This window comes from Lithobates pipiens, unplaced genomic scaffold (genome assembly GCF_037356315.1).
Source record: "Lithobates pipiens isolate NorthernLeopardFrog02 unplaced genomic scaffold, aLitPip1_a1.2 Scaffold_10, whole genome shotgun sequence".
NCBI classification, from domain to species: domain Eukaryota; kingdom Metazoa; phylum Chordata; class Amphibia; order Anura; family Ranidae; genus Lithobates; species Lithobates pipiens.
The window spans coordinates 172,784,191-172,906,086 of record NW_027507686.1 but is presented as its reverse complement, the minus strand read 5'-3'; the positions used below and the strand labels follow the sequence as shown (position 1 = coordinate 172,906,086).

At 44.5% G+C, this 121,896-nt stretch overlaps 1 protein-coding gene across 1 annotated transcript; it reads left to right on the top strand.

The window, feature by feature from the left end:
* Positions 1-641: 641 nt before the first annotated feature.
* Positions 642-75,385, top strand: CD151 (CD151 molecule (Raph blood group)). Its single transcript, XM_077459878.1, has 8 exons — positions 642-798; positions 54,096-54,189; positions 56,054-56,245; positions 60,025-60,099; positions 66,581-66,685; positions 66,837-66,995; positions 71,457-71,543; positions 73,618-75,385. The coding sequence occupies exons 2-8, from the start codon at positions 54,106-54,108 to the stop codon at positions 73,675-73,677; spliced, it is 762 nt and encodes a 253-aa protein (XP_077316004.1). The 5' UTR covers positions 642-798; positions 54,096-54,105; the 3' UTR covers positions 73,678-75,385.
* The last annotated feature ends 46,511 nt before the right edge of the window (positions 75,386-121,896 follow it).

The window sequence follows — 121,896 nt, the reverse complement described above, 5'->3', positions numbered from 1 at the left end:
ATGCCCAAAGTCTCCGAAGATGAACAGCTGATCGTCAGCTCTACATGGTGCCTGTGCACTGAGTCCAGGTTCAAGCCCCACCATCCAAGTGGACATAGAGTTAGAATATAAATATGCCGAGTGTAGCGGGCCGTGCCCGAAGCGTGGCGAGTGAAGGGTGGCGAGTGAAGAGTGGTGAGTGAAGCGTGGTGATTGAAGTGTGGTGATTGAAGCGTGGTGAGCTGTTCATCTTCGGAGACTTTCGGCGTCTCCTTTGTGCGTCTGCGCAGTATAGGGCGGACACTATCCGATGGAGGGACCTTTCTCGTCAGAACACCGGCTCCATAGAGAGACTGTCACAATCTCATACCATACAAAGTGCATGCGGAGAAATCTGCATCCAGTCCACATACGTGTGAATGGAGCCTTACAGGGATTTAATGTGATGTGCGACTTTTAGGACTTCCTTTCCCTACAAAAAAATGATTTTACTTTAATGTTATGATTGGTATGTACTAATGTGTGTAAGTATCCTCCTCCTGGTGATGTGAATAGTGTGTGTCATACAACACACATGGAGTGTGTGATGTGCAAATGGTCCGGTAGGTGGCGCCGTTCTCCCGGTGAGGAGCAGTGTGCACACGGCGCCCCCGGGGTTAATGTATGAGGCCGGGCAGTGGCGGGGCGGGGTGTGGCTGAGTGAAGACTTTCTCTAGCTCCGGGCTCGGCTGTCTATCACTGTCCGGGATTGTCTCCTTCACCGTCCGATCTGCAGCCTGTCACCCGGCCCGGAGGATCGAGGAGCGGCCCTGTCCGGAGGTGAGCGCTGTGTGTATGGGGGGGATCTCCTCTATTGTGTGCTCCGCCAGGAAATGAAGGGTGGCGAGGAGCTCTACACGGTGTGTACCGGGATCTCTTCCGGGCTGGGATCTGTACAGGGAGTTCAGTGCTCTTAGGTGGCCACACACCATACAATCTCATCGGACGAGCTCCTTTATATCTGTGCTGCTTTAATGTGTGTTTTCATGAAAGTACATCAAACTCTGCCTGCTGCGTCTTTGTTGCGCTTTCATGAAGTGCGCATTCTAATAGCGGGTAATGGCAGCGCACCTAAAATTATTATTATTATTATTATTATTATTATTATTAAGATTTATATAACACCAACAGTTTGCGCAGTGCTGTACAGCAAGAGGACAGACAGTTCAATCTAATCTGGGAGGATGCAGAAAATCTGCCCCAAAGACATGAGCCTGGTCTCCGGCGGCTTTTATTTGCTGTTTCCTGTCATACGTGGGACAATCCATGTGACAAACACCCCATAGGACATCGTGTACCCCCGTCTTCTTCTTGGCACTTTAAGCATGTCGCATGTTCCCAGAAGCACAAGCAGAAACGCATGAATGTGGCTTCAGGGTTTGTTTACGCTGGTAGCAGTCCTCTGAAGAGCAGTGGATCACTTTTCAGAGTTTGTTTGACAGTGATGAAGAGGCGTCTGCTTCATCTGTGTGTGCCCGACAAGCAATCATTAGAGATGGGCTTCACCATCCTCTAAGGCTGGGTTCACACCAATTTCACGAATTGGATGTGAAGAAACCCGCATCCAATTCACATAGCAGGAGAATGTGCATGGCTCTCTATGGAGCCGGTTCACGTATTTCCGGGTGGCTGCGGAGCGCACTGCACACAAAACTGTGCGTCTTTGGCTCAGTTTCAGGGCCGAATTTAGGCAAAGATTTGGCTCTGATTCGTCTCTGAACCAGAGAATGGGGACACGCGGCGTGCGATCTGCAGCCGTTTTCAGTGTGCTCCGAGCCTCAACCTGCGGTGGGGTGGGAATGGCGCCTCCTACCTGATGTTAGTACAGCAATCTCCTCCACTAGCTATCGTGTTCTGACAGGGGATCGTTTCTCCCCCCCCCCCCCCCCCCACCAAAACACACTGGTCGGGGCTGCCTGCCATTGGCTGAGACCGCTAACCAGGAGCTGATTGGCAGACGCTTTTCAGTTCTGCCCCTTTGACAGAAGCTGCCGTAAAAGCAAAATCTTTTGTTGTCACACTTATATGTTCAACGGGCAGCAAGACTTTACTGAGTACTGCAAATTTGAATTGGTACACTTTGGATACACTTCCGGTGTTATGCCGAGAACTGTCCACCCCCAATCAGATACTCCGCTTTGTACTGCGCAGCCACGGCACTTGCGGAGTACAGAGGACAAGGAGATGCCGAAAGTCTCCAAAGATGAACGGCGCCTGCACACTTAATAGTACCTTCTGCCCTGAGTCCAGGTTCAAGCCCCACCATCCAAGTGGACATACGGTAGCACTTAGTAACAGGGCCCCTCCCCGGCACGATTCGCTCGCCGCACTTCGGGCAGGTCTTGCTTCGCTCAGCAATTTTTTTTATTCTAACTCTATGTGCACTTGGATGGTGGGGCTTGAATCTGGACTCACCGTTCATATTTGGAGACTTTCGGCGTCTCCTTGTCCTCCATACTGCTCAAGCGCAGTACAGGGCAGACACTATTCGACAAGACACCGGTCATATCTGATTGAGGGGGGTGGAGCCACATCCCATTGTATGCTGCCGTGATGCTCCATGCCATGATCCACCACAGAGGGCAGGGACTGCCACATGGGTAAAGGAGGCTAATGGATTTGTAGGATGGCTGTGGTAGAGAAGTTGATAGACCTAATGTGTATTGGCACCAAGTTGTAGGATGTGGTCAGTGTGGGGACAGGCATGCCAGGAATGTCATGACTGGTGGCTGTCACTAGGATGCCTTCCCTCAGGGAACTCCTCCAACAGGACAGGTAGACTGCAAAATGTGCAGCCTGGGGACACAGGGAATCTGACACCACAGTGGTATGCTGGTGTCACCCATAAGACAGACTGCTTGTGTGAGCTGTGCTGTAAACTGATGTGTATGTGCAGGGAAGCTGGTCCAGGTTCTCCACTATAAGTAAGTAGGTGGATAGGGTTCTGGTATCATGGTGGTTCTATAGTCCTCGGCAACCAGCGTTGTTCGTTCATCCTTCTTCCTTTTTTTTTTTTTTTTTTTTTGACCTCGTAAACTGAATGAGTGACTGCAATGGTCACAGAGCATTGATTGGAACGTAGGGGCTTATTTACACTGCCATCCAGGGCCATAAACCATCTAGATCAGCCTTTCTCAACCTTTTCAACACAGAGGAACCCTTGAAAATAGTTCTCCGGTCTCGGGGAACCCCTGCTAAAAATTAGAAATATTCAACTCATGATACAATAGTATGATGGGCAGTGTGAAGAATGGTCCTTACACTTGTGGTCATTGGGAAGAAGTACCTCCTTACAGATGGCTAAAAAGATCAATGGAGTGAGTGGGAACTTATCACAGAGGTAGAAATTTCCCAATGCTGAAGGAACCCCTAGCAACCTTTGGAGGAACCCTGGTTGAGAATCACTAATCTAGATCATCGTATTCCTGAGCAGCCAGGTGTTTGTGATCTGCCATGGACAGACGTCTGTACAAATCAATGACAGGCTGACACTGTGCACACTGGTCAGGTGTATTCGCACAAGGATTGAATACGTTCTGCTAGATGACATTTGTGTCCACAGGTGATCATCTGCCCCTAACCACTTGTTTGAACATGCGGAGCCTGGCTTTAGTTGCATCGCCTCTGACTATACAAATTAATCACCAACACCCAGCCATACCTGCCACAGAAATACACTGATCTGGAAGGTGTATGGCCATGTGACTGAGCCCTAAAGCTAAAATAAAGCATGGCCTGTTGTTGGCATATGGATTGATTGCCTTGTTGTAATGCTGCTTCTATTCATACTCCAGCCCTGCTGTACACAGGCTGCTAGAGATTGATACCTGGTCATATTCCGTTTTCATGAAAAAAAAAAATAAAAAAAAAATTATAAAATGATATCATTTTAAAGTCATATGGTTATAGAGCTGCAATAATTTGTGACTTTTATATCTGCCCAGGGCTCGGTATAAGGGCTCAGTCACACCGGGTGCCGTGGCACTGCCCTGGGCAGTTCTTTTCAGCACACTGCCACCACAAGACAAATTGCCTTACCTTGTAGCTGGGCAGTTGAGGGCACTGACTGCATTTGGTTGTGTGTGTGTGTGTGTGTGCTGGGAATGGAGTACTTTTCTTCCAGCATAGTGTGATGCAATCCACTGCCTCACATTATGCTTTGGCCAATAGAATCTAATGACAATTTCATAAGGTTCCTTTAAACAACATAAACTGTGTGATGTGCTGGAATCGGTGCGTTGGCACCACTGTCAACCTACCGTACACCATCAGCAGCCAGTGTGGATGGACCCTTAAGGTCAGAGGGGCAACATGATTACCATCCAGCTGATCTCTTCAGAGAGTGTCCGCAGTGACGCCCCTGGATTTCCCCCATGACAGGTATGCACAAAGACTTGTGTGTTTTAGGTAATTAGACACTTTGTGTGTTCACAAGCTGTAGTGTTGCCCATCACCAAATATATCAGAGATGTGTAAAGCCAATCACAAAAATCTGCAGCTTTTGTTAAAAATTCCCCAATCCCTTTTCTGGCAACTTATCAACCGAGGTGACAACGCTCTGTCCCTTTCTCCGAATGGTTCTCCTGAATTGTTACACTCTCTCTGAGAAATCTGCAACTGACATACCTTGCACAGGCATTTTCCATTTCTGTAGCCATCAGCAACCGCTGTCCATCAGGGTGGGTTGCCTAAAGTACATTCATGTAAGCAGGAAGTGGCTGCAAAAGACGCTACCGGCAATCAGCATTGCAGATATGTAACAAAAAATAAAACTGACAGCATTGTTTTAGTTTAAAATAAATTATGGCAAATGTTTGTTACTCTGTGCTTCAGGCCCCATTCACGTGTGTGACACATCGCCTTTTTACCGCATTTGTGGTTCAACAGCACAGGGTAGCCCATTCACTTAAATGGGCTGCCCTACGCATGAGCAACATGCCAAAGTAGCTCCTGCCCCTTCTCTCTCTCCTCCTTCTTTTTTTTTTTTTTTTTCTCTTTGCAGTGAGATCTGCGCATTTGTTAAATGATTACTACTCGCATTTGGGGTGACATTTTTTCGTATTTCTGGCAATGCACAGGTACAAACGCAGCCTTAGGAAGCAAAGCCTTATTTGCACATCTAGTAAAAAAAGAAAACTGTGCTATTAACTATAAAAACCAAGCTCTAACTCAAGGTGTTATACAACACCAAACAGAAATATATATTAAAGCAGTAGTAAACCCGGTGACATGTTTTATGTTCTTTTCACGCCTGCAAGGCAAATGGCATAATGAGCTAGTATGCACCGCATGCTAGCTCATTATGAAATACTTGCCTTAGAACGAGCCCCAGACACCTCACCCAATACACACCGAGGGAGTTGACATGTTCCCTCGGCATGTCTTCTGGATATCGCGGCTCTGGCACTGTGAGTGGCCGGAGCAGCGATATCGTCACTCATGCGCACGGGAGATTTCTTTCCGGCAGGGTCCGGCGTCTCCAGGGCTTCCAGCTAAGAATCCCCTGTGCGCATGCGCCACTGCAGTCAGCGGCACATTGCCAGGGGAATATCTCCTAAACCATACAGGTTTAGGAGATATTATTAAATTTTTTTTTTTTTTTTTTTTTTTTTTTACCTACAGTTAAGCCTTATTATAGGCTTACCTGTAGGTAAAAGTTTAAATTAAGACTATACAACCACTTAAAAAAAAAAAAAAAAAAAAAAAGTGAAGCTGTGCAAGATAGATTGACCTGTGGGACGCTAACCAATAAAAATTGAACCGGTACACTTACAGCTAGAAAGAAAATGTTGTATAATCATGTGGTAACAGTGAATGCTCAATCCACCCAAAAAGATATTGAAAATAAAATTTGTCCATATGTAATAATGGTGACTATTGAAAACTAATCAAAATAGTCCATACACAATTAATCCAGACACCATAGAAACTGTGAAGAGATAGAAAAGTGCTTTCACCTGAGCAGACACTGCCACTTACTAGATGGTTATGGTCCCTTATTACAGGGGACCAGGGAGCGGAGATGGCTTAATAACACAGCCTGGGGTCTCTGAACTATACACCAAACACCTCAGCAATGGTAATCCTCATCTGAATATGGCACGGTTAATGGATCACCATAAAACAGAAGGTTTGCATAGTGTAGAACTTCTTGCATTTAAAAAGACGAATGAACACTTATGCCGCGTACACACGAGCGGATTGTATGGCGTACTTAGTCCGTCATACAATCCGACGGACAGTCCGTCGTACTTTCCACTGAACGGACTTGACCACACACGGATGCACAAACAGTCCGTCGAAAGCTTGCGCGATGACGTGTACAGCACGTACGACGGGACTAGAAATAGGAAGTCCAAGACACAGCAAAGCACCCTTCCGCCGTGTAAATCCTTTCTGGGCATGCGCCATTCTTAGTTTGTCGAACTAGCATACTGACGACCGTACTGTCCGCTGAAACTAAAGTACGACGGACAGAATTTCGAAAAAACCTAAATTCTTAGTACTCCGGACTGCACACTGAAAAAGTCCGCTGAAGCCACACACGAGCGGATTGTCCGCTGAAATGTGTTTCGACGGACTAAGTACGCCATACAATCCGCTCGTGTGTACGCGGCATTATGGTTAAAGTGGGATAAAACCAAGTCGGCCGGCTCTCGATAACCGCCTGATGCTTCCAGGACTAGCGCAACATACGGTGACGTTGCTGTGTGGATTTAGCATTCACTACTGTTTACACATCTGCCAGTTCTTAAAATGCCCCTAAAGAGTGATCTGCAGTGGATTCCTTTTCAGAGACAGTTAACAGGCAGCTCTACCTAATCACTTGTTTTAATCAGTGAGTGCCCTACCAGAGTGCAGTCTTATTCACTTGAATGGGTTGATTTTTTTTTTTTTTTCAGCAGTTTTGTCTGTCAGACATGATTTACAAATTTCAAAGCTCTCCAACTGTAGCAGTGTGTACTAACACGGATATATATATATATATATATATATATATATATGTGCACTCGGCGGGTGGTAAAAGTGCAGAACAACTACTCACTTTCACCACCCCTCTGCCGCCTGTGTAAACCATGACTATGTCATTTTGTTTGTATTTACATCCACGGTATGTTAAGTCACACTGGTACAAGGACTGTGGGCCAACTTGTGTTTGTCTGTGAAAAGAGATTATTATTTTTTGTCTTCCTTTTGTGTATTAGACCATTAAATGCTAAATGAGTAATGTGATCTTCTGTTAGGTCAACTATAGAGAATCAGAATGTCCAGTCTCCTCTTTAGATTTACTATCAATTTATGAAGTATAAGAGCCTGCCTGATTTAATACTGTGTTAAGGCCCCTTTCAAACTTGTGTGACTTGTCATGCAACTTTGCAGTCGCATGATAAGTCATACCCCATGATTTCCAATGAGTACAATTCATATCATGCAACTTCAAAGTAGTACCTGTATTAGTTTGGTGCGACTTTGATGTGAGTTGAGGTCCATAGACCTCAAGTTTACACAGGTATTCCCTAAAATCACAGCCGCAAAATCGCTGTAAATTTGCACAACTTTAAATTAGGTAAGAAATGCACTTAATCTCTGCATCTCTAGACTGGTTTCACACATATGGAAACTGAATGCAGGTTTGCATGAGAGTGTGATCGGTTCTCAATGTAGCTGGTTCACGCAGCTCCTGGTGGCCGCGGTCTGCATTTACAAAGGGACCCGTGCGCCATTGGTTACAATTTCAGGTGTGAATTCAGGCAAAAATAAGGACCTGAATTGGTGAACAGGGTTGCACTCGACCCCCCTTGCGGTGACACGCAGCCACATCAAATATGAACCCAGCCTAAAGGGCTTGTTTATACCACAAACCCCATGTTCAGTGTGCCTTTTACATGTGTTTTTTGTGCTGTGTTCACGCGTGCTCTGATACGTTTATGTGCAAAAAACTGCAGTATGCTGTACCATAATGCACATGAAAGCACTGCAGTGGTGCATATTCTTGTACGTACGTTGGAGTGTTTTATTTTTCCAAAGATGTGAATTTTTTTTTTTTTTTTTTTTTTTTTAATATGACTTTGCTTACTCCTTGAGTCTCAGTGATGTAAAACAGATATGTATGTTTGTGGGCTTCACTTGATAAGAAGTCGTAAACAATAATGCTGGATGAAAGTCCAGTTTTTAAGGCTTTCTAGAAGAACGAGTGAAAATGGTTAACTACATCCAAAATGTCCTAAAAGACGGAAGTCATCCAAGAGAAGACTACAAAGCGTTATTACAATTCTCACTATTAGGTTTCAGGATCCCAGGGGCACTGCATCAAGCAAGGTGGATGGAAAAGGCAATATATGCACTAAACGGTTGAATATTCCTCAATGACAGTTGGAAGGAATGGCTTTTTTGGACAAACGTATTACTCGGGGCTGTTAAGGAAAATAGGACTAAAAAATTTTGAAACCAAACCTGCAAAGAAAAAGGAAGTGAAACGATTAGAGGGTAAAAACATGGTTTTTGAAGGAAAACACCTGAGCCATTTAGTTACTAATAAAACAAAGAATACAAGGGATTGCATCATTCAAAGTTGATTAATATAGCACTTTTTGCCTAATCATATTACCTATTAATCTTGGTGTATAATTTTAATAGTATTTTAAGTTTTTTTGTGATTTCTAGTTTTCCCAATAAAAGTAATTTTAACATTTGAAAATCATATTTTTTTGCCTACTTTTGCTAAACAGATCAAAGTGTGCAACCTCCTAAATATCGTCCAATCTTCTTGAAATTTAGCATATATTTTACATCACTCAGACTCGGGACGTAAGCAAAGTCTGCAAAAATTTTAGTTTATTTTTATTTTTTTCCATTAGAAAATGATACATGCATACATGCATACATGCATACATACATACATACATACATACATACATACATACATACATACATCTGATGTAAGTGATCAATTTAAGGGTTGTTGTGGGAGAGCCCTGTGGCACATCTGTGTATGCAATGGGATTTCCATACCTACTCCATGTTTACTCCTGTGTGGGTGAGCCTTTCAGTGATGCTGTGTCCTGGGGGGTGTGACATGGACATCCCGGGGGTGGGAGGGGAGAATTTCCTTATTGCCCATGTGTGAAAGAAAGAAGTACTGCATTGCAGAAGAAAAAGCTTTAGATACCTTACAAAAAAAATCAATTTTGGCTAGGAGGTTGGGGAAAAATGTTTTATAGGGTAAAGGTCCACTTTAATAAAACACATTTTCCATCATCAGCCCAGAAATCCCTGTAGCTTCAGCAGTGAGGACTGTTTTTGTTGGCAGGGTAGAGACAAGCATCTGATTGTTCAGTGTGGATGGTGCACCTGCATGGAGTGTGTCTCAATAGTGGCTTGCAGGCCAAATCTCTCCACACAGAGCAGTTTACCGGCATTGCTATTCATGACTGACACCAGCACATCATCCAGCTGCCCCTGGCTTGTGTCATAGCCCACAACACTGGAGCTTTGTTGGCTGTGGTTGTGCTCATTGCTGGCACTCAACATCCTGTGTTGTACATGACTTTAGAGCAAAGTCCAAGCACCGTGTATTGTTTACTATACGGAGGGTGCGGTTGGTATAAAGCAGCACAAATCATGCAGGAAAGATTTACTTACAAGTTTCATACATTAAAGTGACATTAAACTCTGATTGTTAATACAAATTAAAATATGCATTCTCGACGGCTCCTCCCCCCCCCCCCCCCCCTTCTTCCTCTATGCCCCAGAGGAACCCTTAATTTAACTTTTTCGGGGAACCCCTGCTAAAAATATTCCAAGGGATCAGTAGGAAACGTGGCACATTGGACAGTAAAAACGCCACTCCTACAGGCAGCTAAAAAGATATATTTGGTGTGCTGTTGGCCCCACAACTATGCAGGTACCATCAGATATGAGGTCAGTCGGCCACAACTGAAGAAACCCTACCAGGAACTAGCGTGCACTGCTCGTACCAAACAAATAGAAGTGCGGGGGGAAAAGAGAGGTTCAGGAGCTCACAGATGACATTTCATGGTGGCAGAAAACTAAAGGACAGGGCCATCAAAGTGATAGTAAACTCCCCTTTGTGGGTGCACCATTTAGGAGATATTTGCTTGTTTGGCAGCCAGTGACATTGCTAGCGAATAAGCTTTGAAGGAACAGGAATATGCTGAATATGAAGGAATATGCTGTTTCTTCAGATCCCTGCGCAGTGGCCATGATGTCCTCGTAGCTCAGCCATTTTGATGGCCAGACCCCATGAAGCAAAACTGGGTGAAAATGGAAGCCCTGTCAGCGGTGCCAGTGTGCTACTTGCTGCAGGGCTTAAAGTGATTGTAAAGTCTCATTTTTATAGAGGTGGAGGGAGAAATATATCTTGCTCTGTGCAGTGAATTTGTACAGAGCAGCCTGTATCCTCCTTTTCTTGGGTCCCTCTTCTGTGCCCATGGCCACTCCCTGCTGTGGGGGCACTCAACAGGAAGCAGCTTGCTATGGAAGCACCTGACCTGAGTCATAGCTTCCTTTGTTCAGATATGGGGCTGCAGCCCAGACCTGCCCCACCCCCTCTTTCCTGGTTGGCTGGCTGACTTTGACAGCAGCAGGAGCCAATGGCGACATGCTGTGTCTCAGCCAATCGGGAGGGAGCACCTGGGGCATTCAAGACACTTGGGGACATCGCTGGACAGATGGGGCTCAGGTAAGTATTAGGGGGGCTGCTACACACAAGGATTTTTTTATCCTTATGCATCTGACTTTACTACTCCTTTTTAATTGTGTGTGTAAAATATATATATATATATATATATATAATTTTTTTTTTTTTTTTTTTTTTTTTTCCCCTAAACTTTGCTACTGCTTTTAATAGTGAATGTGTATGGATTATATATATATATTTTTTTTTTTTTTGGAGAATAAGGATATCATTTAGTGTCACTTTAGCTTAATGCTAGCATCCTCATTCTAGTTTGCATTAGAATGGACACAGGGGGTTTGTAACTGTAAAATTGCCCGGGTGTCTGTGTTTTCATAGATTATCTGCCTGCTGGGAGGAATGACATGCAGTCATCTGTATGATATTATTATTATTTATTATTATTATTAATAATATTCCCCCCCCCCCCCCCCCCCATAGATGAAAAGCACCTAATTTATTTCTAGTGATTGCTGGGTTTAATGCCTGATGTATGAACAGGAATGCCTTGGCCTGTGACTTGCGTGGGAGATATGTACACATACACTGTATGTGTATATATCTGTATATCTCTCCGTTGTTGTTATTATTATTAATAACCACTTGACCACTGGGTACTTAAACACCCTTAATAACCAGACCAATTTTCAGCTTTCGGTGCTCTCACATTTTGAATGACAATTACTCAGTCATGCAACACTGGACCTATATGAAATTTTTGTCCTTTTTTTTTTTCACACAAATGGAGCTTTCTTTTGGTGGTATTTAATCACCGCTGGGTTTTTTATTTTTTGTGCTATAAAAGAAAAAAGACCGAAAATTCTGTTTAAAAAAAATAAATAAAAAAAATGAATTTTTCTTTGTTTCTGTTATAAAATTTAGCAGATTAGTAGTTTTTTTTTTTTTTTTTTTTTCTTCATAAATTTTGGCCAAAATTTATACTACTACATATCTTTGGTAAAAATAAGTACAAATTGGTGGATATCATTTGGTCTTTGTGAAAGTTATAGAGTCCATAAGCTATGGTGCCAATATCTGAAAATTGACCACACCTGAAGGACTGATGGCCTATTTCAATTCTTGAGACCCTAACATGCCAGAAAAGTACAAATACCCCCCAAATGACCCCTTTTTGGAAAGAAGACATTCCAAGGTATTTAGTAAGAGGCATGATGAGTTTTTTGAAGTTGTCATTTTTTCCCACAATTCTTAGCAAAATCAATTTTTTTTTTTTTTTTTTTTTTTCACAAAATTGTCATATTATCAGTTTATTTCTCACACAGCATATGCATACCACAAATTACACCCCAAAACACATTCTGCTATTACTCCCGAGTACGGCAATACCACATGTGTGAGACTTTTACACAGTGTGGCCACATACAGAGGCCCAACATACAGGGAGCGCCATCAGGCGTTCTGGAGCACCCAGGACAATTCTGACATTTCTCTCCTACATGTAAAAATCATCATTTATTTGCTAGAAAATTACATAGAATCCCAAAACATTATATATGTTTTTTTAGCAAACACCCTGGAGAATACAGTGGTGGTCGTTGCAACTTTTTATCTCGCACGGTATTTGCGCAGCAATTTTTCGAATGCTTTTTTTGGGAAAAAAAACTGTTTTGTGCTTAAAAAAAAAAAAACACAGTAAAGTTAGCCCAATTTTTGCATATGAAAGATGAAGTTACACCAAGTAAATCGATACCTAACATGTCACTCTTCAAAATTGCACTGGCTCGTGGAATGGCGCCAAACGTCGCTACTTAAAAATCCCCATAGGCGACGATTTAATTTTTTTTATTTTTTATTTTTATTTTTTTACTGGTTATATGTTTTGAGTTACAGAGGAGGTCTAGGGCTAGAATTATTGCTCTCGCTCTAACGTTCGCAGCGATACCTCACATGTGTGATTTGAACACCGTTTTTATATGTGGGCGGGACTTACGTATGTGTTCGTTTCTGCATGCGAGCACGTATGGACAGGGGCGCTTTTAAAAAAAAAAAAAAAAAAAAAAAAAAATGTTGTTCATTTTACTTTATTTTAGTTTGACTTTTTTTTTTTTTCCCCAAAAATAAATTTTTTGATCACTTTTATTCCTATTACAAGGAATGTAAACATCCCTTGTAATAGGAATATGGCATGACAGCTCCTCTTTACAGTGAGATATGGGGTCAATAAGACCCCGCATCTCACCTCTAAGCTGGGAAGCCTGAAAAAAAAAAAAAAGATTCTGGATTTGATCGTATTGGCGAGTCGGTAGAAGCACCGGAGGGCGGCGGGAGGGGGTGGGGGGTGTCTATGGCTGGGTATTGCAGGGTATCACCGACTATGGCTGGGTATCTCAGAGTATGGTGTTGCAGGGAATTGAGGGGTTAATTTTCCTGTGGACCCGGCAGTCACGGATGCTCTCGAGTGCGGAATTCTGGGATGACGTCATATGACTGCCTCCCAGAGTTAAGAAACCGCCCTGTAGCCGTCATTCGACTATAGGGCGGTTGTTAAGTGGTTAATATTGTTTTCCTCTATCTCTCTATCTTGAGTGAGAGTACAGAAATTTTTTTAGTCATTGTGTGTGATGTTAGTCATGGTGATTCAGACCCTATTAGCGAAGCCATTGATTAACCGTTCTCCTAAATTGAAGACAATTAAGGACTGAAAATACTTGATCCATTCAACTTGTTTAGGATAACTCCTCATATCAGTTTGCTAAGTTTTATTTGTATATGTGCTACTTTATGACTTCTTGGTGGGGCGTTACAGGTCTTTGGATCTTTAAAGCGGTGTTTAAAAGTCAGCAGCTATCAGCACTGTAGCTGCTGACTTTTAATAAGGAAACTTGCCTCCCCGAAGCCTGATCCGTCCATTGGATCGGATGCAGGCACCGCCATTGTAACTAAGGGAAACTGGCAGTGGAGCCTTCAGGCTTCACAGCCAGTTTCCTACTGTGCATGCGTGAGTTTCGTGGCACTTTCTGAATGGCCCTGTCTTCTGAGACACACACAGGTCCTTGAAGGAGGAAATGACGCACTGTGACCGAGCTAGGACGGAAATATGCTACAGTATATACTTTAGAAAAGGTGAGAAAAATTATTATAATCCTAATTGGCTATCCAAAAATGAGGGGTAGGGGGATGGCCTTTCCTTTAAGACCAAGTTGTAAAATTGGGTGGAACTCCGCTTTAAGGAAGGTGAATTGTTTATTGGTATATGGGCCCATGGACACAGCTGTATAAACTTGCACTGTGTTCAGATTTGTTTATCTTTGTGTATGGAATGTTTTCTTATACTGTGTGAATGTAAACACTTGTGCTCATGTTTACGTTATACAGTGCAAATCTACTGCATTGGAGTACAAAAGCCTCCTGTGTCCTAGCAATGAAGGATGCTAGGTTGCAGAAACCTCCTGCCTCTTAGTGACAGAAGCAACTAGGCAGCAGAAGGTTCCTGCAGCCTAGCAATGGAGTATGCTAGGTCGCTACTTGGGGAAGCTGCCAGTGTCCTAGCAATACGCCACACTGGGTGGCAATGGCCACCTGTGTCCCTCTAATGGCGGATGCTAGGATATTTTCTTGAGACAAGGATGTATCCTAGCGGTGGTGCCATTTTATGGTGTAACACTGTATCCATGTAAACTTTTCTCAAACTCTTGGATTGTTCATTTTTGTGTCGGCTTCATATGGCGGGGTGTCTGTACCCTTATGAGTAGTGGCCTCAGACACTAAATGTTGAAGATCAGCTTGGTTTTTAGAAAATTAATGTTATACTTGGAGGTCCTAATTGTTCTACATCTAGAAACCATGTGAGGGTTTTCTTTTTATTTTTCTATTCTATTTAATCTTGAACCAAGGAGATGTGTTGAGGCTGACACGGTATAAGGCCACATGAGCTTTCCTGAACAGTTTCAGAGACAGACATTTTTAAAAATAGAACCTAGTATTTATTTTTGTGTAAGCATATAACAAAACACGATATTCCAGCACTTGGAGAGCTATCGTATTTAATCTACTACTGTGGACCTGTCATTTAAAGCAATTTACTGATTGCTCTTACCCAGAATCCTTTGTGTCAGAAGAGCTTACTGCAGCTAGAATTACTATTCCTAATTAATTGCAGAGGACAGGACTGAACTAAGTGCCGTCTATATGGCTGTAACCCTTTTGAAGGCCTAGCGTAGGCATATAACACAGGAGCGGGTGACTGCGGCATACTGCTGGGAACACAATTCACAGGAACTTGTGCTGTATATTTATACCTGCTATTCATGCATGCTACAGTGACAATGATATTGTTTTAAAAGGTGGATTTATAAAATGCATGGCTGTTAATCGATTCATGTAAATTCTTTCTGTGAAAATGGTGGCAGATCGCATTTTCATAGGCTGTATTCTCTGCATATCAAATATTGTTCATTTAAAAAATAAACAGTGTGAATGGTATAATTGCTCCTTATGGCCAGTAGATGGTGCGGAGTATCATGGGAAGTAAGTGTGCTCCTCTGGCTTTATCTACTGGTAAAAACACAGTATTTTCCAGCCCCCTTTTTTTTTTTTTTTTTTCTCCAAATCAACTACTTTTTGATCTGCAGAGAATCTAGCCTGAGAGCATTTGATTTTGCCCCGTTCACACAGAACAAATTTTGCATGAACTTTCAATGGATGCACAGCTGCAGTTTTGATTTGTTCTCTTTGTATAATCTCCTAAGCCACGGTGTTTCCAAGGGCAAATTCTTAGAACCTAGGACCATTTAAGGACAATGCTGTTTTTATGCATTAATTTCAAAATAACTTTACAGTACTAGCTGGTTGTAGGTTGTGTGGTGCTCTAAGGGTACCCATCGTAGATGGCTAGGTCAGGTAAGAAGCGGATTTTGATAGGTGTGCTGTTACTAGGGTAACGGCTGATCAGACATGTTGGACAAAGTACCACTATTTTCCCCCCATAACAATCCTCTACATTGCTCCCTCCCTGTCTATATTTATTGCGGCTTGTCCATTTGGCTCCATTTATGATGGGCACAACTCTCATGTTTATGGTGGTAAGCTTTACCACTGTTGGCCATTGATAAAGCTGCCCATGCACAAAACTTCTTCAGTTCTTGGAAATTGCTTTGCTTGCTGTATTTAGATTGTCTGCCTTTCAATATCTATGGTGGCCATTGAGCTCCTGGGCAAGAGGCTTTCCAGGTAGAAGAATGGACATCTGATTCTGTACTGGAAATGGCATCGGTTTTGGAATTTCAGATACTCCCTACTTTTTTTTTTTTTTTTTTTTTTTTAAAGCCTGCTAGACAGAAAAGCACAGTAAGAAACCATTTCCTAAAAAAAAAAAAATTACAGGTCCATGAAGAAGTCAACGTATATGGTTTATTTTTGCAGAATATGGCTATTGTTTAGTGTCCCTTTTTAATCTGGATATATACTGAGTGTATTTCAACTGGCTCCTAATGAAGTGGCTGAAATTTTGATCTTTGGGTGGCCCTGCTGTGTTAGAAAAACGTTGATTGTTTAGCTTTTGTTGAATTCTTCAGGAGATTTTCAGCTGAACAGCAGTTACATCTAATTGGTTGCCTTAAATTGTCCCCCGGTGACTGTCGGTATACAATAACCCAGCAGAGTGATTCATCTATCCGCACTGCTTAGCGTGGATGGAGGAATCTGTTAGATTTCTTTCATTAGGACTGCAGACTTGTGGTGTATGGCCAGCATTATCAGACAATAACATTTGGCCTGGATTGTGAGTTTAATGTTATTATTAACTAAATATCATCCTGCTGACAGAGAGGCTCACAGGAAATGGTCGGAGAATGCGAGTGAATCACCAACATGTGCAAATTGTTGGAGTTGGCAAGATAATAATAGATTTTTTCCTCCCTGTTTATAGCTCCTTGTAGCCTCTAAACAAGTATTCTAACATTCTGTTTGTTGTCAAATTGGATAAAATCCAGACCATATTAAATGAACTACTCCACCCAGAAGTGATGGATTGTGATTCACTTTATTACAATTCAGAACAGACAGAGCACATTTCTATAATCCCACTACAGAGCCGCCACTTTTCCTGATTTAATGTTAACACGTTTTTGCATTTGTTTGTTCTGTAGACAACCTATATCAAGTACAGAATCCTCTAGCCATTCGCTTGGCTTGTAACTATCTAGGAATGTTAGAACATTGCTAGAGCTAGAAAGCAATTGAGCCATCCAAGGCAGCATATGTACTAAAGGGAATGCAATAGATAAACAAAGTTCACAATGTGATGAACCTTCATTTCTACCACCTTAACATCTGTAATTTATTTTGTAAGGCATAGTCACAAATCAATGTAAAAAGTTGTGGGTACAAGCGCAGGAAGAATTTACATTATTTTGCCCTAGATGAGCGGTCGGCGGGGGGGGGGGGGGGGGGCAGGATTTATTCTAATAAAAAAATCTATTCTATTCAAGTATGTATTCCTAACTCAAATCTCAAGTCTTATCATATCTTTTTTTTTTTTTTTTTTTTTTGTTAAATGTTGTAGTCTGAAAAAACGTGCTCCCTTGTGATTATATATAGTTTGTGTGTGTGTATACTACAATTCCAAGTGTTCACATTAAAGTGTACTTTATTGTGAACAATTGGAATTGTGTGTGTTTTTTTTTATTTTATTTATTTATTTTATTATTATTATTTTTTTTTATATTGTGTAGATGGTGATACATTACTTTTTACCATCAAACAATCGTGCTATAGCAATACAAACCAAACTGTGCATTTGCTATTTGCGCTGCGCTTTGTGAATGGACAAATAAGATATTTGGGGGGCACACCCTAAAAGATGCATTAACCACTTCAGCCCCGGACCAATTTTCAGCCGAAGGACCAGAGGTCTTTTTACAATTTCGCACTTCACTGCTTTAACTGGTAATTGCGCGGTCATGCAATGTTGTACCCAAACGAAATTTGCGTCCTTTTCTTTCCACAAATAGAGCTTTCTTTTGATGGTATTTGATTGCCTCCGTGATTTTTATTTTTTGCGATATAAATGGAAAAAGACCGAAAATTTTGAGGGGAAAAAAATATATTTTCTACGTTTTGTTATAAGAAAAATCGAATAAACTCAATTTTAGTCATACATTTAGGGCAAAATTTATTCAGCCACATGTCTTTAGTAAAAAAAAATGTCAAGCATATATTTATTGGTTTGCGCAAAAGTTTTATAGCGTCTACAAACCTAGAGTACATTTTCTGGAATTTACACAGCTTTTAATTTACGACTGCCTATCTCATTTCTTGAGGTGCTAAAATGGCAGGGCAGTAGTACAACCCCCCCCCCCCCCCAAAATGACCCCATTTTGGAAAGTAGACTCCCCAAGGAAATTGCTGAGGGGCATGTTGAGCCCATTGAATATTTTTTTTTTTTTGGTCCCAAGTGATTGAATAATGACACAAAAAAAAAAGTTTACAAAAAGTTGTCACTAAATGATATATTGCTCACACAGGCCATAGTTGTATGTGGAATTGCACCCCAAAATATATTCTGCTGAGTACGGGAATGCCACATATGTGGGACTTTTTGGGAGTCTAGCCGCGTACGGCACCCCGAAATCCAATCACTGCCTTCAGGATTTCTAAGGGTGCAAATTTTTGATTTCACTCCTCACTACCTATCACAGTTTCGAGGCCATAAAATGGCACAACCCCCCCCCCCCCCCCCCCCCATGACCCCATTTTGGAAAGTAGACACCCCAAGCTATTTACTGAGAGGCATGTTGAGTCCATGAAATATCTTATATTTTGCCACAAGTTGCAGAAATATTGAAAAATTTTATTTTTTTTGCACAAAGTTGTCACTAAATGATATATTGCTCACACATGCTATGGGCATAAGTCAAGTTGCACCCCAAAATAAATTCTGCTGCTTCTCCGAGTACGGGGATACCACATGTGGGGGACTTTTTGGGAGCCTAGCCACGTACGGGACCCTGAAAACCAAGCACTGCCTTCCGGATTTAAATATAAAACGCTACCAAAAAAAACTGTTAGAGATCGCAGGTATCAGGCCTGACTCTGCGAACGCTGCAGTTATGTGTTTAGTGTTTTGTAAGTGACAGTGATCAATCGATACTGCACTTGGGTGGGCTGGGCGGAGGGGCAAAACGCAGGTGCTAGCAGGTATCTGGGCTGATCCTGCTAACAATGCGTTTTTTTGGAACCCTATACTGCTGGGGATGCTAGTATAGATCTGATCAGATATTGATCTGTTCAGATTCTATACCACTATGGGAGGTTTATGCTTTGCGCGTGGGTGTTAGCGGTACTGGCACTAACCTAGCGCTGCCTGGGGCGAGGCAGAACCTGACCCTAAAACCTAATTGATATCACCCGCCGGGTGATCAGGGGGTTAAGCCTTTATTGGGTAATAAATGGTGGGTGCCCTGATGCTATAAAAAGCAAACTAACCAGCGTCACCAGTGACACTTAAATGGTGATCGCTGGTGAAAGGGTTAACTAGGGGCAATCAGGGGGTTAAAATCCTTATTGGGTAGTATATGGGGGTACCTAGCGCTATAAAAACCTGGCGATGAACCTAAAAAAAATAACTAGCTACTTAGCGGTATGTGTGCCTACATGTTAGTGTAGTGTTGGTGCACACTTCCTTTCACTTCTCGTAGTCCGGTCAATAAGACCGCCCCGAGGAGAATGACGACATCACTTCCTCCCTGCCTGTGTTTACTATACACAGTGGGAGGAAGCTTCTCATTCGCCAGGAGCGATCGAGAGGGGATGGCCAGAAACCAACGGCCATCCCCTCATCCCGGATAGCTCCTGCAGCGAAACGGACCACCGCATCCAGCGGGAGGGGGTCCGATAGGACCCCCCCCACCCGCTGGAAGGCAAGCACGTACATGTACGTGCTTGTGCCTGTACATGCCATTGTGATGACATACAATGGCATGCGGCGGTCCTTAAGTGGTTAAAGAGGGTGCAGCCATGAGACCATACAACAGAACAAAATATTACAGTGCACACATGCAAAAAAATAAATTTTACCTCCTGCAAGGCTATTTAAAACACCTAAACATTTTCAAAAAACATTCTGAAAAAAAATTGTGGATTTGGTCAAGTCACACCATATTGCTGTATGGTGCTTAAGATATATATATATATATAAAAAATGTTCTATTGAGACAAAAAAAAAAAAGGTCAAGGCATGATACACATTTTGTCCAAACAAAAGACAGTACAGATGAACTTATTGAGCAGGTAATAGCATGTACTGCAACTAAGCGACAACCTACAGTTAAAGCGGGATTCCACCCTAAAGTGGAACTTCCGCTGATCGGATCCCCCCCGCCCCTCCAGGGTCACAATTGACACCTTTCAGGGGGGAGGGGGGTGGAGATACCTGTCAAAGACAGGTATTTTCACCCACTTCCGGGCATAGACTCCCGTGGGAGTCTACACCATTTCCTGCCCTGCCGCGCTGTCTGCTGGGACACACACGGGTCCCAGTGACAGCGCGGAGATTTCCTATTGCGCGGCTCGCGCATGCGCAGTAGGGAACCGGGAAGAGAAGCCGATTCGCTTCACTTCCTGATTCCCTCACCTAGTATGGTGACTGCAGCAGCCGAGAGCCGAGCGATCGATCGGCCTCGGCTGCCGGCATCGCTGGAACCCGGGACAGGTGAATGTCCATTTATTAAAAGTCAGCAGCTGTAGTATTTATAGCTGCTGGCTTTTAATATATTTTTTTTTTTGGGTGGAATCCCTCTTTAAGTTCTGCAGTTTAAGGTTAACCTCTTCCTTCCTTTTTTTTTTTTTTTTTTTTTCCTTCTAATTTTAATGAGTGGGCACGAGTCTTGTTAAACTCCCTTCCACAAAAACATTTTTTTTATCCCTATTGTGGGGTCGCCAGTATGGTATTTGTATATTGAAATCATATCACGCCTCTTCTCCAGAGAGAATAAGTTCAGTGCTCACAACCTTTCCTCATAACTAATATCCTTCAGACCCTTTATTAGCTTTGTTGCCCTTTTTTGTACTCGCTCCATTTCCAGTACATCCTTCCTGAGCACTGGTGCACAGAACTGGACTGTTTACTCTAGGTGCAGCTGGACCAGAGTCTTGTAGAGTGGGAGAATTGTTTTAGCTCTGGAATTAATCCCCTTTTTAATGCATGACAATAGTCTGTTTGCTTTGTTAGCAGCAGCTTGGTACTGCATGTCATTGCTGAGCCTATCGTCTGCTAGGACCCCCAGGTCCTTTTCCATTCTTTTTACTTTAGCTAGGGCCACAGCAAGGCACTTTAGCCTAATATACCAAAGTTCTTCAGCAGGAGGTTGTTCCTTCCTATGCCGTCCATGGCTGCCATATCTTATTAAACTTCTTAGTGCAGTTCCTATTGATGTACGTCAATTTAAAGAGTGGAAGCACAGCATTTATTGACTTTTCCCAGGATCCTACCGAGGGAGGGAAAGGGGCATTCCAACGCAATGCAAGTTCCCTCTTTGCGTAAAAGAGAGAGGTTGGTAACAGTTTGGTGCAGCGAGGTCTCTGGTCATTGTCCTGGATACCCAGAAGCACCAATTCCGGGAAAATGGGAAGAGTCTGCTGCAGGCGGCCATTAATAAAATCCACTACCTCCCCCCAATATGTCAATCCTTGGACAGCTCCAGAACATGTGAAAATATGTTCCTATACCGTTTTGGCACCTGGGACAGTCCTGCGACCTTTCAGTAAGTCCAAGTATAGAGCGTAGAGGGGTTTCAACAGATGTTCCTGAGCCAACAATTCCTCTATGGGATCCATGATCAACCTAGGGTGGTTGGGAATTGGGCCAGAGTAGCATGGCTTATCTGAAGGCATCTAAAATACATCCATCCATGTAAGTGATATTTGGTTTTAAGGGTTGCGAATGGGAGTAAGACACCTGCCGAGAGAAGGTCTCCAATTGCTTTGATTCAGTGTCTAGCCCAAATCTGCGGCTCCCTGAGAGTTCTAAAATGCGGGAGGCTAGGGTTCCCCCAAAAGGGACACCAGTCATTAGGACTTACGAACCCCCGCTTGGCCACTGTCCAGACCTTGAGGGTCGTTCTGGTAGGGTGTGGAAGGTTGCTATAAGCCCAGTGTCCTCTGTAAACTAAATTTCCTGATTCCCAAAGTGATATCAAGATGGCTGCCTCGAGGCATACCACAGCATTGGATTTGGAGCGCACGTACCACCATCTGACCGTAACTAGGACAGCAGTCCACACCTGTCTACCTCTGCAAAAAAGTAATTGGGTATCCAGGTTGGGCTGCTATGAAAAACAGGAACTTAGAAAGGAACAGCATCTTAAGGGTTATGTGTCCCATTAGGCTCAGAGGCAGGGAGGCCCAGGAGGCGCATCTGGCCCAAAGCTCGGACAGAACTGGGAGCAGGTGGAGTTCAATGAAGCTCACCAGCTCCCACTAAATCTGGATACACAAGTCGAGGTCGACCGATATGGGGTTTTTCTCTGGCTGATGCCGATATTTAGAAATCATGGCGGCCGATATGATGTCAATTTAATTAAAAAAAAATTCCGATATATGTTAGGCCGATTCCTTCCCCCCCCCCCCCCCCCTCTTTTCATAAAATCTAACAGACAACAGCTCCCCTGCAGTCTGTGTGAAAGCCCGAGTGCTTTCACACTGAGGTGATGCGCTGGCAGGATGTTAAAAAAAAGGTCCTGCAAGCAGCATGTTTTGGAGTGGTGTATACCTCTCCTGCCCATTGATATTAATGGGCACCACTGCCGAAGCGCATGCAATGCGATTTGGTGGTGGTGCTTCACGGGCGCATTTAACCTCTTCCTCGGCCACTATATGCGCCCCACTAGCAGCCGAATAGCACTGCTAAAATGATGGTAAAGCGCTGCTAAAACTAGCAGCGTTTTTACCATCAACGCCTGCCCGCTCCAGTGTGAAAGCAGCCTTCATAAGTGATGCAGCAAATTTCTTGCATTAAAACATTTATTAAACAAAACAAACCTCCAATCAGTTCACTTGTATGTATTATTTAGGGGGGAAAAAACAAACTATATCTTAAATAAAAACAGGTAGTCCAAAACTTTTGGACGAAAAAAGGTATGTATGTGTTCTAAGTGATTTTCTGGCAGAAAATACAGGATTTTTGCTTGTAACCAACAAGTGTCAGAAAAGATTTAGAGCCGGTTCACACAGGGGCTCCAGGACGACTTTGTGAGGTAACTTGCAGACGACTTGAACACACCTGGGGCAACTTGCAACACGACTTTAAGTCACCCCAGGCCAGGCGACTTTTGCTGTGGCCAATCAGATAATGAGCTCTGAAGGGGGAACTCCACCCCAAATAAAAAAAAAAATGACATGGGTTCCTCCTCCGAGAGCAAGCCTTTAGGTCTGGTATGGATTCTAAGGGGAACCCCCCTACGCCGAAAAACGGCTTGGGGGGGGGGGGCCCCCCCCAGATCCATACCTGACCCTCATCCGAGCACTCTACCCGGCCGACCAGGAAAGGGGGTGGGGACGAGCGAGGCCCCGCTCCTGAGCCGTACCAGGCCGTGCGCCCCTCACCCCAAAGCACCTTGTCCCCATGTTGATGAGGACAAGGGCCTCTTCCCGACAACCCTGGCCATTGGTTGTCGGGGTCTGCGGGCGGGGGGCTTATCGGAATCCGGGAGCCCCCTTTAATAAGGGGGGGGCCCCCAGATCCTGGCCCCCCACCCTATGTGAATGAGTATGGGGTACAATGTACCCCTGCCCATTCACCTGTAAAAAAAAACACAACACACAAGGGTTAAAATAGTTTATTGCACAGCTCCGGGGGTCTTCTCGCCGGACTCCTCTGCTATCTTCTGCTAGCTCTTTTACTAGCAGAGGAGCCCGGCTTTCTTCTTTGCCGCCACCCTCTTCTTCCGACTTCGGGGGTCTTGTCCCCCTCTTCGGGGTCCTGTCCCCCTCTTCGGTTCTTCTGTCGCCGTCTTCTGTTCTTCTCTTCAGATGTTGCCACGTCGCTGCCTCCGGTCACAATGACGGGCGCGGCGACTTATATAGGGACATCACCGGACGATGTCCCCGCCCATTATGATGTCACAGTCCCAGCATCCTCTGGGACTGTTACATCATAATGGGCGTGGGACATTATCCGGTGATGTCCCTATATAAGGCGCCGCGCCCCTGTCATTGTGACCGGAGGCAGCGACGTGGCAACATCTGAAGAGAAGAACAGAAGACGGCGACAGAAGACCGGGCCACCGCCTGTAAAAGAGCTAGTACCCTATATTCATTCACATATGGTGGGGGCCCCCTTTATTAAAGGGGGCTCCCGGATTCTGATAAGCCCCCGGCCTGCCGTACCAGGCCGTGCGCCCCCCCCTTCCCCAAGGCACCCCCCATGTTGAGGGCACGAGGCCTGGTACGGCTCAGGAAGGGGGGCCGCTCGCTCGTCCCCACCCCCTTTCCTGGCCGGCCGGGTAGCGTGCTTGGATAAGGGTCTGGTATGGATCTGGGGGGGACCCCCACGCCGTTTTTTCAGCGTAGGGGGTTCCCCTTCGAATCCATGCCAGACCTAAGGGCGTGGAGTTCCCTCTTGAGAGCTGATAATTCTGTCAGTCGCCTCCGTATAGACGGAGATCCGACTTGGAGGCGACCTCCATTAAAATCAATGGGTACCAGTCGTCTACAAGTCGGATTGAAGTAGTACAGGAACCTTTTCTGAAGTCTGAGCGACTTCAGTAGTGTGCATTAAGACGGCTCTCATTCACTTACATAGATTTTTTACATGTTGTCCAACTAGGGGCGACCTGAAGTCGGATCTGAGTCGCCCCTGTGTGAACCGGCTCTTAGTCTTTAAATGGTTAAACTGAGAACTCTGCACACTGAGTTGAGTTCATTCATTCAAGTGTAAACATTGTATCTCTTTACTCTTTTCTTGGCAGACTGCCCAGAGAGGAGGAAAGTGGCTTCACTGAAGACTGGGGCAACTTGCATTGCCTTCTATTAAAGAAGTCATTTGCAAGTCGAGCTGTAGTTCTAATCGGCCTTTTTATCAGCACAATCGGCCGATGCCGATTAATTAAAAATGGCAAATATCGACCGATATATCGGTCGACCTCTATACACAAGTACCAAAATTGATCCACCCAGAGTAAAGGGACTTCTACACTGGGGGTCCAGAGGAAAAATAATTGATTTGGACCAATTTATACGGATTCCCGAGAACCTACCAAATTTGTCTAATATCTCTAGCACTGCCTTCAAAGACTGTCTGTCTGCGTCTTGTAGATACAATAAATCGCTGTGCGCGTACAGGGATATTTTCTCTTCCAGGGAGCCCACCCTCAGTCCCCGTACCCTGCCAGAGTTCCTAATTAAAATTGCCAGAGGCTCGATCGCTAGTGCAAAGAAGGCCCGGGGATAAGGGTCACCTCTGACGGGTGCCTCTCTGTAGCAGATTAGTTAGTTTGAATATGAGTCGAGGGTGCCCAGTATAGCATACGCAGCCACTCAAGAAACCTGGGTCCAAATCCGAAACTGCACGACTCCCGCAGAATCAAACGCCTTCTCGGCATCTAAGGAGACTATAACCCAAGTACCACTATTCTAATGGGATACTGACATATTGAGAAAGGGAGACGGCGGAGGTTTATATCGGTGTCCTTCTCAGGCATAAACCCATCAGATCAGCATGGACTACTTCCTCTAGGACCGCAGACACCCTGTTTGCCAGAATTTTTGCCAAAATCTTGGCATCCATGTTTAGGAGATTGGTCTGTAGGAAGAGCAGACTCTGGGTCCTTTCCCGGTTTTGGGATCAACACCACCACCGCCTCAGACATGGAATCAGGAAGGGCCTCCAATGTAAAAAAACTGGGCATAAAGGGACACAAGCCACGAGGCCAACAGATCTTGATAATGGGAGTAAAACTCCACTGGAAGGCCATCCGCCCCAGGAGCCTTCCCTGCCTGAAGTTGGGAAAGGGCAATCTCTTAAGTAGAGAGTGGGAGGCGTAGAACACATCAATGCGGGATAAGGTCTTAAAAATGGTTGATTGGCACGTGAACTGCCAAATAGAGGGGTTAGCGTGGCGCCACAAGTCAGAGCGAAGGAGGTCGGCCAAGCCTGGTACCCAGATACAGAGTGGAATCTATCCAGATCTGGGGAAGGAGTCGGGTTGAAATCTCCCATCACCAATTTATCCTCCACCCCATAGCTGAGCACCACCTGCATAACTGTGTATATCAGGGATATGCAATTAGCAGACCTCCAGCTGTTGCAAAACTACAAGTCCCATCATGCCTCTGGGTGTAATGCTTGTGGTTGTCAGTCTTCCTATGCCTCATGGGACTTGTAGTTCTGCAACAGCTGGAGGTCCGCCAATTGCATATCCCTGGTGTATATAGTAGGGCCAGGTCAGCCAGAGGTGGGAGATGCATTCCCACCAGTACACAAAGACAATTGGCAATCAATGCATACAGGTGTGTAATATATTATATTATATTATATTATATTATATTATATTATAATTTTCTCTATCCACCCCTTGGGTCAGTCCTGATACCCAAGAGCTGAAAAGGCAGCTTGTGTATCAGAATGCTTACTCCCCTGGAGTAAGTTGTGTGGTAATGTGAACTCACCCAGGCCTCTTTCAGGCTCAGGATCCTGGATTCTAGTATGTGTACGTTTCTTGTAAAACACAGATGTGGGTGGAATATTTCTGAATGAAGCTGAAGACCAGGGACCTTTTTGTGGGCAGAATTAAATCCCTGCACATTCCAGGAAATTATAGATACCTGGGCCATGTTGGTGTGAGTGTGTTATAAGGACACCCAAGGGAATCCCTGGGTGAAACTACTCCATCTCTCCAAGGGAGCAGTCAGCCCTCCCCGCACTGTAGTGAAAGAGGAAGATCATGCCATAAAGGAACATACAAAACCATAAAAAGTTGTTAACTTTTATAACTAGAGGTCGACCGATATGGGTTTTTCTCTGGCCGATGCCGATATTTAGAAATCACGGCGACTGATGGCCGATTATATGATGCTGATTTATTTATTTTCTATTTCTTTTTTTTCCAATATGTTAGGCCGAATTTAAAAATTCTTCCCCCCCCCCCCCCCCCCTTCATCTCATAAAATCTAACAGATACCTTTCCCACTGGGGCATTTTTCAGGCGCTTTTGGGCTAAAAATAGCGCCAGTAAAGTGCCTGAAAAACGGCTCCCCTGCAGACTGTGTGAAAGGCAGAGTGCTTTCACACTGAGGCGATGCGCTGGCAGGATCTTTAAAAAAAAAAAAAAATAAATAAAAAAAAACCTGCAAAGCAGCACATTTGGAGTGGTGTATACCGCTTCTGCCCATTTATATGAATGGGCACCACTGCCGAAGCGTATATATGTATGTATGACGGTCAGCTTCAAGCTGGTGGTCTAGCCAGTAAGTGAGAGGTAGGTTGTACTCTCAATAGGAGAAATGTTACTGTACATGTCTGTTGGCTGACTGCCAGAGCACAGCCATTAACAACTCCTACTGGCAGCAAGGAGGGGTCAGCCGACCCCAGGAGAATTCTGGCCCTCACCTCAAAGGGGGTATAGTCTGTAGCTTCCCTCGGGGAGGTAAAAAAGTGGATAGTTTCACCATCAATCACCTGCAGCATAGCCAGGAAAAGCACACTATATTTAATCCCCTTAGAGTGGAGGCCTGCCTTGACTTCATCAAACGAGCGACAGAGCGTTTGGGTTTCAATGGAGAAGTCTGGGAACAGCATTATACGATTATTCCTGTAAATCGGTTCCCCCGCTGCTCTAGCAGCTCTAAGGAGCTCATCCCGGTCCCTGAAATTGAGGCGCGTGATGGAGGGGAGCCTTGTGGGCCGGGTTGTGATGGCAAGTGGTGGCCACCGTAAATTAAGGGGACAATTTAGCCGCAGAGTGTTTGCAGAGGAGCTGCTTCGCTCTGTGGGTTTCTTGCCCTCTGCGCTTTCAGCAAGACCAAAGAGACTGATATTGTTCCGTTGACACTTGTTCTCGGGGTCTTCGGCTCTGTGTTCTGGCATCCTCACTCTGGATTGAAGAGAGCGGATCGTGCCAGTATTTTCTTCCACCGCGTCCACAACATGCCCTACCTGCGCTTCAGCCGTGGCCAGCCTGGAACAGACCTTATCCAAAGTCCCATGTCCATCTGCGCCTCCTCGATTGTTAGATGAGTGCAGCTTGGCAGGAGGCGACAGCCGTCTGGCAAGTGGTGATAGCCACTGTGACCTTCGGTATTCCTGGAGCAGATGTAGCTGGTCCCTCCAGTAGGTCAGTTTGAGATGCCCTATTAGCACGTGGTACCTGCTCGCTGGGCCGCCGAGGCTACAGGCTGATCGCAGGCGGTATATACGGGGCAAAATTTAAGTTTCTTTCCCCCTTTGCCTCGACCGGGTAGTTGAGAAGGCATTCACTGTCGCTTGGCCCAACACAGAACATTAATAATCCTGGCCAGGAGTAATACAGGATTAGTGCAGCAGCAGAGCTCTAGGATGCAGGTCCGTTCACTCCACCATCTTGGGCACGTGCCCACTTACTGTGACAAAGTACCCCATGGTTAGTGGGTCCTACGCTATCCATATAATGGGAGATCCTGCTTCTCTGAACCATGGGAGCCATACACTCCTCTATATGAGAGAACTAAAAGACTCCTCCTATGACGCACAAGCGGGAGGTTTGTATAACCTGTTTACAGCTGTAGGCCAAGCTAAAACCCTATTGTATTTCAATCCCTTGAATGCAGCTTTGCACTTTATCTATAATTTTCCTGATTGAGAAATCGCAATATGATGGGACTGGGTTTGCCATGATCCAGAAATTGAGAAATTTGCCGGGCAATGCTGAATGTACCTTCTAATTTTTTTTATTTTTTGCAGCTGTTGGCATTCATGGATGTGGGACAATTACAGGATTTTTGTAAATTTTATATATTACAATCCCCCCCCCCCCCCCTGAAAGTAGAGTAACCCTTCAAAAAATAAGAATTATAGTCCAATCTTCCATTTGAATAATTTTAAATGTAAGCCGTCAATAGAAAAATATGTATTTGTGCCATTGCTTCTTTTTAAAATGCCGGTTCTCTGCCTGTAACGCTGGTGATTTCAGCTTCAGTACCTTTGGAATCCCTGATGCTTAACAAGTTTGATAAGAGTCCGTCCAGCAGCCCCTGGTGACCTACATTATAGTGAATGGAGCCATTGGCCGCACCTAGCTGCTCTCCTTTGCAGCTGTAAACAACGGATTTCTGCTGCTACAATTTGCATCGGCTCTTATCTCAAGTGTGAATGGAGCTATATAGGCTAAGTTGTAGATTAAGCCTATAAGAGTAAAACCTGACAGAGGAACAGCTTCCAAGTGCGATCTGTGGCATGCACTGCTTGGCTTGACGTTTAATGAGCGATCTCCCATATGTGCAACCTGTTTTATATGGAGCATGGTAAGAGCCAACCTGTAAAAATCAACAATATAGCCAGCAGCACTGCTGATTGCACACTATTGATGTTTGTATCTCCCCCTGAATCATTTGTGCAAAAGCAGTGCATACACAGAATATCCATGGCCTTGAGTCCTTCAAATGAGTCTGACATTTTGTGCGTGCATAGCTACCCCATGAATGACTCCTTCAGGGAGAGATGTAAACGTCAATAGTACGCAATCGTGGCGCCACTGCTGGCTACACTTTGATATTTAAATGTTGGCCCTGATCAGTGTTGGCAGCCACTAGAGTGGCTGTATAATATGTAATTGTAACACAAGCATTAAATGCTTTCTTTTATTTAAACCTGAGAAAAATTACCGGTAATCCAAATGTTACAAAATATTTGATTTCTAAGCCAGTGTCTTTCCCATCCTACTGTGGAGAGCTGAATTATATAACGGATGTATGCCGTATGAATGTTTCTGCTCAGATGAAGAACAGCGAGGCACAGACAGGCCCATACCTGCACCTACTCTCTGTGTCATGGTGGGTATGTCAGCACAATACAAAGACAATATTATGTTTTTTATAGCCTTCCACAATTTCTCATCTTTTCCCATTTTGGTTTCCAGCCAGCATTTTCTTACACAACATGATTCCAGCTGCCCTCTCCCTTCATTCTGGAGATCTCTGAGCGTGTTTTTCTTTTTTCTATGTCATTGCAGTAGGTTTGTCTTCCTTTCTGTCTCTTTAGTCTTCCTTCATCCACATTGGTGAATTCTCACACCATTGTGTCTCTGTACACAGAGCTTCTTCATTTGAAGTATATGCAATAATGAATGCTGAAGCACCGTCCGCTCTTCATAACTAAGTAGACCTCTTAAAAAGATTTGTTCTGGTTTCCCACAGCAACCAGTGTACATCGCCCCCAGAACTAATGTTCTCCCTAACTTCTAACGAGCAGGGCCCTCCTGTATTGCTTTGTATTGTAAGTGTACTGTCTGCCCTCATGTTGTAAGGCGCTGCACAAACTGTTGCTGCTATATAAATCCTGTATAATTATAATAACTTTTAATAACCCTTCTTGCCTTGTCTGCTGGGTTGAGCTCAAATGATATACTCGCCCTCCCCACAAATCTAGCATTGTCCTGATATGATCCTGCACTGTACATGACGTACCATGCCGCTATCTTTCTTTGGAGTAGGACAAAGGTAAAAAGGTAAAAGCATATCAGTTTTCAAGATAGCATAGGGGTAAAGGGTCCTCTTTAACCACTTCTGGACCACCACATGTTGATATACGTCCTAACTTTGAAGAGGAATATCATTGTTATAGCAGCAGCTAGTTGCCATAACCCCACCATCCTCTCTTTCGGCCAGGGGTCCGGTTTCCAATTTAAAGGGGAGGGCCACCCTGAAAAACAAAAAAATGTTAAAAATTACAAAAAATCGAAAAAGAAAAAATGAAAAAAAATTTTTTTTTTTACTTACCAGAAATGCCTGTTGCTAGGCACTTTATCCTAATCTTCCTCTTCCTCCTCCGCGGAGATCTTCTGTCTTCTCTCTTCGTCGCGGTGTCTTCTGGGTAATGAGTCGCGCTGTGTTCTAGGGAACTGTGTGTTCCAGAACACAGCGCGTCCCATTCAGAAAGCGCTGCGGGACTCGCGCATGCGCAGTAGGAAACGGGCAGTGAAGCCATAAGGCTCCGCTGCCTGTTTCCCTTACAAGGGATGGCGGTGCCGAGGGACGGGTCGGCCTCGGGCGGCCGACATCGCGGGCGCCCTGGACAGGTGAGTGTGTTTATTAAGTCAGCAGCTGCAGTGTTTGCAGCTGCTGACTTTTTTTTTTTTTTTTTTTTTTTTTTTTTTTTTTATAACCGGCCCTCCGCTTTAATAGGGGCCTCTGTAGCAGTTTTGTCGCAAGATATCTTGAATTTTTTTTTTAAATGCGCCCTGTCCCGCTGAGCTTGCATGCAGAAGTGAACGTATATGAAAACTGTTTTAAACCACACATGTGAGGTATTGCTGCAATCGGGAGAGAAATAATTCTAGCCCTAGACCTCTGTAACTCAAAACATGCAGCCTGTAGAAATATATATATATATATATATATATATATATATATATATTACATACATCTTAAAACCAAGTTAGCATTTTCATAAAAATACTTGATGTGGTAGAGCAGACCAAATAGAATTTAATACGGTTCTGATATACTTTCTCTATTTAGCTGCAGTAATCAAAGTATTTACAGCAACAACAAAAAACACATGTATACTGATAGCACCTCCATAGCCACATGAGGTTTATAGAAACTGCAGCCAATCCACTATAGACTCATAGAATTGTATATGTAGATTTTATGGGAGTCAACATGGTAATGGCATATGTAGAGAAACCGGTTGGATGGCAGATGATGCAATGGATCGTGATCAACAGCCGCTCCTGGGCATGAATAGGTATAGATATTTTATACATGGTTACATGTAACTATGCATATGCCATGGCTGGCCGATGCCCCTGGAAAACAAAGAAGTAAACGCCACTACTTCAGTGATCTCCACTTGTTTCTGGACTTGTACTGAGTAGCAGGCCTGAGCACAGAAGGTTGGCCACTTGACACTGGTACCATTTTTAGAGAATGCTTTGCATTTTCTGAATGAATGCAGATTGGATGAGATGGGGTTTGTGATGTCACCGCCCCTCCTCAAGCTGGACAATGTAACTTTTATATAAAATTTCCATAGCTGGAATTCTTCTTTTAATAAAATTCTATCGCTGGTAAATTTTAACAGAGCAAAAGAAAACAAATCGGATTAATTTACTGTTGGAGTTAACCTACACTTTAGAGCCCTTTCACACTTGTGCATTGTGGTGACATGTCCTAAAATGCATGCGTGAATCTGCTTTACCACATACAACACTCTTGGTCTAGGTGCGTTGTGCTGCAATGCCATCCATTGTGAATAGCACCCAAATACATGCGTAGAGCACAGCACATGTGCTGTGATGCGCTGCGTTGTTACAAAAATATAATGCATGTTTAATCATTTATTGTGTTGTCAGCCCTTTCATAATTAATGGGCTGCCCTAATGCTACGCACTTTCAGGTGCGCCGTAAGGCATACTAGAATGTGTATTGATCAACTTGTGTACAATCGCCTCATGAGATTTTCCCCACTCAATCAGCATTGCCGGCTGTAGCCGGTGGCGCTAATCATTGTATTGTGACAGCGGGGAAGTCTCCCCACTGGCAGAATACAATAGCTTAGTGGGTAGAATTTCCACATAGTGTGCGGATGGGTGAATTTTTGCTTAACCCGCTGGTTTAATGACAAAAAAGATTCCACTGTGGGATACCTAAGCTGTATAAAAGAAAGTAGGAATGCAAAAAAGGTGATTTATGCTTTGTTTCTGTTTATGGAAGAACTGTATTTTGAGAGGGAGGCATTTCTTGTATCTGTCAAGTAAAATTCAGATATCTCTCTTCTTCCTACATTGGTCTACAACTGGGAGAGTCCGGTGGGGGAAGATCTGATTCCTTTAAAGTCTGAGCCAGAGGAATGTACCCAGTCTGTGTACAAATTGAGGTCAGCTCTGACCATCTCTGTCCAACATCTGTGCCAATCCCAAACTTCTAAAGCGTAACTAAAGGCATCAAGTCCATCAGAGACGTGAAAATACTCTCTATGTGACATTGCAGCTGGGCTAACATCAAACAACCCACTCAGGTTTTTCTATACTCTGAGATAATTCATTAGCGGCCAGATCTGGTAGGTTTCTCACAAAGTTTGGGGGGACTGCACATATTAGAGGTTCCATTCCTACTAACAATCTCCAGTGTGGTTGCAGTGAGCTAAAAAAGAAAAGCTTGAAACGGTCAACACACTGTCCTGATTATTTATTTATTGTATTCTTAAAGGCCATTCAGAAAATGAGATGTTGCCTGTGTCACCTATGTTCTGTTATGCAGATGACATAGATTTGTGGTTCTGTAAGGGTTGATTCACAACTATGCTCAAGCAGTAATCCTCCTTTATAACATGTCTTGCATTCACTTTCGAACATGCTGATGTATATTGGCACTTTTTCTAATTAAATAAAACATGGCTGCAAACAGCTTGGTTGCCAGTTATCAATATGTGATGTAGAAAGAGGCATGTCACTTAACAATGGTAATTTTGGAGGAAACGGGTTACTAAATCCACACACATGGTGCTTGTGGTATTATGCCAGGATTGAATCAGCAATTCTGTAGCCCAGTCTTAACAAAAATGCTACATTTGTTTAGTTTACAAGGCTAAAATTTATGGCAGATTATGTTTGGCGGTAAAATTATGCCCAAGGCCAATGTAAGAAATTGTATAATTTTTGAAAATAAAGAAGCACTAAACATGGACTTGCAAGCGATGAGGGTAATCATCCAAGTCCTGTGCCGAATGGCTTCCCCTCTGCATGACCTAGAAGAGGGTCACTCGCTTTACAACAGCACCATTCATAGACTGCCTCGTAGTTTCAATGAACGCAAGGCATTATTTGATTGGACAAGGTGGAGAGTGTGACATCACTGACCATCCTTTTCACCTTTTTTTTTTTTTTTTTTTTTTTTTTATTTATTTATTTTTTGGTTTAGATATGCTTTAACATTGATCGTTGTACATGGTCATAAAGCTGGGTGCACCCTACCCATCCAGATGTCTCCATACTGGACAACGACATTCTAATCCCAGCTCACGTTCCTTATTAGTGGGTGAACAATCCAACGCTTGGTGAATTCTGCTTCACAATGATAGGAAGAGCCAACAGTGGTGTAGTGGGTAGCACTCTCACCTAGCATTAAGAAGGGTTGCTGGTTCGAATCCCAACCATGACACTACCTGCCTGGAGTTTGCATGTTCTCCCTGTGCCTGCGTGGGTTTCCTCCCGGGTACTCCGGTTTCCTCACACTCCAAAGACATGCAGGTAGGTTAATTGTCTTCTGTCCAAAATTGGCCCTAGTATAGGAATTGGGACCTTGGATTGTGTGCTCCTTGTGGGTAGGGACCGATGTGAGTGTGCAATGTACAGGGATAGGGAGAATTGTAGACACTCAGGTTGAACTGGATGCACTGGTGTCTTTATTCAACCTTACTAACTATGTAATAATAGACTAGTTTTATGGAATGCAGGATAAAGTCTACATTATCCTTAACTAAATCTAGACATCACTGAACACACTTTAACACATGTGCGCCAATGAGCCAAGAAAGAAGTGATACTAAGGAAAAAAATTGCATCAGTAAAATAAGCCAAGAAACATGCACAACCCTAACCTGCAAAAAGTCCAGCCATACCCCAATATTTTTACATGTTACATAGGGGAAGAATATGTTGTCCAGGTTCTACTGCACATGCCCACTGCTTGGCATACTCATTCCTTTTGAATGCTTGGAGGTTGTATTTGAGTATGGAAAGGACTGAGATGATCAGTGCACATTTGCAGTAGAAACTAGGTGCAGCCAGGACTTTCTACAAAGGCTGAGCTTTGCCAGACCAGAACATAGAGCAAGACCTAACTCCAATTATAGTTAACCAGTTCCAGGGACACGCATCATATCCACAATTGTGAAAAACGATGAAATGGGAGGAGATGCTCTCTCCCATATAGGACATTTAAGGATATGATGTTGTCACTAAAAAGCAGAATTAGTTAAATCAGTTTAATTGTATAAACATAGGTAAAAACATCATAAGCACATATAGATGTGTGAATAACACAAGACTAAAAGCCAATAAAACTTGTTTTAAGCATAGAGAAGTTCAGTATTCTAATGCGTTTCGCAGAGCTGTACCTTCTTCAGGGAAACTCCATATGCTTCTAGATTATCGTTAAATTCGAAAAATACATTTAAAATTCCAGCAATTTATATGTGAATTCATAATTTTACAATAGCAATAATGAAAACCCAAGTTTCGTAGAAAAAATATAATGTGCTCACCAATTTCATTGAGCTCATTTATTTAATATTTTTTTTTCCAAGTATGAATTCACCTATAGATTGTTGTGATTTTAATGTCTCTTTCAAAATTAATGATATTCTAGATGCATGCTGTTTCCCACAAGAAGAGGTACAGCTCTGTGACACGTGTTGGATTACTGTATACTTGTGCTGGAAACAAGTATTTATTGGCTTTTAGCCTTGTGTTATTCACACATCTATATGGGCTTATGATGGTTTTTGCCTATGTTTATACAATTGCCTTAACAAAATGCACGCTAACACAATACATCAGAACCTTTAAGGTGTGAATGGGGTTAAAAGGGAAGTTGTTGTTGTCCTTTCTTTTTTTTTTTTTTTTTTTTTTTTTTTTTTAAGTTCTGCATATGTATAGTTCAGGTAGACACATGGGGATATGAGTGAATGATTTGATTTGTTTTTGGTATCCATTAAAGTTTGCGGTTTTCTTAAATACAAAGTTGCAAGGTTCCAAACTTTTTTTTTTTTAAGATTTATGATTGAAGATGCAAACATTTCCCAGTCGCATACTTTCATTCTAAAAACAAGCCTGGCGTCTTCTGTGGTTATATTACTGTGCCTTGTCATGGCGTGTTGGGTGTCAGAATGTCGGGAGAGCAGACAGAGGTAGTCAGGATTTTTCTGCAGGGCTCACACGCTTTTATAACCTAGTTTTTAAGAAACCTTTCCCATACCATATCATCAAAGGAAGTGGGTGTGGACGAAAGGGGTACGTGGAAAAGTCTGGAAGATGCGTAGCATTGACCGTCTGTCTCCACACCATTGTACTGTTTGTAACACAGCTGGCTACACAGTCCGACTTTTGGTAGATGAGCAATATCTACCATCATAAATGTAGAGTGAGGGCCTGCCTGAACACTGGATTTAAATCTGGTCAGGAAGGTCTTGTGGAGTCTGAATTTATGCTTATCCAACACCTTGGGGGTAAACAAACTTATAGTCAATCTTTAAGCGTTGGCTGGCCGCCACACACAATTAATCAGGATTCTACCTACAGCTTAAAGGAGCCAGTAACAAGCCATGGGCTGCTAAAACCATTGCTATCATATAGACCATGTAAAACTTTAAGTGCACTCAAAATCGTACCCCTGCCATACATTCCACCTTTGTAAATCTAGCGGAGTGAAGTAAGACCCGCTCAGACGTGCCGATTCATTTCGGTGTAGATTTCAGAGGCTCTTCTTGTGGCTCTTAGCCAAAGCATGCTATTAAAGTGGAACTAAACTGCAGTTTTATAGACAAAATTGATGGCAGGCAAGTTTTCATTGCAGAAGAGACTCCCCTCCAGAGAAAGATCGTACCTGCTAGCCAGCAATGTCTTTGAATGTCCTCTGAGATGCGCATGTGCAGGAGGTATTTCGCCCCAAGATATGCTTAGAATGGGGGTGGGAGCAGCTTTAGGTATAGGTTAGTAGTTGACTGGAATTCTACTTTTAAACTGGGAGTAAACTCCCCTTGCCGTTGACATCACTTGTTCATACACTCTGAAGGCACGGCATATCCATTCCTTCAGAGCCCTGTGCCGTAAACTGCAACGCTTGCACATGTGTGGGAGTGATGTTTTCGAGGCTCGGCCGTTAGTACCGCGGCAGCCCGCAAACTCGGAAAGAAGATCAGATTAAGATGGAAGCACCTACAGCGGTTTTTCAGACAAGTCTATCATAATGTGCTTAGTATGTGATTGCCCAGGGCCCAGTTTTATTTATTTTTGCTGTGACTTACTACCGTTTTAAGTCCTTGTAGGTGGCAATATTTTTCTTTAAGATTTTTTGAAGTCATCAGTGTGTTGGAAACAGAATTCCCAGATAAACTTCTGTTAGTTTAAATGTATTCAAAATGGTGCGTTCGGTAATGTGGATTTATTTATTTTATTTTTTAAGTTCAGTTCTAAAGATATTTTACATTCATTTTTGCATGCTTGCCCCAGATCAGTGCCTCAGAAATTTTTGAAACCAGTCGCCTATATTCCCAAGGAGGTAGGCAGTGGCAGCTTCTATATTTGTCCCATGAATGGTGTAATTTAAATATAGCATTTTAATATTTACCATTTGCAGCTAGCAGGAGGTAAGCTTCAGGGTTTTCTCTGCATTTTCTGTAAATAGTCGGTGTTGGGATTTTTTTTTTTTTATTTATTTCAAGTACTTTTATAGAGCTGTCAATTTGCGCAGTACTGGGATCAAACTATGTATCTGATATGACTCGGAGGTGGCTCATGCCACCCAACCCTCTGGCAGAGACTGGCGTCTCAACTTGCCAGTTCACCAAGCAAGCAAAAACAAGCAGAGGCAGTGCTGGGTTTATTATAGGAAAGCCCAGTGTCCTTGCTGCGCTGTGCCATGGACAGAGTAGCAATAAACGTTTTTAAAATAAAGTTTTCGAACAAGTGATTGAAAAATGTTAATCTTTTAAAACCAGACAGAAATAGGTTTTAATTCAGATGAAAATGATTATGTCCCTAAACATGTTGTTTTGTTTTAAGCTTATAACTATTAGTTAACCCCTTGGGTGCTGGTCACATGCAAATATGTGGCCTCTTGGCGTAGAGGGGCTGCATATTTGCATGAATTGCTGCCAAAACAGCTGCGCAGAGAGGGTGAGCGATCCCCACGCAGTTACAGGTGCCTTACCGAAAGCTCCCGATTTGCTGCTTACGATCAGTTTTCTGATCATGACAGCCAATCACAGTGGTCACATGCTCTTAAGCCCCCTCCTGGCATCGTAATCCTGTTTAAAGGGCCAGGAGGCACCGACCTGAAATGGTTAAATAAATCTACCTGGTTATGATCATGCTTTTGAAGTAAATTTTAAAATTGTCCTGCATGGCCTACTGCTGTTTGGCTGTGTAATTCTTTTCTATGTCATGTAATTTTTATATGCACCAACTTGATAGTGCGACTGTTAAATTTTATTGCATTTGAACAAGAAATGTATTTGGAAAAAGCAAATAAGTAAATTTTAAAATTGAACCCAGTTTACAGATTAGGAACTATTGCCATGCTGAACATCCAAACACAAATAAAATGCCTAATTTTAACTGGCAGAATTAAAAAAATGCACTCAGATTTACATAAAAGATAAGGTTGTGTTAAGTAAATGCATACCAAACATGTCAAACCTCATATTTTCAGGATCCACCCAACTGCCTCTGCATTTGAGCGCATGCTTGGGAGCTGGAGTCAGCCATGGCCATACCCTTACCAGCCCACCACTATAGTGGGTGATAAAGGGGCAGAGAATGGTGACAGTTGCTCTACACTGGGTGTTTGGCTGTCATTTGATTATTTTTCAGTTTTTGAGCCAGCATGGGACAGCTACAGCATCAGGTGTGTTTGTTTTTTGCTTCTTCCTTTTTATAAAGTCCATGCTTTTTCCTATAAATGCTGATGGAGGAAGTTGCATTTGTCCATTGACACAAAGCAGACCCTTTTTTGCTTTTTGTTTTTCCATGCCAGATTGACTTGGGCAAAAAACTACAAGGACGCAGCTATCCTAACCAGCTTAAGGACCCAGAAAACCTAGGGTCTTGTGTATTACTGCGTAGCTAGTTATTTCCCTGGGGATGCATTTAAACAGTAACTTTTTACCACCCCCGCCTCTCCACTTCAATCAGAGAATGCTTTGCATGAAGTGAGAAAATGGAAAGCGATCACAGAAAATATCACCAGTGCTGAGCTTCTGACCTCCTGTGTTCAGAATGCAGCAACCGCTCAACACGGGACCTGGAAGCTAGTGAAGATCACTCTTGTAGCAGTGTCTACTACAGTGATTTCTAGCTTCTAGAGCAGCATTTCTCAACCAGGAAAAAGCTAGGGTTAAGGCTTACCTGTAGGTACAAGAAATATCTCCTAAACCTACACAGTCTAGGAGATATTTGCAAAAGACAGGCACCGCTGTCTACGGTGCACTGAGTGTGCCGCTGCTAACAGCGACCATGCTGGTAGTGGCGGCTCCCGCACACATGCGCAGGAGTGACGTCATTGCGGCTCCGGCCAGTCACGGCGCCAGAGCCATGATGCCCGGAAGGAAGATGGACGCTTCGTGGAAGAGGGGACAGCGGTGACATCGCTGGCTCCTGTCAGGTAAGTGACACATAATGGGCTACTATGCGATGCATAGTAGCCCATTATGCTTTACCTTTGCAGGGAAACGGGAAGTAAAACCCATCAGGATTTACTTCCTCTTTAAGGTTCAAGTTTTGATCTACCACTACCCTGTCATTGCTAAGTGGTTCTTTGTATTGGTCACCTTCAGTGCTGTGCTGTATTTCAGGTTGGCAGCCTTAAAATCTGCCAGCTGTTAAGTTTCAGCCAGGTCCCCTTTATTGTCCCTCATCTTTTACTACAACCTGTTCCCGGTTTGCTTTTTCTGCCAGCGTACTAGAACAAGCAAAGCCAGTGTCGCTCTTTCAGGAATGTTCACACCCACTAGAAGCACACAATGTTTCTTGGTGGCATTAAATGTCAGGCATGGGAGGGAGGGGGCTATAGACTGTGTGACAATATTTACCCTTTAGTCAACCACATCCCCCAGTCACACAAAATGAAAGACCGTCTCTATCTGAGAGCTTAAAATAAGCCCACTCGAGTCGTCGTACTCCCTCCTTTCAGGTTATTTTAGGACTTTACAGGCTATACAGAAATTGAAAGATGGCTGCATTGTTAACATGCTGGCCCCATTTTTACCTGGAAGGCATATGGTGTGAGTTAAATACTCAAAGTATAGTATGTAATGGCGTTAAAGTTGTAATCTTAAAATATATTTCTGTTTTTGGATTTTTTGGTTATGTTTCATAAAATGCAAAAACTCCTTACATCATACAATCTCATCTCCTAAACAAAGTGCTATCACATATAAAATAAAATTGTGAATCTGACTGCAGCAAACACTGATTAAGCAAATCTGTGGCTAAAAGGTGTGTGAATAATGGCGTTGTGCTGTCAATATAGGAAATTGTGTAAACCTATACAATAACCTATGTACAAAATAATTCATGAAGACCATTATACCGTATATGCATTGCTTTTCTAATATCCATAAACTGAAAGTGACTAAAGTATTGAAATAAAGTCCCAGTGTTGTCTCTATGAAACCAAATGTGCAGCTGCAGTAAAGTGCTCTGATTCTTTTACATTCCAAAAAGTTAATAAAAGGGATTGGTGTCTCTTCTAGTGTAATTGACACCTCTGTGCTCACAAGCCTCTCACCTTACTGCTGTAAGGTAAACTGCATTGGCTGTAAATAACTCTACTAGGGGATCCTTGTGCCTCCACTTATCTCTGGGGATCTCTGCAATGGATGCAGCCCTTAGAAATGCTCATATGGCAATACCTCCTGTAGAAGTGATCCTGGGGTTCAACCATGGAGAAGTCTAAGGTACTTTATTGCAGCTGCACTTTTGGATTCATAGTGACAACACTGAGTTTTTATTTCACTAATTTTTAATCACTTTATTGAGTTTATGGATATTATAGAAGCAATGCATATAATAATGGTCTTTTTTATGAATGAATTTGTACATGTTTATTTTATATAGGTTTACACGATTTCCTATAATAGCATGCAATGCCAAGCTGTGGTTTCCAAAGCGAACAAAGTCCTTTCTTGTATTGAGAGGTATGGACTCCAGAGAGTGAGATATCATATTTCCTTAGTAAGGCCTCATCTGAAATTCTGAAATATGTAGCTCCGTTTTGGGCACCAGTTCACAAAAAAAGGATGTTGGGGAACTGGAGACAGTGCAGAAAAGGGCAACCAAACTGATAAGAGGCATGGAGGAACTTTTGGCTATGAGGAAAGATTAGAGGAACTAAATGTAATCTCTTGAGAAAAGGAGATTAAGGGGGAAATATGATCAACACGTATAAATTACACATGCTTAATAAAGCATCATTGCAGGACAGTATGATGTGTGGTGGGTTTTCTTTTTTTCTTTCTTTTTTTTGCATCGGGGGAGGAAGAGCTTTTGACAGTCCATTTTAATCACTTACTGAGTATGCAGCTTATTCACCTTTTTTTTTATCCTTGTCCATGTTCCAGTTAAAGCTGGTGCCCTAACCGCTGCCCAGATTCCCTGTGTCAGTGGCCCCTTTCTTTTGCAATACCCCATGGAGCCATACAAGGACTATTTTGTGACCCTACCTTGTGTCATCAAGTAGAAATGTATTTCCTCAAACTTATGATATGATGACAAGGCACTCCACTGTAGTCCCCCCCCCCCCCCCCCCCCTTCAAGCTAACAGACTGGCTTGAGCTTGAGACTGCACTGTTAACACTTTCCTGTAAAGACCAGAAGCTCAGGGAGGAAGCACTGAGAAAGCAGGGTCCGGTAGCATTGATGGTTGCATACTGCAAGTGCTTGGATAAGAATTGTATCAAATGGTTTACTGGGAAATGTTTTATTGTGCTCAGTGTATTTTTTATCTAAAAACTTTAAAGGTTTAATACTGCTTTTAAGCCCCATATTTCTAAATTCCTGCCAGTTCAGGATAAACCAATGTTCCTGCTGGGTCTGCCATACGAACTATTTTCCAAATGGAAAGATAAAGGCCTAACCAAAGCCTATACCCTTTTCCATGGCGTAAACATGACCCTTAGACCATTTCCACTAGGAATTCAACCTACCCCCTCATCCCTTTTTCCATGTCATGCAATTCGTGGATTTTATCAATAAAATCTGCCCGAACAAAGCCATACGATTCAAATTCTCCTTCATCGATAAGCTGATTGACGATGAGCAATACTCTATATAACAAACATCTATCGCCCCCTAAATGGGAAATTTACTAAACCTTTACTCACCACTTCAATGGCATCCTGGTTATCAAATTTCCCAGGACAAGCAGACATAACCAACATGCTAACAGGATATCGGTTAACCAGAAGCATTACCCCGTGTGAGACCTGGAGGGAAACCCAGTTTAAACTGATACACAGGGCCTACTACCCTTTCTCTACATCCCACCCTGCCCCTGTAGGACCCTCCTGCCCTTGGTGCTCATTCTACAAACCTTCCTTACTTCACCGCCTATGGCCTTGTCCACAGACTCTTACTGGTCTATAATTCTCCAATTCATACAAAAAGTAACCTACCGTATATACTTGAGTATAAGCCGAGATTTTCAGCCTCTTTTTTGAGGCTGAAAGTGCCCCCCTCGGCTTATACTCGAGTCATCGCTGTCTGCCCGCTCGATCAGCGTGTCGAGCAGACAGACAGCGGTCATTCTATCATTCAAAAGCCGCGCCTCCGGCTCCGCCTTCGCCTGTGATAGGTGGAACACTGAATTTCCCAGCAGCCTGTGTTCCGCCTATCACGGACATCGTATCATCCTCGTACTACGGACGAGGATGATACGATGTCCGTGATAGGCGGAACACAGGCTGCTGGGAAATTCAGTGTTCCGCCTATCACAGGCGAAGGCGGAGGCTTTTGAATTTTACAATGGCCGCCGAGGCGCCGACGAAGACGGCACGGGACGGAGGCAAGGCAAGGCACGGCACGGGACGGAGGCAAGGCAAGGCACGACACGGGACGGAGGCAAGGCACGGCGGCAATGCACGGCGGCAAGGAGGCAAGGCACGGGACGGAGGCTCGGGACAAAGGCTCGGGACACAGGTAGGCTGGACACACACACACACACACACACACACACACACACACACACACACACACACACACACACACACACACACACACACACACACACACACACACGGATGGATGGATGGAGACACACACACACAGGGATGGATGGATGGAGACACACACACACAGGGATGGATGGATGGATGGATGGAGACACACACACACACACAGGGATGGATGGATGGATGGATGGAGACACACACACACACACAGGGATGGATGGATGGATGGACACACACACACACAGGGATGGACGGACACACACACAGGGATGGACGGACACACACACAGGGATGGACGGACACACACACAGGGATGGACGGACACACACACAGGGATGGACGGACACACACACAGGGATGGACGGACACACACACAGGGATGGACAGGCATGTCTCACCCTCGGCTTATACACGAGTCAATAAGTTTGCCAGTTTTTTTGGGGGTAAATTGGGGGCCTCGGCTTATATTCGGGTCGGCCTATACTCGAGTATATACGGTACCTACCAAATAAAGACCCCATGCTTTTTATTGTTTGGTTTTCCACCACAAAGGACTCCATTGTCTTCTGGCACAATCCCACAAGGACACCTCAAATGGATACTCCTCATGCTCTTTATAGCCCAAAGAAATATCTTCAAGCACTAGATTTCTACTACACCTCCATCCCTGTCTGAAACCATTAAAGCTCTCAAAACCCCGCTGTATCAGGAAAAATTAGAGGCCATGACTCACCGATTCCGTCCCTACAGGATGATTCACAGGAAGTGGCTATCCTTCATTGATCAGTGCCTGGCGCCTCATGAAAAAACTCAGTTGCTAGCAACCAACCCCATTAACACTAGGTAAAGGGAGCCAAGGTCATGGTAAATCCCTCAATAAGTTTTGCATTTGACAAACGATCTCACCTTCCCGGACATTAGATATTCCAATGGCATTTCATACAGCAATCAGCAGAAGTTGATCAAACTGGAATGTAGAAATCTTAGTGTTGCCTTCCCTGACATGTAACTCCCTGGGGGGGGGGGGGGGGGGCGCGCGCGCCGGCGGTGCTCCTATATTTTGGGTGCGGCGTCATCTGCCCTCCTCACGCTCCCTTTTTTCCTCTCCCTTGTTAAGCCCATGGATCTTTCTCGCCTTATCCTTTACCTCTCATACACTCCTCTTTCTTCTTCTTCTGTTTCCTTCACCAGTAAGCACCCATGAGGGTATATGTATGTACCCCATTATGGACCCCCCCCCCCTCCCCATCATATAGATAATATGCCTACTCAGTAGTTGTCATGTACCACACTAGACAATCTTACTGTTACCTATGACTTGACAATGTATGTTCACTGTATTTACTGTTGGCATTAATAAGATATATTTGAAGGAAAAAAAATACTGCTTTAAGGATTGCCATTAATCCCTTGTAAGACCTTTTTTGTCAATGTACAATAACAGTGCTTGACCGTGGTGGCGTGGGTGCTCAACCTGTGTCCCTCCAGCTGTTGAAGGACAAGTCCCATCATACCTCCAGCCTTTTTTGGAGTCCTGCTCGGAACGTTCAGCCTTGCAATGCTTCATGGGGCTTGTAGTTCTGCAACAGCTGGAGGGGCACAGGTTGAGTACCTATGATCTATGGGCTGCTAAATCCATCCCTGCAATGCCCATCTACATCTTACAAAAGCAAAGCCTGAAAATGCTGCTTTTGTGCCCTGATGCTGATGAAAACGTTGATGGCTCAAGGGTGCTGAACAAGCTGCATGATATCACTGGTAAATGGCCTGCAATTTCCAATGCTAGTTGCTGGACAGCGAGGGCGCAGATAGAAGTCAAAGCTAGTGCTATGCATTTATCGATGTACATGCGTTTTACTGCTGTTTGTTCATAGAGCAAGTCTGTGGTCACATTTCGCTTAAAAAGAGAAGTTCGGATTTCAGGGGAAAAAAATTAAAAATCATACTCGCCTAGGTGGATACAGCATCGATCCAATGCTGCATCTGTCCCCTGCTGCTTCCAAGACTCAGAACTGAGCGATCAAATACAGCTGATCGCTCAGTCTTCACTGAGCATCTGACGGTCAGCGGCTCTCTGCTCTGCCCCTTTTAGTGTTCACTGGAGTGCTGGGCTGTGGAGGGGTGGAAGCAGTTGGTTCAGGCTCAGTGATTTGCTGAGCCTGAACCATCTGCCGGTCTAGGCATTTGAGGTGGATCTTGACGCTAAAGTCTGGATCTTTCTGAAACGGCTGAATATGGGTCACAGGAGTGCAGAACGGACTTCACTCCTCTGACCTACAGGAGACTTATAGCCAAAATATCTTTGGCCCTAGTTCTCTAAATAATTGCATTGTGTGATCTCTCTTCTTTAACCACTTCAGCCCCGGACCAATTGTCCGCCTAAGGACCAGAGGTCTTTTACAATTTCGCACTGCTTTAACTGGTAATTGCTCGGTCATGCAATGTTGTACCCAAACGAAATTTGCGTCCTTTTCTTACCACAAATAGAGCTTTCTTTTGATGGTATTTGATTGCCTCTGCGTTTTTTTTTTTTTTTTTTTTTTTGCGATATAAAATGGAAAAAGACCGAAAAATTTGAGAAAAAAATTATATTTTCTACTTTTTGTTATAAGAAAAATCGAATAAACTCAATTTTAGTCATACATTTAGGGCAAAATTTATTCAGCCACATGTCTTTAGTAAAAAATGTCAATAAGCGTATATTTATTGGTTTGCGCAAAAGTTATAGCGTCTACAAACTAGAGTACATTTTCTGGAATTTACACAGCTTTTAATTTATGACTGCTTATCTCATTTCTTGAGGTGCTAAAATGGCAGGGCAGTACAAACCCCCCCCCCCCCCCCAATGACTCCATTTTGGAAAGTAGACACCCCAAGGAAATTGCTGAAGGGCATGTTGAGCCCTTTGAATATTTTATTTTTATTTTTTTTTGTCCCAAGTGATTGAATAATGACACAAAAAAAAAAAGTTTACAAAAAGTTGTCACTAAATGATATATTGCTCACACATGCCATAGTTATATGTGGAATTGCACCTCAAAATATATTCTGCTGCTTCTCCTGAGTACGGGGATACCACATATGTGGGACTTTTTGGGAGTCTAGCCGCGTACGGCACCCCGAAATCCAATCACTGCCTTCAGGATTTCTAAGGGTGCAAATTTTTGATTTCACGCCTAAATGCCAAAATAGCACAAAACCCCCCCAAATGACCCCATTTTGGAAAGTAGACACCCCAAGCTATTTACTGAGAGGCATGTTGAGTCCATGGAATATTTTATATTTTGCCACAAGTTGCAGGAATATTACAATTTTTTTTTTTTTTTTTTTTTTTTTTTTGCACAAAGTTGTCACTAAATGATATATTGCTCACACATGCTATGGGCATAAGTGAAATTACACCCCAAAATAAATTCTGCTGCTTCTCCCGAGTACGGGGATACCACTGTGGGGGACTTTTTGGGAGCCTAGCCACGTACGGGACCCTGAACACCAAGCACTGCCTTCCGGTTTTAAATATAAAACGCTACCAAAAAAAACTGTTAGACCCCTTTCACACCACACCGCAACTTGCGTCGGCGGTAAAACGCCGCTATTTTTAGCTGCGTTTTACCGCCGGATTTGCGGTGCATTTCGGCCGCTAGCGAGGCGCTTTTACCCCCGCTAGCGGCCGCAAAAGGGTTAAAAACGCCGGCAATACGCCGCAATTGCGGCGTTTTGCCGGCGGCATTACAGCGCTGCCCCATTGATTTCAATGGGCAGCAGCGGTGGAGGAGCAGTAAACACACCGCTCCTTCACCGCTCCAAAGAAGCTGCTGGCAGGACTTTTTTCTGATGTCCTGCCAGCGCACCGCTGTAGTGTGAAAGCCCTCGGGGCTTTCACACTACACACAATGGTGCAGCTTCTTTAGGGCGTTTTGCAGGCGCTATTTCTAACGCTATAGCGCCTGCAAAACGCCCTGGTGTGAAAGGGGTCTAAGCGATTGCAGGGATCAGGCCTGACTCTGCGATCGCTGCAGTTATGTGTTTTTAGTGTTTTGTAAGTGACAGTGATCGATCGATACTGCACTTGGGTGGGCTGGGCGGAGGGGCAAAACGCAGGTGCTAGCAGGTATCTGGGCTGATCCCGCTAACAATGCGTTTTTTTTTTTTGAACCCTAAACTGCTGAGGACGCTAGTATAGCTCTGATCAGATATTGATCTGTTCAGATTCTATACCACTACGGGATGTTTATGCTTTGCGCATGGGTGTTAGTGGTACTGGCACTAACCTAGCGCTGCCTGGGGCGACGCAGACCCTGACCCTAAAACCTAATTGATATCACCCGCCGGGTGATCAGGGGGTTAAACCTTTATTGGGTAATAAATGGTGGGTGCCCTGATGCTATAAAAAGCAAACTAACCAGAGTCACCCGTAACACTTATACGGTGATCAGTGGTGAAAGGGTTAACTAGGGGCAATCGGGGGGGTTCCAATTTTTATTAGGTAGTATATGGGGGTCCCTGGCGCTATATAAAAACCTGACGGGGAACCTAAATAACTAACTGGCTAACCAGCGTCACCAGTGACACTTATACTGTGATCGCTGGTGAAAGGGTTAACTAGGGGCAATCAGGGGGTTAAAACCATTATTGGGTAGTATATGGGGGTACCTAGCGCTATAAAAACCTGGCGGGGAACCTAAAAAAAATTACTAGCTACCTAGCGACACTAATGCAGCGATCAGAAAAACTATTGCTTAGTGACACTGGCAAAAGGGGGTGAAAGGGTTAACTCTAGGGGAAATCAGGGGGTTAAACCTTTATTGGGGGTGGTAGGGGGCTACCCTGGACCTAACACTAACTGCCCTGACACTTTTTACTGTCACAACTGACACTGAATGCAGTGATCAGAAAATAAATGATCACTGCAATCAGTGACACTGTGACTGGGAGGGGGGGGGGGCGATCGGGGGTGGGGGGGGTTTGTGTGCCTACATGTTAGTGTAGTGATTGGTGCACTTACTTTCAGTGTTCTCCTCGTAGTCCAGTCAAAAAGACCGCCCCGAGGAGAATGACATCACTTCCTCCCTGCCTGTGTTTACTATACACAGCGGGGGAAGCTTCTCATTCGCCAGGAGCGATCGAGAGGGGATGGCCAGAAACCAACGGCCTCATCCTCATCCCGGAAGCGAAACGGACCGCCGCATCCAGCGGGAGGGGGTCCGATCGGACCCCCCACCCGCTGGAAGGCAAGCACGTACATGTACGTGCTTGTGCCTGTACATGCCATTCTGATGACGTACATTGCCATGCGGCGGTCCTTAAGTGGTTAACACCCCAAATAACATCTGTTTTGGATCTTGGATTAGATTAGTTTCTGCATTTTGACTAGTTGATAGTATATTGTCTCATTTATCTATCAGCCCTTTAGTTTGGGGATTGTGCAACCAGAATAACCTATTATACTGTAACGGGAATGCTTAAAGGGGTTGTAAAGGCAGAACGTTTTTTATCTTAATGCATTCTTTGCATTAAGATTAAAAAGCCTTCTGTGTGCAACATCTCCCCCCCTCACATACTTACCTCAGGTCCCCCTGTCAAGCGATGTCTACAAATTCCTCGACCATCCGAGATTCTCCTTCCTGATTGGCTTAGACAGAGCAGCTGCACCATTGGCTCCCACTGCAGTCTATCAAAATCTGCTAACCAATCAGGAGAGAGGTGGTCAGGGCTCCATGTCTGAATGGACACGGGAAGCTGTGACTCGGCTTAGGTGTCCCATAGCAAGCTGCTTGCTGTGGGGCCACTGAACAGCAGGGAGTCCCCACTTATGCCATCTCCAAATAGCATACTGCTTTGTAAATATGGCTCATTACCATGAGGTCTGGCTTGCTGTTTGGGTGTCCTCTTAGAATAGATAGAGGATGAATGGTGTGAGTCACTTTAGGAGAATTGATTGTTTCACTGATGACTCAGTATGACAAATCCATTTCTTCCAAGTTATAGGGACTGATCCACAGTAAGAGTGTCTGCACATGCAGCAATCCACTAATTGGATATAGTAACATGTTTCTACCAAGTGTGACTGTATCCAGATTAACGTTACTTTGTAATACAAACTTTCCGGGAGTGGCAATGTTGACTAATTGTCTGCAATTGTTGGAGTGCCAGGTGTCATGTTCCAACCATTACATGTCATGATTTTCCACCACTGATTACTCCTCAATATCACAGTGAATTTAAAACCTCAAATTGTTCAAGTTCATGTATTGTTTTAGTCTACATCTTCACCTGTGTATTGCATTAACATTTATTTAATATTACGGTGATCATCTATATGTCCATCATGGACTGTTAGTTTTTTAATCCTCTCCTAAAATTCACAGAGACATCACACGTTTAGACCTTTGCACTAATATTGTGTGACCTAAAATGTAACTACTCTTATTTGTTCTCTAAGGCATCTGCTTGCACAAAACCCCCAAAACGCATTTATGGAAATCTTCGGGGCTAGAATGTTTAAAAAAAAAAAATCGTGTGCAAAAAAACAGCTCTGGGATCAAAAGGGTTAAACATACAAAACTTCTGTTGCAGAATGCCATCCTTTCTTTTTGCCTCCTGGGAAGATTATACCACCAGTGTCTTCCAGGGAGCTGTTACAATTTTTAGTGTTTAACCCAAAAGAAATGAAAAGCAGATCCAGGTCCCTTAAAGCAGATTAAACAGCACAGTGCTTGTGTTGTGTAATCTACCTCCTCTAAACTGTAAACAAACAAAAAAAAAAAACCTCCATGAACCTGCCTCTTCCTGTATCTCCTCTCTCTGCACTGACCACGAAATTAAGGGCTGCTGAGCCCTGACCACTGTGGTCAGAGTGCGTCTCTCCGTCATACGCAGCTGTCCTCACTGCACTATTAAAAATAACCTACAATAGTCACTGCCAGCCCCTCTATTAGAGTCTGCCATAACACACTATGCAGGCCATTTCTAAAAACGAGCAATGTAAATACCTATTGTTTAGAGCCATCTTCAGGCCAGTCATGTGACTTGTGATTGCTTTACAGCTCAGACAGGGCTTCTGCGGGAGGCAAGGTGATCTCCCTCTGACGTCAGAGAGAGATCATGGCCCCTCCCACAGAAGTCATGTATAGGAGCTGTAAAGCGGCAGCAAGTCATGTGACCGGCCTGAAGATGGTTCTAAATGGGTATTTACAACACTTGTTTTTAGAAAGGACTTGGATAGTGTGGTATGCCAGGCTCTAATAGAGGGGGCTGTTAGTGATTTATAAATTTGACTGACTTAAACACTTCAACCTGTAAAATCTTGGAGAGATCAAAAAAAAAAATTCTAAATGTAGTAGTATTTCTGGGGAGTTCGAAAATGTTTGATAGTTTAGATGCCAGTGGTGGGCGGGCCCAGGTAACAAGGAAGAAAATGCCACCAGAGCAATGAAATTCAGGAAATTGAACAGGTTATGCGTTTTTCTTCCTATATTCATTTCAAATTTGTGTTGAAAGGAGGTGAGGGGGGAATCTTTTAGGCTGTGTTCGCACTGCTGTGAGGAGCGGCTCACAGCAGGAGTCTGGTGCTTCCCTGTTCTCAGTTTCAGGGACAAATCGGGCCCACATTTGTGGCTGCAAACTGCTTTGCAGCTGCCCCCGAGCTGTATAAACCAGCTCCATTGAGATCTGGTCAGTCTGCTGACATGACATCCGCATCCAATTCGAACTAGTGTGAACCCAACCTTAAAGAGTGTGGAGGGGTGTTTTTTTTTTTTTTTTTTCTCTAACATGTTATGCTTACCTGCTCTGTGTAATGGTTTTGCACCAAGCAGCCCAGGTCCTCTTCTTTCTTTTCTTTTTCCTTTTTTTTTTTTTTGGGTCCCCCGCTGGCAGTCCTGACTTCTTCTCCATCCTGCCGAGTGCCCCCAATAGAAGCCTCTTGCTATGGGGGCACTCGAGCACGCTTGTACCTGAGCTGCAAACTGTGTTCATTCACACACACTCTGTGGCTCAGCCCCACCTTCTGGCCTCTCCTCATTGACTCAGTGGCTGTGATTGATAGCAGCAGGGCCAGTGGCCAGATAAAAAAAACCTTGAGCCTTTAGAACCACTTTAAGCCTATACCACCATGTCTCATTCATCCATGAAGATGTGCGTCACAAGCTTGCCTACCTATAGGGGTATTGGTTAGTGCCTAAACAACTAATAGATTATGAAATGTAATTGATTACTGGCCCGCATACAGATTGCATTATTTACATATTGGGTATTACAGTGCAGCACACATACAGCTCAGTTCACCATCCATGTATGTCAATAAGTGCGGGAACTTGTGAATGTGTGTGGAGCAATGCCTCATGGGACATGTAGTCCTGGGCAGGAAGTGAATGGTTCTAAAGGCAGAAGTTTTCTTTTACCTTGCTATAGGGGCATCCTATACTATACTTGGCCTCTTGCTATTGGGGCACTCTGAAGGCAAAAGAAGCCAGAAGTGTCGGTGGGGGACCCTAGAAGAGATGGATCCAGGCTGCTCTGTGCAAAACCATTACACAGAGCAGGTAAATACAACACTTCTTATTTTTTATTTTTTGCTAAAAACACTAGATTCGGGAAGCATCTGAACCCAGAGAAGGTGGAAGCTGATAGACTGGAGGTAATAGAAGGGATTACAATTGCATTTTAAAGTAAACTTTTCCCATTATTATGCATTACATTTAAAATTATCATATCCATGAAAAAAGTCTCAGCTTTTAGTACTACTTTAGTATAAGAGAATTATCCCCCTTCCACCCTTCATATAGCTTCATGTCTGACTCCTAGTAAGGCCTCTTTCACACGGGGCGGATCAGTAATGATCCGCCCTGTGAAGATCCGCTTGCTCAGCGGGGATCGCTCCGTTGTCCCCGCTGAGCCGGCTGCAGACAGGGCGGTCTCCGCACACTGTGTGGGGACCGCCCTGTCAGCTCTCCGCTCTCCTCTATGGGGATCGGACGAGCACGGACCGTCTGTCCGTGTTCGTCCGATCCGCTCTGCAGACGGATAGAAAAATAGGATTTTCCTCTGTCTGCAGAATCGGACTGTTGCGGAGGCGGACGAAATCGGGTGTCTGCGGATGCTCACCCACAGACACCCGCTATCCCATAGGGATGAATGTATGTCCGTATTTCATCCGCAAACGGATGGATGAAATTACGGACATATCGTCCGCATGTGTGAAAGGGGCCTTAAAATGCTGATATATCCTACTTCTGTGTATAATATTATTATTATTTATATATGATATACGCAATACAGGGGTGCCCAACCTTTTGAAGCGTGAGGGCCACTTAAGCGACTTGGTAACTGGTCACGGGCCACAATCAGCGGAGCGGGCGGATGGCAGGTCCATGTCAGCTCTGTATATGCAGAGCGGACACGGACACAGCCGGATCGGATTGGAGGTAGGACACAAGTCTGTTCTACATCTGCCACTCCTTAGAGATGAATAGAGGGTCCAATTGGGTCGGCCTGACCGTGCAAAAGGTGCCCATGGCTGCTTTCACACTGATGCGCTGCAGTTTACCCGCACCGTGGGTGCAACCCAGTATACCTTTGCCTTTTCTGCACTTTGCAATAGACTTCTATTATATTCTGTAGGTTTGGTGCACATTCAGATAGCTAAAACTCATAGGTAATAACAGAAGTGTATGGCTCCGTGCAGGTAACCACAGGTGCACTGCATCTGCGGATTCATTTGAAAGCAGCCCAGTAACCACTGCAGAACAGATATGCCCATATATACACTGGGATTTTAGTAATAAACTGACCTTGAATAACGGTATTCTATTCCATCCCAGAGGAGGTTGCGGGCCACTGGTTGGGCACCCCTGACGTGTGTGTGTGTGTGTGTATAATAGAGATATATATATATATATATATATATATATATATATATATATATATATATATATATATATATATATATATATATATATATATATATATATATATATATATATATATATATATATATATATATATATATATATATATATATCTCTATCTCGTTCCACGGTAAAAAAAAAAAAAAATGAACCCCTTTTATAGTAGTGATTATTTGCTTTTTGTACTATAAAAGGCTACTTTTATTTCATTTTTTTTTTTTTTTTTTCCCCCCGTTATTTTACTAAATGTCTTTGGTCTGGTTCACATCTGTTTTTAATTCTTTTTTGCATAAACGCACCACAGATCATTTAGTGCGTTTTTATGCAGCAATTTGTTTTTTAATCTGCCCAACAACAAATTTGGCAAAAAAAAGCCGATAAAAAATGCAAAAACGCAAATCGCAGCAAAATCACGTGTGCAAAAAATCAAAACTCACTGCAGAAACAGATCAAAACCAAATTGCATAGGTGTACACCGAGCCTTATACTGGCCACAAGGAACAATTTTTAGATGAGAATATTCATACGAAAAATCTTTGTACATTTGCTGAATGAAAGAATGTTGTGTTTGAAATTTTCACTTGTTTTTAACATTCAGTTTTAAAATGAATGTCATTTCTGAATGAAAACCACATACGCTATCTTTAAAATTCCTTTGCCCAAGAATACAACACTTTTTCTTTTTTCTTTTTCTCTAAATTTTCCCATCACCGTGGTTGAAAATTAACGTAGATTTGACCCCACTAATGATTAGAAAATCTAACATACGGTACGTTCTTAATTCTTACTTTTTTTTTTTTTTTGAAGGAAGACTGTTTGTTTTTGTATGGCCAGCATATAATGCATTTACAGTTATGTTTGAAAATCAGCAAAACAGTCTTTTCATTAAAAAAAAAAAAAAAAAAATTGGTCTCTTAGGAGGTTGAATCTGGTAAATATCATCAGACTAACACTATAGACAGACAGTATATATCTTCTGTCAGTTCTCAGAGTGGATTAGAGATTTTGCTCACCAATCATATAGTTGGTTATTTATTCTCTATGCAGTGGTAAATATATAGATCTAGATCTATCTCTTTTTTTTTTTTTTTTTTTTTTTTACATATTTATACACAACACTTTTTTTAATATTAACCAATTCATCTAAACAATGATCGCCCATTTAATCGATTATGAAAACAATTTAGTTGCAGCCCTAGTATTGGTAGAATTAAAAGCTGTTGAATTTGGAGGAACCAAATATTGTTTTGTAGTGAGTTCTACATGGTTACAGGCATACTTTAAATTGTAGGTGTATGTAGTGTAATTCTGCAGATATGTGCTTCATATAGTGTCACTTCTGTGTAGATAACAATGTGTCTGTCTTGTGTTACAGAATCGCCACCATGGGAGAATACAATGAGAAGAAAGAGACTTGTGGAACAATATGCCTGAAGTACCTTCTCTTCACCTTCAATTTCTTTTTCTGGGCAAGTCATTATGAGACCTTTTTAACCACTTCAGCCCCGGAAGAATTGACCCCCTTCCTGACAGGCCATTTTTTTTTTGCGATACAGCACTGCGTCGCTGTAACTGACAATTGTGCGGGCGTGCAATGCTGTACCCAAACTAATATTCCCCCCCCCCCACAAATAGAGATTTCTTTTGGTGGTATTTGATCACCTATGTGGTTTTTATTTTTGGCTTTATAAACAAAAGAGCAACATAGTTTTTTTTTTTTTTTTTTTTTTTTTTTTTTTTTTTTTTTTTTTACAAAAAAAAAAATCTTTTACTTTTTGCTATAATATCCCAATTTTATATATATATTTTTTTCCTCAGTTTAGGCCGATATGTATTCTACATATTTTTGTATAAAAAAAATTGCAGTAAGCGTATATTGATTGATTGGTTTGCACAAAAGTTTATAGTGTCTACAAATTAGGGGATAGATTTATGGCATTTTTATTTTATTTTTATTTATTTTTTTATTAGTAATGGCGGCGATCAGCTATTATATTTTTTTTTATTTATTTTTTATCGGGACTGCGATATTGCGGTGGACAAATTGAACATTTTTGACAAATTTTTGGGACAGTGACCTTTTATACAGCGATCAGTGCTCTAAAAAAATGCCCCGATTACTGTATAAAGGTCACTGGCAGGGAAGGGCTGAACTGTGTTCCCTAGTTGTGTTCTGTGGGTGGTATAGGAACAGGTTAACTACAATCACCCAATTAGATATTGCATTATGTCTCGTGTTTGCCATACAGTATAAGTAATACAAAAGCTGCTTCTTGGCTTTCAACAGTCAAGTAGACTGACTGCACACTGGGTTAACGATACCACTGCATCCAGCCTAGTACACACATGTATTGCACAGGGGCCATTCTGCAATAAAATACAATGCCACAATAGTGATTGAAAGTTATGCAAATGAACATCTTGTAAAACAATCCTTTCAGTTAAAAATAGAAATAAAAGGCAAAACGTGTGTGTGTGTGTGTGTGTGTGTGTGTGTGAGATAGATATATATATATATATATATATATATATATATATATATATATATATATATATATATATATATAAATTTTCTCCATCTATCGTGTATGTATGTCTAAGATAGATGGATAGATATACATACATACATACATACATACATTCATTATAAAACGTATGACTCCTTAAGTGGATGGGGCCACTCTGTAAGTGCATGCAATGCGCAGGGTGGTACAGGCTTTTGAGAGTTAAAATAGATGGCCGGGAGGCAATGTATTGCCCCCCCCCCAGTTGCCTGTTAACTGCCCTCTAAAAGTGATCCACCACCTTGACGTGTAAATATAAAACTTTTCATTCCAAATCGTTCCTAGTCTTTGCAGGGGTCCCTAAAGAGCTCCATTGGGTTCTAGGTTGAGATTGTATATTGGACCTCCCCACCCATTCCAAGAATCCTGCCCCTTGCCATTTAACTGTCCAATGCAAAGATTTCTGTGGGCTTTATAGGCTCTGATGTGTAACCCTTAGGCCCCGTTCACACAGGGTGATGAGTGCACAGTGTAGGGCTGTCTCTTCCCGGCATGGGGATGCACAGGTGCACCCCTATTCCGGTGTCCCATGCTTGTCTATTGAGAAATGTGGTTGCATGAACACAGCCACTGCATGTCATAAAAGACCGTTTCTGTGCAGCTGTATGTCCCAAACTAACAAAAACACCAGTTTGTGTTTTTGTTTTTTGTTTCTTTTTTATTGGTGAGATCTGATGTGCGGGGATGGGGCAGATGACCATAAGTATAATATCCAGAGCCCAGATTCCTCTCGTGTTAATGTTTCCCTTTGTTCTGCTTCTGTTTACAGCTGGCTGGACTGGCTGTAATGGCTGTAGGTGTTTGGACTCTGGTCCAGAAAAGTGACTACATCAGCCTGCTACCCTCAAGCACCTATGCTGCCACAGCATACATCCTGGTCGTTGCAGGTGCCATTGTGATGGTTACTGGTATCCTTGGCTGCTGTGCGACTTTTAAGGAGAGGAAGAGCCTGCTGAAAGTTGTAAGTGTTGTTGTGTTTTTTTTTTTTTTTCTCATTTGTATATTTAGTTTTTCACTACATCTTTTAACAGATGTGCTGTACTTGTTAGATTTATTTTTTGTTTCTTTATTAACCATTTTGCAACAATTTGTGATTCTTCTAGATGTAGATAACATGAATCCAATTCTAAAAGTCCCAGACAACGTTTTGAACGGGGTAGGAGAGCGGTCAGAACCTATGTTTAGTTCAATGGTTTTGTGTGGACCTGCTAGGGAAATATCTAGTTACTTCATATCTAGGTAGCGGAGGTGTGACTGGGACAGAAAGTGGGTAGAACATTTTTAGTGAGTCCACAGTAATGAAAGCTGGCAAAGGTTCTAAGTTTTTTTCTGTCTACTAAGAACAAGAAGGAAAAGGGTTTTCATTGCTGTCATGTCCCTGGCAGAGAGATTTACTCACTTCCTACCCACTTAAAGTGGTTGTAAAGGCAGAAGTTTTTTTTTTTTTTTTTTTTTTTTACCTTACGGCATTCAATAAGGTAAAAAAACCTGCATGCAGGGTTGGGGGTGGGGGGGAACAAGTCAAGTCCTTAGAGGTGGATAGGGGCTTTTCTGTGCAAAACCATTACACAGAGAAAGTAAGTATGACATGTTTGTAAAGCTTTATTTGTCTAAGATCACAATCACTTTATACCAGATTTGAGGGGTAATGTAAATGTTGGAGCTGGACTTTCAATATTTCACATGCCGCTCCAGGTGATGTCAGGCGCCACACTCAACAGTTTCATTTCAGGTGCTGGCTTGGCATATCTCTACCAAAGCAATCAATTATACCAGCAATAGGAAGGTGGCACACGGAGATGTGAAATAATATTAAAGAGGTGTGTCTACTGCCAAACATGTCTGTATAGAACTTGTTCCTGCTGGCTATTTTAATAAACAAAGAATATTCTGTTCATTCTTGGTGTGTGGCCTTCCTGTTGCTGGTACAGTTGATTGAGGTTTGTCTAATTTGTGTCCTGTGGTCATCCTAGAAAATTTCATTGGAGTCCATGCACACGTGTGTGTGTGTGTGTGTGTGTGTGTGTGTCTGTGTCTTTCAAGCTGTGCGACTTGTTGCAGCTTTGACTTTGACCAATGTGATTGCGACTTTGTACAGCACAAACAAACAAGTCGCATGTATACCATATAGGTGCAACTTTATTGTGACTTTTGAGGGTTTACATTGAAATCTATAACCCTCAAGTCGCACCAAAGTTGTGCAGGAACTACTTGAATATCTCAGTGACTTTAAGTTGCACAGATATGAATGGTACTCATTAGGAAACCTGGGGTGCGCCGTGTAATGCGACCTTGGGGCCAAAAGTTGCATGACAAGGAGTACAGGTTGGGTTCACACTGTTGTGCGGAGCGGCTCGCATCAGGGGGTCCGATGCATACCCGTTTATTGTTTCAAGTCTGAATGTTTGGCTGAAATCGAACCTAAAATGACCAGTAGACGCACAGGACTCTTCTGCAAACCACTCCACAGCAATCCTGGAGCTGTGTGAACCTGACATGCAAATTGGATGCGGCCAAATCTGCATCCATTTTTCACCCTTCTGAACCCAGCCTGAATGGGCCTAATGGCCATATTTTGAGCCAATGTGCTCTATGGAAAATGTTCACATGCTGGATATTCCCTGTGGGTAGTTTAATCTTGGCTGTGTTTACAGAATGCTGTATAGATTTCCAAAGTACCATCAGGAATATTGTAGACACAACTTTGGTGACAAGCATTGGTTGAATATTGAGTTTCCATGCATGGGAAGAAGGCAGTCAGTATCATTTACCAAGTATAGAAGTATTTATATTTGTAAGACCGTCTATCACAGTTGCCAGAAAGGTTTAGTCAGGCATTAAAGTGGACCTTGCACTATAAATAAAGGTCAGCTTAATAAAAGTCCTCTCCCCCCAAACTAGCGGTCATCCGTGGTGCTTTGGGGAGGGTAAGATCCCAGGGAATGCCAGGTCTCCCGGATCTCACAAGAAGCCATTCTCCCTCCTTTACTGCAGTGTCTTCTGGTGATATTTTCAGATATTTTCCACCATCTCACAGGAAGGAGCATGACGTTCTCTCTGTAGTATGTTAGCCAGGGGTAAGGGGAGTATATGTGTGATTGTCTGTCTTTTTTGTCTTTTTTTTTTCTGTAGGTTCTTTCTTTAGCTAAAAACACTGAAATAACTGGAGCTTGCATTATAATGGCTACATAATACTTGCCTATTATGTGAAACTTACCTGAAAACGAAGCTTTCCAGTGGTGAGCTGTCACAGCTCAATGTGCTTCCATCTTCACATGCGCGCAGGAGCCACTGTTTACGGCAAAGGACTCTGAAGGAACGGCACGGGTATGCCGTTCCTTTAGAGCGCATGTGTTGGCGACGTCACAGACTGCACCTACAGTAAATGTCTCCTAAATGGTGTACTTTTAGGAGATATTTACAGTGCTTGTGTAGGTAAGCCTTTTTATAGGCTTGCCTATAGATAAAATTCATACATGGGAGTTTACTCCTGCTTCAAGAGTGTTTGTTTTTTATATTCCGAGTGTGGGTAAAGAAAAAGCATTTCAGCTAAATAAAAGATCCACCTCCTCCATTCAGAGAGCAATTTCCAGCCATTGAAGTTATGGTACCGCTTCTATGATTTGAGGAGGGCAGTAAAAAGGGTGGGCAAAGTTAGTATACTTGATTGCCTGTGACAGATCCAGCACTTGCATTCACCTTCAGAGCACCAGAAGCAGAGCAAAGGTATGGGGGCGGGGGGAGCAGAGGACTTTGTATTTCCACTAGGACAGGTGACATCCACCACATAAGGGACACTTCTCATTGAAGGAAAGTGCTCGTGTGTGTGTATGTGTGTGTGTGTGTGTGTGTATGTATGTGTATGTGTGTGTATGTATATATATATATATATATATATATATATATATATATATATGTATGTATATATATATATATATATATATATATATATATATATATATATATATATATATATATATATATATTTATTTACACACACTTTTTTTTAATAACTAAACTTTAAGGTATTGGCATCCCTGTGCATGCTACTAAATTGTCACAAAATTAGATTACAATGTGTGTTACTATGATAGTGATCTAGACAGCTGGTGTTTACTTAAGTGTACATCTAGGGGAGTGTGTTTTTGTATTAGTTTCTTTTGGGCAGGTCCCTGTAATGCTGGTGCAATGTCAGGAATGTGAGTTGGGATCTCTCCTCCCAAAGGAGAACCATTTATTTCTGGGAAAGTCTCCATGTTACAACTGACCACAGTGCCACCTGCTGGTGATGTCTAAAATTGTGGTTTTGCGTTCCATACACTGCTCAGTTCTTTGTGTATTGCAGAAAGAACAGGTTCTACTGGTTCTCTTCATTCACCAAGTATTAATACATTACATAGTTTTCATCAGCAGTGGGTGGGGTTGGCCATGTCCAGTGCATAAGGATTAACATAGGAGCTTGAAATAATGCACTCAAAATCGCATCACATGGGGGATCCCTAGGAATTTCAATTTGAAACACTCCATTGAGCTGACAGTTGTTCCCTAATAACATATCAATGTTGAACAGTTCCATAGCATATGCAGGCAGTTGTCATTGTCCCTCGTACACCTAGTACAAACGGGATCTTGTCTTTTTAATGTGTTACATAATTTTATATGAATTTGTTAGGGGTTGTATACACAATGAGATTTTTGTAACTTTTCATATTTGATTTGAATTTTTTCTTTTGCCCTCAGTATTTCATTCTGCTGATGTGTATATTTATCCTGGAGATCTTGGCAGGAATCCTGGCCTATATATACTACCAACAGGTAGGTGAATTGCTTTTGGCTGCAGATGCAAACAAACATTTTCAGGTTCCTTCTGAATACTGATGGATCGCTGCAGGGTCCACTGGATGCTTACAACACCCTAAAGCCCCATACACGCTATCAGATTTTCGTATTTGGATTTAACAAAACCATGTGGTGCAAGGGCCTGCCTGATTGCATATAAACTGAAACTACTAAGGTTTGACCTCATATTATATGGTTTTGGTAAATCTGATGTCAGTGTGTATGGGACTTTAGTCAGGGTCTCTCAACCTTTTTTCAGTCAAGGCATCCTTTAAAATGATGTACAGTCTCAAGGCACCCCATTCTAAAATGTAAAAAACGAAGCCAATAGTTTTTCATATCGCAGCATCATCCACACATGTGGGCTACCCAACAATGGAGGTCAACTAGGCTGGCATCTCCTCTCCTCGTGGTGACAGAAGGGCAGGCAGATGAGGGGGGAAACGAGCATGTTGGGCAGGCACCTGATGTCCTCAACCCCCCGCTTTAAAAAAAAAATACGTCTTTGGATGTTAGGATGCCAGGCTTGATCCACTCACTGGCTTGTTGAGTTCTTGGGCAGTTTATAGGCATTTTGCCAAGATGCCCCTGAAGATCACAGAAGGAACCACAGGGTGCCACTGCGCCCTGGTTAAAAAAAGGAGGATGTATTCATTTATACATAGTCCAGCTTATAAAAAGGATGAAGATGAGAACAAAAATATATTCTAGCTTGGCAGACCTTCCAAATTCCCACCGAACTGATAACTTTGCTTGAGATATCAGCTTTCACTGCTTATTTCTGTAAACTACAGCAACTCACCCCCATGTAATGGATAGGAGGAGGTGTTTGTATTCAGGAGAGTAGGGTTCTAGGGTGACAACATTGCTCCTCCCTAGATACAGTGCAGTGAGTGAGTGCTGTCACCCTAGGACAGGGAGAAAACAAATGCAGTCACTAGATCCAAGGACTGGTAAGCTACGATATAATCATTCCATTTCTCTTGGTACAGGTTTCCATTCACACTTTGAAGACCTGATTTCCAGTCATTTGCTTTATGTATTTTTTTTCCCTGTAAATGTACACATAGTCTAAATTTACCGGCTTGCTGATGCAATGATCTCTCTGCAGAGGTCCCACACTATACCCTGCTGGGTCACAGCCGGAACACTGAATTCCAAAAAGTCTATGCTACCTGCTTACTTGAGAGCTGTTGCACTGACTCAGCAGGGAACAATGCAGTGCCATAAAGTAAATGGCAGTGTATCACCAAACACATGTAATATTGGTGTATTGCTGTGAAGCAAGCATTGCAGCAATGACATGGTGTTAACAGGCCCTCATTAAAGGCATTGGGTATGAAAGAAATATCTTTTAAGATTTTAATTTCCATAAACTAGAAAGTACAAAACCTTTTTTAAAGGTTCTTTTTAAACCCATAGAGCCCTACACTGAAGCCATGCCCATTTTCTTTGTCTAGTTATTTTGTATGATTTAGCAGTCATTGCAATCTTCCTTCATTTAATTGGAGATTTCATTCCTGGCTCCAGACATCTCTAGGGCAACGCGAGTCTAATTTTAGTTTTATTTGATTAGGTAAGAGGGCACATGTGATTGCATGTTCATGCATGGTAAATGAGTAATTATATAGAGCTCTCCTGACTGCAGACTGCACTCCACCCATACCTGCCAGGAATTGGGTGATTCTGATGTTATAAATGCTTATTCAGACTCTTCAAATTGGTCGTTCAGTTATAATCTGGTAAATGTGTTCCAGGTGCATAAAAACAATGTGCAAAGTTAGTTTGTTTTGTTGAAAAGCAGCCCCAGCCTAAGTAGAAAAGCCTGTTCCTCACCAGCCAGTCACATCTGGAGCTGTTTTATCAGCAGGAACGATGAACTTTGCTGATTGGAGAGCTCTAGTTCTGACTGAACATAGTGTGTTGGATGACTTCACAGAACAGGGGTCCTACTCTACAAGATGCTGGCAGGACACAAGCTTGCCTGTGTCTGCTTTCTAAACAAAATGAAATTTGGGACAATGCAGACCTTGGTTTTTGTTTTGGTGCACCTGGAATGTATTGATCTGATTTGGACTGTAAGTTTAAAATTGCTGGAAGTAGAAGTCCTTTGCAAGTGAAATCCAGAGAAATCACGAAGCGCTAGTGGTGGGGTGAGGTTTTTTTAATTATATTTACTTCCAAATTCATAAAGAAACAAGGCACTCCTGCCAGATTGTTTTATCTGTTTTTGACTAGCCTTAACCTAAAGCAGGGGTCTCAAACTTGCGGCCCTCCAGCTGTTGTAAAACTACAAGTCCCATGAGGCATTGCAAAGCTGACAGTTACAAGCATGACTCCCACAGGCAGAGGCATGATGGAACTTGTAGTTTCACAACAGCTGGAGGGCCACCAGTTTGAGACCCCTGACCTAAAGTAAACGTGGAATCCCCATTGCCTAATAAAACAAACCTTAGTAGTTTATAGATTTAGTGCAGTTGGTGGAGAGCCCTGGATAACTCAAAATGAGGGGTGCTCCAATATGCAAATACAGCGCTTGACACAAAGTTGGCCTGTGACCCATTACCTGCTGCAATTTTCTACATATTCCCCCCCCCCCATAACGATCGGTAGTCTCATTCACATACAGCAAAGATCAAGAGGCAAGATGTACGGGTATTTGCATATTAGAGCAGGGTTCTGGGGATCCCAAGGTGCCTGAGAAGTTGGCTAAAGCTGTACAGATGCCTGCTATAAAATGTTTACAGTTTGTTTTTATTTGGCAATTAAAACTGGTTTACTTTCCTCATACGTATGCAGAGCAGTGAAACTGTTGTGTTTGTACAACTGAACAGCAATATAGAGGAACTGTAGTCTGCTCACATAATTTGTAATAAAAATGCCTTTGCCATTCTGAAGCTTCCCTCCAACCACTTTACATATTTTATATATACTGTGATTCTGTACTTGCCATATATGCTGCAGAAATCTCCCTCCACTGAGTCTGGCTGCATCCGTTTTAACTGTGGGCAGCTGAAGCTGCTGCCTGTTCACTTCCTGGAGTTACAGAGGCACACCTCCAGCTCGGCAGCTCTTATTAGCCCAACTCATCCCCTCCTCCCTTCCTGGCAAACTCACCAGAGTGAGAGCTGTGCGTAATGTCATAATCCTAGGCTTTTTACCAAACAGGAAGTGGGCTGTATAAGGTATTTATTGTCAGAAAAAAAATGTTTTGCTATCCAAAATTATAACAAGGGCTGATGATTTATTAGATCGTAAGTTGAAAAAATGACTGAAGTTCCGCTTTAATTACATTTTTTTTTTTTTTTTTTTTTCGTTTTCCAATTTGCAAAGAGGCAGTGAAGTTGGCAAAATTTCATTCTTGATTTATTTTTCATATTTTAGCCTGGAAATAAGTAAATGTTTTTAAAAAATCTGTTTGGAGCCCAGGGCAGCAGATTTTTATAAAATACAGTTGAAGACCTTATCCTGACTTCTCTAGATTGCTGCATAACGGTCTCTAAAATGTTATCTGATCTTCAGAAGTCATAATAAAGTCAATGTCTTATAAAAAATAAAAATTAAACTGATAGCTGAAACAATCAATTCTTTCGTAGAAAGCATATGCTATACTCTATGATCGCAACAATAGAAGTTGGTTATTCAATGTTTTGGGTTACTTTAGTTGAGGTCAGATCTGCTTCTTTTGCTTTTTTCTTCTCTCTTGCTTGACAATGGAATTTAGTTAATGTGGCATGAGCCAATTATTTTAATGACCCCTTGAAAGAGAAGTGTTTTTTTTTTTTTTTTTTCTGCTCCTCATACTTACCTAGGTGGATGTAGCATCAGACAAATGCTGCAGCCTTCTCTGCACTGAGAACCGAGCGATCAAATACCACCGATGGCTCAGTTCTCACTCCTCCCCGAGCAGAGAAATGCGGACTGTCAGTCAGTGTCGCTGCTTCTCTGCACTCATTGTAGCACTGAGCTGTGGAGGGGCGTCGCGCGGCCATTTCAGCGGCTCACTGAGACTGCCTTCAATCAAGGCAGCTTGCGGATCCAGACTTGAAGTCGGGATGATGCACTGCCTCGACTGATAGCGGTGACGTCAGTGGACTTCAGGCTGCTCTCTGCTGAAGACGGATCACAGGAGTGCAAAACACTCCTCCTGTGACCCATAGGAGGAGAATCCCAGCTCAGGTTGGACTTCTCCTTCAAAGCTTATTAAACTGTAAGGGGTTTCTAAAGAAGTTCTAAAGACTTCAATCTTGGCTCATTACCTTGGAATTGAATAATGTTGCTACTATCATAATTTCAGTCGGAGTTCTACAGTGATTAATATAAGGCATGCCATACAGCCCTCAGACAAAAAGCGAAAAACCCTTTTAGGGAAACAAATATTCAAATCTTATCCGCTGTGACAGAGCTCAAAATTTTCAACTCCTGATTTAGAACCAGACCTTAGGAGTTAAATTGCCACCAGTTGCCCCGCCCATAATCTCCCCCCCCCCCCCCCCCCCTAAATACACCCTTGTAAATTGTCATATCAATAAAATGATTGCTGGTATTTATTTTTTTTTTTCTTTTTTCAGTGTAATAATTACAAATTATACTGGAGGACAGGACAGCCATCAGAAATTTTGGATCCCCTTACACAGCTTTAGACCTGGACCCCCAATCCCCCCCAGACCTAACTGGCAATATTCCCCAGGGCCAACACACTGACCATCCTACCACATCCACCCACTGGCCATCCCACAGTCTTGCAGGCAGCCCCCTCTTACATCTGTACACCCATAACGCAGTCCGCACCACACACCCCCATAACGCGCATAACATTTTGTCTGATCAGTGCTGCAGTACTGATTGGTGTATTCTGACAGCTGAGGAGTTGCTTGTGTGGATGGGGAAATCCCTTCAGTTTTTTTTTTTTTTTTTTTTTTTTTTCAATCAGCTTGCTGGCTGATCAAAACACTGATCCATATGTGATCAGCTTAACTCTAACAGAATGGCTAAAACTGAAGTAATTCCACTTTTTGGATTGGCAAAGTTAATCCCAATTTTAGACCCATTCAAATGATTTTTAATAATTTGGAGCAGGCAACTCAAGTAGGAAATCGCAAGATATAAACAACTCAAGGCTGTTTTGTATGCACGATCAGCTTCATATGTATGCCCAGATCTGATCTGCACCACATAAAGCATTTCGGTGATGTTATTGTCAATGAAGGTGGTTCTAGGTTCCTAGTTACTAAATAAAACTTAGAATTCACAAATGTGTAATCGTATGTGTACTATTAATTTGAGATATAGCACTAGACCATCCTGTTTGGCATTTATAAGCAATATTGTTTTGAATCAAGCCTTTCCAGATGTGATGGAGAACGGAGTTAGACACCTCCATTCCTGGAGGAAGGCAGTTGCACTCAGACGAGTCATGTGAGCAAAGAGCCGTATTATGCAAAAAAAAAGCCCTGTAATGCCCTCCTAGCAGCCAATGGGAATCCCACCATCACTTTTTAAACAAAGGTTGAACTAAAATTGAAGTCCTTATTTTCCTTCATATTTTTTTTTAGTTTTTAGGAGTCCCAGTATGTTTCTACTTAGTTGTAAGAAGCAGCTCTGTCTTTCTGATCTGAAGTCTCATCTGACTGAAGATCAGCTCTGAGTAAGGTGGCAGTTACAATATGACCTGCCCAATTCTTTTACGGAGTTCCTTTCTCCCTTCCCACCCAACCTTGCATGCTGTGTGTGTGTGTATGTATGTGTTTTATATACTTGTGCTTAACTCTTGCTGTGTCCCTGTCTTTCCTTCATGCCGCAGTGTTCTCCGTTCTGCTCACAGGTAACAAATCTTCCTTCCTGATTGGCTGCATCCCACACCCCAAATATTATTGCTTGTCTTTCTAAAGCTCTAGCAACAAAGGTAGCAGATGGTGGCCACATTTCAACTTGCCTTTAGCCTGTACCTATTTTCAGGATTATGTAGATTTGAGAGTTAGATATGTATTAATGTACCGATATCCCATTGGTTAAACGAGTAAGCAATGATCTTGACCAAAAATAGTTGTGTAATAATTTTGGCTCTGTTTTTAGACATTACTAGTGAACTCTTAGGTGTAAACTTCCGTGCCTTTGAAGAATGATCTGTGTTCGGTTTGCCATTCAGAGTTGTTCAAACAGTAAATTCTAATAGAGACCTTTGTGGTGCATCCTATTTGCTTGAATGGGTTGCGTTCGGGAGCGGTACTGCCTATTAAGGGTAAAACGCAGCACAACTGTGCATTTTTTACCATCACTCCCCAGCCCAACCCCCTCCATTTCCAACCCACAAGTTTAAACAAGCCCTTTAAGTGAAAACGGGAGAAGTGATGAGGAATTCTGGCTGTTGTAACAAGAGAGGATGTTTAAAGATTTTTAGATGAGATGTTTTGGGGATTTTTAGATGAGACTGAGCCAAGTCTGTTTGTCTCGGCAGCTCAATGATGAACTGAAGCAAAGCCTAAAGGAAACCATGATTCAGAAGTACAAGCAGCCAGGAGAGGAAAAAGTGACTAATGCTGTAGACAAATTACAGCAAGAGGTAAGGGCAATTTTTTTCTCTTTTATGGTGCATTTACTACTGACTTGGGTATGTAGAAGATTATAATTGTTTGCAGTAATTGGGTTCTAAACGGGGAATCCCCTTGTATGTATTTATGTCTCATGTCAACATGGGCTTTGTTTTCATATAGTTTAAGTGCTGTGGAAGTAATAATTCCCAGGACTGGAAGGAAAGTGTTTGGATTAAGTCTCCTGAGGCTGAAAGGCGCTTGGTTCCAGACAGCTGCTGCAAGACTGTCACTCCTAATTGTGGAGTAAGAGACCATCCTTCAAATATCTACAGAGTTGAGGTAAGACATGGCTCCAACTGTTTTTAAAGAGGTTTATTAATGGTTCCAAGGCATACAGTAACTGAGAAAGTACAGGATACGAAATGCCTTATAAACAAAGTGTAATGACTGTAGGTGCAGCATAAACAATCATGATGGATAATAACTCTGGGGGGGCAGAGTACCCCCACCCCAAACACCAGAGGGGCGATGTACAAACAACGGAAGGGGACGAGAGATGGAAAAAGGGGGGTTCAGCCAGGGCAATGTGTACTTGTGTTAGTTCACACTACTGGTAGGACATGTGAGGGTTTGAAAATGGACACAGGCTAAGAATGGGACCCAGGTGTTCAAGGCATCAGTAAAGCTCATGTAATCTGGCTGTCAGTTCCACTCTCATAATAAGGTTCAGTATAGCCATCCATTTCCATACACCAGGGGTGAACATGGACCTCTAGTGTCTAGAAATTGGTATTCTATTGACAGAGGACAAACCTTACCAGGCAAGCCTTTGCCACTTGAAGGGTTCCCGTGATGATTGATGGGGGGCGCTACCTCCAGGGACTCCAGGCAGTTACCTGCAACACAGGATTAGAGGTCAAGGATTGCCTGCCAGAAGGGGTGACTATGGCTGCATGGCCACCATACGTGAAGCATGGTGTCCTCCTCTGCCCCACATCTCCAGCACTTGCCTAAGTATTGCGGGAATCATTTTGTGCAATGTGGAGGGGCAAGTGGGTAAGACGAGACCTAGACGTTATCATTTGTGCAATGTATACATTTCTTACTGAAGTGCCCTTCTTAAAAAAAAAAAAAATAAAAAAAAATAAAATTGATGACCAATCCACTGTGAAAGGCAAAGAAAAGACCATTTGAATTAGTGTCACAAAAGAAACATCAATTATAACTAGAGTCTTAAGTCAATTAAGATGAGCAATATGAGAATGTTACACACATTTTCATTACCCACCCATAGTAATATTGAAAAAGCAAAAATCTCAAGAATTTTTTTCTGAGGCTTCAGCATAAACCCCTATGACTAAGCACTGAATGGGGAGAAATGTGTTGCAGTATAGTCTAGTCTGTTGGTATGCTTAACTAACAATAAAGCTTAGTCACTTAAAAATAAATCCAGTGGTGGTACAATCTGAATTTTTAGTTGGGTTATTCCACAAATATTTGACTTCCAAAAGTCCTGTAGGATAACTTGTGGCATGTTGGCATCTCTTTGGAATTGGTTACAGGGGTCTACTAGCAGCTCACCAGACTTGAGGTTTTGTACAACACTCTTTGTAAGTACAATTAAACTATAAAGGGTCAGTTCATACATTTACCAGGAAGACTGCTTTCACTTTGTTTTATTTAGAATTTAACAAAGGAAATATAAATGTGCATACACAGCATAAGAAGTGCACCAAAAAAAAAAAAAAAAAGCATTAGAACAGAATCTTAACCCACTGTACAAAACGAGAATGGTATAGCAGTAAAATGCGGCCTGGGTGCATTGCCAACAATACAACATTTCATAGATGAAAAGATGATCTTAACAGAAAAGGGGGAAAAAAATATTATTGAAGCAATGTCACACAGAAATCCATGGTTGCATAGTCAGGCCATTGTAGGTTTCACCTCACCAAATGCTAATTGACAATGGAGGAAGTATTGCTTCCTATGGGGGGGATGGAAAGATGGCAAGATCAGTGGATTGATAAATCGAGAGAGGAAAATGGTCGCCCAAGGCCTAAATAGGGCAAAGAAACAAAATGGAGACATGGAGAAAGAGGAAAGAGAGTTTGCAATTCGGAGGCAAAGGGAGTGGTGTAGAGGAAGGGGAGGAGGTTGCCTCAGAGGCTCCCAAAAGAGATCAGCTAGAGCAGGGTTCCTCAAACTACGGCCCTCCAGCTGTTGCGGAACTACGCATCCCATGAGGCATTGTAAAACTCTGACATTCACAGACAGGACTAGGCATGATGGGAATTGTAGTTCCTGAACAACTGGAGGGCCATAGTTTGAAGACCCATGAGCTAGAGTTCCAGAAAGCTGGTTTTTGAGATGATGTGAGGTGGTTAAGCCAGGTTTGCAAAATGCGTAAAAAAATTGTTGTGCTTCTTGTGAAGAAACGCTGTTGAGTGTACCATGAACATAGCTCTTAACTTTCTCAAAGCTAAGAGCAGGTGTTTTCCACGCCCTTGCAATTGTTTGTTTTATCGCCCAAAAAATGCAGGTAATGAGTGTGCTTTCCTGAAGAGTAACAAAAGATTACAGCGCGCACACACAGTACATTTAACTCCTGCAAGGCTATTTAAAACACCTGAACATATTGAGAAAATATGGGGATTTAGTTACACCATATGGCCAAGTAGTGCTAAGCCCACTGCTATGTCAAATTGCCCCATTATCAGTGGGTCCTACGCTTTCCATAGAATGGAAGATCCTGCTTCTCTAAACAATGGGAGAAATACACTCCCCTATATGGGAGAACTAAAAGACGACTCCTATAACACAGGTGGACACTAATAAGAGGCAATGATGGTGGGGTGCTCCAGCCCAAAGGGATTTGGTCAGAATCCATACAATAGACAAAGATTGGGGGGGGGGGGCACATCCTAAAAAAAAAATGCATCAAATATGGAAAAAAAAGATTACAGCGCACACACCTTTTGCGATCGGTTTATGTAAGTGTACTTCCTAAGGGTCCTTGCACATGTTGGCGTGGAGGCCTGTCTTAACCAACATGTACACCAATATACCACAAGGGGAGAAACAAACAAACAAAAACACGCTACCAGATTTCCCACCTCAGCGCTACAGGTTCAAGAATCAATGCCAATAAATATATAATTTGCACTTAAAAAGCAGCCACTTAAAAATAACTTAATAAATAAAGATATAAATGATTAAAACAATTTCACAATCACTAAAAAGCGATTAAAATTCATTAATCAAAGCGGCGCTCCAGTCAACACTCATGTACATAAATAGTATATACATATCAACCTACTCAAAGTAGTGCTGCTAAACAGAGTATTGAATACAGAGATAGGTGTTCGGGACATAAATCAAGTCCGTGAAAGAACTGAAAATAGGTGAGTTTTGTAGATACAATAATCGGTAAGTGCACTCCACACCGTTATCCTCCACATGACCCCCTAAGGGTTTGAACTCAACAGATAGACAAATTCAGCAAGCCTTACTCCACCAATCAAATCCCAGCCTCCACCTCTGGTTCAAATTCCAGTCATCCGAAATAGCAGTAGTACATGAAAAACAAGCAAGCAGACTCCACATCGAGCAGATCTGTTTGATTCGTTTTGAGTAAAAAAAGTTCCATAAAAAGTATATTCTACACAAATCACCGTCCGAGAGCCAGGGAAAGCCTCCCACATCTTGCGCCAATCCACAGGGTCCAAGACCGTAATGAAATCTTTTACCCATCTTGGACAGTAAGATGGGGTTTGTGTCCCAGTGTTCTGGATAGAAGAGTATAGCAAAGAGATAAGGCCCTTGAGTCTTATGACAGGTCTGACACCTAGTCACAAAGGCTGTCGATCGCAAGGGATGATCACAATTTCTAGTCGGAGATTCTAAAAAAAAAATGATTTTTTTTTAATTTTATTTTTTTAATGGCAAAATTGTTCGCATTTACCAGGAAGATTGACCCGCATGGTCACCATATAAAGCAATATTCGCCTGCATCTTCAGTGGTGCTTCCTGTATATTGCACCCTGTTTATAACCCAACCAATGTGACGTTCACCACACGTTTACTAAAAATCTTACTTTGCACATTTATTATGCCGGCCATACACGATGCGAATTCCGAACGACCCGTCGAACGATAAACGAAAGCGGCACTCACAACAACATGCGAATGTGCCATCAATTAAGTACGAAAATCGTACGTTAAAACACTGTTTTAACGGGTTTTTTTTATTCCGTGTTGCGTTCGACCATTCGTTCGTTGTTTTATACTTTCCAGAGATCGTGCGCAGTTCATTTTCTTATGTCAAATCGTCCAACTCTGCCATTAACGATACGATTTTTGGACGATTTTTGAAAAAAAAACCAACATGTTGGATTTGTCAATTTGCCCTGTCGTACGAAAATCGCATGTCGCGCATACCACACTAACGATACGAAAATCGGTCGATTTTACTTTCGCTCGGATTTTCGTTCGGAATTCGCATCGTGTATGGCCGGCATTAATCTGAAAAGTAAGGTGTTTTTTTTTTTTTTTTTTTTTTTTTTTTTTACAAGGCATTTTAACGATCTGGAAGTTTAGGAACTGTAAAACATGGTGCAGTTGGCACCCATGTATTACCTTAAACCTAAATTCCAGGTATGGGAGAGAAATATACACACATACAACATATATGTTGTAATGTGAATTCAACATTCACCATAATCTGAATGCGGTTAATGTGTGGTGAATGTGGCTGTATTCAGAATACAATTTTTACATTTTAATATTTTTTCATTCTAGGGTGGCTGCATCACCAAACTGGAATCCTTCATCCGATCTCATCTGCTTATTATTGGTGCAGTGGGATTAGGTATTGCCTCTGTACAGGTACGTTTTTCAAAAATGATTACCGTATATACTCGAGTATAGGCCGACCCGAATATAAGCAGAGGCCCCCAATTTACCCCCAAAAAAACTGGCAAACTTATTGACTCGTGTATAAGCCGAGGGTGAGACATGCCTGTCCATCCCTGTGTGTGTGTCCGTCCATCCCTGTGTGTCCGTCCATCCCTGTGTGTCCGTCCATCCCTGTGTGTCCGTCCATCCCTGTGTGTCCGTCCATCCATCCCTGTGTGTGTGTGTGTCCATCCATCCATCCATCCCTGTGTGTGTGTGTGTCCATCCATCCATCCATCCCTGTGTGTGTGTGTCTCTGTCCATCCATCCATCCATCCCTGTGTGTGTGTGTCTCCATCCATCCATCCATCCATCCCTGTGTGTGTGTCTCCATCCATCCATCCATCCATCCCTGTGTGTGTGTGTCTCCATCCATCCATCCATCCATCCCTGTGTGTGTGTGTCTCCATCCATCCATCCATCCCTGTGTGTGTGTGTCTCCATCCATCCATCCATCCATCCGTGTGTGTGTGTCTCCATCCGTCCATCCATCCATCCGTGTGTGTGTGTCTCCATCCATCCATCCATCCATCCGTGTGTGTGTGTCTCCATCCGTGTGTGTGTGTGTGTGTGTGTGTGTGTGTGTGTGTGTCCAGCCTACCTGTGTCCCGAGCCTTTGTCCCGAGCCTCCGTCCCGTGTCGTGCCTTGCCTTCGTCCCGTCCCGTCCCGTCCCGTCCCGTCCTGTCCCGTGCCGTGCGTTGCCTTGCCTCCGTCCCGTGCCCTCTTCGTCGGCGGCCATTGTAAAATTCAAAAGCCGCGCCTCCTCCTTCGCCTGTGATAGGCGGAACACTGAATTTCCCAGCAGCCTGTGTTCCGCCTATCACGGACGTCGTATCATCCTCGTCCGTAGTACGAGGATGAGCGGATGCCCGTGATAGGCGGAACACAGGCTGCTGGGAAATTCAGTGTTCCGCCTATCACAGGCGAAGGCGGAGCCGGAGGCGCGGCTTTTGAATCAGAATGGCCGCTGTCTGTCTGCTCGACACGCTGATCGAGCGGGCAGACAGCGATGACTCGAGTATAAGCCGAGGGGGGCACTTTCAGCCTCAAAAAAGAGGCTGAAAATCTCGGCTTATACTCGAGTATATACGGTACTTTAAATGGTGGTAGGTGTCAATTCTAGCTGCATTTCCCTTACTGACTTGGTAGACATAGCCTTTCAGTCAAGGTCAGATGTTCACACTCCAGATCAGTAAAACTTCTGAATTGGAGCCAAACTAAACGGGTGTCGCTCATCCTTTTTTCCTTTTTCTTGTGGACCCCCCCTTTCGGACTAGGAGGTAATCGGACGTAAACTGATGCACTTCTGTTTTACATCTGCCTGCCTATAGACTGATATTGAGCTTTCTTTCAGATCCGCATGAACAATTGACAGGTGGATCTGATCAGACCTTCCATGTGAAGGGCCCTTAAAGTTGACCTGCTCCCTGATTGTTATGCTTCTACTGGTGCTTATGCTGATAGCTGCAACTGAAGGTTGTAACACTGTTTTCTGCAAGCGTTGCCCCAGGAGAAACCTAGTATAAACATAAAAAAAATAGTGTCACTGTCACTCACTGAGAGCAGTTGGGCTCTTTATTGCAGAAGAGGTATGCAATGTCTCTTCTACAAAAAAAAATACACCTACCTGCATGCTTGTAATGTTCTCCAGCATGTAATCTGAGCTGCGCATGAACAGCTCAGCTTAGGTTGCCAGCCCGATTCCCTGTGTGCCAAGATGACTGTCACATGCACAGGGGTCACATCATTCTAGCCAGTAAAGGTGGCCAAAGGCTGGCACATAGAAGAAGATGCTGGAACCAGTGAGGAATGGTTCCACTTTAAGGCATCTCATGAAAAAAGTGGGGTGCTTGCATATCAGGGCAGTTTTCATTCAAAACCACCTTAAAAAATCTGTTTGAGGTTGCTGTGGATAACTCCACTTTTCCGTTTCCTCCACATTGCTGCCTAACAAAATGTATTTTTCCTACTTTTGTAACAATTTTTTTAATTTTTTTTATTTAGCTATTTGGAATGATTTTCACCTGCTGTCTGTACAAGAGTTTAAAGTCCGAGCCGTATTAAGATGGCATTGGACTCATCCATTGCACTTCCTCTACTTTCAAAACAACATCTGCTGCCTTAATAAGCTCCTTTGGAAACCTAGAACGAGTTCAAGACACTTTGTGAACGTGACATAATCTGCTTTCAACATCTAAACATATAGGAGCTTCTGTGTCGTCACAATAGCATGACATCTTTTTCCTACTTTGATTTCATTTGTTTCTTTGTGCCAAGCAATGAAGTACATCCACTGCGCTCCAGGATATTCACGTGTTACCAGCTTCTTGGTCTTGACCAAATTTTGTTGATCTTGTGTATGAAGAACAGCCAACAGGCACCCTAATAATTCCTCAAAGTCCTGCAATTAGAACTTGTGCTTTTACCGTGTTCAGACTGTTCTGACACCGCTTACATTTTATTCCTATAAACAGCCTTTGCTTTTTAAACCAAATGGTTCTGCAATGGACAGTCCGTGTTCATGGATTTTGGTATTATTCTGACATGCATATGCGGTTATGAAACATGCAGTACTAATGATTTATAAGATTATTTTCTTTGGTGCCATTATAGTAAGTGTAAAAAAAAATGATGTGATTTAGTGACTTATGGAAAATGTGTGCCTTTTATTGAAGGGAGAAATATCAAGCAACCAAATTACATGTCATTCCTGACAGTTTATTTGCCACAGTTACCTTGTGCCTTTTTTTTATTTTTTTATATGAATTGAAAACCTACCATGTAAAACAACCAGATAATTGTGTGATCTGGTTGTTTTATCACCTTAATGTGTATGTCAAGGGGAAAAAAATTTCAGAACATCTTTGGAATACATGCACATTGCACGTTTTTATCCCTTTTTAAACACTTGCAAGTACAGAATAATAACTGTTGATGTGCCACAAACAACACAGCTATATTATATAACCTATATTATTATAACCTATATTCCTAAACATGTGGTGACAGCCCTGCCTACTTAATTTCCAATGAATTACAAAGAACCCAGATCTCCCCTCATCTCCATAACCCATCCTTTTGCATAGGTAGAGAGCGCAAGAAGTTATCAGCTCACAAGGTTTTTAGAAAAATCAACACTTATTAAACAGATATAACAAAACCCTTTTCAGTGGTATATTTAGCAGAAAAAAGGGGAGTAAACAGAAGTAGTTCATTGCTACAGTTAACATACACTTTAATCATTTTGTATTTTTTTCATGAAGGGAACTAGTGTTGCTTTTTGGGCGGGTTTTAGCAACACTAAGGCTACTCTCGCAATGGGCGTTGGTTAGCCTTAAGGCTTCTGTGTATTAAAAAAAAAAAGTGCTGTATGAATGTGTCAATTATTTGCACAGAGCAGTGATTCTTCACCGTAATTTGCTTCTTTATTTCCTAGGATTGTCAATGCCATTTTCTGGCAATACATGGTATTTTTCCTGAAATACCTCCTTTAGACAATATACCGCTTTATTTCTACTAGATACATGATGATCCTAGGAAATCAATGTATTAAGCAAAGCACAGTGAAGATTTGTTGCGCCCTTGCAGATTTACACATGCGCACAGCAATTTTTTTCATCCACAGATTTTTAATTGTCTAGTAGTAGCCAATGGGCATTCTGTCAGTTTTTTTTTTAATATTATTTTGTAACTTTTTAATCAGTCTTTATATTTCTGAGACTGTATTTTATTTTAGCAATAAAGATGAATTGCAAAATGTTTTCAAACGGAATACTTATGATCTGATCGGTCATTTCAGGCTTGGGGCGGAGCAGGAGTGGTCTGCATTTCTGCAGCGTCATGAGAATCACTGATTAGGAAGTCTGCTCTTTGCAGCAAAATGTCATTCCCCCTCAATAGTTTTAAACTAAAATATTTGCAGTTCTTATAAGCTCCATGAATCTCCGATATTAAATTGCTGCACACATTTAATACCCTTTTTTGCATAATCCAAGTTTATAGCTATGAATGTGCTGCATAGCATTTAAACATTACAAGCATGGATTTTATAAGCTCAGTTGCTAATCTTGCTCAGTGATGGTGCAGGGGTCCTGTCCTAGAGCACCATTGTTGATTCCTAGTCAACTGACATGCTTATTCTGCTATAATTATTGGTTAAAACAGTAAATTATGGAGTGGTGAAGACCAGCTGCATCTTTTGATGTTTCTTGGAAAAAATGTTTTGGGGGATTGCTGAAACGACAATGTACATTTATTATTATTTTTTGTTCGTCACTTAAAAAAAGCAGTTTTATGGCAAGAGGAAATTATATCTTTGCCAGGTAATTAAGTCCATTTGCCCATATACACTGAACACTTTTTTTTTTCTTTTTCATCTGACATTGCTTTTGGCAAGAGGAGGACAGTCTCTAGCACCGCTGTGTTAACAGAGTATCATTAGGACAGGCCTGTCATTATTTATTTTTATTTTTACATGCTTGCTATCGGTGTAAATCGAATGATATTTAACCATCTGCAAAGCAGTTCCAGTGACATCTTTACTCCTGTGGGTCTGTTTAATGAGACAAAAAAAGCAATGTGGTGCATTCACAGTGAAAACAGCCTTTTATTGTTGGGGCCGGCGGCACTGTGAGCGGCTTTAATGCTTTGAATTCATCATTTTATCAATTTTTCTCTGGTTTCCGCTTCCTCCGAAAGATTTAAATATTGTGGGCCCTAGGCTAGGACATATTTCAAGCACTGACCTGGCAAATCCGCTTCGCCTCAGAGGTTCCTGCCAGTCATCAATCTGATGGTCATCATTTTTTATTGATGACAAAATGATGCTCAGGGTGTCTCATGTCCTGTTAATGGTAAAATATTAAGTCCTGTTTGACAGTTGTGACCGCTCTCCCTGCTACTTCATTTTACATGGCTTTATTTATATATTCAGTGTGGCATACAGGACTTTGCCAGTTTTGATAAGTGTGCCCTACAGGTAGGTGATAGGAAATAAATATTTAATGAACAGTATGTATTGCTTATAGTAGAGAGCTGTGGCGTATCGATTGTGTCTAATACAGCACTTGTTTAAGGAGACATGTACCTGTTGCTGGAGCTGGATTGAATTTATTGCTTTGCCTTTCGGAAATACCTTTTGCCTGACTATCACGCTGGCCTGGAATAGGTATGCACATAAGGAGTTTTGACTTCAGTCTTGCTGCATGCTTGTTCTTGGTCATTGAAGCCAGTGACCGCCAAGCAACTTGCAGTTTTAAAAGGTCACCATTTGCAACCCCCTCGTGTTCCCAGGGCTTTCACACTGAATAGGTTCGCTGGCAGGACGTCAGGAAAAGTCCTGCCAGAAGCTTCTTTGGAGCGGTAAAGGAGCGATGTTTTTACTGCTCCTCCACCGCTGCTCCCCATTGAAATCAATGGGGCAGCATTGCAATACCGCTGGCAAAACGCTGCTATTGCGGCCAGTTTTAACACTTTCTCACCTGCAAGCGGGGGGTAAAAGCGTCCCGCTAGTGGCTGACATGCGCTGCAAATCCGACAGTAAAACGTCGCTATAAAAAGCGGAGTTTTACTGCCGACGCTATGGATGGCTTGGGCCGCCTGCGGGGCACCATCCAATAACTGTACCTTATGTCATTTCATTTCATTGCGAACACTATATAAGATGAACCTGAATAATTCTAGTATGTAGTGCATACAAACGTATAGTGCCAGTCACATTTGATCTGTAGCATTACTGATTTCCAGTCATTTACATACTGTATTTTACTGACTTTAAAAGTGACACCATTTACTGTTTGTGTGTGTGTGTGTGTGTGTGTATATTATTATAAATGAGCTTGTATGAAATGTCTAAGAACTACTATATCTGTGTTACCCTTCATAACCAGTCCGATTCTCACTCTCTCATGTTTATAGTGTAGGTTGGAAAGGCAGTTTATAGTCGTCGGAGGCACAGACCCATAAATTGAACAAGCTGAATTTAGAAGCGGATTGGCTTACCAGATTTTGCACTCTCCAGTTTTAGTAAATCAACTCTAAGCTTTGAGAAACCTGGAAGTGGTGTGTTTTTTATTTTATATTTTTTTTTTTCAAACTCCAGTTTTAGTAAATCAACCCCCATGTGTCTAACCTAAAAGTGCTTTGAAAGAGCAACATATTGTACATTTGTTTTGGTTTTATTTTTGTGTTGCCTACTTCAAAACTACTGAAATACATGGAACAAAAACTACTGAACCCAACAGGTTTGTTTATATCTCAACATTAACTGTCAGTGTTTTATTTGGACTGTGTCTTCATAATGTGTTATGTATTTATACATTTCTTGTTTTTATCTTATAGTTGAATGCTTAATTGCTTAGTGTTTTGCAGCTTACACATAAGTACACACATTATGCAATATAGTAGTACATCTAGTCTTTTGCAGATTTCTGATCTAAAGACCTCCACATGTAGAGAGAGATTGGGGCTTGATTTCACTGGCTCCAGTTCACTCATATTATCTCAATGCTGAACTTTTCAGTGGCTTGTTGGTCTAGGGTAGTGGTCTCCAAACTTTCTGAAGTAAGGGCTAGTTTATTGTCCTTCAGACTTTTAGAGGGGCCGAATTGTGGCCAGCAGGAGGGGAAATATTCCTGGCTTCAGTGAGAGTAAACCTCACCACATTTGATATTCTAGGCTGGAATAGTGCTCCATCCTTGGTATCGTAGGGAGAAATATTTCCTAATTATTGGCATCGGTGGAAGAAATGGTGCTCCATTGTTGGTGTCGGTTGGCAGAATTGCCTCATCAATTGGAGGAATAGTGCCCCAAGGGCTGGATAGAAACAAGCAAAGGGCCACATCCTGTCCCTGTGCCACAGTTTTGGAGACCACTGATCAAAGGGCTCAAGAGCAGTCCTGTGTTCAAATGGTATGAAAATGCTCCCTCACCTGAACTAGGGTTAAAGTAAACCTGTCACGCTTGGGCAATGAAAACTATTAAACATGCATGTACCTTTTAGTAAAACGTGTCAAAACTTTCAGTAGGTCCTGAAATATAGGCAGCTTAAAGGAGAAGTCCAGCCAAAGCTCGTTTGACTGGGTTTCTCTTATGAACCCATTTTTAGCAAAGAGTGGACTGAAGTCCGCTCTCTGCTGACATCCCCAATGTCAGTCCAGACACCACATCATCCCGACAATGGGAGTCTGGATGCGCCAGGTGCCTGGGCTCACACCCGTCTCGACCTCTGAGCGAGCCAGTGAGAGCCCGAGACTGCTGCTCCCTGCCCCTCCACAGCTCAGCACTGCTTGGGGAGCTGTGAGAACCAAGCCATTGCCGGTGTTTGTCGGTCGGTTCTCAGTGTAGAGGCGCTGGGGGACAGTTACAGGATCGGACCATGCTGCATCCACCTAGGTAAGTATGATAAGTCATACGCAAAGCTGACTCTTCCTGAAATAAGCTTGCCTCTGCCCTATGGCCTTGTTAGTTCTTTAGACCAAATTTATGTGATAATGCCTGTGTTGGGGGGTGTTGTTCCACTTGTGGCTGAACCTCAAAGTATGGAAAACTTCAGCCTTTACAATGGTTTAGAAAATTCAGTAAATGCAATCCAACTGATACAGTTGACTGCACATTTGGTTGGAGACTAGTAGAGCCAGATTTTTACTGCCTATGTACATCCAGGCCTTAATGTGACCGGTGGTCTCATAGACCAATAGTAAGTCTTGGGAGGCAAGAGAGCTCAGGCCAAGCGCAACGTTTTTTTATAGGAAACATTGATATTTGCAAGTTTCAGATCAGCTTGTATCTTTGGATCTTGTGATCGTTTCAGTAAAATCAGCTGAAGTTAGTCTTTGACTGTGCTTATTCAAACTTCACATATCTTTTTGATTTCTGTTTCCCAGGTTGAAAATAATTTACTTTAAAAAGTAACCCCAGGCAATATACAATTTGAACGGTGCTGTTGCTTTGTGCGCTAAACCTATGCCTGGAATGCTTGTATGGAATGCTTGTAATGTAAAACTATGTCTGTATACCCTGCTTACCTAGTTCCAGATTCCTTGCTGATTCCATGCAGTGAGATGGTATTGGTGATTTTACAGACATTTTTGTGCTATATTAAGGCCAAGTGTAGATTTTGTTTTAGGAGAAGTCTTTTGGTTTGATATTTTCAGAATGTTTTAAATGGTGCTCAGTATTCATTAGTGTTTTCTTAGCAAAATATGTGACAGAACAGACACCTATATGACTGAACCCTTAGTGGTCAGTGAGGTCCTAAATTGGGAAGCATTCCTGAAGAATGTTGCGGAACTGAAAAATGGAATTCCTGTTCAATGTACACGGGCTTAGTATAGTGGACCAATCATCCACATACTCTGTCTCTGCAAACAAATACTCCAAATGGAATGTGTTTGCTTAAGCTGAGCAAATAAACTTGCTACCTGTAAATTTTTATTGTATCTGAATGTTTTAATGCAGAGATTTGATTTGTGGAAAATTTACTCCATTCAAGAATCCAAAAAGACATGCTTTATGGATTTTATTTATTTTTTTAAGATTTGATACATCTGCAATAGGAACATACCAGTTTGCCTGATTTCTGGTTTGATTTGCTTGCTCCCACTTGCTACATCTGAATATAAAGTACTTCAAGGTCTTTTTTTTTTTTTTTTTTTTTTTTGTTTCAAACCTTGCACAAGTTGCTAATTTAAATTATATTTTGAATTGATTGGGCTGGTGCACAAACAAACTTAAGATGTTAAAGGGTTTGCTCAAAGCAATCATGAGCTAATGAACATACAATTTGCAATCGAGCTTGACCCCAACTCGCACACAAGAACCAGATCTTTAAAAGATCAATGTGTGTGAACTAATTTGATATGAATGTGATCCCGCATAGACTATTTAAACAAAGTAAAGATGGAGGACCTTTCAATATCAACTACTGCCGCAGGTTAAACTCTGTAATCAAGTTAGATTGGAAAATTTCTCCTGATCTCAATGTTTTCTTGAATAAAAAAGAGATTTGTAATAAGCTAAAAAGATTAAGAGTGCTTTCTACCTATTGCAGTGGCTCATGTTGGAGGGTCTGAGACAGGCATTTGATGCTCCTGTACATGCAGTGCATAGTCATGGTGCATTGCATTGCTCATACCTTGTGTTCAATATCTCAGACATGAACATTCCCCAAAAAGCAATCTGAGGATTTTTGATCTAGAACCATAAAAAAAATAAAACTACATTTGGTCAACTTTTTAATTACAACTTACACAGGTAACTTTAGAACAAACAATACTTAAAAATAAAGTTGGTTTACAGAAAAGCAGCATTGGGAAACAGACACAGACTACAGTTGCTCTGTAACATGGCAACCTGTGACACCTGTCATCTTTTGTGTACCAGATATTAGGTAAACCCAACATTTGAGATGCGTAAAATGCATAATATAAAACACAATTCTGTTATTTTACACAAAGCATATATGCAATTTATTTATTCTTGTAGCAGGTATAATTTGCAGTCTATAGTCACTGAAATGCAGCATTACTTTGCAAAGGTGTAATTACTATGCTTGTTATCGAATATGACGCTTTTGACACATCAGTATAATATATGCATGGAGGTTGTATCTCTGTTTGAATAACTACTGATTTTTATTAAAAAAAATTAAACACCTGCAGAGTTGTGTATTTATTTTTTTTTATTTTTTGTTATTTAGCATAATACCTTTACCACGTGCAAGGAAGAAAAAAACTGACTTATTGGGTGATTAAAATCACACTGCCTTATTCACTAGACTGAATTTTCTCTTTGCAGGTTTAATTTTGATTTCTATCATCCAGTCATATTCTAACAGAAATGTGGGTTGGTTTGTTTTTATTTATCTTATTTGCACGCGATTGGGTATTCTTTGTCAAGTGAATTTCCACTTTGTTTCACCTCAGTCGCCAAGATATGTGAAAATTCACTTTAGTAAATCAGAATTATTATGTGTTTTTTTTTTTTTTTTTTTTTTTATAGTTTGTTGTTTTGCATTGATAAATATAAATTTAGCCTGAGCAATAATGCAAACTATAACATTACAGAAATGCTGCATTCTTTGGCATTTTGTTGTGTTATATTCCATTAAATGTGTGGTGCTGCATTTTTACATTTTTAAAAAGGGTAAGACTTTCAGGATGTGCTTTTTAAATGCAGAATTTTTCTATCACTATATTGTGAATCCAGCCTTAGAGCCTGAAATCCTTCCCACTGTGGTTTTGTATTCTGACACGGGGAGCATGCCCTGCCATCACAATACAACGGTCAGTGTTGCTAACTATAGCCGATGCACTGATCATTCAGGAAAAACTTGACAGGCTGGTTGTATACAAAGTTGATAGATTAGACAACCAGCCTGCTGATACATTATTCGAAGTTTGTCAGGTCCCTGCTGAACCAGACAAATTTTGATCCATGTATGATCCATGCTACAGACAAACTGTATAATGTACTCCCTATTAGGGAGATATTGGTGTGGGGCTTGTAGGCACTGGCAGGTTTGTTAAAGATCTAAACCATTGTGGGGTTTTTTCCATCCTTTGTTACATCTTAATGCTGCTGATGTCCTGCAGCCTCTTCTCATCCTGCCCCTTCCCAAATCAGTTTCTAACCCCCCTGCCCCCCAAAATGTACTGACAGAACACCAAAAATTTACAAACTGCACAAATATTTTTTCTTACAGGCAAAAAAATCATGAATTTGCTGACACCCACATGTTTCTGTGACACTTCAAAAAAAAAAAAAATGGCACTTAAAAGATTTTAAGTGCACATATCAATATTTAAGCTACAAACATATAGCTAGTGCAATTAGCAATGTGTTTGTTATATCAAAAAGTCAAACAAATTTCTCCATTTACATGAAGGTCCGGTTAATGACCCCCACTACATCAGAGTCTGCAGGATTCCCCCTTACAGTGCAAGGGGAACTAGGATGTAAAGGGGAACGCCACAGACTTTGGTGTAAAGGAGAAGGCCACAGACCTTGGTGTAAAGGATAACTCTAATGTAAGGCTCTGGTTACCAGAGTCCACAGCATTGGCCTTTCCATCAGAGCTCCCACTACCATCAGGATCTGCAGTATTGCCCCTTGTACTCTAAGAGGGAACCCTGCAGACTCTGATGTAATGAGGAACTGAGGATACTGCTTTAAGGGGGAATGCCTGGAACTCTGATGGGGTGGGGGGACTCTGGTAACCACAGACCACCCGCTGCAGAGTGAATACACTAAGTTAAGGGGGGGGGGGTTACTGATATAAGGGAGAATCTTTTTTACTTTTTTAATATCAGTGTTTCCCTTTGCCTTTCCCTTTACCTCACTGCATTTACTCCCCCCCCCCCCCCCACAAATCTCTTTATATCAAGGACTTCTCAGACTAGCCTTGCTGCAGTGTCACTGGCCGCCTCAAGTGCACCACCATGCAGGGCTCAGTTAGATGATCCTCTCTGGGCTCTATCTTGGGTACCCTGATTTTATCCTATATTCTGCTCCCTACAGCTCATATATGTCTGACTCATCCCATGACCCCTGTCCCAGTGGCTCTTGACTCCTCTCCAGACTACAGATGTGGGACATGAGAGATGGTCAGAGGCTGCAGACATGGTACAGGAGAGATAGTCAGAGGCTGCAGACATGGTACAGGAGAGATGATCAGAGGCTGCAGACAATGGAGGCAGGTGGACTGAGGTGAAGGGGGGGGGGGGGGCAAGGTTATGGAGCTGGGTGGCTTGAGGAGAAGGGGGAATAGAGCCAGGTGAAGAGGACCGTCTATCCTTGGCTTAGCCTCTCAACAACAGATGGATCCCAGCTCCAAACCCCTTTGATCTCCCGTCAGGAAAATAACATCCCTTTATACCTGTCTTGAGGTGGCATGGAACACAGAAGGCTAGAAGTGTGTATGCATGGTTCTCCTCCTGTGCTTGTTAGCCAGTCATGCGGCACCTCATCATACCTGTTTTTTTTTTTTTTGCACTGCCGGTGTTACAATCGGGAGCTAATGGCAGGATTGCCCAGGCATGATCATCCACTCCCCAATCTCCCATATAGTACAATCTCTGTGGTGCTGTTCTCCTGAGTCCACTCCTGCCTCCCCCAGCCTTGCTGTAACCTTGTAAAAGGTGTCAATTATGTTGCCATGCCTGAGGCCAGCCGAGGAGCCTGATTGCTTCGGAACTGTACATGCGCAGTTTCTTTCCTTTTTTGTTTATATAAAGAATTTGAGGGAAAAAAAAGTAGAGCATCCATCAGTACAGATCAGTAAAGACTGAGAACGTTATCCCACATAAGATAAAGACAATCCAAAACAAGTTATACAGATATCAAGAGTAAGATGCATAAAGTATCTTTTTTGACAAGAAAGTAACTGTAGGAAATATTGCAGGTCTCACTCAAATGGATGTTCTAATATTCAAAAGGGAATTTTTTTTTTTTTTTAAAGAAACAGGATAAGAGATGCCTGTAGGCATCAGAAAGAAAGTGGTCGGGGAGCCTGTGTGTGTGTGTGTGTGTGGGGGGGGGTGGGGCAAGAAGGGCAGGAAGACCAGTCTTCCAGAAAAGCTCTCCAAAAGTGCCTTACCTTCATCTGAATATACAAACATGTTCCAATAAGACCATGTCTTAGCATATTGCGCTTTCCTGTTTTGGGGAGTAAGAATTTAGATCTTCCAGAGCAATAATGTTCCTGGTTTAATTAAGCCACATATGGAGGATTTTAGAGCAAGGTGTATGATTCTCTGGCATTGGGCAGATGTAAAGGTTCTATTAAGATCTCTCTCCCATTTGGTCAGGCCTGGCATAATATAATCCTTGGAGGGGGAGATCAATAGCTTGTACATCTTAGAGAGCGGGGGGAAGAGGGTCATTATCTTCGCAGTAAGATTCAAACATGGTCAGCCAATGTCAAAAGTTTGCTGGAGGTCCTAAGGTTCTGAGAAAATGGCGCAATTGCAGTGCTTGCCAGAGATTTAACCCGAACTGTCCACCTGACTGTGGTAATGTGGAGATCAAGGGCCAAGCATCAGAGCTCAAAAAATGAGAGGCTTGGAAGCAACTCGAAGACCACGAAACAGACCAGGCTCTGTGCCTGGAAGGAAGCTAGAGTTCCTTAAGATAGGAAGTAATGGTTATAAACTGGAGGAAAGCGGGATGTGACTTGAGAGAAGTCGGTAGGGCATCGTAACACTACGATGCGCTTCTCAAGGGAACAGAACTGTACTGCTGCTTGATGGTCCTCCAGAGTTTAAGGTCTCAATGTCTACACCAGTCCATCACCCATTTAAGGTGAGCATCTTGGTAATATTTGAGTGCGACTGGAACCGCTACTTCACCATGGCATTTAGGCAACATCATGAGGTGCCTGGATCATTTATGGGTCAAAATAAACTTAGTAAATAGGGTGTTAATTTGACGAAAAAAGGCAGAGGGAATATGAATAGGCAATGTCTGGAAAAGATACAGGAACTTTGGCAAAATACTCATCTTGATGTTACAGCGGCCGAACCAAGACTGCAGACTTTGATGCCATTTATCTAATAGTAGACGGGCTTTGCTGAGCAAGGATGGGAAATTTAAAGCAAAGATTTGGAGGAATATAAGTGCCTAAATATTTCAATGCAGTGGACAGCCATTTAAAGTTGAGTTACAAGGTCCGAAGTAAAGGTGGGTGTAATGCAACCCCCATAGATTCAGACTTGGCAAAATGTATCTTTAAATTTGATAAAGCTCCGAGATGGTCAAATTCCTTCATAAGAATGGATAGAGAGATATGCGGGTAAAGCCCCATACACACTATCAGATTTTCTGCTGCGTTTTTTCTTCAGGTTTACCAAAACCATGTAGTGCAAGGGCCTTCCTGATTGCATACACATTGAAACTTCTAAGGTTTGACCTCATATTATAGGGTTTTGGTAAATCCAAAGGAAAAACTCAGCAGAAAAACTGATAGTGTGTATGGGGCTTTAGACAAAGAAAAGAGCAGATTAGCCGCATAAGTTGAGATTTTAGGGTTGAGATCACCCACCTGGAGTCCTGGGACATCGGGATTTAGTCTAACTTTGTTCAGGAAGGGTTCCAATGAAAGGGGGCAACCCTGCAGGGTGCCATTTGATATGGTAAATGATTTTGAGAACACTCCATTTGCTTTGACTGAGGCTTGTGGGTCGGAGTATACACTGGAGATCCACTGACGCAGCTGGTCCCCAAAACCCATATGTCTCAGGACCGCAAACATAAAATCCCAATTCATCCTGTCAAAGGCCTTCTCAGCGTCAGTACTGAGGAAGATGCATGGGGAGCTACTGTGGTTACCTAAGTGAACAAAATTTAGTAGTTTAATGGTACTATCCCTCGCTTCTCGTGCGGGAATGAAGCTTACTTGATCTAAGTGGACCAACTGGGGCAACTGTGATTGAAGATGGAGGCAAGAAGCTTGGTAAAAAGCTTCAAATCCACGTTGAGCAACAAAATCGGTCTGTAACGGCCACAGGCAGAGGGGTCGTTGCCTTCCCTCGGAATGACAATGAAATATGGGCTAAATGGGTGGCCGGGGGGGAAAGCGGTGGACTGTCCCAAAGCATTGAAAACCTTGAGCATACGAGGACCCAGTAGGGGAAAAGGTTCTTGTAATACTGAATGGTAAATCCATCTGGGCCAGGTGCTTTCCCAGGTTTGGCAATCTTTACAGCCATCTGTACTTCCTCGATCGTAAGGCGAGTCTCTAAAGGGCTACAGACAGGGGATGGGAGACGAGAGAGGTGTGCCGAGGAGAGGTATTCTTCTATATCAGAAGGGGACAGAGGAGAAGATGAGAGGTTGTACAAGGATGAGTAGAATTCCACAAACTCCTGTGCAATAAGAAGCCATACGTTGGTCTCTAATGGCCATGGCCAGCAACTTACCATATTTATCCCCTGATTCATAAGACCGTTTCCTACAGCATTACAGTGCCGCTTTACGTGTGCAGTTTCAAAGTAGGCCCCCAAACTGAAAATTTACAGACGGTTGGCAACAGTGGTCCATATGCACTTCAAGGATAACAGGCTGTATTTTGTTTCACCAGGCATGTTTCCCATGGGTGCATTCATATGGGTGATTAGGACATCTGTGGATTCCTGCTAGAATGCCCTATGGAAGGCTGGCAGCGGCTACAGCTAGCCAGCCCCCTTGGATCTACAGCGACTTTACTTTCAAGTGCACTTGCAGTGCAAAGTGGATTTGCCTTTAGTAAATAACCCCCACTGTTAGTTTATTGCATCTAGGTAGCATAGCCAGCACTGTGCAGACACAATCAAGGCAGTTGTGTGAAACTTAGGTCTCATGCACACGGATGGAACGTTTTTTTTTTTGTTTTTTTCCCCTAGCCCCTTTTATGTTAGCCTATGTGTCCATGCACATAGACTTTTAGAAGCAGGACAAATACCCATTGCCAGTGCATCCAGGACCAGCAGTTTTGGCAGAAAAAAAACTATTGATGTGCCTAAACTCTACTTTAGCGCTTGAGCATTAATTAATTTCAATGGTCAGAATAAATTATTATTCTGGTCAATGAAATGAGTTGATGCCTGTAAATGCATTACCTACTTTTACAAGTGCCAGATCTTTTTTCTGTCAAAGTGCTGCTGCCAGGATGAAAGACTTCTAGGAGAGTTGGCAAAACATCCTGTGTGCATTGCAGTGTAGGGTATAGTATAGCAGAGACAGGACATTACATGAGCTGCTCAATTAAGCCTTAAAGTAGAATTCCAAGCTAAAACTAAGCTATTTTTTTTTAGCCTGCTCCAGTCCAGTCCCCTGTGCAACATCAGTGTTAGAAGGGGATAGGGAGCATTGCACTGGACCACACACCAAAAATGCTATTTCATTCATTTTTATTAATCAACCCCCCCCCCCCCCCCCCCCCATCCATCCATGTCTTACTGCTTTATTTTGCTGTGTTCATCTTAAATAGGTGCAGATGATTAATGTAGCATTTACTTCCTATAATCCAGCTGACCTTGGCTCAGGCATTCATGCAGTAAGGTGTACTTAGCTGTGAACACCACTCCCCCCTAAGACTTCTGAGATGTATGACATAATTTGCCTCGACATGGAAACCAGGATGTAACTTAAGAAATGTAAAAAAAAAAAATAATAAAAAAAAAAGTTAATGATATACTTTCCTAATTACTAATGCTAGCAGCATAAGGATTAACAATAGTCAATGGGGGTTATTTACTAAAGGAAACTCCACTTTGCACTGCAAGTGCACTGAAAGTAAAGTCGGTGTAGATCGGAGGGAAACATGCAAGGAAAATAAAAAACGGCATTTTAGCTTGCACATGATTGGATGATAAGATCAGCAGAGCTTCCACTCATTTCAGATCTACCCCTTATATTTAGAGCGACTGCACTTCCAAGTGCACTTGCAGTGCAAAGTGGAGTTGCCTTTAGTAAATAACCCCCAACGTTGACGGAGACTGTTAAATTCTAAGTTAGTGCTCCCCCTCATGAACCATACCAGGCCTCATGCCCTCACCATCGGGTGATGGGTGCTTTGGGGGGGGCTGAGCTCCCCCCAAAGCACCTTGCTCCCATGTTGATGGGTACAAGGGCCTCTTCCAGACAATCCTTGCCGGGGGTTGTCAAGGCCTGCAGGTGGGGACTTATCGTAATCTGAAAGCCCCCTTTAAGAGGGGGACCCCCAGATCCCAGCCCCCCCCACGTGAATGGGTACCAGGTACATTGTACCCCTACCTATTCATCAAAAAGCAGTGAAATGTAAAAAAAAAAAAAAAAAGGTTTTTGACAAGTTCTTTATTAGTAAAATAGCTCTGAGCTGTCTTCTTCCACCGCCGTCTCTCCCAGTGCCATCTCCCGGGGCTGTCTTCTTCCTAGCCGCAGGTTACCCGCAAATAAAAGCCATCTTCTTCCTTTGTGTTGTCGCCCGCTATGTGGCATCTCTTATATAGCCATGGGGCGTGACCATCCGATGTCACAAGGGGCAGGCTCTCCTAGTTTTGCTGGTAACCGGCGGCGAGGAAGAAGACAGCAGCGGGAGAAGATGGCTCAGGGAGAAAATGGCAGCGGTAGAAGACAGTTCAGAGCTATTTTATTAATAAAAGACCTGTCAAAAACCCATGCTAGACCTGATGAATCTGGTATAGACCTGGGGGGACCCCGCGCCATTTTTTTGTGATTTGTTTTCTTTCTTTTTTTACACCATTTTTTTTCCCTTACATTCAGCTGTCAATGGGGAACCCCGCTGACAGTTGATGACTCATCGGTAGTTAAGGACCTGATGGCTGGCTTCCCGGCCCCTCCTTAGCAACCAGCTATTTACAGTCCGTTTTGAAGAGAAAACAATGTACAACGTGCCTGAAAAACGCATCAAGCGCAGCTACATAGATGTGAACCTAGACTACTTCTTACAAAAAAGTATTTTGAGGCTACCCCTTCTGCCAGCCAAGTCATATTAATAGGCTTTTTAAACTGATAGAAAAAGAAAGCAGACTGGGATACTGCTGCCTGTTATTTATAGGTGTTGCTTTAAAATGCCTTTGCAGGTCATCAGTTTTATAGTTTTTTTTATTTTTATTATTTACAATTTTTCAATTTTATTTATTGAACAAGCCCTTGCTATAACTTTGAGCAGTCGCATGTTCTCTTTATGGAGACAGCACAGGTCTCCCCTGCCCTACAAAGCATCCGATCAAACACAGATCATGTTTGAGCAGATGCTTCCTTAGCAGGGAATGACAGCAGTGAACCTGGAAGTGACAAAATCCTCATCACTCCCGGCTTCATTCATCACAGAGGAGATCAAGGGGTCTTCCTCCATCTCCCCAGTGGGCAGCTGATCTCAATGTTTACAACAAGCCTGGGCTCCCTAGTGAAACAAGAGAGCCAGAGAATGGCAGTGGGGAGGTGGGTCTTCTGACAGCTATAAAACTGATCGGTGGCTGTAAAGCTACTCAGATCATTTTTCCTGGATAGCTGATCAGCAGCTGCAGCCATTAGCCACTGTGACCTTACGTGGTCAAAATCAACAGAATTTTTTATTTTTTTCACATTTCTAAAAAAATTTAAGTATATATGATGTAGCGATGTGGACTATAGTTGTAACCTGGTACAATTCCCCATCATTTTTTACCTATATACATATCCCTCTAGTGCTGAGCGCCAGTGACTGCCATCACATCTGTGAGCACGACCAGAAAGGAATGTAGACCAGCGTTTCCTATGCGTTTCCTATGCGTGATATGAAATCTGGACCACACACCCCAGAGATCTTTGCTACAACTTGAAGAGACTCCTGGGAGGGGCTATAAAAGGGTCAGAAGATCCATGCTATGCTCTCTTCTTCCTGGGTCTTGCTGTGCGCACATCTCCCTGTGCGGGAGGGGACAGGCTGCCACCTACCACAGGGTGAATTGAGTGATTCCAACCCGGCTCTGGAGGGCCTAAGCCTGCGTGCTGTTTGTCGGACATCCATGTGGCACCTACCCAACAGATCTACACTAAGGTCGTCTGCATCCATCAACCGTGGGTCATTGCTGAAGGACGTCTCTCCCAGGCTCACTGTTTGCAAGGTGTAAACCAGTCTGGTCGTTGGGGAGAGGGTAATTGCCCATCCTTTGCAACCCTTCTTTGCTACTATACCTGAACATTGTGTATAGACACCTTTAGCCTGGGAACACTTTATTGCATTACTGTTTGGAACTCTGTACATAAACACCTTACTTAAAACCACTTCAAGGGGTTTTACTAGCTTGTTTAAGCCCCTCAGCTATTACCACACCACTGTGCCTTATCGGATACAATCTAATGAGCTCCAACTGCCGGTGAAGACTATCAGGCCTGCATCTTGGACACTGCTGTTATTACCATACAAAGGGCCCTACTCTATCCCCTATTTAGTCTCAGTAGGATATAAAGGTTGAAAAAGCTTGTCCTAGATAGCTAACCTTTTACTGCCTGTCAAGTGGTAATTCATTGTACAAATATGTAAATTGTGTTTTTGTGCTGTTGTACTGTTTTAAGCTGCCTTTTGGGGGAATTATTCTTCCGAGTCTGGGCTGTTATCCAGCACTCGACTGACCAATTCCCCTTTTCTGTGTATCAATACCACAAACACTTACTCCAGCAAAAGTGTATATACTATAAACTTATTTGACATGTGGAAGATGTTTAAACCCAGAGTGTCAGGTGGATACATATACGGACACAACAACTGAGACAAAAAAGAAGAACCCGCTTCGGATGTCTGCATCCTAATGATCTCTCCCCTCTCGAGGCGTGGGTGTGGCTCGATATGCAACCATATGCAAAAATTTAACAAACGGGTCCAGATGGCTGCACTCCAATGAAAACGATATCTTTATTGCTATAATAAATCCATACAGCAAGGATAAAACCACTAACGTGTTTCACACCATAGCTGCTATAACGGTGGTAAACGCGGTAGTAGTTTTATCCTTTCTGTATGGATTTATTATAACAATAAAGAAATCGTTTTTATTGGAGTGCGGCCATCCGGACCTGTTTGTTCAATTTTTCCAGAGTATCAGGTGGGTTGGAAATTTTCACAGGCTCATGGCGAAGTAGAAAAACTGGTAAATCTAAGCAGTCCCCCAGGGGGCCGCACTACATAAAGTATGATATCAAAAGAAGGTATTATCTGTCCCTAAAAAAAACAATATTAAGATTGGCTAGGTTGAAAACAAATCGGCAATTGTAAAGGCGGCCATAAATCAATTGAAATTTGGCTGGTTCTACAGGCACTGGCGTAATTTTGATCCATGTTTGTATGGGCAGGCTGCTAGTACAAAAGTCGATCTACCAATCGACTTCTGTACAGCAACTTGTTGGCCCTCTTTTACAGCAAGCAAAATACCTTATTTTAGAGCACCACTGTGCACTGACGTGACCTCCCGCCTCTCTCCTCCTCTCCTGTTGGCTGATGTCAGAGGGAAATCACAGCCCTTCCCACTGTAGTCCTCAGATCAGGGGTGAAGAGCATCAGGTGGTCACGTGACCACACAGCAGCGCTGTAAAATAAGGTATTTTGCTGCATCATTTTTAAAAAACACACTGCACAGTATATCTTGCAGTAACAGAGGGGATACCAGGATATGTGATTAGTGACTTTGACTGTACTGTAATATATGGCCAGCTTTAGACAATAAGTCACATTTTGTATTCCCGCTCTTCTTTCCGTTCTTTCTATTGGCTCCCAGGAAAGATCAGAGCTATCCCGATTGGTCAAAGCGGTAATTTGCCTGCGGTAAGTACAGCAGGGACTGAGGGGGGGGAGGTGGGTGTTCGCCACATTCACCTTTTTATTTTTTATGAAAAGGTGAAATTACACTTTAAGCCTAGGTTCACACATATGCAGCATATACATGTTTGCAATCTGATGCAAAATGAATGGGCTTCAATTTCACTACACTGAATCGCATGTGAATTGCTCAGGAATGTGGTGCTATTCCTGTGCGATTTACATGCGGGTTATAGTGTGAAACGGGGCTTAAGGTCCTGGGACTTAAGTGGTTAGCGAATGATCTGAGACACTTTCTGTACTGTTTAAGCAGCTCATTGATGTTATTGTACAGCACAAAACATGCAGGAAAAACTGTAAGTTTCTATAAATGCACTGTGCAATTTAAATACCTGAAACATTCCATGCCAACTTCAACATGCTGGTGCACATTTATAGCTTCTAAAAAAAAAATGGTTAGAACATCATTTTTTTGACTCGCGCAGAGCGGTGCGTCTGGGATTTGTCTCAGGAGTTAACCACTCTTTGTTAATATACAATGAGAGATTGTTTTCCACGTGAAATGAGCAAGTGAATAATAAACAGCATTGCCTGGCAGCAATGGAATTTTTACCATGACATCATTCCAGAACTACCCATCGCTCTTATTGTAATGTAATATTTGCATTGGCTCTAGGACAGACAATTTGCTATGTATAGGGCAGCTTTACTAAGAGACACCACTGTAAAATGTTATTAAACAAACCAAAAAAAAATGTAATATATCACATCTCACCTGTCCTTAACCACTTCACCCCCGGAAGGATTTACTGCCTTAATGACCAGGCCATTTTTTGGGATATGGCACTGCCTCACTTTAACTGACAATTGTGTGGTCATGCGACATTGTACCCAAACAAAATTGTCCTCTTTTTCCCACAAATAGAGCTTTCTTTTGGTAGCAATTATTCCCCTCGGGGGTTTTTATTTTTTGCGCTATAAACTTTCTGCTATAATACATATCTATAAAAAAAAAGAATTTATTCATCAGTTTAGGCTAATGTGTATTCTGCTACATATTTTTGGTAAAAAATCCCAATAAGCTGATATTTATTGGTTTGTGCAAAAGTTATAGCATCTACAATATAGGGGTTTGATTTAGGGACTTTTAATTTTTTTAATAGTTTTTACTGGTAATGTCGTCAATCTGCGATTTTTAGTGGGACTGCCACATTGCGGCGGACAAATCTAACCCTAAGGGACACTTTTTGGAGACCAGTGATACCAATATAGTGATCAGTGTAAAAAATGCACTGATCAATGTATAAATGACACTGGCAAGGAAGGGGTTAACACTAGGAGCGATCAAAGGGTTAACTGTGTTCCCTGAGTGTGTTCTGTGTGGGTGATGGGCTCCCTGAGACAACACAGAGATTGCTGTTCCTGATTACTAGGAGCAGCCAATCTCAGTGTTGTCCCCTGTCAGAATGGGGATCTGCCTTGTTTCCTCTCTGGAGTGATCGCGGGTTGCCGGCAGACATAGAGTTGAACTTGCTCACGCTCCCCTGGCGTGCAGTGGGCGGGCACGTGCCCACAATATCCTATGCACGAAACAACATACAGGTATGTCGCTTCGTGCATCTGGGCCGCCCTGCCGCAGTATATGTGCGGTAGGCGATCCGGAAGTGGTTAAAGTGATTCTAAAGGGGGCGTGGTCAAGATGGCGACCTAGACGGACGTGTGTACTCGGAGCTCCGCACCTAGATGGCCCAATTATCCGTCTAAATAGGATCTAACCCACAACTAAGATGACTGTGTGTACCTGTTCATCTCCAGGCATGAGAAGGGGCAACTCGGGAACACAGCGCAAGCGGCAGTAGGCTCAAAACTCCCCACCATCTCCATGAGGCCTGCGTGAGCCAAACCGCCTCAACATGGCATCCCAAACTGAAACCCCAGAGTCATCCCATATTGGCAATGGTCAGTTTGAGGCCCTCATGCAGGCTATATCAGGCTGCCAGACCACCCTAATGGCGAAGATAGAGCAGATGCAAATGGAGGTGGGCTTGATAAGGCGGGACATGGACAAATATTGTGACAGACTATCCGATGCCGAGTGGAGGGTGGGGGACGCGGAGGACTCGTTTAGGACACATGGCGACTCCCTTCATACCCTGCAAGTTAAAATGAAGGCTATGGAGTCCTGCATGGAGGACCAAGAGAACAGGAACCGGCGGAATAACCTCCGCCTGGTGGGTCTGCCGGAGGGAGCCGAGGGGAGAGATCCAGTGACTTTTACCGAGCAACTGCTAAGATCGCTCCTACCGCAGGCTTCCTTCTCCCCATACTTCACAATCGAATGGGCGCATTGCATGACTTCATTCAGGGGCCCTCCGGGATAACTGCTGAGAACCCTCATTTTTCGGCTACTAAACTTTTGTGACTGGGACCTGATCCTGTGGGAGGCGAGAAAGGTGGGTGAGCTACGACACGACAACACTAAAGTAATGTCGTTCCCGGATTACTTGATGGAAACACAGAGGCTCCGGCGTACCTTTGACCAGGTTAAAGCCCAGCTCCACACTAAGGGCCTAAAATACAATATGATGTTTCCAGCCCGCTGGAGGGCACTGTTGCCGTAAAGGAACCCGTGTTAGCTGCATTGGATGTCCCCTGCCTGAAGCAGAAGCCCTTAGTGTATACTAAGTGAAGGACACATCCTATTAGGTGGCGTGGACCACCTACATGCAGATCCCTTTACTACAATGTTACATCCAGGACGATGGACATGCGGAGCCTCCTGCTCCTCTCCCCAGCTCTGGTGGGAAGTAAGTCCCTAGTGTCCGGAGTGTAGCACACAGCCCCCATAGGAGACTCTCCTATCACAAGTTTGTTTTGGTTTGGGTACATAGACACCCAGTGCAATGTTTAGCAGGGTGTGGGGAGGGTTGGGATGGGTGTTTGAAGTTAGTTTGTTTTTTTTGTTTTCTTTATGTTCAGATTTTTTATGACAGACAGATATGTGAAGGTGACTATGGTCTGCAGGCATTTATGTGTATAACCTTTCTGCTTCATGGTGTGTTTGAATGGCGGCCGTGCGCTGCCATTGATTTGATGCGGGTGCCGCTCTCTCAGGGTCCGGCCTGCACTGAAGTACTTGATAATTATTTTTGCCCTTCCTTACCATGGCCCCACTGAAGATCATTTCCTGGAATGTCCAGGGCCTGAATGATAAAATCAAGCATTCCCTAGTATTTGATTTTCTTAAGAAATACAACCCTATTCCCATGGGGTCAGTGTCTTGATACACAGGGCACTTAGTTTTGAACTTCTAGATGTTAAGCTGGACCCTGGGGGAAGATATGTGATTATACATGCATGTATAGAAACGGTTGAAATGGTGGTGGTGGGTCTATATCTGCCCCCGCCAGCCGACATGTCCCTTCTCCACACTAATATCCCCATATTGGCCAAATACCCAACAGATAATGTCCTACTGGCAGGGGATTTCAATATGGCCCCAAATCCCTCCCTGGACAGACTAACACCTGACTCCACTACAGACTCTGTACTCTCTAGATGAACGGGGTTGTTTGGTATGGAGGATGTGTGGAGATGGAGATACCCCACGGATCGGTCCTACACTTGCCACTCTCACTCGCATAATACACTGTCTCGCATAGACCTTGTGTTTGCTGGTGTCAGCTTGCTACCCAGGATTCGAGAAATATCCTAGGGTTATCTCTGATCATTCACCAATGCTATGTGGTTTACAGACAGTGACACCCCCGACTGATAGAATATGGCGCCTTTCCAGATTTTCGATAACCAATCCCACTATAAAAGTCGAAATAGCCATTAAATTAGACAATATTGGACTTCGAATGCTGGCACTACCTTACCGGGGAATGAGTGGGATGCCTTTAAGGCTTTTATTAGAGGCTGTTATCTTTCCTCTATAGCTTGAGAACGCAAAAATGATCAGATTGTAGTTGAGGAAGCGGAAGCTAAGGCCCCTCACTAGAATCCCGTTATGCCCTTACAGCCAACCCTATAACGGGGCAAGACATGAGGGTGGCATATAGGGAGGTAATGCTTCTGAGAGTGGCTAAGACACGCAAAAGATAGTTGGCCCAAACACAACGAATATTTGAGCAAGGAGAAAAAACAGGTAGACTCCTGGCGTGGATAGCCAAAGAACAAGCTCCGACCTGCACTATAGCTCGCATTCAGGCCGCTGACGGAACAATACCCCATTGACATAAATAACTGCTTTGCCAACTTCTATTCCAGACTGTACTCCTCCAGGGTGGGATATTCTGATGGGGAGCTGTCGGGATTCCTTAACAAAGTGCAGTTCCCGACTCTTGCCCCGGCTGCAAGGGAGGCTCTGGACCAACCGATCACACTGGAGGAGGTACAGTTGGCAATGGGATCCCTGCAGGCGGGTAAGACTCTGGGTACGGATGGTTTCCCACCCGAGTTTTACAAACAGTACACGGAGGAGGTGAACCCTAGACTACACAACATGCTTTCTAAAACGTTGAGGGGGGTGTCCTTCCCCCATCGTTCATACAAGCCATAATTGTGGTAATCCCCAAGCCAGGGAAGGACCCCCAACTGTGCTCATCCTATAGGCCTATCTCACTCCTCAACTCCGATGCCGAAATATTGACCAAAGTTCTTGCTAGGCGCCTTAATGAAGTGATACTTACCCTAATACACAAGGATCAATCGGGCTTTATGCCCGGGAAGGGTGCAGATATTAATCTTCGGAGACTGTATGCAGTCTTGGCCTCGGGGGTTGGAGACGTGGATGCTGCGGTAGTGGCCTCCCTGGATGCGGAGAAAGCTTTTGATTCTGTTGAATGGAATTATCTATGGGAGGTCCTCTGCAGATTTGGGTTCGGCCCCATCTTCATCTCCTGGGTTGAGGTTGTGTACAGATCTCTGACAGCCAGGGTACGTACGGGTAATATTCTATCCCCACCCTTTCCCCTGAAAAGAGGAACGAGACAAGGTTGCCCTCTGTCACCAGGGCTATTTGCGCGTGCGATAGAACCCATGGCCATCCTTATTAGATCTACTCACCGAATTAAAGGTATAGAAATAGGCCCCCTCCATGAAAAGGTGTCACTGTACGCGGATGACACACTGCTTTACCTCAGGGATGATGGTGTCACCCTACAGCAGGCATTGGAGATCATAGATAGGTATGGGCGGTACTCAGGAGTACGCATTAACTGGGGAAAGTCTGTCCTCTTCCCACTCCACTCAGGAAATGCCCCTGCCACCACAGCTGAACAGCTCAAGAGGGTATCCAAGTTCAGATACCTGGGGGTGGAGATAGATAGGGACCTCCGTAGGTTCATCGACCTTAAAGTGGTGTTGCCACCCAAAAAATTTTTTTTTTTTAATTCTTAAAAAAATAAAATAAAAAAAAAATTTTTTTTTACTCATCTCTAAATACCTGTTGCTAGGGGGTCCCTCGTAGTCTGCCTTCTTCCTTGCCTGGGCTGGTGACATCACTACCCCTCGTGCCGCACAGTCACCTGGGACCTGTCACGTGTCCCAGGTGACTGCGTGGCGTATCACGGCGCCCTGTGTCGCTCGCGCATGCGCAGTGGGTGCCCAGCTGTGAAGCCACAGCCGGGTGCCCACAGTGCGAATGACGGCGCCGCAAGCGGAGCAGGGAACGAGGGGGGCTTCGTTCCCCCACATCGCTGGACCCTGGGACAGGTAAGTGTCCGATTATTAAAAGTCAGCAGCTGCAGTATTTGTAGCTGCTGACTTTTTTTTTTTTTTTTTTTTTAGGGGGTACCCCACTTTAACCTGTCCCCAGTGGTGTCCCAGGTAACCCAAAGATGTGCAGCATGGAAGTCCCTTCCTTTGACCCATGTAGGCCGAGTGAATCTAGTCAAGATGTCCATCCTCCTTAGATTCAGCTATTTAGACAGACGCCTGTTCCCATACCTAATGCTTTTTTTAGGAAGCTAGACAGTATTATTGTCTCCCTTATCTGGAACGGTAAGGTCCCTAGGATAGCGAAAACCACTCTACAGCTCCCGGTTATGCTCGGGGGTTTGGCACTCCCGTGCCTGCTGAAATATTACTGGGCGGCAGTTTTAGTGACACTTAAGTGGTGGCTGGCGGAAGAACCTGCCAACCCGACGTCCACTGTTGAGGCTGCACTGCTGGGCTCCTACTCAGAATTGAGAAACCTCATACATAGAGGCCCCCGATCTAACCCCATGATGACCACCCATATGAAGACAACCCTTAAACTGCGGGACACAGTGAGTGGGAAATTTGGGGAACTCAATACATGGTCTCCTACGACGCCGCTTTGGGGTAACCCGAAACTCCCGCATTTCCACTCTGTTCCTGATCCCGTTATTTGGGCTAGATATGGGATCACGACCCTGGGGGATATACTGTCCCAGGGCCAACTGACTTCGTTTGATACCCTGAAAAGGGACAGGGGGCTCCCGAACCAAATGTTCTTCAGGTACCTCCAGGTACAACATGCCTTCCGCTCCCAATTCCCAGACCAGATTACAGTACGGATGTCAGACCTGGAAGCCGAACTACGATCCCCGGACTGTAGCAGAACGCTATCAAATATCTATGATAGACTGGCTCTATTAGACACGTCCAGGGTCGATAGCCTGCTCTCGTGCTGGCAGAATGATATCCCTGAACTGGCTGACGATGACTGGGAGGAGGGGATTCGACAGTAACTAACCCTGACTATCTCGTCCAGGGATAGGTTCACCCAATTGAAATTCCTGCATCGCGCCTACTACTCCCCGGTGCGTCTAGCCAAAATATACCCAGACAGGACGACTAACTGTCCCAAATGCGGCTCAGAGGGAGAAGATTTCTTCCACACTGTGTGGACCTGTCCAAAAGTAAGAGACTTCTGGAAGGAGGTCCTGAGGGATATCAAATCTATAGGGAGGCTAAACGTTCCAAATAGTCCTGTCCCCCTACTTCTGGGCATCTGTGACACTGTGGAGGCCCCCCAAAGGAAAAAACTATTTGTGTTTTATTCTGCACTATACTCAAGAAAGGCAATTCTCCTCCAAGGAACCAGGCTCAACCCCCTACTAGACAATTATGGCTCTCCCTTGTTAATGCAGCATTACCTCTCTATAAACTAAAATACCTGGGGAGGAACTGCCCAAAGAAATTTGATAAAATATGGGCGGACTGCGTGGAGGCTAGACATCTAACCCTTGAGTAGTAATAGTGAGCACCTCATAGGTCAGTGATGGCGAACCTTGGCACCCCAGATGTTTTGGAGCTACATTTCCCATGATGCTCGTGCATTCTGCAGTGTAGTTGAGCATCATGGGAAATGTAGTTCCAAAACATCTGGGGTGCCATGGTTCGCCATCACTGTCATAGGTGTTTGACATATCAGTATTGAAAGCCCATCCACCCCCTGTGCCCCCCCCCCACATATATAGGAAGACCTACTCCCTGTGTGGGTATGCTGAGAAAGGTAATATAGGTGGACAATGAGTGTCCCTGAGAACCCCATATGTGTTTATCACACCAGTAGTGGAAGCCCATCCACCCCCCTTTGCCCCCTGACTCCCCCCCATATATATAGGAAGACTGACTCCTTGTGTGGGTATGCTGAGAAGGGTAGTATGGGCTGACCCCCCCCCCCCCCACTTAACATATTCATTATGCGCAATATGGGATTAATCCCCTGTTTAACACTCTCAGAAGAAAATAATTGGGTCACAAATTCACTGTTACTGTCTAACTGCATTACAACCTGATCTGTAATTCTTTTGTCAGTTCAAAATAAATAAACTTTATGTTTAAAAAAATTAGGTAGGGGAGAATGGAAGGGGGGGGGGGGGGGGGGGGGGTTGGGTATAGATTATGAGTTGGGTCAATGGGTATAAAAAGATATAACGAAAGGGAGGTTTAAGATAGATTTGGACTTATAGTAGGCGAAGATAAGAATTATAACAGACAGAGATGGAAAGAGCTAAGCAGAGTGGATAAGAAATAAATATATATAAATTGAAAGATACAAGTGAAGGTAGAATAACTATGTCCAATCCATAAAAGGTTAAGAGAAAAATGGAACATGTTACATAGGATATAAGATATAATTCTGTAAGACATGCTGTCTATGCTGTCTCTCATTGATCATTGTTCCCCTTTATGTCCTGTGTGGTATAAATAAAGTAAAAAAAAAAAAAGGCTAAAGGCTCAAGGTGTTTACCTTAATGCATTCTACGCAGAGGTAAAAAAAACCTTCTGGGTGCAGCTCAGCCCTCCTTATACTTACCTGAGCCCCATCTCGATCCAACGATGTGCATGAGAGCAGCATCTCTTCCGGGTCGCTCTCTCTCCTCTTTGGCTTACACAGTAGTAGGAGCCATTGGCTGCTCATGTGCACCCATAACAAGAGGCTTGCTAATGGGGGCACTCAGCAGGGACGAGGAGGAGCCAGGTTCGCCCGAGGGGGACCCAAAAGAAGGAGGATCGGGGCTGCTCTGTGGAAAACCACTGCACAGAGCAGATAAATACAACATGTTTGTTATTAGTTTTCTTATTTATTCTTTTTTTTTTCTTTTTTCACATCCTGTTTCAGGGTGTCCATCCTCTAGATGGAGGAGCAATGGAGAAACCTTTGGACAGCAGCATTGTCAGTCTGGGGGGGGGGGGGGTGTTAGCGTTGGATGTACTAGCAAATTTAGATGGACTTGACTAACAAATTAAAGCTAACACCTTACAAACAGTTACAGCAGTATATTTTTTTCTTTTTGGATATAAGATTTAGATAAATGAATAAAAGTTAACTATTGTACGCACCCCTGTCAGTGTTAAATGTTTGTCTCAACCCTCTAAGTCTGGAAAGCTTGGCCTGTTGAAGGAAGTCAAAAAATAACAGACATACTGGCTGAATCATCAGGTGAAAATAAAGAAAAAAGCCCAAAGAAGAAAACAAATACAGCCACCACATGTAAGAATTGGTGGGGTGCAATTAAATAAATGTTTGTTTATGGGATTTAATACAGCTTTAAGCGAGACTTCAGTAAAGCCTTATAGTTGTTTAAAGAGAAGAAGAAAAGATAGAGGGCTTTATAGTTGGAAGAACAACAGCAAGTTGCTTATGTACTGTGACTATGTAGGCATTATACCTGTCTAAGCAGCAGGTGGCTCTGTAGGGGTATAGTGTAATGTGTATATAAATCTATTGTAGGATGCAATGAGAGAAAGTACTTTTTCTCATTGTTCAGTTTGGTTCCTGTTTCCATACTGTTAAGATCATTTCTGCTATCCTCCTTGCAAGTAAAGTTGTTTCCTGTATTCAAGAAGCTTCCAATGCAACATATTAATACTCAACCAACATTTATTGGTTGCCACGTATAACTCTGAAAAAAGTAAACATTTTAAAGTTTATTCACATCACAATTATGTTAAAACATTCACAAAACCCCCTCCAAGACACTTGTCTCTAGTATAGAGTAAATTCACCAAAAGGTAAGAGTGTGCTCAACCTGTTAAGCCCTAGCCCATATTCTGTATATAGTACATGAGTGAATGTAAATAACAATAATTCCAGTGTTAGCGCTAAAAATGAAAGCACCTGAAAGCAGCAGCATGCAAATATATAAATACCAAAAGTACATATAAAAAGGAAAAATACAGCGCTATGTAGCGCTGCATTTTTCCTTTTCTTTTTGAATGTAAATAATAGATTTCCATGGATGTACGGCCAGATCACAGGAAAAATCGAAGCGTTTGTTTTGGTCTCATGTGTTTCACCAGTAAATGGCTTCTTCGGGCCACCATACATGAAGCCAGCAACTTATAGCGCTCAGCCCATTTGGAAGGGTCCAGGTCAAGTCAAAACATAGGAGCAACACACTGGGGCTTATACAGATGATAAAGGAGCCCTCATGGACAGTGCATAGCTTGGGTAGATGGAATCACTCATAACAAATGACAAACATGTATTTTTCACAGAAAGCTAGTGGAATCCATACAACTTAAGCCCACGTACACACGGTCGGAGATTTTGCCAACCAAATCGGTCGGATTTTGCCCGTCGGATTTAGTCCGACGGATTGTGTCCGAAACTGTTGCATCCACACGGTCGGGCCAAGTTGGCGAAAAATCCGATCTTTCAGAACGTGATGACGTAATTTTGTTACGATGGGACTACATTCAGGCACCAATAGCTTTGATGTAGGAATTTGATCTGAGCAAGCGTGGCACTTGGTCCGATCAAAATGCTCTACACATGATCAGATTAGGTCCGTCCGGCTCAGTTGGTCGGGAAATATTTCCAACATGTTGGAAATTTGGATCGGACGGAGATTCGGACGGAATCAGTCCGATGCATACCACACACAGTCGGATTATCTGACGACACGGTCCGATAAGACTCATTCCGACAGATTCTCCGACCGTGTGTACAAGGGCTAAGACATGCTTGGATAACGAAAAGCCTTGTCAGCCGGTACAGCCGCGTGTCTCCACGGCCCCATGAAAAAATTACCTTATAGTTGTTTATACAGCAAACAAGATGATGGCGATAACAAAATGAAAGTGTGTACAGATAAAGAAACTGGTTGGTGGTGTTAAAAGGAAAGCAACTAATATGCACATAGGGAAAAGACACAAGTTCACTTTACATCCCAAAAATGTTTTCCTGACGCCACCAGGTCAGCATATTAGTGATAGAGCTCTGCCTCTTGACCACTCCATTAGGACCAGTGAATAGCATAAATTAAAGGCCTAGTTAGGCCCCACCCCCATTCTTCTTCCTCTGGGTTCAAGCCTCTCCCAGTACAAAGTCCCAGTGCTTGGACTACTAAATGCGCTGAGGAGCCTGGGAACCCCTTCTGTGAGTCTTGACTAGGCCCTGTAGTGCTTCTTCTTTAGGAACGAAATATGCCATATACACAGTATCTCACAAAAGTGAGTACACCCCTCACATTTTTGTAAATATTTTAGTATATCTTTTCATGTGACAACACTGCAGAAATTACATTTGCTACAATGTAAACTAGTGCATGTACAGCTTGTATAACAGTGTAAATTTTCTGTCCCTTCAAAATAACTCAACACATACCCATTGATGTCTAAACTGCTGGCAACAAAAGCGAGTACACCCCTAAGTGAAAATATCCAAATTGGGCACAAAGTGTCAATATTTTGTGTGGTCACAATAATTTTCCAGCACTGCCTTTAGCCTCTTGGGCATGGAGTTCACCAGAGCTCCACATGTTGCTACTGGAGTCCTCTTCCACTCCTCCATGATGACATCACAGAGCTGGTGGATGTTAGAGACCTTGAGCTCCTCTACCTTACGTTTGAGGATGCCCCACAGATGCTTAATAGGGTTCAGGTCTGGAGACATGCTTGGCCAGTCCATAACCTTTACCCTCAGCTGATTTAGCAAGTCAGTGGTTGTCTTGCAGGTGTGTTTAGGGCCGGTATCATGTTGGAATACTGCCCTGCGGCCCAGTCTTCGAAGGGAGGGAATCATACTCTGCTTCAGTATGTCACAGTGCATGTTGGCATTCATGGTTCCCTCAATGAACAGTAGCTCTCCAGTGTCAGGAGCACTCATGCAGCCCCAGACCATGACACTCCCACCACTATGCTTGACTGTAGGCAAGACACACTTGTCTTTGTACTCCGTAGCTGGTTGCCACCACACGCCCTTGACACCATCTGAACCAAATAAGTTTATCTTGGTCTCATCAGACCACAGGACATGGTTCCAGTAATCCATGTACTTAGTCTGCTTGTCTTCAGTAAACTGTTTGCAGGCTCTCTTGTGCCTTTAGTTCTTTTTTTTAGTTCCCTTCTGGGATGACAGCCATGCAGATCAATTTGATGCAGTGTCCAGCGTATGGTCTGAGCACTGACAGGCTGACCCTCCATCCCTTCAACCTCTGCAGCAGTGCTGGCAGCACTCATACGTCTATTTTCCAAAGACAACCTCTGGATATAACACTAAGCACATGCACTCAACTTCTTTGGTTGACCATGGCGAGGCCTGTTAAACCACTGTATGGTATGGCCTTGGCCACCATGCTGCAGCTCAGTTTCAGGGTCTTAGCAATCCTCTTATAGCTTAGGTCATCTTTATGTAGAGCAACAATTTTTTTCAGATTCTCAGAGAGTTCTTTGCCATGAGGTGCCATTTTAAACTTCCAGTGACCAGTATGTGAGAGAGCGATAACATAAATTTTTTTATTTTTTATTTAGAAGAATTTTATTAAACACAACAGACCAAATACGATACGTCAACAATAAACCTTTTCAGGCATTTGACACACTTGTATACAGTAAACAACAAAAACTGCAGGTAAATCAACATTTGCATATGTGTAGGGATTACACTAGACATACGAACAACCTACTTACAGACCCCATCCGGGACCCTATGCAGCCGTTAACTCCCCATTAAGAAAGCAACCGCATACTGCTATATCCAATACTATTTTGTTTTACATAGGTTAAGAAATAAAGACTAGAAGAAACAGCTTAGGTAAACAGAAAAAGAGAAAGGTAAAGTTGGACCAACGTCGGTCCCAGTCGGGAAAGAAAGGGAAACAGAGGTTGGGAAGTTAGTTATGGAAGAAACAAGGGGGGAGGGAGGGAGGGGGCTCCCCCTACCCCAACAGCTGGCCACCAAAGTCCACCCAGGGGGGTTCATGAGAGAACTCCTGTATCTCCTTCTTGGCAAGGGGGTAAGATGTAGTAGGCACTGGGCTGGATCGTCTGCTAGGGCTATATCTGTTAGTTTCAAGATCATTCAGCGAACATTCTCCCAGAACGGGCGAATGCGTGGACAGGACCAAAACACATGCAGGATAACACCAAATTTAACACACCTGCTCCCCATTTACACCTGAGACCTTGTAACACAGTCACTGGGGAGGGAAAAAGTCAAATTTGGACATTTTCACTTAGGGGTGTACTCACTTTTGTTGCCAGTAGTTTAGACATTAATGGCTGTGTGTTGAGTTATTGTGAGAGGACAGAAAATTTACACTGTTATACAAGCTGTACACGCACTACTTTACATTGTAGCAAAATATATCTTCTTCAGTCTTGTTACATGAAAAGATATAGTAAAACATTTACAAGAATGTGAGGGGTGTACTCACTTTTGTAAGATACTGTAGGTGTCTGCAGGCTGAGGCTTAGGGGTGCCATCTAGTTCTTTCTTTCTTACAGGGCTGCCTTTCCCTTTTCTCTTTCCTGTCTCCCCATATCCTGCCTTTGATGCCTGGTGGAATGAGGCTTCCTTTCCCTGGATCTGGATCATCTTTCATTCTTTCCTTTGATTCCTGGGACAGGCTTCCCATTGGTGCCCCCTGCTGTTTTCCACAGGTATGTCACAAAAAAAAAAGAGAGAAAAAGTGTGTATATATACATTTATATTTTTCTTTGTACTTTTTGTAAAAAAAACATGTGTGTGTGTGTGTGTATATATATTAATGTATTTGTTAAAAAAAAAAGATTTTTTTTTATTTCCGGGTTTGTTATGAATGCATATTTTTTTCTCACTATTTCCTGTCAAACTCCTGCTCTCGCTAGCACTATTTTCCTTTCCAGCTATCCTTAATTCAGCGGGGCATTCTATTTGTCCTCAAGCCATGAGTCAGTCACCACTTATGCAAAAAAAAGACCCTCCAACTCAAAGATCGGGCCACCGTATTGGTAAGTTTTCAGGAAAAGTCTGCCTCCTTATGCAAACTGCTTTGATGCCTGTTAGCCCTGCATGCTCAAGCTCTCAAAGGAGAGTGAAGGAAGATGGAGGAGTGCAGCGGGAGATGCTGCTCCCACTTAAGGGAAAAAGTTCCAAGGAAGACATCTTATCCTCTCTTCCCCAGAGCAACACCAGAGCCCCAGCAATAGATCTACAGGACCTGTGGCACAGTGCCAATATCCAATAGGCTGGTGAGTAAAGACTGCCTGGAGAAGTTTGTAGTTAACAAGTAACGCCCATATATCATTCTTGTTTAAATGAGGGTGGCGAGAGATCCTTTTTTGAATTTATTTCAACTATCCCAGCCAGGTAGATGAGTTGTCAGTACTAGAAGAACATCCTGGCACCTTGGCAGATGGCGCTCAATTTCTCAGTTCTGTTACCCTGTCGAGTGTACAGCCTACACGCAATAGTGGGTCCTCTGGGAAGAGCCAGAGCTGCTTGGTTTCAGGTTTTCCTTTGGGGAGTCATGTATCCAAGATCTTTGGTTGACTCCACGGGCTGTGTTTGCTGTTTTGTGTTTTGCTGCAGAACTAAAAAAATGGTGTAGGTTACTGTATAACAGAAAAATTTTGTTTGGTAAGAGATTGGAGACAGCCACATCAGGCAACCTTTCCCACAACCCATAAGTAAAAAACATTGGATACACAGCAGGTACCCACTAAGCCCTTTGATGTAAAAGCCAGAGTTGGTATGCTCGCAGGTATCTGGACACATGTTGTGCAGATTCTTGGGTGAAAATATCAGGCACTCATGGACCTTTTTGGAAGAGTCCTTACTGCTCCTCTTCCAGACCATTTCTCTACCACTAGGCTGCCAGATTCACCACAAAAGTAGGTGGGCTACCACAATACATAGACACTGCTGATCCCAGTGGGTCATCGTACCGGTTTCATTCACAAAAAGGGGATCTTCAGGATGCCTACCCTTACATCCTAGCTTTTTGTCTTCCTAGCCAGAGGTCTGGAACAATTTCTGGTTCACCAAATGATCTTCATTTACAACCTGCAGAGATATCAACATTCAGGAGGATAAGTCTGAGGACAGAAACTTCTGCTTGTTTGACACGTCTTAGTGCCATAATCTTTTGGACAGAATGTCATCATCTATACAGATGGTCCCTTGGGCACCTGCACCAGTTTTTAGTTAGGATTCTTTTTTTTTTTTTTCAAATATAGATTTTATTTATTTCCGGCAGAAAAATACCCCATAATACAAGCAGAAATAACAACCAGAACGAATAGAGCCCGGAATACAAAGAACAATGTGATACAAAAAAAATAGTAGCAATCCAAGCAATGTAATGAGCAGGACATGTTAAAACAAAAAGGTACACAGGATATCCTTACTTTCGTCTGAAGTAGAAACCAGGGGTGTGAAGGCTCATTGAGGAGGTACAGAAACGGGGTACAACATCTGAGTCTCGCCCCACTAGTCACGGGGAGAAAATCCAGGGCTGCCGGAGGGGTATAGGGGGAAGAACCTGGGAGGGACGGGGACAGAAGAGGGGGAGAGAAAAAAAAGAGAGGGGGAGAGGGGAGCAAGAGGAGAAAAGAAGAGGGTGACAGACTGGAGAAGGAATAATCAATAGACATGGCGGTGGAGCATTCATCGGACCCACAGGGGGGGGGTCGGGGGAGAATCAAGGTTTAAGCAAGGATTGGCCTTCAGCAGAGAATATGAACAAACACCAGATGTCCCAAGTTTTTTTGTATTGTTCTTGTTTGTGTTGTGAAGTGAGAATTAGGTCTTCCAATTTCCGTATGTCTTCTACTTTCCGCAGCCAGTGTGCCACTGTCGGGGGGGAGCTTTGTTTCCAGTGAAGGGGGATACATGCCTTAGCTGCGTTTAGCAGATGGCATATAAGTGATTTCCGATACTGTTTAAGGGGTGTCACTGAGAGATGGAGCAAAAAGAAGGCGGCGTCCACCGGGATGGGGTAGGCCGCAAACCTCTGAGAGATGCGACGCACCCCCTCCCAGAATGACAGCAGCTTGGGGCAAGACCAGAACATATGCAGCAGTGTACCCTCCTCCTCATTACAGCGCCAGCACCGATCCGAGGACGAAGGGTAGCATCTGCTCAGCCTGGCGGGGGTCAGGTACCAACGGGTAAGGACCTTGAAGTTTGATTCCTGAATTTTGGTACAGAGAGAAGATTTGAGGGCCAGAGTGACTATGTGGTTCTTTTGTAGCGGTGAGAATTGACATTCAAGATCCCGCTCCCATTTGGCCAGACAGGGCAAATCAGGCTGGTCTACAGGCGAGGATAAGAGGGCATAGGTCTGGGACAATACATGGGTCAGGGGATCCATCGTCGAGCACAATTGCTCAAATGACGTCAGATGTTGTGCGAATTCCCGGGGGCGTGGTAGTGAATGCAGGAAATGGTGTAACTGTAAGGCTGGCCAGAACGGGAGACCATACGGTCCCGACGGCACCGTAAGTTCCGTCAGAGAGGGCCATTGGCCCCCCACCAAAAATTTGGCTGCATGGTCGTGGGCGGAGTCAACTAACGCTGCATAGGTAGAATAGTGGAGACCCGGCTCAAAACTCGGATGACCCAATATGGGGAGCAGGGGAGAGAGCGTCGAGATAAGAGAGGCTTTGGTGGCGGCACTATAACTATGTCTCAGCGTCGTCCCAATAAGGGGGTGCAGTTTCAGGGGTGTCGGTAGGTCCCTATAACACCACAGTGCTCCTTTCAAGGGTATAGTGGTCTGTGACTGCTCGATCTGCACCCAGAGTTTGGATGCCCCGTTACGTCTCCAGTCAACAATCCTTCCCAAATGGGACGCCATATAGTAGTTGCGGATGTCGGGGAGCGCTAGGCCCCCCCGATGCTTGGGAAGTATCAGCTGCGCGTGGCGCAGTCGAGGCTTCTTACGTGCCCAGACAAATTTGGAGAAGAGGGACTGTGCTTGCCTAAAGAAGAGTGGTGGTATATGTATGGGTAGGGCCTGAAGGAGGTATATAAATTTGGGCAGGATGGACATTTTTAGGAGGTTGCATCTCCCAAACCAGGAGTGCAGTCCTCCCTGCCACTGCTCCAGTAGTAACCGAGACTTAGTCAGCAGAGATGGAAAGTTAAGGTCAAATGTCCGGGCAATAGTAGCCGGAATTTTTGTACCTAAGTACGTCAAAGCTTTGTCGGTCCATTTAAAACTAAAATTGGCCTGCAGGTCAGAAAGAGTACGGGGCGGGATTGCTATGCCTATCGCTTCGGACTTAGTAAAGTTTATTTTCAGGTGGGAGATCGCACCATATAGGTGGAACTCCTTGAGAAGGTTCGGTAGTGAGATGCTGGGATTGGTCAGGGAGAACAAAAGATCGTCAGCATACGCCGATATTTTGTAATGGGAGGTGCCTGACCGTATTCCTGATATATCAGGGTTATTTCGGATAGTACATAGAAACGGCTCCAGAGAGAGGGCGAAAAGCAGGGGCGACAGGGGGCATCCCTGTCTCGTCCCATTTCGAATGGGGAAGGGGCTCGAGAGGACTCCGTTAGCTTTGACTTGGGCTGTGGGGGTTGAGTAAATATTAGTGATCCACCGCAACATTTTGTCACCCAAACCTATGTGGCGAAGGACAGAGAACATATAGCGCCAATTTACCCTGTCAAAAGCCTTTTCAGCATCAGTATTAACCAACACACAGGGGATTTTTTGGGCTTCTGCAACATGGAGTAGATTTAACACTTTAATAGTGTTGTCTCTTGCTTCTCTGGTAGGTATAAAACCCACCTGATCCAGATGAACAAGAGACTGGATGTGCTGTGCTAGTCTGGTGGCCACGATCTTGGAGAAGAGTTTTAGATCTAGGTTGAGGAGGGAGATCGGTCTATAGCTACCACAGTGGCTCGGGTCTTTCCCGTCTTTAGGGATCAGAGATATGTGTGCGCGCAGAGTGTCTCCCTGGAAGGATGTGTCCGCCCCTAGCGCATTAAAAAAGGTCACCAGACGCGGGCCCAGTAGTGGAAAAAGGGTTTTATAGTACTGGGCGGTAAGACCATCCGGCCCAGGCGCCTTATCCGCTTTCAATGTGTTGACTGCCCCCTGCAGTTCCGCTAGGGTGATGGGCTCTTCTAAAAAAACCCGTGTCTCCTGCGGAAGTGAGGGGAGTTGAGAGTTTGCGATGTAATCGGTTATTTGTGATTGGCTACGGGAGGAATCCGGCAGGTTATAGAGACCCATATAGAAGTCCCGAAAGGAGGCTGAGATCTGCGTTGGGGTAGATACCTTCTGGCCCTGCGAATTTACCACCTGTGGAATATATGAGGCCGATTTGGTATCCCTAACTGATCTGGCCAACATGTTCCCGCATTTATCACCACTTTCGTAAGCCATGCGCCTGGAGAATTGTACCGCCGCTTTCGCTTTATAGCGGAGAAGTTCTGTTACTTGCATGCGGAGCGCCAACAACTCCGCTTCCAAGGGTTGCGTAGGTGCCTGTTTATGTTGGGCTTCCACCGTGGCCAACTGGGCAAGCAGGTGTGTGAGTTGTTCAGTTCTTTTTTTTTTAAGGTGGGCCCCATGTTTGATAAATATACCTCGGATAACCGGTTTATGGGCCTCCCAGAGAATTCCAGGGTCGCAGCCCGGGGTGGCATTGTCCCTAAAGTACAGGTCAAGCTCTTTAGCAACATCGGCAAAAATCTCGGGTATTTGTAGCAGGCTTTCGTTGAGCCGCCAGAAAAGAGATCTAGGTGATGGGTGGTCACTGAGGGAGTAAGTCATATAAATAGGGGCATGATCCGACCATGTGATCTGCCCCAGAGAGGTAGAGGACACTAAGTGCAGTTGGTCGTGCGGTACCAGGAAAAAGTCTATTCTAGAATAGACCCTGTGTGGTGTAGAGTAGAAAGTGTAGTCTCTTTCATTGGGGTGATATAGGCGCCACACATCCCACAACTGGGCGTCGCGCAGTGTTTGTGCAATCCGTTTCCGACAGGAGGGCGATATCGCGGATTGTCCCGAGGACGTATCCGAGGAGGGAGAGAGCGGGACATTGAAGTCACCGCCCAGGATCAATTGGCCCGACTTAATATCCATTAAGCGTGATAAGGTGCGTTTGAGAAATCTGTCTTGGAGGACATTGGGTGCATAGAGAGAAGCTAGTGTAAATTGCATATCTCCTATCAGGCCTTGCACAAAAAGAAAGCGTCCCTCCGGGTCTGTGGTAACCGCTCGGCATTGCCAAGGCAGTTTGCCCGAGATCAGGATGGACACCCCCCTAGATTTAGAGGAGGAGTTGGTGGAATGGTATACCCTGGGGAAGTGTCTGTTCCGGAGCAGGGGAAGCCTGTCATCCCTAAAGTGAGTTTCTTGAATAAAGACGACGTCTGCACGCGCCTTTTTAAGGTCATGCAACAACATCCGCCTTTTCTCGGGGGTATTCAGGCCTTTGGCATTCAGAGACACAATTTTGATGGAATCCACCGCCATGTCTAAGGAGGAGAACGGGTAGAGACGGTAGGGGTTGAAAGGACAGGTAGGGGGTGCGGGAGAAAACTGGAAAGAGGTAAGTGGGCAAAGGAGGCAAGAGGGGGGAAGGATGGGTGAGAGAGAGGTGGGGGGCTAAGCCCGGGAGCACCTCAGCACCCCGTATAAGGAACGGGGCAAAAAACTAAGGTGAAGACACTGTCTTCGTATGCGTATCGCCCCGACTTCCGGGGGAACGCTACGGCCTACGTGGGGTGGGGGCAGACAAAAGACCGGAGTGAGGTCCCGGCCTCCCTGTCCACCTCGGCGAGAAGAAGCTTAATAGCCAATACAACATAACATCTGGCAACCTGTAAACCTACAAGTAGAATAATAGAGAGCAGGCAGCATGTAAGAAACATAAAAAACGGGAGAGGAATGAAAATACCCTGTTACCCGTAACACCAACTACAGCAATACCTCCCGACCAGCGAAAGAAAAAAAAAAAAAAAAAAAAAAAAAAAACCCAACCCCCACAGGGGGGGGAGACAGGGAAACAAAACTTCGCTGCATAGAAACCCGGCAGGCACATCCCCCCCTCCCCCCCCCCAGCAGCGGACCCCCCCAGGGACAACCACAGGAAAAGTCACCGCCAGTTCAGTAAGATAGTTCACGTTGTAGGAGCACCTGCCGTTCACCTCCAAAAGTCACCCCAATGACCGCACCGATGAGTAAAGTAGGGCAGGACCACCCAGAGCAAAGCCCAGGCAGCAGCCAAAACATCCCCCATAAGTTCCATGAAATCATGTGAGGCAGTGTCTCTCGGTTCCGGAACAGGGCACAGTCCACCTAGAAAATAATAGCAGAGGAGTGCGGAGCCCTCAACCGACTCCCCACTGCTCCGCCACCCCTCTCCACGGCCCCCGTCTCCTCCATCATAAAAAAGCAAGGTACCCCAAGGTCCGGGCAGGGAAACCTCAGCGGGAACATAGCCGTTTCATGTATAGGTACCCAAGCTAACTCGAAGGGGAACAGCAGGAGGCAATACCACCCACCACCCCCCCTCCAAAAAACCGCCAACGCGGCGGTGAGGTCGCCCGGCACCAACCGCATTCCCAGAGTGGAGAGAGAGCCGGTACAGTGTCGGAAGGCAGAAATACCTGTGGAGGGCGGCGATGAGCCGGGGTGACATCCATCAGCGAAAAGAGAAGGAGAAAAACGTCGGTAGATAGCTGCGCGGTCCCCCGCGTGTAGGCGATCGTTGCTGGCACCATAACCACCGGAGGATGACCCAGAGCGGCGGCACAGAAGAGAACAGGGATCAGTTCCGTTGGGGCCGAGGAGATCCAAGAGGCGAATGTCGCTCCCATCATCAGTAAGCGGTAAGGCTGCCGCAGCTGGCAAGGGAAAGGAGGTGTCGGTCCACGGTCCCAGCAGAGAGGTCCCCCCGCAGTGGCCGACCAAGGCAGGATCCGCCGCAGGCCGCCCGGAGACACACACAGCGGGAGGGGTCGAGCATCACCGGATCGGGAGAAGCAAAATAGGTACATTACATGGTGTCACAGAGGCAACAGGCGAGAGTCTAGACTTCCCGGTCGCTGTCTTGCGAGAGTGCTCTGGGACGCCTGCTCCCCCTCTGTGTTCTACGCGGCAGCGGGGCAGAAAACCTCGAGACCACTGGACGTCCCTGCACGCGGGGCAGGTACGCCAGCCAATTCGGGACATCAATAGGGTCAGCATTGAGGAAGGTAAAAAGTTCAGGTAGGGCCTCCGGTGTCCGCAGCATAAAGGAGCGCTGATTCTTAATAAAGGTCACAGAAATAGGGAACCCCCAACGGTAAGTGGCATTGCAGCGCCTGGCCAATTCCAGAAGTGGCTTCAATAAAGCTCTGCGGTATAAGGTCGGCCTGGAGATGTCCGGCAGAATCTTAATTCGGGCCCCCTCAAAGTCAAAGTCACCCGACTCCCAGGCTCTGCGTGCAATAATATCCTTGTGCGTATAGTGGTGCAGACGGCACAACACATCCCTGGGTCGGTTCGGGTCTAAAGATTTAGGGCCCAAGGCTCTATGGACTCTATCTATCTCCACCGTTTCCGGGAGGTGATCACCCGCAAGTTGTCGGAATATCGCCGTGACCGTGGCCAGGAGATCCCCCGGCCCAGTGGCCTCCGGAAGGCCGCGGAGCCGTACGTTGTTCCGGCGACCTCTGTCCTCCATTTCTTCCATGCGCAGCTGCATCTCCACCGCTGCATGAAAATGGTCCTGCTGCTGCGCCTCAAGAGTAGCCACCCGCTGCTCCAGGGAGGTCGTGGATCGTTCTCCCGCTGTAACCCGGGTATCCAGGTTCTGTACCTCCTGGCGGACAGCTGCAATCTCCGCTCTGTGTGCCGCTTCCACTCTCCCAACAAGCGCTTCAATGTCAGCCTTGGTCGGGAGTGATTGCAAGATGGCCTTCAAGTCCGGGTCCGTCCGGAATACCGGTAAGGCTACGGAGCCGCTCACATCTAGGGGCGGTGCTGCCGGGGAGCCCGGGTACAGTAGCGGGCTTTGCGATCTCTCGGACCCGGAGGGTCCCTCCACCACCTCCGACGCTGGAGAGTCCGGGCCACGCGACTCCGCCATCTTGGGTCCCGAGGGCCCCGCACTCGCACGGTGGAACAGCCTCTGCAACTCACCGGAGATTTGGGAACCGGGAGTTCGGTCGCACTTCTGCTTAGTCCGTTGAGTGGCCCGCTTCTTGGATGACATTATACAGGGCACAATGATAATAGATAGCCAGTGTGGACACCAGGAGGCCGGGAGCTCAGTAGAAGCACGTCTTCACCCGGCCATGTCCAGACCACGCCCCCCTTTAGTTAGGATTCTAAACTTGATGGAGGAAACAGAATCTAGCACAGTTAATAGTGCTAGAGAGACCTTGAACAAGTCACATTCCATTAGACTGGGTTGTTGTTACAAATCATGTCAGCAAGACAGTCGGGAGGGCGCACTGCGACTGTCTGTTGGTTCAAGACAAGTGGAGATTCCCAACCAAAGGGGATGGTCTCCGAATACACTTTTTTTATTTTTATTTTTTGGCACTTTTTGCCTTGCTACACAGAACCTAGAGAAGACCAGGCTCTCTGCATTTGGACAACAGGGCAGCGGTTGCCTATATTCAGCAGGGAGGTACTCATAGAAATGTTCTATCGAGAGAGGTGAAACCCACGTCTGGAGTGGAAAAATCACCTACAAATTCCGAAAACAGTTTACCTTCCAAGGAATTTTAACACAGGCAGACCGACTATCATGCAAGCTTCCCAGAGGCATCTTCAAAACAGAGTTGGTACAAAATATGTTCCAATGGCAATTTTGTCTTCGGTAGTAAGATGGAAACGGCTTTATCGAGAGTCAGGGAGCAAATCTGGTTTGCTCCAGCAGAAGAAGAAACAGGGAACATCAAAGCCTTTCTCCAGCAGATTACATCCTTCTGGATCCAGAGATTCCAGATTCGCCCATCAAACCCAGGCATCAGACAGTGGTTGAGGGGGGACACAGGCAACCTTCCTCAGAGCGTTAGAGCCAGGATGGTGCACTTTGTGGGCATCTGGGCAGAAACCATTTCTGACAACAGACGGCCCTCTTTGCTTCCCAAAGCAATCACAAACTTGAGAAAGTCTGATTTGGTTTTCGCATCCTCAGGCAGAGGGAGCAGACGCTCTGGTCTCTCCTGGAACTGCAACCTTCCCTATATATCTCCCCCATCATCTCTCATAATGGAGTTCCCCTAGAGGCTGTCAAGAGAGAGCAGGGTAACCATGGACATTCCTCCATGTTGGCCGTGAGGGCCTTGGTTTTCCCTGAACACCCACTTCAGGATGAAGAGGCTGTTTCCCCTCTGCACATGTGCAGGATAGAGCTGCAGGCATGGTGACTGAGGGGAGAGAATGTAGAAGCTGGGTTGCTCCAAAGTGATCTCTACTTTGTTTAATGCTAGAGGACACTATGCAGACGGCGTCTGGGCTGAGGTCTGAAACCATTTGTGTTTTTTTTTCCTAGGCTTTGATCCTGCTGTGCATCCAGTGGCGACTGCGCTAGGCTTTCTCTAGGCTGGATTGGACATGGGCCTTAACCTATACTCATTGAGGTTGCAAGGGTTGGCAGTTGTGAGGATTCATCCACCAAGAGGGAGAGTCTTTCCCAAGTAGGATCAGTCGTTTTAAGAGGATTTACTTTCCGTTTAACTGGTTACTTCAACAGGGCAATGTTTGGCTTGGGACATTACCTACAGAGCAATATCTATCACAATATCCTTAACCAGAGACATGTCCGAGATTCGGACTCTTGGAGCTTCAGAAAAACAGTGCGTTATTCCCAGAAAGAGTAGAGAGATGTCCCTACATTTAACAGATGTCTGAGCATTACCTAACTTTCCAGAAGATCACACAGGAAAGTTACACGGACGGGTTCGGAACCTTGAGGAAGTAACTGCCCACAGTTGTTCCTTTTAGATCATTTATTCAGCCTTTCGTCGTTCCAGCTGGGAATCACCAGGGAAAAGATGCTACTGCCTTGATTCTGGCAGGCTTGGCTGTGCATGAGGAGTGAGGTGCTGCAAGCCTCTGTCAACTGTGACTGCTCTTGACTCATTTGAGAGCATCTGTGGAATCCATCTGTACAGAGGTATCCTTGTCACGTCATGTGTTTACACCTGTTTAAGCTGTTTCCACTGTTGACAAGGCACCCGTGTACTTTGGAGGAAAGACTATTCAGTCTTCTATCCTATCCTAATTCAATTTAGAACCCACCCTGTCAGCTTCTTATATATCACTAGTATGCTGCCATGGTGGCATCAGCAAAACTGAAAATTGTATCAAATACTTACTGTAATTTCTCTTATATTCACAGACTGACACAGCTCCTCTCTTAGCCATTGGGTTGTTACGCCACCTTTAGCAGAAGACTAGGCATTATATGTTATGAAAAACACAGAACTCTTATGCCGCGTACACACGACCGGACTTAGGTCCGACAGACTTTCGACGGAGTTCTGACAGAGTTCTGACGGACTTTCCGAATGAACGGACTTGGCCACACACAATCACACCAAAGTCCGACGGATTCGAATGTGATGACGTACGACCGGACTAGAATAAGGAAGTTCATAGCCAGTAGCCAATAGCTGCCATCGCATCGGTCTTTGTCCATCGGACTAGCACACACACGAGCGGATTTCTCGGTAGGAACTGGGTCCGGCGGAGTTCTTTCGGAAAAATTTGAAACATGTTCCATTTCTAAAGTCTGTCAGACTTTTGCAAATCAAAAGTCCGCTGCAGCCCACAGACGATCGAATAGTCTGCCAGAATCATTCCGTCAGACTTTTGATGTTGAAAAGTCTGGTCGTGTGTATGCGGCATCAGTTCTACCCAAGGGGCGGTCCCTTAGGTAACAACCCCCCAGCCTACCATGCAGCCATGAGTTTTATTTTGCCTAGTGAAGGAGAAGGACCTAGGAACCCTGACGGGCACATTGGTCTGTGTTTTTTCTGCAGAAGCTTGGCTTTTTGCGCAAGATGAAAGATCCTGTGATCTGCTATCAACAGCCGGCTGGGTGACAGGCTGGATACCCTTATCCTTGTAGTCTCCCCAGCCTGGCCAGCAAGCATGTGCAGATCGGAGCTATGCGCTAGGGCGGCCACGACATACCTCAGCTCCAGAGGTGGTCGGTGAGGTTTTATGCTCCGGGGCGCATATATGACTGGGCTACTGATGTCTGCGTCACAGTCTACCAAGGCCAGCAGCCACCCCGTACTGATCGGAGAGTGGGTCTGTGATGGAATGTCTCCCAGCTCTTCAGGACTGGTAAGTACAGCTCTCCCTGCCTTGGTGGGGCTGAGCAGCTGGGCATTCCCTGGGAGGTCGATTCGGGGGTCCCTCACCTCCCTCTCTTCTCTCCCTGTGCCTATCTTCCCTCCCCCCTCCCTGTGGGGGATGCTACATGTGGCTGCTGAGTGGTGTGTGTGTCATGTACAGGGGCTTTCCGGGGGGTGGGGCTCTCCCCTGGGGGGGCTGCACTGGCTGGCTGTGCCCTGCGGTGTGTTTTTTTTATCTCCCTGTGGGTGTCTGTTGGGGCTGTGTCTGTAGTCCCTGCAGCGCTGATCATTGCCATTTTCTGTCACTGTCCCTCATGGTTTTCAGTGTTCAGTGGCCATCTTAGGCGAGGGCAAGGAACAGCATGCTCTCTGTATCTTGCGGCCATTTTCCTTGTGATTTTGCCCTTTATACTGGGCGCCGGTGGCCATTTTGTTGAAGCCTGAGCACGTTTTTCATCAGGCTCCAGGAGCAGCATGCTTTCCTGTAGTCCGGTTGCCAGGGCTGGACTGGGAATAAAAACCAGCCCTGGAAAAAGTTTCATACCAGCCCCACAGCATTATTATACCAGCCCAACAGCATAACGTCATTATTTTCTTGTTCATGAAAGGCAAAACCATACATTTTAAAGCACATTTGATGACAAGAGTATTATATATAGATGTGAAATCACATAGGGATATATCTATATATCTATCTATATATCTATATATATCTATCTATATATATATATATATATATATATATATATATAGATATATATATATTCAAATTCCAGTTAAGAGTGGCAAGTTATCAATCATCAAGGGGGACCCCAGGAACTCAGAACGTGGAGGGGGACCACCTTCTGCAGAAAGAATACACTAGGTAAGGGGGTGGGTTACTAATATAAGGAGGAAACCATTTATATCAATGCCCCTTACATTATCGTATTCACTCCCCCCTTACATCAGTCACTCCCCCCGACTGGCCTGGCGGTGCTGTCACTGACCTCCTCTCAGGTGCACTGTGCAGGGCTCAGTCAGTCGGCTCCAGCTTGGTGGCTCTGGTTTTATCCTATAGTCTCCTGTCCACAGTCCACACAAGTCTGACTTCTCCCATGACCCCCATCCCGGTGGTGCTCCCACTCTAGACTCCTCTCCAGACTCCCTCAGAGACTGCAGACATGATACAGCAGATGGTCAGAGACTGCAGACTTGATGCAAGAGCTCAATGCAGCCTCACCAGTGCCCATCAAATTCAGCCTCACCAGTGCCCACCAATGCAGCCTCACTGTGCCCACCAATGCAGCCTCACTGTGCCCACCAATGCAGCCTCACTGTGCCCACCAATGCAGCCTCACTATACCCATCAATGCAGCCTCACTGTGCCCACCAATGCAGCCTCACTGTGCCCACCAATGCAGCCTCACTGTGCCCACCAATGCAGCCTCACTGTGCCCATCAAATGCAGCTTTACTGTGCCGTGAATGCAGTCTCACTGTGCCCATCATTGCAGCCCCTCCTGTGCCCCATGTCCCAGTCCCCCCTGCAGTCCCTGTCTGTGAGAAGGTGTGTTGTTGATGCTCAGGACGGTACCTTGCATGCCAGCAGGATATCCATGACGGGCAGCAGCAGGCAGGGTCTGTTCTCGTTTTGGATGGGGACGGTGCTCCTTCCAGAGGATCTGTTTGCTGTGAGATGAAGTGGTCCCTGTCCACCTGCACCTTCAACCATCCTCATTTTCTGGCCCCAGTCAGCCTGTCCTCTGGTCCTGGGGAAGTGGAGAGCACTGGGTGGGAGCTAGAGAGAAGGGGGAGCAGAGAGTACTGGTGGGGTTGGAGAACACATGGGTGGGGGCAAAGAGCAGGGGGAGTGAAGAGCGCTGGGGGGGGAACTTGAGAGCACTGGGGGGCCAAAAATAACAGGGGTGGAGAGCACGGTAGGCTGAGAGCACTGGGGGGGCTAAGAGTGTGGGGTGGAGAAGAGCACTGGGGGGGCAGAAAAACAGGGGTGGAGAGCATGGGGGCTGGAGAGCACTGGGGGGGTACAAAGAGCAGGGGGGAGTGGAGAGCAATGAGGGGGAGCTTGAGAGCACCAGTGGGGGAAAGAACAGAGGTGGAAAGAATGGGGGACTGGAGAGCACTATGGAGGGTGGAGAGCACTGGTAGGGGCAAAATGCAGGGGGAGTGGAGAGTACAGGGGTGGGGAGTGGAGAGTGCTGGGGGGGAGCCAAAAAGAACAGGGGTGGAGAGCACGGGGGGGGTAGAGAGCACTGGGGGGGCAGGAGAGCACTAGGGGGCCAGAAAGAACAGGGGTGGGGAGAATGGGGGGCTGGAGAGTGATGGGGAGAGCTGGAAAGATCTGGGGGGAGAAAGAACAGGAGGGAGAGCACTGGGGGGAGTGGAGAGAACAGGAGGGAGAGCACTGGGGGGAGTGGAGAGAACAGGGGGGAGAGCACTGGGGGGAGTGGAGAGAACAGGGGGGAGAGCACTAGGGGGAGTGGAGAGAACAGGGGGGAGAGCACTGGGGGAGTGGAGAGAACAGGGGGAGAACAGGGGGAGAGCACTGGGGGGAGAGAGCACTGGGGGGTAAACAGGGGGGAAAGAACAGGGGGGAGAGCACTGGGGGGGGAGGAGAGCAGGGATGAGAGCACTGGGGGGGTTGAAGAGCACTGGAGGGAGTGGAGAGCACTGGGGGGGGAAAGAACAGGGGGGAGAGCACTGGGGGGAGTGGAGAGCACTGGGGGGGAGCACTGGAGGGAGTGGAGAGCACTGGGGGGGGAAATAACAGGGGGGAGAGCACTGGGGGGAAGAATAGGGGGGAGAGCACTGGGGGGAAGAACAGGGGGGAGATCACTGTGGGGAAGAACAGGGGGAGAGCACTGGGGGGGGGACAGGGGGGGGGAGAACAGGGGGAGCGCACTGGGGGGGAGAAATGGGGGGGAGCACTGGGGGAGTGGAGAGCTCTGGGGGAGAAAAGGGAGAGAGCACTGGGGGGGTAGAACAGGGGGGTTGAACAGGGGGGAGAACAGGGGGGGGAGCACTGGGGGGAGTGGAGAACACTGGGGGGAACAGGGGGGGAGCACTGGGGGGAGTGGAGAGTACTTGGGGGGAGAGCACTGGGGGGAGTGGGGGGAGTGGGGGGAGAGCACTGGGGGGAGTGGGGAACACTGGAGAGGGAGAACAGGGGGGAGAGTACTGGGGGGAGTGGGGAACACTGGAGAGGGAGAACAGGGGGGAGAGCAAGGGAGGTAGAGCACTGGGGGGAATGGAGAGCACTGGGGGGGAGAACAGGGGGAGAGCACTGGGGCGGGACAGGGGGAGAGCACTGGGGGGGACAGGGGGAGAGCACCGGGGGGAGGGGAGAGCCCTGGGGGGAGAACAGGGGGCACTGGGGGGAGTGGAGAGCACTGGGGACGGGGGAGAGCACTGGGGACGGGACAGGGGGGCACTGGGGACGGGACAGGGGGGCACTGGGGGGAGTGGAAAGCACTGGGGGGGACAGGGGGGAGAGCACTGGGGGGGACGCACTGGGGGGAACAGGGGGAGAGCACTGGGGGGAAGGGGGAGAACAGAGGGGAGAGCACTGGGGGGAGAGCACTGGGGGGGAAGAACAGGGGGGAGAGCACTGGGGGGAGGAGAGAGAACAGGGGGCAGAGCATTGGGGGAGGGGAGAGAACAGGGGGCACAGCACTGGGGGGAGGGGGGAGAACAGGGGGAGAGCACTGGGGGGAGTGGAGAGCACTGGGGGGAAGAACAGGGGGGAGAGCACTAGGGGGAGTGGAGAGCACTGGGGGGAAGAACAGGGGGGAGAGCACTAGGGGGAGTGGAGAGCACTGGGGGGGGGACAGGGGGGAGAGCACTGGGGGGAAGGGGGAGAACAGAGGGGAGAGCACTGGGGGGAGAGCACTGGGGGGGAAGAACAGGGGGGAGAGCACTGGGGGGAGGAGAGAGAACAGGGGGCAGAGCACTGGGGGAGGGGAGAGAACAGGGGGCACAGCACTGGGGGGAGGGGGGAGAACAGGGGGAGAGCACTGGGGGGAGTGGAGAGCACTGGGGGGAAGAACAGGGGGGAGAGCACTAGGGGGAGTGGAGAGCACTGGGGGGAAGAACAGGGGGGAGAGCACTAGGGGGAGTGGAGAGCACTGGGGGGGGGCAGGGGGGAGAGCACTGGGGGGAAGGGGGAGAACAGAGGGGAGAGCACTGGGGGGAGAGCACTGGGGGGGAAGAACAGGGGGGAGAGCACTGGGGGGAGGAGAGAGAACAGGGGGCAGAGCACTGGGGGAGGGGAGAGAACAGGGGGCACAGCACTGGGGGGAGGGGGGAGAACAGGGGGAGAGCACTGGGGGGAGTGGAGAGCACTGGGGGGAAGAACAGGGGGGAGAGCACTAGGGGGAGTGGAGAGCACTGGGGGGAAGAACAGGGGGGAGAGCACTAGGGGGAGTGGAGAGCACTGGGGGGGGACAGGGGGGAGAGCACTGGGGGGAGTGGAGAGCATTGGGGGGGAGCACTGGAGGGAGTGGAGAGCACTGGGGGGGAATAACAGGGGGGAGAGCACGGGGGGGGGGTGGAGAGCACTGGAGGGAGTGGAGAGCGCTGGGGGGGAGCACTGGAGGGAGAGCAAGGGGGAGAGCACTGGGGGAAGAACAGGGGGAGAGCACTGGGGGGACAGGGGGAGAGCACTGGGGGGGGACAGGGGGAGAGCACTGGGGGGGGACAGGGGGAGAGCACTGGGGGGGGACAGGGGGGAGAGCACTGGGGGGGGGGGCAGGGGGAGAGCACTGGGGGGAGTGGAGAACACTGGGGGGAGAACAGGGGGGGCACTGGGGGGAGTGGAGAGCACTGGGGATGGGGGAGAGCACTGGGGACGGGACAGGGGGGCACTGGGGGGAGTGGAGAGCACTGGGGACAGGACAGGGGGCACTGGGGGGGGGACAGGGGGGAGAGCACTGGGGGGAACGCACTGGGGGGGAACAGGGGTAGAGCACTGGGGGGAGGGGAGAGAACAGGGGGGA

What these genes read in the sequence shown, in the direction of transcription:
- CD151 (XM_077459878.1), top strand. Translation starts at nt 54,106, where the DNA reads ATGGGAGAATACAATGAGAAGAAAGAGACTTGTGGAACAATATGCCTG. An exon ending in CCTTCAATTTCTTTTTCTGG is followed by an intron (nt 54,190 to 56,053) that starts GCAAGTCATTAT and finishes TTCTGTTTACAG; the next exon opens with CTGGCTGGACTGGCTGTAAT. An exon ending in CAAATATCTACAGAGTTGAG is followed by an intron (nt 66,996 to 71,456) that starts GTAAGACATGGC and finishes TTTTCATTCTAG; the next exon opens with GGTGGCTGCATCACCAAACT.